Source organism: Phodopus roborovskii, unplaced genomic scaffold (genome assembly GCF_943737965.1).
Source record: "Phodopus roborovskii unplaced genomic scaffold, PHOROB, whole genome shotgun sequence".
NCBI classification, from domain to species: domain Eukaryota; kingdom Metazoa; phylum Chordata; class Mammalia; order Rodentia; family Cricetidae; genus Phodopus; species Phodopus roborovskii.
Window position 1 is genome coordinate 2,010,884 of NW_026125675.1, and position 139,476 is coordinate 2,150,359.

The following is a 139,476-nucleotide window of genomic DNA, read 5'->3' on the forward strand; positions in this document are numbered from 1 at the left end:
CGGCCACTTGGGGGCACCTAGAAAGGACAGAGGCTGGCACTGTCATCCTGATCAAAACAGTTGAAGATAGGAAGGAGGAGGGAGAACTGTCTTGCTGATTCACAAGGGTGTGAAAGGGCCAGGTGGAAGTTCCCATATAAGGAGGCAAAATTTCTGGGAGCCTCTGAAGCTCACAGTGGAGATGGGGACCCCATGGTGAAGAGATGGTGAGCAGGAGGCCAAGTGGCCAAGAAGGGTTAATCCACAACCATTCTCAGCTCTCTCACTCACCCCGAGGAAAGGACAAGAACGGTAGGGGGAGGCTGAGGTGCAGCAGTGGGGGAGGGGAGCTGTGAAGGGATGTGAGAGTCACAGACCCTTCCATCATCTTGACACGGGAAACCATGGCAACGGTTCCCAAGGTAACTAAAGGAGCAGGGAAGGGAGGGGAAAGTGCTCAGGAAGCAGAAAGCTCAGCGAGGATGGAATGTAGAGGGAAAACCCCAGGGAAAGGGTGACACAGATACAGTCAGCGCCCTACAGCAGGAACTAGGAACTAGAGGGATGGAGAAGGCAAATTAGAGATGCAGAGACCAAGGTGGGAAAGCCAAGGGAAGATGAGTGACACAGATGGACAGTAGTAGAAAGAGAACCCAGGCAAAAACAACAGCCACAAAGCCCAAGCTAAGGACCCACTCAGACAGAGACAGGTGGATGGACAGAAAAACAAACTAGACCCTGAGGCAGTCACCCACCTATTCAACCAATCCACAGCCCCCAGTTCACCAGCATCAATCACAATGAGAAAGACTGAGAGAAGGAAGGGGCAATGAGGGGACCAGAAGTTCAGCGGAGAGAGGGTGGGACGATGGAGTGAACTAATAGAGAAGGTGCAATGGGGACAGATGGGATGGGATGAGGGCTGTCACCAGCTGAGATAACTGGCCCCCACCCAGCCCCGGGAATCTAAGGGACTTCCTCTCAGGTAAGCTCTCCCTGGCCCTACAGTGCCTCATACCCTCAGCCACAAGCTGGATCTCGTGAGACATGGCAGTTCCTAGGTTATTGCTAGCATAGCAGCGATAAATGCCCTGAAACCTCTGGGCAAAGCTGTTGTTGCCTTCAATGGTGAATGAGCCAGAATAGGGTGCCTCATGCACCACCACACCCACTTCTTCCTTGGGTTTGAAATGGATGCCATCTTTTGTCCAGCGGAACCTGTAGGCAAAGCACGGATGTGAGGTCCTGGCAACCAAAACATGCTGAAGGTTCATGGAAACTAGGGATCCCCAGGGGGTGGGTCCAGAGTGGGCAAGTACTCAGGGCTATAACATAGATCTCAGGCTTCTAGACTTGGAAGTTAGGGAAGCCTGTGGGCTAGAGGCTGAGGTCAGCAACAGAGAGGGTGAGGGCCACTTACTCCACTTGAGGTCTGCCTCTGGCCTCACATTTAAGGCTTATGTCATCTGTTGGGAAGACAACCAGGCGCCGTGGAGACTGTTCTGTGATGACAGGTGGCTCCATCACTGGAAACAAAATAAGAAAAATGGGAAATTTTATGTCTGGTTGGTACCATGGCCTCAACCCCTGTGCTATCCTCCATGGCCAGTGAGGATATGGGAATATGGAAAAGCCAAGAGATTCAAGGAGTTATTGAGGGACAGACAAAAGACAGCAAAAGAAGTTAGACGAAGACCCAGGTGGTGGTGGCGCATGCCTTTAATCCCAGCACTCAGGAGGCAGATATCTGAGTTCAAGACCAGCCTAGTCTACAGAGCAAGTTCCAGAACAGACTCCAAAGCTACACAGAGAAACCCTGTCTCCAAAAAAAAAAAGAAAAAAGAAAAAGAAAAAGAAAAAAAGAGAAGTTAGAGAAAGGAGAGAGAAGAGAATGAGAGACAGAGAGAGACAGAGAAACAAAGACAGAAAGAGACACAGAGACAGACAGAATAGTGTATGACCATATCATTCCAAATGCATCTGCTCTCAGAAGCTAAGTAGCTCTGGTTAGTACTTGAATGAGAGAGACAGAAAGAACAAAAAGAGAAACAAAAAAGAAAGAAAGAAAGAAAAAAAAAAAAACAGAAAGCAAGGACAATTCCAGTCTGACTGTAGTGATGCACACTTTTAATCCCAGCACACAGGAGGCAGAAGCAGGTAGATCTCTGTGAGTTCAAAGCCAGCCTGGTCTACAGAGACAGTTCCAGGACAGCCAGTGCTACACAGAGAAAACCTGTCTTTATCCCCCCCCACACACAATCACACATACACACACACACAATAACACACACACAACACACACACAATCACACACACACAATAACACACACACAATCACACAATCACACACACACAATCACACACACACACAATCACACACACACTCACACCACACACACACACACAATAACACACACACACACACACAAAAAAAAAATCCCAAATGGAAGAGCAATTCTTAGTGGGAAGGCACCACAGAGAGTGCAATAGACCGAAGCAGTGTGAGACATAGACAGAGCAGAGATGCTAACTAAACTCAGGTGAGCAAAGAAACCAAGAGGAGCCTCTGGATTGACTTAAGGGACAAGGGATCTGAGCCAGAAAAAGCCCCCAAACACATCCACTTACAACACTAGAGGTGTGCTGGCTCAACCCAAGGCCCCTCCACCCTCTGTTTCTGGTCTTCAAGTACACACTCCCATTCGTCCAACTTACCATGGTGTCCTTTATCTGAGAATCCAGACAGCAAGGGAGAGAAGGGAGAGAAATGCTGAGAGCAGTCCCAATAGGGCCTGGTGGCAGGAGAATCAAGCTGGAGCAGACTCCCATGGAGAAGAGAAGTAGACGGGTTATCGTGGTGGTAATAAGGGGGCACATGCACATGCTGGGCTGAGCAATGACAGGTCAAACTCAGTAAGCACTGGACAGAATTTCTGGATGGCACAATGTCCAAGAAGAGACCCAGGGTTTGTAGGTCCAGAAATACAAAAGTTTTGCCTTTAGTGAAGAGTGTTCAGTTGGTGGCACACATCTTTAATCCCAGCCCTTGGGAGGCAGAGGTATGCGGATCTCTGTGAGTTCATGGCCACCCTGGTCCACAAATAGAGTTCCAGAACAGCCAGGACACAGAGAATATTATGTCTCGAAAAACCAACCAACCAACCAAACAAACAAACAAAAGAGTGCTGTTATAGTTCCTGGCAAGGTTGGATAATGGCCACAGAACTAACCTCTTCTCCCAAGATGCCTTGGAAGCTTTGGAGGCAGACAGCCTGGCAGCTAGCACCCCTCCCCTACTCCAGCCCACATCCCTCCTAATCCAATTAGTGAAGCTCAGTGTTTTCAATTAGAGAGGCCTTCAGAGCCTGGCGCCCTCCTCCTCAAGCCCTCCCCAAAGCCCTGCCAGAATCTGAATCTCCATAGCCCACAGGACCTGTGCCAGCCCTTTCTTGCCTTCCTTCCTTCCAGGAGGCCACCAAGCTCCCTTGGGCAGAGGAGGTGCACCAACCCCAGAACTCAACTGAACAGAAGAGGGGTGGAGGGAGGGAAGAGGAGGGAACAGGCTCTGAAAGCTTTGTCTCTGCAAAAGACTTCAGCTTCAGCATAGGCCCCCAGAAGAGAAAAGGGGACTCCCTAGGAACACCACAGAGGTCTGTGAGCTGCAGAGGAGCTAATTTGAGAGCAAGAGAGTGACAGCAGTGACAGGATGAGGGAAACCAAGTAAGTGGAAGAAACAAGAACAGAAACAAAGGGGCCTGAAGAGGCTGGGGAAGGAGCAAGCCTCAATACAGAGGTAGGACAGCTGCCTGCTGTGTCATATCAGAGTACACAGGCTGGCCATTGCTGTGATTTCAGGCCTAATTATCTATCCTCACTGACACCTTTTTCTAAATTCTTCCTGCCCCCAGTACGAGTCACACCCAAGCAAGATGGACTAGTCCATCTGGCAGCAGAACAGGTTGATACCCAGCATAAGGCTTTGGCATTTCAGATTAGAGGCAAACCTTGAAAAACAAGTGAAAGGCAGAGAGGGAAGACGGACCACTACTTGTTTGTGAATGTATAAAAGTTGGGGTCTGGCACAAGTATGGATGTCCTGGAATGTTCATGTCCAGTGTCTGCTGATGTATGTGTGTATGCCTGGGCCTTAAGAGAGCACACATTCAGACTTGTCTGTATGTGCTTACATCTTAGTGCACAGTGTTGTGTACATAGCTCCCATGTCTGTGTAGATGACTGCTCCTCTATTTCTATAGATAACTGTTCCTTTAAGTGTAAATCTTCACCTGTGTATGTTTCTGTTGTGTCCCCTTCCATTCACATCTATGTGCCTAGTTGGATCAAGTGTCTGGTTCATATTTCCAAACACACTTGTAAGCCCCTAAGCAACTCTGATGGATAAAGAATGGGTGTAGGGACCTGTGGTTAAATGCCTAAGGGAGGAGCCTCGATCTCTGTGCCACCAATCTCTCTTTACCTTCTTCAAAGCTCACCTCTCTTGGCTCTATCACATTCTTAGCACTGTCTTCCACACCTCTGCTCTGGAGCTTGTCTTTCTTTATGTCCAGACTCAGAGACAAAGTTGACAAAGCAGACAGGAATTAAAGCCTGGCAACTCAATATGCATAAACACCATCATATTTGGTACTTTTTAAAAATGTTTTTTTCCTACAGGAAAACTCTTACTAAAACTTGGGAGGAAATCCCATTACAGTAAAAATATTCCTCATAAGCAAACATATTCTACTCATCCATATATCCAACCCACTACAATGAAATATTATAGGCAAATACCTCCACATTTTCACAAACTTGACCTTTAAATAAGTTTGAGTGACTCACAAATGTACTCAAATAGGAAATTAAAATCATATCCAGCAACAGTCATCTAGTCAGTCAAAATATTCACATTATACAAACACACTACCCAACTCAAAAGCTTAGTCCCACTCTACAATTATAGTCTACAATAGCCACACACTTACCTGTAATGTCTCCTAAGCATCACAGACACACATTTCAGCCATTCCCCATTGCCTCCAAATAATTACACACCAAAAACAATGCAGAAGGCAGTTAAGACCTGGTGTTTTCAAGGTGTCTTTTCCTGTCTCTAAGAGATAAGGTTAACCAGGGCCCAAGATGGGAAAGAGCTGAGATCTTAGGATTGCCCATTCTCCTGGCTGCCACATTCCTGGGGTGTGTTCGGAGGGAATGGAAACAGAAAAGAGAGTGGGCTAGAAAGGGGGTGTGCATGCTAGAGAGCAAGGTTAAGGTCCCAGGAAGTATTTTGCACTGTCTGCTGTCCGTGGTGCTGGAAGCATGCATGTCCCTGTCCACGGTTCTGACATGCCCCACACTTTGTTCCTGGTCCTTCTAAATGTAAAGTGTCCTGGGTACCTCTTGCCCACCCAGTACTAAAGAAGGAATGAGGATTAAAAATGGAGAGAGAGTGAAGAAGATAAAGAAGGGGCACAGCAGTGGTAGGAGATGCTAAAACCCCCTCCAGCTACTCACATTCGTCAGGAATCTGTATGAGCAGGCAGGGGCTGCAGAAGAGGAGAGGCCACAGGTACCGAAGAGCCACGCCCATCTTCCTGGCAGGGCAGCAGCTAGGTGTGGCACAGCTTGCCAGACTCCACTCACCCCCCCTTCCAGAGGGAAAGGGGCTAGAGGTTGGATTACAGCGGTAGCTGATGACAACGTGGTGGGCAACACTGAAAGAAGGGACGAGGGAAGGTGGAGGGAGAAAGGGGAAGGGAGTGGATGTAACCGGCCATTAGTGACTAACATCTTGGCCCCACCCTCAGTCCTGCCCCCAGCTGGTAATTTTCTTCCACCTTTCTTCCTCTCCCCTCTTTACACAAACAATTCCACCTTGGAAGGAGAAACCTGTAAGAGAACACCTTGGTTGGAACTCCAGATTCCCTTTCATTCCTTTTTCTTGGTCTGTGCTTTCCTGCCAGTGGCTTCCCCAGCACCAACTTGTTGCCCCAATTAACCCCCCTATGGTTACCATCAGCCATGTGTGCCTTAATATACCTGTAAACAGATGTTCAAGGACATGTGTGTGGATGCAGATCTGCATGTGGGGAATATTTATGTGACCATGCATGTGCATGCACAAGTATATGTTGTTGGTTTGTGTCAGGAGGAATCAGTATGGATCTACTAGCTTTTGTGTGTCTGAAAGTGCCTATGGAGGATGAATCCCTATGACTCTGACATGTGTGTAAAGAACTTTGTTTGTAGTTTCATTGTTATCTTTCAAAGAGATGACTAAGCTGGGCTGTGGTGGTGCATGCCTTTAATGCCAGCATTCAGGAGGAAGAGGCAGGAGGATCTCAAGGCCAGCTTTGTCTACAAATGGAGTTCCAGGACAGCCAGGGCTATTATACAGAGAAACCTTGTCTCAAAAAACCAAGCAAGCAAGCAAACAAAATAATAAAGTCAAGTCCTCGTGCTACAAAATATTGTAAAGGATGATGTACATACACTACATGCCTATTTATACCATTCTATACAAAACAAGAGCTAACTGACCCCTGAGAGCTGTTTGTACCTACAAGCTGGAGGCTCGGGGAACAGGATAGGAAAAGAGGAAGTGGACCCAAAATAGCTGTATTTCATAGAACAGGCTCAAGAAAAGGAAGAGAGAATGAGGAATGAAGCCACAAGTCACAAATCAATTTCAACCCAGGGGGTGATCTGAGACTAGCACTCAGCTTGTAGCTTTGCCCTCCAAAGCTGGTAAGGGTGGCAAAGCACCAGAGTGTGTTAACATGGCTGGCCTGGAGGAAGTGGAAAATGAATAATCAGTCCAAACCTGCAAGAGCTGGGGCCCAGAATGGAATAGAACGGTGGTTTTGTTTTATCAACACCTCCCCCAACAAAACCAGTGTTAGCAGGGCCAGGCAGCCCCAGGCAGCCTTAGTCTGGACTTCAAGGCCTGTAGGAAGCAGTAGGAGACTCAGATCAGAGAACAAGGGATCAAACAACAGCCTTGGGAGCTATAAGCCCTAGTCTGAGGCATGTGGGTGTGTGGGGGGGGGGAGCTTGGGGAATGGAGCAAGGGAAACTCAAAGAAGACTGTCCTGTCTGTGAGGATGCTTTGATGCTCAGTGTATTGAACTGGTAATTTCTACCAAGCCATTTCTTCATTTTTCTTCCAAACCTACAATCCCAGAATGGGGCTTGGTACACGTGCAAAATGAGGAGAAAGGGGTGGGAATATTGTATTGCCCTTGTATGTGTCCCATCCTGGATCCGTCCTAATAATAACCATACATTCAATTTATTTTAATGTCTCCTAGTATTTGTCATCCCTCTTGCCACTGTGCTGGGCCCTCAGACACAGGCAGGAAGGAGCCAGAAGATTGAAAAGCCTTTGACAGATGGGAGGGGCTCTCCTATCTCCCTTCCTACTGCTGCTGGGTCTCTGATCTCTCACCATTCCTCAGGCAATTATAGAGAGAGCTAAGGTTGTTAGCTCAGCAGGCCCTGACCCCCCATCAGCACGATGGAGGGCAAAGGGGGCAGTAAATGTTTCACAGATGGAGCCAAGGCCCAGCCTGCCAAGAGTGACAGACAGAGTGAGAAAGATCCAGGAGGGAGCAGGAAAATCTCAGAAGCAGGGTTAGGGGTCTGGAAACAGATGACAAAGGCAGCTGTTAGAGGACTAGATAACCAAGAGATAAACAAGATGGAGAAATATAGAAGCAGAGACCTGGGCAGTGAGGACAGGAAAAAAAGAGGTAAACGGAATACAAAGGCTGACAGGCAGGAGCAAAAATCACGGCAGAGAAAAGAGTGATAGGTGTGTGCCCCTTTTGTGCAGGCCACTGCTGCCTCCCCCTGCAGCAGTCCCACTCCCTGGGGAGGTGGGGGTTCCAGGCAAGGGGCAGGGAAGGAGGGACAATGAGTCAATGGAGGGGGGCTTCTCTGCTTGAAGGTCAAGCTGAGTGTAGGAGTAGTGCCAGGAGAGTAGAGATCCTGAGCACTGAGGCCTGAGAGACAACAAAGCACCACAGTGATGGTGGTGAGCCCCCGCCCACTTGTGGCACTGGGGCAGGAAAACAGTTGTAAGACAAGATAAATGATTCACTGCTGGCTAATGCCCATGTGCCAGAGAACAGGTGGAGGTTCCAACAGGGAGGAGGGATATGAGAGGGAGAAGCCCCTAGAACAGCAGACCCTTCCAAGACTGCCAGTGAGTGCACACCAGTGCAGAACAGGGAGCAGATATCCAGCTGGGGAAAGTGCTCACAAAATCATAGGCACAACAGTACGCGCGCGCGCGCGTGTGTGTGTGTGTGTGTGTGTGTGTGTGTGTGTGTGTGTGTACCAATCATTTATATTTATCACTGTGTACACCTACTACCATGTTGTTGGGTATAAAACAAAGGTGAGTATGCTCCTAAGTAAGCCAATCCCCAATCATCCTACTCACCTTATGGCAAATCTCATATGGGCAAGGAGGAGAAAGGGTGTGGCAAGCATTGCAAGGGGCAAGCTCAGGAGATGAGGGTTAAGACCACAGATGGACAGGGCAGGGTTCAGTAACAGCTCCTGAGGAGCCTCACCTCTGCCCTCACTTTGGCCTCTCTGTGCCCTGATTCCCGTGGGGGAGGCCACGTGTTTACATTACACCATGTCATTGTCTTCAGGACTGCATTGCTGGCAAAGCCAGCTTTCAGGAAGGAGCCTTCGAGGTTGTTGGGGTTGTTGCTTCAGTTCTGAACACACACACACACAGGATGCCTTGCAAATGCACTTGAAACACATGCCTAGCCATTCTTAGATTGTCACTGCCAGTCTTTGCAAAAGAAAAAGAAACAAGAAGGTCCTTCAAAAGGTGGAGCAAATAATCTCCAAGCTTCCCAGTCAGTTTCTAGAGGAATGGCCACAGGCCAGAATGGCAGCAGTAGTGTAGGTTCAGGGTTCTGGATATATGACAGGGTCAGAATGGGTAGCCTGTCCCTCAGGCCTGGAAAGAAGTAGAATTTTGGAACCTCATCAATATGGACATGAGGGTATATATGTCACCTAAATCCTCTGCACTATCCCTTTAAGCCTCTATCCACTTCATAGGCTGTGGCTATTGGATTTCTATAGTGATAGAGCCTGACAGCAAAGGTGGGGGAAGCCTTCTTGTAGCCTTTTCGGTTATTTAGATAATATATAAAGAGGGCTGCTTGAGGAAGCACCCCCCAGGTACCTAAGAGCCCAGAAGCCTTAGACTCCTCCCTACCTCCTCACTAAGGGGAGACTGGAGAGAGCACACCCCATCCAACCTCAGCCTCCCTTATCCCAGCCCCCTCATCCTGCCTGAAGCTCCTGTCTCCAAGGCAACTAAGGCTCACCTGTTAAGGACTATTCTCCTTAAATGACAGGAAGGAAACAGATGGAGGTTAATCCTTTGTGAGAAAAGGAGGAAAGATCCTCATCATTGGCTGCTCCCACCCTACAATTCCTCAACCATGATCTCTATTAGCTCCTTTTTATTGTTGTTGTTTGTTTGTTTTGTTTTGAGACAGGGTTATTCTGTGGCTTCAGAGGCTGGAACTAGCTCTTGAAGACCAGGCTGGCCTCGAACTCACAGAGATCCGCCTGCCTCTGCCTCCTGTGTGCTGGGACTAAAGGTGTGCACCACCAACACCCAGACGTTGTTTGTTTTTCTTGTGTACAGGATTCCTTAACATTATCAAATATGCAAGCAATTGTGTCATTTCTGGGTTTTTTTGTTTGTTTGTTTGTTTTTTTCGAGACAAGGTTTCTCTGCAGCTTTGGAAGCTGTCCTGGAATGTGTTCAGTAGATCAGGCTGGCCTGGGACTCACAGAGGTCTGCCTATCTCTGCCTCCCATTGCTGCAACTAAAGGCATGCGCCACTTCCACCCAGAATATTTTAGGTTTTCTGAGACAGTGTTTGTCTGTGTAGCTTTTGAGCCTGTCCTGGTACTCACTCTGTAGACCAGGCTGGCCTGGAACTCACAGAGATACACCTGCTCTGCCTCCCGAGTGCTGGTATCAAAGGGGTGCACCACCACTGCCCGGCTAGCTCCATTTTCCTTCTTCCTGTCTTTCTTTTTTTTGTGGTTATTTTTTTTTTTAATGTTTCTTTGTGGCTATGCTTTTACATACTTTTTAATGTAATTTTTATTATTAATTTGTTTAGCTCCATTTTCTTAAGTAAACTAATAACAGGTACTCTTCTAAACACTGCTCTATAGACTCATTTCATCCTCATTAGCTCCATTTGACATGCAACAAAAATGAGACCCAGAGCTGAACTGTGTGCAGAGCTGCATTAGGTACTCATTAAGGGTGGAGCTTCAAACAGTGTAGAGGCTCCTGAAGCTTTCAAAAGCCCCTCTAGCATCCTAATTTGTTTCTACTTGAATCCTAGAAAATCAGAGGTCTGTTCAAGGATGGCCTCCAAGCCACTCTGCCTCATAGGGAAGGGCCTATTTGCTAGGCAAATGTATGAGGTCAGGTGTAGAGTCCTGGGAGAGTGGACATGAGGAAGTGCCATGTAAGCAACACAGCATATCTTCACGGACATTCCCCTCAGCCTGAAACCCCATGTGATTCATATGACACCCCTTTATCTAAGTACTGAGTTTAAGAGAAACTGCTTTTCTTGTTGAACTAAAGTGCATTCTGGGTTTCCTCGTCCTCTCCCTGATAGCCAGAATCTCAGCTTGCTATTACCTGTCTTGCAACCAAAGGACTCACAAAGGTCCTTTTCTCCAGCCCGAACTCAGGGATAGCAATATCTCTATTTCTCTACTGAGGGGTGATAGCCATCCAGCCTTCCAGAGCCCTGAAGGCAGAGCTATGAAGCAGCAGGGGGTATCAGGGCTCTCCTGATCCTGGGTTTCATGGGTCAGATAAGATGAGACTCACTGGGGGGCTTCAGGGATCAGGCCAGAGGAGACAATATAGATCCATTCCTTAGGTAAGGGGCCATCAAACAAGTATGCAATCCATGTGAGGAAAGGAAGTTGTGAGTAAATGTGGTGAACTGAGCAGCAGCTGACTTGTCTGTTTCCAAAATGACTCCTGGAAATGGCTTACACATTGCTAGGCCCCAACAGACCCTTGAGTTTCTATTCCTAAAGGGCTAAAGGGCAGAAGAGGCACAGGAAGCCTGGGAGTGGACAATGGTGCTTCTGTCCTCCCTATGGCCTGAGCATTCCTAAAGCATGAACGAAGCCATCTGGGGAGGGGACCAAGGGAATAGCCCCTTCTATTGAGACCAAAGTGTGGCCTGGTCAGAGGCTCTGCCCCAAACAAGAACCAGTGCTGCACTTGCCAGTCACTACCCTGCCCCACCCTCCCAATGTAGACCTTGTTAGGACCACTGAGGGGGCCCATGTAGACACAAGAGGATGTGCATGTGTGCACACTGTCTCTCAAGAACATACATACAAATATACAAATGTGCACAGACAGCCAAACAGGAGTCCTATGCAGGCAAATAAGACAAATGGAAGTTATAGAAATACACACATGTGATTAGATACATGAGCCTCACACATGCAAATAAAAATACGAGAACACATATACACAGGCTCAAAGCTTTTCAGCATTTCAACTCTCTCATGTAAACCTCCAAACTAGGGCTCCCCCTCCCCCATTTCTGCGTGACACTGGATGCTTTAAACTGGAATTCTGAGGCGGGAGGGGCTCCTAAAGAGATAGTCCTCAACCTTCAAGCCCCATCTTCACACCAAAATTGAGATGGACTGGCTCTAAAGTTCCCTATGGACACGTGCATATTCTGCTACCTTCCTGCCCCACCCAATCTCTGGTTTGTGCAGCTGCCCATGCTGGGTTTAGGGGCCAGGGACTAGCACAAGCTGCTGGTTGGGGAGTGAGTGGCCTAGCAGCTTTTTAACCGGGAAAAGCACAAGCTCCTGGGGCCTTGGGTGGGGGATAGTGGACAAAGGAAAGCTTCCAGAAAGGCCAGCAGAGCAGATCCTTCCCCTGGTAAAAGAACTCCATGCCCTCCTGTGACTCCTCCCTTTCCCTTCAACCACAGCCTTTAGGAAGCCACAAAGACCCTGTTGATATTAGGGAAGCAGTCAGGGTGGCCACCAGATGCTCCTCTCTACCCTCCAGGTCAGACAAGGTCATATGGGGGTGTCTAGGCCCAAATCAGAGGCATGGAGATAATTAAGGTACAGTCAGGGTCACCCCTATTACTGGGACTGGAAATTCAGCACCAAGCTCACAGCCATCAGGAGGTCCTGAGAGAGGGCAACACTTTAGGGGAAGTAGGGAATGAAGCAAAGAAATATAAGATCAACAGAATGGCAAGCAGATAGAGCAAGGGGAACCAGCTGGAAGGGGAAGTGGGCAGGCAGAGGCAGGGAGAAGGAAAGACAAGAGAGGAGGGCAGAGAGGGCTGCATTTCCATCCCCCATGGGAGAATGAAGAAGAAAGAGAATGACCTAGTGAGAGCATGACAATGTGGTGGCAAGAAGCCTGGAAGAACATAAAAGATGACCAGATTAGACCAAGTTACAGATGGAGAGGTTATAGTGTCTAAGGAATGAGGCCACTGAGGGTCCATTCTAGTTGGCCCCATGCCGTGACCGCCTTGTCTTCCCCATCATGGGAACAGATGACAGGGCAAAGATGCTGATAGCTTGGGGCACTAGTCCTGGAATTCAGACCAACGCCCAGTACCTGAACTACAGGGCACCCCCTCATGCCTTGTCCACAAATAGAGGCCTGACAGATCTCTACATGAGACCTCAATTCTCCTCTACATGTGATCTTGGAGCTATTTGCAGTGGTAGGATCACTGGACTAGGTCATATTGCAAGATCATGTCACTGTCACAGTCCAGAGGAACACCTAGTTATTGCCAGTTTGTGTGGCACTAGGGGCCATTGGCCTCGAAAGAGACCTTGAATATATCAATGAACCACCATTCTTCAAGTGATAGCCAACAAAGCTGAAGATCAAGATCAGTGTGGTGGCACAGCCCTATCATCTCAGCATTCAGGAAGACTGAGGCAGGAAGATTGCTTTGAGCTTGAGATCAGCCTTAGCTACATATTGAATATACTAGATCAGCCAGAGTTACAGAGTGAAACCTTGTCTCAAAAATTAGAAAGAAATCAGGAGACAGAGGCAGGTGGATCTCCATGAGTTTGAGACCAGTCTGGGGTACAGAGTGAGTTCTGGTACAGCCAGGGTTATGCACAGAAACCCTGTAAAAAAACAACAACAACAACAAAAAAAAAAAAACACAAATAAAAATTTAGAAATTGGAAAGAAGGAAAGGAGCCTGATTGTCTCAAGTTGTTGGTCTGGGCAACATCCAATTTGGCACACTGTCCCTTTCACACTTCCTAGCCAACCACAGTCAAGTGCTTCCCATGGAAAGTACCTATTCCTCAGTGACAGAAAGAATACAGACTTGGGGGGAAGCCAAATGGGTAGCTCCCCTGTCTGCTGGCCTTCCTTCACACTGTCTTCCTTTTTCCCTTCAAATTATCATGAAACAAAAAGAAAAGAGAAAGGAGGTAAATCTGTTTAAAAAAAAAAAGTAAATCTGTGTTTCATAGGGACAAGGATGGTATTGGTGGCACATGTGCAGTCTGGCCCAAGCAGGCACTCAAGAGTGAGACTTTGGTAGGAAATGGTTACCCACCCAAGGCTGCTCAGTTCCTGGGCAGTCATTCTGTAAATAACACCCATGCCTGCCTGCCTTGTGCCATAGTGCTCTGAAGAAGGCTAGGGGTTGAGTGTGGGGGGGGGAGGTGGCGGAGGTAGGGAGGAAAGGTGTTTCTTGGGAGTAGGTGGTAGCAATCCAGCTATGCTGTGCTGAATACTGAATGTTTCCTTCTCCTTAGTAATCAGATCACCAGCAAGCAATTCCTAATTTCTTTTGTTCTTCTCTATTTCAAATGTATTTCAATAGGTTGTTGCAATATATTTCAATTGTACTGTAACAAGATGTATAGCTCTGGTAATCATACAGAGAATGGGAGATTTTGAGATATGTCAAGGAAGCAGAGAAGTAGGGAGTTCCCAATTGCACCCCTAGCACCAGATCACCATGTGGCCACAGACACTTGAGGGTGCTTGACAGTAAGCATGTGTACAGTGCTACATACATCTTGAGCCAGGTGAGATAATAGGTTTGGCAAGTCCCACCAACTGCAGCAAGGAGCCCATCAGAGGTGAGAGGCCCTGGGCAGGCCCCACCCTATCCACCCTACTAAAGGATCATAAAGGAGGGAAGAAACACTGTTATTCACCATAAGGGCTATGTGAATCAGCAGAGATAACATTGGGCTGCCAGCAAATCCAACCATCGGAATTGCATTAACCTGGATCAAGGCATCTACCTGAAAAATGGTGGTTCTGCCTCCCTGAGACAGGCAGGGATGTGTAGGCATTCTACATAGTAGGTCAGGTGTAGTGGGTTATATCTGCTGTTCTTTGTAATACCTGTCAATCGACACCCTAAAACTCTGAACCAGACAGAAGGGAATACGGTATGGAAAGCTCTCTCCTCCCATAATTAAACAGAGACTGTAAGACATGGCAATGGCCAAAATTACTGCAGTCTACAAAAAGGGTCCCAGGCACCTTACTTTTAGAAGTCCCTGGTCCTGAGCCAATAAGCTCCTTCTTCCCTTATTCCTACCTGATAGACCCATGGTCATCACCCATGTGTACCCTGAGGCACGTCTCTCCTAGCCTTTATTGGCCAAAGAACCTAAGGGAAGAGGTCCCTTGCTGTGCCTGAGAGGAGACGGGCTTTGAAGATCTTTTGAGGGGAGCCCCAGCAGGAATTTGGAAAGGAAGAACAAAGCCCCCTCTCCACTTTGGGACAGAGGGCAAGCAGCACCCAGCCCTGTTCCGTTCCTTTCCCCACTGCCGGAGGAGCTTCACTCAATTTCTCCCACACCAGGCTAGACACTGGGGTTTCCCAGCAAACAGGATCTTAGAATGGGGATGAGGAGCAGCCACGCCCAGAGCCACACCCCACGATGGACGACTAGGTTAGAGAGACATCTTGCTGGGTTCACATTTCTTTCCTTACACACGCATACACCCATAAGGATATTCCAACTTCAGCCCCATCTACCCACACAGAACCAGTGTAACCACCCCTGTGCCCCCCTAAGCTTGCTTTAGGGGTGCCGCCCAGTTACTCCTCACCTGTCGGGCTTTGGCACCTAGCCACTTTCCCCTATCTCATTCCAGACCGCAATGCTCAGAGCCGGGTGCCCAGTATGGGTGGGGCTCCAGCCTCCCTGTCCTCTATCGAGGCCAGTACGAAACCCGCTCGTCCTTCTGCCCTAGGCAGGGCTGGGTGTGGAACACAGATGGTCGCTGCTGTGGCCAAGGGGACAAACCAGCTTGTCTTACCTGCGATGCTCGGGTTGCCAGCCTAGCCTCTATGCACACGCCAGCTTCAGACCCGACACCCAGCGCCTCCGTGATGCCGCTCACGACGCGGATGCGGATGCGGATGCTGCTGTTGCTGCTGCTGCTGCGGAGGCAGCGGCGGGAGGGGCGGCGTGCGTGGAGAGGAGGGGACCGGGAGAGAAGCGCGTGGGGGGGAGGGAGAGTGAGATCACCTCCCCCGCAGCAGGCCCCGCCTCGCCACACCCTCGCTCCTTGTTTCCTTGAACCCAGCCGCAGAGCCCTGCGCGTAATAGGGACCCCTCGGGAGCCCTCTACAGGAGCTCCGCAGTTCTGGAACCTCCGAGTCCAGAGTGACCCCAACCTCACCATCGGGGATCACCATCGTCCTGGAGGCTTGGATACAGAATCATTGGCAGGAGTATTCATGGGATCCTGGAGCTAGGCAGTGGGGAAAGAATCCAGGCTGTGAAACAGATTGCCCCGCCTCCATTTGGCCTTCGAGGGCGCTGGCCAGCAGCGATGTGTACTCATACACAATTAGGTCCGTGCTGAGCCCTGGTCATACATTTGAACGTCTCCGTGCCCTCAGGGCATAACCCTGTGACCTAGGGCGCCTCTTCGAATCCCTGCCCATCCAGGACACTAAGGATGTGTTAGTGAACCTGGGTCTCCAGCCTGTGAAGAAGGTGTGGCAGGGAATGGGCTCCTGCACATCCCATAGTCCCTACAAAACACTGGGCTCCAGCCTGTCCAAGAAGCAAAAGGTCAACGAGAGGTCATTTTTAAACTTACAGCCTCCTACTCCTACTTCCAGCCTGCTTGGTGCCTAATTTCTTTGTCCTCAGGATTGGCATCTTCCTGACCTTTCCTACCCTTCCCATTCCTGCTTACAATCCTTTGGGGAAAGCTTTCTGGAAAAGAGCTGTTCACAGTGGCTCCGTCTCTCAGACTCAAGGCTGTGACCTCCCAAGCAAGGCGAAGTGGAGAGGGCTAGAATTCCAAACTAAGTCCAGCTAGCCAAAGCCTCAGGGCAAGGAAGGCCTAGGGCCCAGATGGCAGATTGCAGCCCTGGTAGCTATGGTATTTTTATGGGCATGCCTGTTACTCAGTGAACCATTCCCTAGGCCCTCTGCTCAGCCTGCCAACACTCCCCTAGTGGTGTAATGCCCTGTTCCCATGAAATCTCTTTTGGCTGGCACTCTGACCTGGTCTCCCTCCCCATAGGACCACCTCCTGCTAGTTTAATTTCTCGTGAAAGAAAAAACTTAGGGGTGCCCTCCAACCCTCTGTGAAGGTCTGGATGCCATGTTCAATCATGTTCTATGGAGTCTTTAGGAAGAGGCATCTGAGTGAAGGTGGGGGCCTAGGCAGAGAGCTCAGAGGGTACCACCCCTTTTTCAGGCCTACTACTTGGTTCAGACAGGATTCAGAGTCAAACTGCCAACAGTACTAACAAAGCCCCACTGGTCCAAGTCTTCAGGAGATAGCAGAAGAGGCTGAGCCTGCCTGGGTTATGAAGCCAGAGGCCTCTTGAGTTGGGCAGAGAAGGTTATTTTCCATGAGGCACTGAGCTGAGATCAGCTTCCTGACTGCGTTGATGTAAGAGCGATAGGCCACAAAATTGGCCTCTCCCCTCCAAACTGCTTCCTCCACCGCTCTACTCCTAGCCTGCACCCAAGCACCAGATCAACCTAATCTAGGGTTGATGCTGTCCTGGAACTCACTCTATAACCCATATTAATTTTAAACCTACATGTCACTGCCTCAGCCTGCTGGGATTAGAGGTGGTAGTTTACCAAACCCAGTGTTGTATGCAAAACATTTTTATTTCATCTCTCAATGTCTTTGTCATTTAAATAGCAGCACTTGGGAGGCAGAGGCAGGCAGATATCTTGTGAGTTCGAGGCCACCCTGTTCTACAAATAGAGTGCCAGGGCAGTCAGTGTTGTTACACAAATAAACCCTGTGTGGAAAAACCAAACCAAACAAACAAAAGTTAAATTAAAATCAGCTTTAGGACTAGCTAGTACTGTGGTTCAGCAGGACAATGATTAATTAACATGTATGAGGCCTTCAGTTTTTCCTCAGTTCTGCCATGAAACAGAAAAAAAAAACCCACAAAACTCAGCCATGTTGAAATATAACTTATAGTAAAGTTGATCCTTTTGAGGTATATAGTTTCAGGAAGGTTTTTGAGTTTTTTCTTTTGTGTTTTGATTCTGTTTTGTTTTATGAAACACAATTTCTCTGTGTAACAGCCTTAGGTGTCCTCGTATTCAGATATGTGCCTGCTTCTGCCTCTGGAGTGCTGGATTTAAAGACATGTACCACCACGATTGCCTTTTATTCTGATTTATTTTTAAATTAACCTGCCAGGCACTGGTGGTGTTCCCATTTAATACCAGCATTCAGGAGGCAGAGGCAGTTGGACCTTTGTGAGTTCAATACCAACCTGATCTACAGAGCAAGTTCCAGGACAGCCAGTGCTACACAGTGAAACCCTATCTCAGAAAAAAATTTACCTTTAATCCCAGTACTTTAGATTTTTAACCCTTTAAAAAAAGATTTTTAACCTCTATTCCCAGAACTGAAGAATTCAGGTGCAGCCTCAGGTATATAAATGCAGCCTACATGAGACCCTTTCTAAAACCAAAGCTGGAGAGAGAGATAGCTCAGCAATTAAGAGCACTTACTGCTCTTGCAGAGGTTCTAAATTCAGTTTCTGGCCCCACATCAACTGTCTGCAGAGAGACCAGATAATTTCTTCTTCGGGTCTCTGCTGACATCTGCACTGATCTCTCTCTCTCTCTCAGTCTCTCTCTCTCTCTCTCTCTCTTTCTCTCTCTCTCTCACTCTCTCTCTCAGTCTCTCTCTCTCTAATACACACACACAGAGGTAATTAAAATTCTAGGTGGGCAGTGGTGGCACACACCCTTAGTCCCATCACTCGAGAGGCAGAGGCAGGTGGATCTCTGTGAATTTGAGGCCAGCCTGGTCTACAGAATGAGTTCTAGGACAGGCTCCAAAGCTATACAGAGAAACCCTATCTCAAAAAAATTCTAAATAAAATCTTTAAATAAATAAGTAAATAAATAGAAAGTCAAGAATGAAGACTGAGAGCAGAGCCAAGTACACCCTCTTGGTAATCTTGGATTCATTTGTTACCTCCTTGCTTTAAAGCATTGTATGAATTTTGAATTGGTTACTGAAGTTACTACTATGCATTCTTATTTTATTTATCTATCTATTTATTTATGGTTTTTCAAAACAGGGTTTTTCTGTATAACACCCCTGGCTGTCCTGGAAGTCACTATGTAGACCAGAAGACTGGCCTTAAACTCAGAGATCTGCCTGCCTCTGCCTCCCCAGTGCTGGGATTAAAGGTGTGTTGTAGGGGGCTGGAGAGAAGGCTCCGCAGTTAAGAGCATAGGCAGCTCTTCCAGAGTTCCTGCGTTTAATTCCCAACAGCCACGTGGGGCTCACAGCCATCTATAATGGGATTTGATGCCCTCTCTGGCCTGCAGGTGTACATACAGATAGAGCACCATATACATAAATAAAAATGAAGGGCCAAATTAGACACAAAGGAATCAAATTCTCCTCCTTCCCTCCAGGATGCTTAGTTCCTGGAAACTGTGTACAACAGACCACCTACAAAGAAACAGACAAAACCACAGAAACCACACAATGTTCCCATCTATAGCCAACCAATCAAAAGCATTAACAAACAAATATTTCATGCCAAAAACAAGACTCTGGAAAAATTCCCCTAGCCTCTCCTAAATGTCAACCAATCAAGAACTGACCCATACCTCTCCCCACTCACTGATGTAACCCTCAAGTTTTTACCCTTAAATACCCCAGCAATAAACAGGAAGGCACCTCCTCTGATGGTTGCTGCATCAGTGAACTAGATGAGGTCCCTACTGCAGTTGGATAGAGCAATAAACCTTGCTTTTGCAGTTTGGTGAGTCTGTCTCCTTGGTGGTCTTTGGGGGTTTTTGTGACTTGGGCACAACAAAATTTTTATTTATTTTTAATAAATATTTTTTAAAAGGTGTGCTGTAAACAGATTTTTCTTTGGGCCATCAGCTCACAAAAATGACATGGAGACTTATCTAATTAGTAAAGCTCAGCTTGTTTCTTACACTTGTCTCACTAACTCTTATAACTTAAATTAATCCATGTGTATTTATCTATGTATTGCCATTTCTATTCATTTATGTGTTGCCACATGACTTGTGTCTTTTGTCTCCTGCATGTCTGCTCCCTCTCTGTCCAGCTTTTGAATCTACTTTTCTTTTTCCCAGGACTTCTCTATCCAGAAGTTACTGCTATATCCCCTGCCCAGCTATTGGCCGTTTAGCTTTAAACCAATCACAGTGACAGATTTTCACACAGTATAAAGTAATAATGCACAACAGTGTGCACCACCAACACCTGGCTATTTTTATTACTTTTAATTGTGTGCTGACCTCACACTCACAGACATCTGCCTGCCTCTGCCTCTCAAGTGCTAGCATTAGAGGTGTGTGCCACCAACACCCAGCTTGGAACATATGTTATGGGATATTTGTACAATGTGTGAAGATATATTGCTGTGATTAGTTTAATAAAGAGCTGATGTTATGAGTGGTTTTTCCTCGCCAGTCAGGTCCCACCACCATGCCAGCCCCGAATAATACACTGAGACTCTGTATTTGATATAATGCTGTTGGACAGTTAGTAGTTTCTTATCAGCTAGCTCTGTCTTAAATATTAATCCATTTCTATTAATCTAAGTATTTCCACGTGGACTTATCAGAGAGAGGGGTTGGCGTTCTTCTCTGTCCATCCTCCATCTTGAATCTCTTCCCTACTACTTCCTCTTTCCTCCTAGTTTCCTTGTCCCGCCTATCTTCCTTTCCTATTGGCCAGCAGAGCTTTATTCATTAACCAATAAGAGAAACATATTTACAGAATGACATCTCCCATCAAGCTGAATGGCCAATAGCTAGGGAGGAGGTATCAGCAAGACTTCCAGGCAGAGAGAGAGGAAGAAGGAAATAAATCTAGGTTCATGAGACACCATGGAGACAGAGAACAAGTCGGACAAATAAAATGGGAGAGACATAAAAGCAAAGTTGTAGAACATAGATTAATAAAAAAAATATGGGTTACTTTAATATACAGGAGCTAGTGGGACAAGCCTAGGCTAAGGCCAAGCTTTCATAATTAGTAATAAGTCTCTGGGAGCTGATAGACAGGACAGAGAAAGATGTTACAAACATGCATTCTTTTTAAATTTTTAAAAATTTTATGTGCATTGGTATTTTGCCTTCATGTATGTATGTGTGAGGGTGTCAGGTCTTGGAGTTACAAACAGTTGTTAGCTATCATGTGGGTGCTGGGTTGAACAGTCAGTGCTCTTAACCACTGAGCCATCTCCCCAGCCTGTAACATGCATTCTTTTGGGAGAGGGGGGGGTTTGAGACAGGGTTTCTCTGCATTGCTGGAACTCGCTCTGTAGACCAGGCTGGCCTCGAACTCACAGAGATCCACCTGCCTCTTTCTGCCTCCCAAGTGCTGGGATTAAAGTTGTGTGCCCCATGGGCTGGCAGTGCAACATGTATTCTTAACAAATTATAAAGTTAATCAATATCTCATCTTTGGTGGTTATAATATAGGTCTAAAAATTCCCTGATACTCCTTTCTCATAAGGTGGTGCCTCAAAGTGTGACAGCATATGCTTGTAATTTCAGCATTCTGGAGACTGGGACATGTAAATTACAAATTTGAGACCAGCCTAAGCTGACCCCATCTAGAAAAACAAATACAAGTGTTGATGTGAGAAGTGGTGATGTGGCTTAGTTACACAAGGCCCCAGGTTCAGTCCCAGTACTTCATAAACCTGGTATTGTGGGGGTGTGCTTATAATCCTAGCACTCAGGGTGTGAAGGCAAGCCGGTCAGAAGTTCTAGGTTAATCTTAGCTACATAGTAAGTTCAAGGCCAACTGGATACATGAGACTCTTTCAAAAGACAAAAGAAACCAAAGGAAAAAAAGAGGTGTGTGTATGTACACATGTGTGCATTAACCCTGTCTGAAATCAAAACAAACAAAAAATTTTCCCGGAGTCTGACCCTGAGCAGTTTATTTATGACATATTTAAGCACAGTGAACTTGGAAAAAAGTTTTTTAGTGACAACTGTCACAACAAAGCTTAAGGCATAACTACAAAATGAAAGTCCTTTACAAAGTAGTCTTTTGTAAAGTACTGTTAACCTTTTCCATAAGAATGGGTTCTCTTGGTGATGTGTTCCTTTAATCCCAGCACCTTGGTATACACAGTGAGTTTCCAGGACAGCCAAAGCTACACAGAGAAACCTTGTCTTGAAAAAAAACTATAAGAAAGGGGGAGGGGGTTCTATTGACTGAAAAGCAATGCTCACAAGTCTGGGATAAACATAATAGTCTGGGGCTGTTGTATGAGGCCTGCTCTACAGATGGCAAAAGATCATCAGATTATTAACTATATCCAATCCCAGTTCTCCAGATAGATATTAACTGTAAATCCCTTCCATTAGAGAGAAAAGCCTTAGAGTTTAATATTCCTGGTTGCCCTACTGCTGTCTGTGAGCGCAAGGACCTTGTGCTCTCTATATCCACTCACATCAAAAACTAATTAAGAAAATCCCCTACAGGTCTGCTTACAGTCCGATCTTATGGAGGCATTTTTTTTTTTTTTCACAACTGAGGTTCCCTCCTCTCAGATAAAACTAGCTAGTACCAGCTTTTGAAACCTCAAAGCCCACCCCTCCTACAACAAGACCACACCTTCTAATCCTTCCCAAACAATCCCATCTACTAGGGACCAAGTATACAAATACATGAGCCTATGAGGGCCAATCTTATTCAAACCACCACACCACTGCTATATGAGACTATTTCAAACAAAAAGAAGAAAGAAAAAAAAGAAAAGAAACACATGTTTTTCTTGGGTAAAGGTACTATAGCCTAATGATAAGACATTCACATAGCCATAGCATATACAAATTCAAATAATAAGTATAATGTCAATAGGGGCTGGGGATGTTGCTCAGAGATAGAGCATTTGCCTACTGTGCACAAACACCTGGGTTCAATCCTTAGCACTGCAAGATAAATGAATGAATAAACAATTAAGTTTGTTTACTTATAAGGAAAGCTGCAACCCTGAGGTTTCCTGCACAATTACAAGACAGCTCCAGAAAAAGAAAAAAAAAATCCCCATCACTTAATTAATGCTTCCTTAATACTGGAGAAGGGTCTTGTCACTGTCTGAGCATCCTGAATCTCCCAAGAGTTTCCTAAATCTTTTATTTTTTTAAGATTTATTTATTTACTATGTATACAGTGTAGGCCAGAAAAGGGTACCAGATCTCATTATGGATGGTTGTGAGCCATCATATGGTTGCTGGGAATTGAACTCAGGACCTCTGGAAGAGCAGCCAGTGTTCTTAACCTTTGAGCTACAGAGAAACCCTGTCTCAAAAAACCAAACCAAACCAAACCAACACACACACACACACACACACACACACACACCAAAAACAACAACACTTGATGCTTGTTTTTGTTTTTGTTTCTTTGTTTGTTTGTTTGTTTGTTTTTGGGTTTCTCTGTAGCTTTGGAGCCTGTCCTGAACTTGCTCTATAGACCAGGCTTTGAACTCACAGAGTTTCAAGCGTGCTGGGATTAAAGGCATGCACCCCCACCAACTGGCTGATGCTGGCTTTGTATAGCAAGTTCCTCTGAAATGAAATATTCCTTCTGGAGGAGGAATGTTTATAAGACAAACTAAGTAAACGTAACATTTAGGAAACTTGGAGCTGGAGAGAGCAAATGGCAACAGCCAAAAAGTGGAAGCAACTAAGTCACTATCAGTAGACAAATAGATAAATCCAACACAATGGTACTCAGCCGTAATAACTGCCAGCTGTGGATGGAGCTCAGTTGATGAGTTGCCTATCATGTATAAAGCCCTGAGTTCCACTCCTAGTAGTGCATAAACCCTGTGTGGTAGTGTGCTCCTATAATCCCAGGTAGAGGCAGGAGAATTAGGAGTTCAAGATCATCAGCTTCTGACTAGTAATAATGGCTGTAAGCACTGTGAATGCAGGCTAGAAAAATGTCTCAGCAGTTAAGAGCAGTCTCTCTTGCAGTTCCTACCACCCACACAGTGGCTCACAACCATATGCACCTCCAGTTCCAAGGGGATCAGATGCCCTCTTCTGACTTCTGTAGGCACTAGACATGCACGTGCTGCAAATGCATGCATGCAGGCAACACACACACACACACACACTCTCTCTCTCTCTCTCACACATAAATAAATGTAATAAAAAACAAAAACTAAAAAACCTACAGTGCAGCATGACATGCTAGGTCACATCTTTAATCCCTGCACTTAGAAAACAAAAATAAATGGATCTCTGAGTTCAGGACAGCCAGGTCTATGTAGAAAGACTCTTATCTCAAAAACAAAAAGCAGCCAGATGGTGATGCACACCCTTAACCCAGCCCTTGGGAGGCAGAGGCAGGTGTATCTCTTTAAGTTAGAAATCAACCTGGTCTACAAAGTAAGTTCCAGGCCAGCCAGGACTGTTTCACAAAGAAATCCTGTCTCAAAAACCAAAAAGCAACCAAACAAACAAATAAATCAACAACAACCAAAACAAGCCTGTAATCCCAGCACTCGGGAGGCAGGGGCACATGGTCTCAGTGAGTTGGAGGACCACCAGAGCTACATGGAGATCTTGTTTCAAAAAACAAAGAAACAGGTAAAGCATGGTGCTGCATGTCTGTAATCTGTACTTGGGAAGTAGAGGAAAGAGAATCCATGCAAGTTTGAGGCCAGTCTAAGTTATTTAGGGAGTTCCAGGCTTACCAGTAGACCCTGTTTCAAAACAGCAAAATCCAAAGAACCCAAAAATCATGATAAACCTTTGAGATGTGTGTATGTGTAATAGGTTATCTATATGTGCAGTGTGGATTGGGTGATGTGTGACCCTGTATATAAAGTGGGATATGAAGGTCTGAGCTGCATAGCATGTACAAGAGGAATGGGAGTGGGTGTGCATTGTGCATCCCTATCTCTCTCTTTTTTGCATCTGTCTCTTAGGAAGGCATCCACTTCATGTCTCCTACCCCAAGGGGCAAGGAGAGGCTGGAACTCCACTAGACTCTCTGGGCAGGAAGAGGAGACCTTGACTGTTGACAAGGTCCCTGGGCCTGATCCACACCAGTACTGTTTTGGTTTGCTAACCTTGCAGGTCAAAGGAAGAAAATCGAGAAACAGGCCAAAAAAAAGGAGCTTGGCTTTAGGTGAATAAACAGGCTAAAGTCTGGGATTAGATCAAGCTAACTTGAACAGAGAGCCATAGAAAGAGGGGGAGCTGGTGAGTTTACAGGTGGCAGGAGTCGGCTCTGTGAGAGAGAGGGCCTTACATATCAGGTTCTTTCACATGGAAACTTGGATCACTGAGCCTGCTGTTTGTGCACAAATGTATGAGTCTTCATGTTCTGTGAAGCATGTATTTGAGGGTATACGTATGGAGAAACAGGTAAGTATACTGGAGGTCAGTCTGAAAGGTCTTCCTCCTCTGGGGGCAATCGGATGCAGGTGGGGCATGAGGAAGACGGTGGGGGTGCTCCTGGTTCCTACAGGTACCTGGGAAGGAAGCTGGATCACTCCGGGCACATTTGGCCCTGGCTTAGCCCTAGCCCCACCCCTTCCCTTCCAGTCCCTCATCTCTAGGCAGCCAGCCCTAATTAAGTAGGAAGGGCTTGAATGGTCCTGAGAGGTTCTCTCATCCCCATGCTTTTAGCCCTTTGTCACCCGGAGATGTAGACAAAAGAAGGAGCCTGGCTTGGGTAAAGATGGTTTTGCCATGAAAAGTAATGATTCTGGGTCAGGTCCAGCCATCTCCAGCCTCAGTTTCCCACTTAGGAGATGAGATGCGGCACTAAATAGTTTCCCACAGCACTTTCATACCAAATGTTTTAGCAAAGTGGACCTGTGGAGTAGGAACAGACAGGACAGAGATTGCTGCTGAACCAAGATGGGGACTGGGCTTAAGAGGGATGGTCCTGGGGACTAACCTAGGAAGCCAGGGGCACAAAGGGAAATTAGAGGCCAGGAACTAACTTCCTGGTAGGGGGAGGAAGGGGGCCAGGGGAGGAGGCAGGCTAGGGGAGGAGCATGAGGGAGAAGAGGGGGAAGTCTCCAGTGCAGGTCATTCCCTGAGGCTGGGTTGGGGCGGGGCCAACAATGGAGAGCAGATCCAAGCACTGGGCCACCTTCACGCTGCTGCCCAGAAGCGCAGGAGCTGAAGCAGGTAAGGGGCTACAAAAGGACTCTGAGAAGCACACTTGTTCTCTCTTGTCCAGTCCTTACTTAGCCCTCCAATGGTGGTCTATTCAAGCTGCCGTCTAGGTGAGGGGGGGGTCCTTAGTGTTTACCTCTGATGGCCTAATCAGCAGGCTGGCTCTTGTGAGCTGCCTGGATAGAACCTGGGCTTTCTGTGTTATTCTGTCTGACTATTCTTTATATCCCCTCCCCAGGCCTAAATATAGGCTGGACCTACATCCTGTGAAAGTACCTTTGGAGAGGCACCTGCCTCCTGGCACCTCTATCCTGTGTGGTGAGCCTGCACAGTGAGGCTGGCCCCTGGAGTGGAGGCTGAGTTGGGTCCTGTAACAGGTGTACAGGTCACCTGCAGCCAACCCCACCATGCTCCTCGTGTCCACTATATCTGGTAAGGTTCCAGCCACTGGGTTTCTGCTCCCTCTTGCTTGGATGAGCCAGGTGGGCTAGGTGGGTTTGATGAAGCTGAGAAGGCTCTTTTTCTAAAACTTCTTTCCCTTTCTTGTGAGCTGGTGGGCGGTCAGAAGGGGCTGAAGGGAAGGTACTGCCTTCCAAAATACATACTTCTGCTAGGGTCCAGTAAGACCAACAAAGGGTTCAATTGCACAGGCCACTATCCCTGGCATTTGAACTTCCTCATTCTAGGGAGCCTACACAGCACCCTACTAAAGTGTTCTTTGTCCCTCACCCTCTCCTAGCTGTGCCTGGGCTTCTTTCGCCTCCTAGCCCTTCTAGCAACAGCAGCCAGGAGGAGCTACTGGATGACCGAGACCCACTACTAGTCCGGGCTGAACTAGCCCTGCTTTCTACCGTCTTTGTGGCTGTGGCCTTGAGCAATGGCTTGGTGCTGGGAGCCCTAATACGACGGGGCCGGCGTGGACGCTGGGCACCCATGCACGTCTTCATCAGTCATTTGTGCCTAGCTGACCTGGCTGTGGCTCTGTTTCAAGTGCTGCCCCAGCTGGCTTGGGATGTCACTGACCGCTTCCATGGCCCCGATGCCCTGTGTCGGGCCGTCAAGTACCTGCAGATGGTGGGCATGTATGCCTCCTCCTATATGATCCTGGCCATGACGCTAGACCGACACCGCGCCATCTGCCGCCCTATGTTGGCATACCGCCACGGAGGTGGGGCTCGCTGGAACCGGCCAGTGCTGGTGGCCTGGGCCTTCTCACTCCTTCTCAGCCTGCCTCAGCTCTTCATTTTTGCTCAACGAGATGTGGGAAATGGCAGTGGAGTATTTGATTGCTGGGCCCGATTTGCAGAGCCCTGGGGCCTTCGTGCCTACGTCACCTGGATTGCCTTAATGGTATTTGTAGCACCTGCCCTAGGCATTGCTGCCTGCCAGGTTCTTATCTTCCGAGAGATTCATGCCAGTCTGGTGCCAGAGCCATCTGAGAGGTCAGGGAGGCGCCGCAGAGGGCACCGGACAGGCAGCCCCACCAAAGGAGCCCATGTATCAGCAGCCATGGCCAAGACTGTGAGGATGACACTGGTGATTGTGATTGTCTACGTACTGTGCTGGGCACCGTTCTTCCTTGTGCAGCTGTGGGCAGCGTGGGACCCAGAGGCTCCTCTGGAAAGTGGGTGTGGGTGTGGCTAAGGTTGGGGTGGGGGAGGTAAGGGCTTGAACATACACATCCAACTACTCCACTTGCTATCTTTATGCCCTACTAGTGGGTTTACATGTGGTGTCCCCATGGCTTGCTAGCATGAGCAAGGCACACCCTGAGCTCCAACCTGGCCTCTTCTCTTCTTCATAGGGCCTCCCTTTGTGCTGCTCATGCTGCTGGCTAGCCTTAACAGCTGTACCAACCCCTGGATCTATGCTTCCTTCAGTAGCAGCGTCTCCTCAGAGTTGCGCAGCCTGCTTTGCTGTGCTCAAAGGCATACTACACCCAGCCTGGGGCCTCACGATGAGTCCTGTGCCACGGCCAGCTCCTCTCTGACCAAGGATACTCCTTCCTGAGCAGCCACTGGGCTCTTTCCATCTAAAGTCTCCCTGTAGCTCAGCTGACTGAGGTTGGCCCTGGGAGCACCAAGAGATGGGTACCCTGGCTATCCTTGATCCTCCCTAGGATTTATCGTCCCCAGGTATGCAAGAAGAAATGTTCTAAGACTTTAAGGAAACCCTTAACTTGACTCCATTGTGCCAGCCATGGGAAGGACCAGGATGGGGCTAGTAGAACTTCCTGTCATTCCTCCCTTCTGCCTATTTCCATAATAAAAGTTACAGTTCATTTTCCACATGGAAAAGATTTCCTTGGACCAGGTAAATGGTGGGTACAGAGGCTGGAATAAAGACAAAGACCCCTATACCTATAGATGTACACACAGTCAGTAATCTATGATATGAGCAACCAAGATTGTACTTTTGGGAGCAGGTCCCCAAATGACAAAAGACAACTCCATGTTAGAGGATCCTCTTTTCCAAGAGAAGCTGTTGAAGCTGGTCAACATTCTGTCTTGGCATCTGGCCTCTAGCAGTACAGGCTCTGGGAGCTGCTCTGCATCTGACCTGTTTAGCCCCCCCCCCAAAACAGAGTATAGGTTATTGCAACAGCAACCAGCGCATGGATCTTTATGAATTGCTGTAACTTCCATTCTCCACAGCTACATCCCAAGGCTTCCCAACAAAGGCACAGAGAGGCTTGTCTCTAGCCTCCTTCTTTTGCTACTTTTCAAATAGTCCTAGAGCAGGGCTGTGGAGAGGCAACAGGCCTAGGGGGAATGGTGGGCTGGTTACTGCTGGAGGTAAGCTGCCTCAGAGTGGCTTGCGAGTTGTGTCTGGAACCTGGGGGTGGGAGGCTGAGGGGGAAACTGGAGCCCCAAGTCCCCGGGAGAAGACTTGGTTTTTGCCGAAGTTGCTGCAGGCCAGGGGCTTCAGGTTTCGGGTTCCTAGCCTTGGGGAGGCTGTCGATGCTAGCCCATGTCCCTGGCGGACAGCAGCCTTTCCCAAGAGCTCCTTAAATACAGAGTCCATGTTCTGCGCCACAACCTAGCAGAAAGGAAAGATGGAGGGCTCAGTGAGTTTCCTCTACTCCCCAAACTGAGGCCTTGGTTACCATGCCACAGCCAGGTTCTCTCTCCCGAACCTTCAGGCCACCTCCCCACTCCATTGCAACTTCCTTCCTCTAGTCACTTTCAGGGTTGTTGTTCTTGGTCTGGCTCTGAGCCCTGGGCCCCCTCTTCTCACCCTTACTTTTTGTCTGGCTAATATCACAGCTTCCATCACGGTCCCTGGGGCTGTCAACATGCTGGTGACTCCCAGGTCAGTGTCTTCCCCTGGATCTCCAGCTGCCAGGCTTTAGTTCCTGTGTGTTTACCAACCTTCCCTAGACTCCCTAAGCCTAGGAGTGGGGCCACTCTTCCTAAGACTTAGCAATGGCCTTCAGGGATTCTCTGCCCAGATCATAGTGGCTCAAAGGACCCACTGTATAAAGGGAACTCCCAAGTTGTGCCACTCATCACAACCTTGTTCTGAGACTATTTTGTTTCTTCAGTCAGCTGTCCCTCCTACTTCCCTATTATCTTTCTTTTGACCATCCCTGGCTGGCTAAGCACTTTAGCCTAGGTGCCAGCCTTAAACTCTATCCTGGAACCCCTAACCCATATCAGCCTAAACAGTCTGGCTTCCCTCTAGCTCAAGAGTGTTGAGTCCCATACCACAGCTGGCCTGATGATCTTCTGCCCTCTCATCTCTGCTCTTGTGTCCCTACCCTGTCCCTCCCGCACTGTCTCTTCCCCCTTGTCCCCTTGCCCCTCCCTAGATTGTGACTTGACTTGCTGGTACTGGGTGCCCCTGGACTGGGACCAAAGACAACAACAAGCTTCACCTTGGGAAAGGCAGAGACTATGTAGAAGAGGCGCCCCCTGCTGGCCCTATAGCCAGTCCTGGCTCTTACCTTATCTATCTGCACATGTTGCTCAGGGGAGGTGGGGACCAAACAGTATCGTCTGTGCCCAGAAGGGCCCACAGCTTCAAGTGGGGTGCCTAGCTCCAGCCTATAAGGCACAAATAGGAAGATTAGTGATGGCCCTGGGAAATCCTTGACCTAATCTGGTACTGCCCATCTTAGGTATGGCCTAGGAAAGAAGTGAGCCTCCGTGGTCCCCAAATCCCTCTAGAACCTCTCCAAGTCACAAATAAGGCTGACTCTTTTCTGTCCACACAGTGTCCTTTATGCAACAACTCACCCAATTCCACGTGGCCAAAGCCTGAGCACATACCCTAAAGATTAACAATGCAGGTAGCCTCTGACCCATGGTGCCTGCTGCTTCAAATAGCACACATAAGCTAAGAGGTCTTTCCAAAGGCCTGCCTTTTCCTTGCTCACCGATTGGTAAACTCCAAGGCCAGGAAGCCTTTTGAATGGCTCACAGATTCCACCGTGGCCTGCAGACCAGCTGTCTGTTTCTCATCCCTGGGAAGGGAAAAGGCTAACTTGCTTTGGACTCTTTCCAGGCTGGAGCTTGGATGTTAATATCCCCTTACCCCAATCAAAGGAGTTGGAAATAGTTGTTCTTGGGCCCAACCCAGGCCTATAGACTCTGTTTCAGGGTTGGGGAGGGCAGCAACTTTGGTTAGAACAAGTCCTGTTTGAGCATGTAAGAATGACAGCAGCTACTTCCAGAAAGACGACAACCTGGAGACTCTATGCTCAGAGGTCAGGAGACCCACGGCAGATACAATGGGACACTCCCCACGGCTGCAGCTCACTCACCCCTCAGGCAGTGTGATGTACTTATGGGGAATGAGTCCCTGCACACCAGCATGCTCCCCTCGCCACCAGTCACTTGATGCTCGAGCATAGAGCCGTAGCACATCCCCTCGCTGGAATGTCAGCTCCTGGGCTGTGCGGCCAGTATAGGCAAAGCAGGCCACAGCCTCCACAAATCCCTCTGGGTCTGTCAGGAAGAGATGGTCAGGCTGAGGGTAGAGTGGGTACACAGATAAAGGATTGGGTAGAGCCTTGCTGATAAATGAATCCTTCCTCACCATCTTCCTGAGCTGTGGTCCCAGCTTCCAACTCCAGCTCCGGCTCCCCAACAAGGTTTTCCAACTGGCTATCCCTGATGTTTCAAGCAGAGTAAGGCAGGCTTTCCTCCACTAGATTCCCTCTCCTCCCATAAGCGCCCAAAAGCATACCCCAGGCAGCTGGCAGAAGGTGGTGCCATGCACTTCTCATAGATGGGGCCTGGCAATATGGCCAGAGGTGGGAAAACTCGAGCTGGTTGTAGGATAAGAGTCTGCACCAGCTGGTTCACCCGGCCCTGCAAGGCTACAGGGTCCTGCCCAGCAGGCACAGGCAACAGTGTAGGCCCGAAGCATACAGCCAGGTTGTAGGAGTCCATCATGTTCTCATCGCTGTATTGGGACAGGCTGGGGAAACATGCATGCCACAGGTAGGGAGTTACAGCACTAGTGACCCCTCCGCCCTCAAGAGTCAACTGGCTCTCCAGAAGTACTCACTGGTTGAGGAAGGTAAAGAGATATCGCAGGACCACTAGCACAGGTCTGGGTAGTCTGGACAACAGATGGCTCACAGCCTCTACCCGCTCACCCACAGCCTCCAGTTCTGTGGCCAAGGAAGCCCAAGATAGCAGACTGAGTAAAGATGTAGCCACTAGCATTAGTGGGTGGCCCTCCTACCCAGCTGACCTCAGGCCTCACCTGCTGAAGTCAGAAGTTCACTAAACATGTCCAAGGGGAAGAGTGGTGGTTCCAGGCTCCGGAAGTACAACTTCAGTACCCCAGCCACTGAGTCTAGGTCATGAGCAGTACAACCGTTCACCAGAGGGTCCTCCCCTGTGTAGATTAACATGGTAAAATGAGGTTACTTGTGCCTAACGAAGCCACTGCCACACTTATCTATCGGTCCTCACCTCTTTCAAAGGCATCTCGGATTTCAGAGATCCGGGCCTGGGCACCTGATACCCGGAAGATGCCTTCATGCTGTAGGCCTGTGGAGAATAAGAAGCCAAGAGGCAGAATCCCCTCTCCTACAAATATCCAGTGACAGGGTGGTAGAAGATAGGGTACACTTACCATTGAGGTTAATGAAACGGATACAGCTTTCCACCACAAGGGGCACCGGTTGGCCTGAGCTCTGGGGACAGAGAACACATTTATTTCACTAGGGACACACAGCAAGTCCCTTGGTCATTCTATCACTTTTCTCCTAATAGTACTATAGTGGAGTTCACTGAACCTCTGTGAAGGAACTGATTTGCTGGTGCCATTAAAGCGGCACTTTACCTTTTATTTGCAAATTGTTACAAGTGTAATAAGGCAATCAAAATGCAGATATTGACCTTCAGTCAAAGAATACTGCAAACCTTATATCTGTTCCTTTAAATGGTCTGATTTTTGCTTTTGTTTTTTCATGTTTTTTTAAAGATTTATTTATTTATTATGTATATACTGTTCTACATGCCTGCATGTATCCCTGCAGGCCAGAAGAGGGCACCAGATCTCATTACAGATGGTTGTAAGTCACAATATAGTTGCTGGAAACTGAACTCAGGACCTCTGGAAAAATAGCCAGTGCTCTTAAAAGGTGAGCCATCTCTCCAGCTCCCTGTTTATTTTTTTTTGAGACAGGGTTTCTCTGTAGCTTTGGAGCCTGTGTTGGAACTCTCTCTGTAGACCAGGCTGGCTTTGAACTCACAGAGATCTGCTTGCCTCTGCCTCCCAAGTGCTGGGATTGAAGACGTGCACCACAACGCCTGACAAATGGTTTGATTCTTATGAATGCTCTAGGTACATAATGACACAATTGTAAATGACACTGTTATTTTTCCTCCCTTCCTTTTGAGACAGCATCTCATTAATCCCAGGCTGGCCTACAACTTGTTATGTAGCTAAAGCTACTAGCCTTGATCTCCTGATCCTCCTGCCTCTACCCATTAAGTGCTAGGATTAGAGGCTGCACAAACCACACCTGGCTCTTTCAGATCTCTGCTGCATTCTTTTTTTCTTCTTCTGTTTTGGTTTTTTTTTTTTTTCTATTTAAAATTGTCAAGGTCAGGGGCTGGAAAAATGGCTCATTAGTTGGGAGCACTGGCTGCTCTTCCAGAGAACCCAGGTTCAATTCCCAACACCCACATGACAGCTTATAACTTGCCTATATGATCTTGAAAATTCTTTTTTTAATATTTAAAAAAATAACATGTTTATTTTTATTTCATGTGCATTTATGTTTTGCCTGCATGTATATATGTGGAAGTGTTAGATCCCCTGAAAGTGGAGCTACAGACAGTTATAAGCTTATAAGCATCTTGTGCTGTCCTAATCATGGCGGGGGGGGGGGGGGGGGGGGGGACTCAACCCTAAAAATGTTGCAGTCTCAGGTTTTCTTTTTATATTTTTAAGTATATATTTTAATTTTTAAAAATTTTATGTGCATTGGTGTTTTGCCTGCATTCATTTCTGTGTAAAACTATCAGATCCATGGAACTAGCTATGTAAGTACTGGGAATTGAACCCAGGTCCTCTGGAAGAGCAGCAATGCTCCTAATCACTGAACCATCTCTCCAGCCTCTGGAACCTCAGGTTTTCTGAGTTCCTTAAGAGTTCCCTTTAAAGCTGGATGGTAGTAGCACACCTTTAATCCCAGCACTTGGGAAGCAGTTTGAGGCCAGCCTGATCTAGACAGTGATTCTGTCTCAAAAATCAAAAAGCAAACAATTATAAAAGAAATAGTTCCTTTAAATAGGTACAAGCCACTAGGAAGCCCAGGGTAACCTCAGCAGCATTCACAAATGGCCTGCATAGGAAGAAGCACTTGAGTTCTATCTACCCAGGAAGGTTGGGACTAGAGAGCACTGGGATTAGGCAGTTTCCTGGGCCACCAAGGCAAGGGAAAGACCAGAAGGGACAGAAATGGCCTCCAATGAGTTGGAGTGTGGGGCAAAACAAATACCTGGATAAACTTTTCCAGGTCACCTCCAAAGAGTTTCTGATTACACTGGGATGTAGGATGGGGGTGGTGGCTCTTGTGAAATTTTGTCTCTGTGCACTGGATCCTGAGAAGAATGGGAACTGCATTTTAGGGGAACAAGACATGGAAAAGTTTTCCTATCGCTAACATAGCCGGGCCACAGGGTACTAGCAGTACTTCTAAATAGGCCAGTACCTCATCAAGGACTCACCAACATGTTTTTCGCTCTTCCTTGTCACCTGGAAAGGAGCAAATATTGGTCTGTCTCTCAGACTGGGAATTTTCAATTAACCCCAGACAGAGGAGACTTGGACTGAAAGCTAAGGATAGTCAAAGGACCAACGGGTAGGAGAGAAGTCGGCACCTATGCTGGGTTAGTCCCTGTATGCCAAACAACCTCTCTGGTTAGGGAGAAGCATGGCCAGATCAGAGGGAGGATAGGGGCAGCTTTGGGCCCTAGAGAGAGGGTGGGCCTAGAGCAGTGCATACCTCGTTGAATGGCCTCCTGTAGCTTTTCATGCTTGGCCTGCAGCTTGGCAAGAATGCTCCGGCCACTCAGATACTCTTGCAGCTTCTGGAAAGCCCAAAGAAGAGTCCCTAGCTTGAACCTAAATACAGTCCCTTTTCCCTCTGTTGCCCTTTGTGGCTTTGTCCCGCCTGTCTAGCCCCACCGTAATGTAGAAGGTCTCTGTCTCCTGCTGCTGGCTCCGTCTTCGGCCTGTCTGTCTGGTGCCTGGGTCTGAGCTTGTGGATTTGAGGGACTCAGTGGAGGGGCTGGTCTGCAAAGAGTCCAACATGTCCCCATCCTCTGATGCTACCACCTCTAGCAGAGCCTGAAGTGTTGCCTTCAGTGTCTTATTCACCTGAGGGGACAGTGCCAGCAGTGAGCAGAGAACAGGGTTGGGGTGGGGGAGAAGCCTAGTGTAGAAAGAGGAAAGGAAAGCTACTGCTAGCTAGGAAGGAACTGTCTGGGCAGCTGAAGCTGAGAGAAAGCTCTAAGGCCCGTCCCCACCCCAGGCTCAGTCATTCATGCCTCTTCTGTCTCGATGGTCTTTTGGTTCAGGCGACTCTGGATGTTTTGGGCTCTGGGTAAAATCTCATCCTGAAGTTCCATCTCAACCTGGAACTCAGCCACCTGCAAAGGGTAGTACCAGGGACTGAGGACTAGGCCAGGGCAAAGAACTCAGATGAGTTAGCCAGGATAAGAAACAGGGTACATATCTGTTGCTTGCCTCCAATTCCTGAGTGTTAGGGTAACAGATATTTACCACCATGTCTGGTTTATGGGGTGCTGGGGATAGAACAAAGGGCTTCATGCATGCTAGGTAAGCACTTTACCAACTGAGCTACAGTGGCAGCCAGGGATATAACTTGTATCTTCAGAAAGTTTCAAATACCAATACAAAGGAACACATAAAGTCTAAGTCATATGAAAAAAGGACATATGCTGCTAGATGGAACCTTGAGGAACGTAATGAGCCAGGCTGGGGGCTTCATTATGTAGCACAGGCTAGACTTAAACTTAGGATAATCCTTCTGCCTTAGTTTCCCCAGTGCTACGATGACTGGCATGTACTACCATACAAGGCTACAGTTTTCAATGTATAGTGTATGGCAGCCAAGGTGAACATCTGGATTGCTGTGGTTGCACTGTGTTTAAGGGCATCCCCCTGAGTGAACCGCCACAACAAACTGTTTTAATGGGCCAGAAGCCATGAAATGAAGGACTGATAAATAAGGACCTTTAGCATCCTGGAATCTGTTTTGTTTTAGTAACATATAAATTATGTGACTGACTCACATTAGCATAAAGTACAGAGAATGTGAAGTCCTTTGAAATCATGCTTGGGCCTTAGGGGTAGCAGGAGTGGAATAAACTGAACCTCTCACCTCATCACCTTCATGGGGCTGGTAGTCGAAATGTGGAGGGGGACAGAAAGCCAAGGCATGAACCTCAAGCACTTTGGCCTTGTCCCCTGGAGGATCCAAAGCCTCCAGAGTTTCTTCCAGGCTGCCCAATCCCTGTATCTGGGAGGCTTGGGTGCGGTTCTCAGCAGCTGTGTAGCTCCGGAGGGCCTGCCCCAGGGCCAAATGGAAACCTGTGTCACAGCACTGGGAAGAAGCAGGTAGACGCTGTTGTGGGCCTGGAGCTAGAGCCATTGGCTCAAAGCATTTAAGCTCAATGGCATGATCCCATTTGCCTGCCCACATGAGACTTACATCCATGAGGTCCAAGATATCCTGCAAGTAGTAGTTGCTGACGGCGGCATTGACACTGGCCAGGCTGAGCAGGTACTCGTTTCGGGCCTTGGTGCACTTAAGTTTATGCTCCAAGAACTTGGCCTGACGCTGCTCAAGACACCAAGGAGACCACTTTTTCCCATTCCCTCTGCCAAAAAGTATGCCCAATGTGCCACAGGTCCCTTATATTTAATATAACATGAACCTTTTTACACTGCCACACACCAACCCTTGGTCCACCCTCAGTGCTCAGTCCTACTGTGCACAAGGTCTCCCACTCAATGCCCGGAACTTGTCTTGACTCCCTAGCTCTTCACTGGCAACTTTTGATCTCTTGGCAAGGGCTGATTCCCCTACCCAATGCCTTGGTTTGAGTTCCCAACATGCCTCATGTCATTCTCCAGAGAAGTGGAAGCAGATGGCTAAGTAAAAGGCATTCATATTCATGTAGTGATATATTATTTATGATTTATTACAGCTTGCCTGAGGATTCAGAAAGCAAAGTCAGCCTCAAGCTATAGAGATCAGGCAGTGGAGACACACACCTTTACTCCCAGCAGCCAGAAGCTAAGAGGTGGTGGTACACACCTGTAATCCTAGGACTCGGGATTAAGAGGGAGACGGATCTCTGTGAGAAAGAATCTTGCTGGAGGCCTATGGCTCTACCCCCCACACTCTTTTGTCCCATAGACAGCTTATAGGAACAAAGGCCAGAGCCAGCAGATCTGTACAGAGGGGTCCCATAGCTCTCCAGGCCCACCTTCTCCACTAGTCGCCCTCCTTTCTTGAGGGAGCTCTTTCGGAGGGGTCCTGTCTCATTAGTGGTAACAGTAGTCGTGGTGCAGCTAGCAGAAGCAGCAATGGTGGTGGGCAGGGCACTCCGGCCTGATCGCTTCTCCTCCTGCCGCTCAGCTTCCCGGAGTTTGGCCTCAGCATTCATGCTCTCCAAGTGGTACACATGATATGTCTTCTTGGTCTGCAGGGAAGCCCAGGAAAGGCATCCCTGCTGAAGGTCATGACCTGGAACAGTACCCCTCAGCACCTCTGGGATTTAGATCTGATGGTTGGGCCATTTTACCAAAGCATGTTGTCATCTTAACCACTCTGTCCCCAGAGCATAGACAGGCCCGTGCCTGTTGCCTCCCCCACCCCAGACTCAAGTCATCCCTCAGCACCCATTCTCTTGACCCTGACTTGGAGATACAATGGCTTGGGGATGTTTCTGCTTTCCCCTGACCAGCACACAATAGGTCCTGCTTACTGTCTGGAGTTCTGAGACCACCTCCAGGAGCTCATCCTGTAGCTGCTGCACCAGGTCCTTACTCTAGAAATGAAGGGGTATGTGTGAGCATAGCATTGTCCTCCCATCACCCTGTGACAACCCATCCCACCTGAGATGGGTACAAGCCAACCTTGGGCTGCAACTTCCACCCAGCATCCCATGCCTCTCAATTACAGTGCCTCCAGATAGGTGTGGGCTCTGCTAGATCCTGAGACCCTCCACAATTTGTGTGACTCTACCTTTCTGACTATACGTCCTACATCCTCGGCAATATGACTCAGGCGCTGAGCCAGGGGCCCAGCCAGCACCTCACTGAGAACGGCACTTTCACGACTCTGCTGCCTAGTATGCTCCAGCAACACAGCCCAGCAGTGCAACGATGACAGGAGAGTCGGCTCCTTCCTGTAGCAGAGGAATATTCAGACCAGGGAGCCTAGGTATCAGGCCCTGCAAGGCACTGCTGCCAGCCAGTGTGGTACCTACTGGAAGCTTTGCTGCTCCCGGCTGCTGCCCCCCAAGCGACCACTGCGGCTGGCAAAGCGGTCAGCCAACTTGTCCAGGCCTCGAGAGTACTCCAACTCCACCTCTGCCCGGCGCCGCATGAACTCAGCTAGCTCTTGCAACAAGTCTCGACGCAGCTCTCCCTGAAGCTCCAGGCAACGGAGTTGCTCATTCAATTGCCAGCGTATCCCTGCAAGAGGACCTACGTTCAGGCCTGGCAGACATGCACAGCAGGAACCAACCAGGGCAGTAAGAGGTAGACGAGACAAAGACAGACAGAGAGCCATTCTGTCCACAACAAAGGCTCCTTGGTACATGACTTGAGGTAAAAAACTGGAACTAAATGCAGAAAAATAAGTGTACCCTGAAGCAAGGTACCCAGGCTCAGTAGGCCCTGTGCACTTGAGAAGGGCCCTAAGGGATAAAACTCTATGCTGTGGCTTCTGAACAGACATAAGAAACTACTCAGGGGCAGGACTCTGTGGCACTTGGCCAAGCCATCAGGGACTTCAGGCCAAGTCAAACCAGTCCCATAGTAAGGGTAATGGCCAAGTGTTCCTGTCAAGGTTGATAAGTGAACAGGGAAGGGGTGGTGTAAGCTTTCTGTCTGTTGTTTTCTACTGGCAGTTACCCCCGGGGTTTTTCTCTCTATTATACAGGGGAGTCATAGCTGAGGGCCCCACAACACCACAGGCCTTTTGACATCTTATCTCTGGCTCAATTTAGCAATACTTCTTTCCTCACCCATATCTCAAGCAAAAGCTGCCTGTCCTGCAAGCTGCTAGTAACACTCACCCCCCCCCTCCAGACTGAGGGCCCAGATGAGCTCCACAATAGGCACATCAATACATCAAGCACAAAGACACACTGTCTTGGCTTCTAGTAAGTGGGATGTCCACAGTTAGGTCTTCAGCCACGTCCTTAGAGCAGAACACTAATTGATTTCTTCATTAGTAGAATGGTGACTTCATATCTATTTCCAGGCATATTCTAGGCAGTGCTTGCTCTTTTGGAGCTGGGACCATAGTGAGGGGGAAAGACAGCATGGGAAAAGAGCCATGGCAGAATGGAAAAGGAGCAATGATGGGTGCTTATAAGATGCATACACAGGCAAAATGTGGTGATGCACATTTGTAATCCCAATACTCAAGAAGTAGCAGGAGAAATATCTAAATTTCAAGATCATCTTTGGCTGAACTGTGAGTTGAAGCTTGCCTGGAATACAGGGGACACTGCCTTAAAAAAAAAGTACACAAAAAGCAAAGGGAGGCAGGCATTGGTGGCAGGCACCTTTAATCCCAGCACTCGGGAGGCAGAGGAAGGTGAGTTTGAGGCCAGCCTGATCTATAGAGCAAGTTCCAGGACAGCCAGGACTGTTACACAGAGAAACTCTGTCTCAAAAAACAAACAAAAAAAGCAGGGTGGTGATGTATGACATTGATGCCAACACACAGGAGGCAGAGGCAGGCAGATCTTTGTGAGTTCCAGGCCAGCCTGATCTACAGACTGAGTTCCAGGACAGCCAGAGCCATTACACAGATAAACCCTGTCTCAAAAAACAAAACACAAAACAAAAACAATAAACAAAAAAGAAGGAAGGGCGAGAGGAATCAGGAACAGAGTCAGGGGGTAGAGGCCTGTGGACTCATTTCATTTTCAGGGTCCCTCTGGCTACATTGTAGAGCTCAAGGGATACTTGTCTAAGGAAAAGATGGTAGGTACTGGGGCCAGTCTGAAAGGCAAGCTCCAGGGGTAGCTGCTCAAAAGAAATCCACTGTAAAGAGATCTGTCTTGACAGAGACTTTCCTAGGACTATGAGAGAAAAGGCCTCCTTAGAGATCTCCTGCCCAGACCTCCCCATCTCCCCTTCTGATTTCCTTTCTTGGTGTGTTCTGTCTGCTCTCTGACTATACTCTATGGTGGGACTTACTTCTTTTCCAGAGTCCAGGTGCTCCAGATCCAGAGGTCTACATGGCCTCTCATCAGCCTTCCACAATACTCACTGGACTCTCTCCCCAGTGGGCTTTGGGGCATACCTTTAATCTGGTCACTGGAATTGCTAAATTTCCACCAAGAGGACAAGTTAAACAGAAAGAAGTTGGTATGTGTATATATGGAAACCACCAACACTGAAGCCAAAAGCAAAGACCAAAATGCCAAGTGTCACTGTCACCAGCCTCCTAAGGCTGAAGTAGTGTGTGCCAACCACTGGTAAGGATGAATGCTAATGCTGCTGATGTCAAATCAGGGAAATCTTCACTAAATGAAAATAATAGGTTTTCAGGAATGGCAATTTAAGTTCATTCCAAGCATGCCCTTCCCTAGGCTGCCCTGCCCTCCAAAAAGAATATGCTACTCAAGGAGAGAACTATTATAGCTACACAATGCCAAGTGCACCAGCAGACCACAGTATCCTGTGGATTCTCCACCAATAGCAACAGCACCTCTGGTTCAGAACATGCCCACCAGCCACTGTCCCAGAGGTATAGATTGCAAGCCAGTTGCATCTAAGGTCCACAGAGGGCAGGAAACTCCTGCCAAAAGTCAGTTTCCAGGTTCTGCCATGGCAGAGCTTTCAGATCTCAGCTCAAACAACCCTGATCTATCAAATTAGCTTTGGCCTTTGTCTGGCCTCATGTGTTCTTGGCACCTAGGCTGTCCTTTGCAGTTGTTACTACCATACATGAAATCAGCTGTGTGAAATTTTTCTCTCCTCAGGACTGTGAACCAGCAAGGGCAAGGACTGCTTCTCTTCTATAAAATAAGATTATTTCCAGAATCCAGAGCAAACACATATTTATACATAGACCTGACAGCTGGGTGTGGTAGCACAGGCTTGTCATCCCAGCCCTGGAAGATTGAGGCAGAGGATACTGCAAGGTACAGACCAGCCTGAGTAAAATACTAAATTCAAGGCTAGACTAGGCTGCATACCAAGCTCCAATCCCACCCACCCAAACAAACAAAGACCAGCTGACAAAAAGGTGTAAGAAAGCCTGCATATTTGCATTGCAAAGCAGCGACCCAGGCCCCTCCAGCACTTCCTGTGAGCCAGGCATTCACTCTCACTTCTGCTGACCAGCAGAGTAGAATAGATGGCCTCCAAAGGAGACTATGCTGACCTTTCAGAATTTAAAGTGTCAAGACAGGGCTATTGTTCCAACAGAGTTGAAAGACCTTTTTTCTTTTCAAGAGAGGAACATGAGAAATAAAAGCTACAAAACCTGGACCCCCTGATTATTCAGGGACATCTTAAAGACACTCTTGTGACAAACTCCAGTTTCTTGCTGGGAACTCACTGGCCTGTGTTTGCTGTTTGAAGTGATTGGAGACTTTGGCTTCAGGACAATTTTTTGTTTGTTTGTTTTGTTTTGAAACAGGGTTTCCCTGTAGCCATGGCTGTCCTGGAACAGTCTTTGTATACCAGGCTAGACTCGAACTCTGTCTCCCAGAGTACTGGGATTAAAGGCATTCGATACCACCACCACCCAGCTGCTTCTTGAGATTTTGAGGAAGTAGGATGGGATCATTGTCTCCACCTGCTGGCTCACCCTCTGCAGTCACCTCAAGCTGGTCCTGGATACCAAGATGAGGACGGGGTCATATTTTCAAAGGCACCTATGTTCAACATTGCAGCAGCAACACATCACTAAAACATACTTTGGTATAAGTTGCTTGAACCAAATAAATTCAAATCTACAGGTCAGAAAATTCCAATGGTCATTTCATTCCTCTTCTTGGGAGCTGTTGTGCTATGTGGCACTGCTTTTCTGCTTGTATCCACAATAAGTAAAATATAGAGTCATTGAGAGTGGTAATGGGACTCAAGATATCTTGAAGCAACAAGAAACTGGGGTGTGTTAGATGCTGCCTCCTTTCCTGTGCAAGAGTTACCTACCACACCCTTTAGTAATGAAGCTGTCAGCTAAGAACTTACAAAGTTCATTTGAATGGATTTGCATAGACTTGTTTGCCAGAACCCAGAGGTCTAACAGCCTTAAGGCTGTAAAGTAAGCCCAGTTGAGTTTCTCTAACCCATATTGACTGTTATAGCCTGACCCAGGGCCAACAACCCTAACCTGCAAGTTACTTCACTGCCAAAGGGAGGCGAAGGTGCTAAGGCTTCATGGATTCTAGTGGTGTTAAGAGTGAGGTGTTAGGCCACCAGCAAAGCAAAGGTGGCCCATACACTCCAGCCAAAAAGCCACCCTCAGTCTGCCCTTCCCTCAGGCTACCAGAGTCATTGCTGCCTGAGTGAACAGCAGGCGACCCAAGTTGAGTAGAGGCGGGAGGGACATGGGCAGGTAGTTGAGAGGCCAAAGAGGCTCCAAGAAGCAGAGCCTTGTGCTCCCTGCTTCACCTCGTTTCAGGGGTATCTGAGGATCAGCAGCGGACACTCGGGGTCTCCGCAGTGAATCAGGCCTGATGTGCCCTCTCACCTTTCACTTGTGCCTCATACTCGGTCTGCAGCCCCCGCTCCCGCCGCAGCTTCCCGTGCGCCGCCATGACCGAGGGCCGAAAGCGCCTTCGAGTCCTGATGCTCCCACGCGGCAGCGGTGAAGCGAGACCGCCGAGCACAGGGAAGGGGGGGGGGGGCTCCAAGGCCAGCACCATCCGCCAGCTCTGCCCCGCCCCGCCCCGCCCCGCCCCCACACGGCCCCTGATGGGGCGGGGCGATTTGGACCCAGAGCTGCCTGTTGCCCTGGGTGGGACTCATAAGGACTAGGCGCCCCTTCGCAGGCGCGGAGTTCTTGAGGCAGGTTGTCTCCCTCCTTTATCCTGGATCACCTTGAGCCCTAAGACTCAGCATGAGGCAGCCAATGCCAGAGAGCCCCAACATGCCTGCAGAAAGCTATTTGTGGTCCCCAATGTCAGACCACACTCCTATGGCTACTGACCCTCACTCAACACTAGTGAACAATGGCGCCATAGCTGTTCCAGGCCTAAGACTTCCCCTAGGGGCCTGCCTCCCCCAGCCTCTGGACATCAGATGCCACCCTCCTTCCTGGAATCACAGCCCTGAGTGAGGCCTAAGGGAGTCCAGACAGCTGATGGGAAGTTCCCCAGAGGACTGCAGGCCTCTGTTCCCTCTGGGCCCCCTGAGGGGGAGGGAACAGGGTTCAGCTACAGTTCCCCTTCTACTCAAGTCCGAAAGGAAAGAACTAGCCTCATTTCCCCATAGGTAGTTACCACTTCCTGCTGCCGGAAGACATTCTTTTTGTCTCTTTTCCCTTACATCTTGAATCTGTAGGGACCTATACTGGTGGGGGCTCTGAGACAGCATAGTAACAACTACTATTGCCTTCTTTATTCAAGGATAATGGGGATTTGCTCTATCCTCACCAACTCTTAAGCCAGAGGGAAAGACCTACTCATGTTTTGTTTTGAGATAGGGTCTCATTCATAGGATCTCACTCTGTAGCCCTGGCTGACCTGGTACCCCTTACACAATCCAGGGTAGCCTCAAACTTGAGGCAATTTTTTTACCTTTGCCCCAAATGCAGAGTTACAGGTGTGCACAATCACACCAGGCTTCTCTACTAAATTGGGAAGGCAGGAGGCAGGTGATAAGCCACCTGTCTGCAGTTCCATGGAGAGAAAGCCCTGGGGTATACAGATGGTGAGAGGCAGGCAAGGAACTTAGGAGACAGGCTTGAAGGTACTAAAATGCAAAAGGAGTCCAGATCTGTATGTGCATGTATGGATGTCAAAGTGCATGTGAGCACATGTGACACTGACCTGGAGATCTGGTAGGAGAGGGAGACGTTTTTTGAGGCAGGATTTCTCTGTGTCTTTGGAGCCTGTCCTGGAACTTGCTCTGTAGACCAGGCTGGCCGAACTCACAGAGATCTGTCTGCCTCTGTCTCCCAAGTGTTGAGATCAAAGGTGTGCGCTACCAATGTCCGGCTTGAGAGGGAGCCTATTCTGACCTTTCAATTGTGTGTAATTGATCCTCTTGGCCAGAAAAAAATTACTTAGTTCTTTAGTTCTTGGTCTGTACTTGCTCTTCTCTAAGATGCTGCCAGGTCCTCGAAGATCCTCCATCAAATCAAGCAAGCCCGTATCTCTTTTTACAGCATATGAATGGGCATCAATCCATGTGAATTTGCTTTGTCAGCAGACACTTATTCCAACAGTGCCTCATACTAAGGGAAACCAGACACCCAAGCCCTTGTTAGTTAAAACAACCTGCCTTCCATTCTATCTGAGCCTTGACCAATCCTCAGGAGTCCATCATCCACCCAGCAGAGCCAGGCCAGGGCAGGATTCAGGTAACAAGAAGTGGTTGCTGAACTGGCCTTCAAATGTTATCAGTTCTGACTCCAGGAATCTGAATGGTGCCCCATTCAGCCACTTGGATTGAAACGGAGTGAAAAGCAAAACAGAAAACTTGAGTGATTTCCCTGGCTCTTAGGACACTTGTTTGGCATCTAAGCCATGAATGAAACTGCTTTCTGTATCTATAGCTCCTGTTCCTGTTTTTTTGTTTGTTTGTTTTGTTGTTTGTTTTTGAGACAGGGTCTCACTATGTAGCCCTGGCTGTTCTGGAACTCACTATGTAGAATAGACTGTCCTCAAACTCATAGGAATTAACCTGCCTCCGCCTCCTGAATGCTGGGATTAAAGGCATGTGCCAGCACACCTGGCATGTTCCTTTTTGGCTTTAAAAATCTAATTAGATTTATATTCATTTAATTTCGTGTGTTCTGCTTGTATGTATGCATGTATGTGCAATTTATGTGAGTGTGTGTGTGTGTGTGTGTGTTTGTGTTTGATGCCCATGGAGAGCAGGTCTCAGATCCTAGATACTAGAATTAAAGAGGAGTAAGTGGGTGCTGGGAATTGAACTCAGATCTTCTGCAAGAGAAACAAGTGCTCTTAACCACTGAACCTTCTCCTTAGTGCATTTCTTTTTGGCTTTTTGAGAGGGTCATTTAGTAGCCCCGGTCAGGTCAGACTGGAATTTGCTATGTAGACCAGGCTGTCCTTGATTTCTAGAGTTTTGCTTGCTCCTGCCTCCCAGTGCTGAGACTAAAGGCATGCACCACCACCTCACCTGGCTAGAATCCAAAAACCTCAGGGAAGGGTGAGAGTGGATGAGTAGTGACTGAGAGGCAAGCCAGGGTTGCAGGGTGACTTCCAGGCCAGCCTAAGCTACAGAGGGAGACCCTGTCTCAAATCAGATAAGCTGGGTGAGGTGATTGATGCTCATCTAGAGCCAGAGATTGGGACTATATATGGAGATCCTGTCAAAACAAACAAACAGAAACAAAACCCAACAAGATAGGCAATGGAGATGGTTCCACAGTGGTTAAGAGCTCTTCCAGAGGACAGAATTCTTAGACTCCAAAGACAGCTCACAAATACATAATACTTCACTTCTAGGGGATCTAACAACCGTTTCTGTATTCCATGGAACCTGCATATATACACATAGATACAAAAATAAAAATAATATTTACAAAGAGAGCTAGATTTTTAAAGGAGCTGGAGCTACAATATTATTTATTCGTGATAGGGTCTCATTGTGCAGGCCAGTCAGGCATACAACTGTTTATATTCAACATGAGACCATGATGGACAATATAATTGAGTTTATGAGAGAGAGAGAGGAGGGCCCTGTCTCAAAATACAAAAGCAAAACAAAAATACAAAGAAACCCAACACAAACAAACAAACAAAAAAAACATTCAAATCTGCCTGCCTCTGTCTCCAGAGTGCTGACTTTTTTTTTTTGTAAATTTTATTTTAAGTGCATTGATGTTTTCTCCGCATATAAGTCTGTGTGAGTGAAGGTGTCAGGATCCCCCTGGAACTGGAGTTATGGACAGTTTGTGAGCGGCCATATGGGTGATGAGAATCGAACGTGGGTCACTTGGAAGAACAGTCAGTGCTTTTAACTACTGAGCCATCTCTCCAGCTCGGCAAGACCCTTTTTAAATACGTGGAGTAACGTACACTTGGTGCTGAGGAATGACCTGAGGATGTGATCAGACTAGCTGACTACTATGGACAGAGGGAAATGAGAGACATGGGGCTCCTGAGAGAAAAAAATCATTAGGCAGTGAGGGCACATCCTGGAGTCAACCCTAGCCACTTTATCGTATGCCTTCCAGTCTCAGCTCACAAGGCACTTAAGGCGGTGCTTCCAAGAGACGGATGCCACTGAAGCAGAGGAAGTGCTGGGCCCCCAAGGCCTAGTAAGGCCTGCGGTTTCTCTCTCCACAGCTCCCACCTCCGCCCAGGAAACATAACAGACTAGGGGCGGAGCAAACTGCATAGCTTCAACCGGCCACCAATGACACCCAAGCAACCAGGGCAGAGGATGGGCTTCCGTAAGCGCCTCAGGAAGATCCGTGAGCTCTGCCCACCCCCTTAGGGGGCGCAACCGAGCGGTGCGCATGTCCATCCGTTCCGCTGCGAGGCGTTGTAGAACCAATCAGAGCCTGGGAACTAAGAACGTCACCGGTTTGTGTACTGTGAGTGACGCTAGCACGCTAGGCGGGACGAACCGCTGATTCGATTAATCCAAAAGTAAGTACGTAACTGTAGCCAATCAGAACGCAGTTTTGCTTGAACTAGACAAGGGTTAAGGGAAACAGCCATTTGCAGGCGCAACTTTCTTCCAGGTTTTTCTCTCTATCCGCTTTCTCGGTTTCTGATGGACCACTCCTACAATCAAATAAAGAACTAAGCTCCTGGGCAGATTATTCAGCCTAGCGACGGAACGCTTTGTCACTTGCGGGAGCAGGGAAATTGTTAGTATAGTGACAACTCAGATGTCAGGTGCTGTATAGTTAGGTGAGCGGCCCAAGCAAAGCCCACCCAGGACCTAGCCATCCCCAGTGTTGGTCTACAATCCAGAAAGCACGTTTAGGAGTGTTAAAGCAAGGCTGAGGCTGTGACAAAGCGTTTGGGAGTGAGGTGGACTCATATTTTGCTTTTAGCTTAAAAAAGAAGGGACAAGCCTGGAGTGGTGGATCACACGTGAAACCTCAGTAGTTGTAAGACTAAAACAAGAGGCTAGGATTTTTTTTTTAAAGACAGGGTTTCTCTGTAGTTTTGGAGCCTGTTCTGGAACTCAGAGATCCGTCTGTCTCTGCCCCGCACTGCTAGGAATAAAGGTGTGTGCCACCCAGTTCAGGATTAGGATTTAAGGCCAGATTTAGCTACATAGCAAATCTGTTTGCGGCCAACCTGAAATACTTGAGGCTTTGTGAAGGAAAATAGAGGAAAAACACCGGGCAGTGGGGGCACACAGCCTTTAATCCCAGCACTCACGAGGCAGAGGCAGGCAGGCAGGCGGATCTCTGTGAGTTGGAGATCAGCCTGGTCTAGAGAGAGAGTTAGGGACAGTCAGGGCTGTTATAGAGAGAAACCCTGTCGTGATAAACCAAAGCGTGGGGTGGGAGACCTGAGGGTGTGTATTCAACATAAAACTAATAAATTGCTCTATTAGACTTTATGCACTTACCAGAAGTCACAGAAACGTTAGAGGACATTGAGGCTATCATAATGATAGCCAAGGACTAGCTAACAATGTGCAGAACTGTCTCAGCATAGCAACAAATACAGTATTAATAGGGGAGCTGGCTGGAGTGGCTCACACTTGTAATCCCCATACTTTGTAGCCTACCGCAGGAGGATTACAAGTTTGGGCTCAGCTGGGCTATGAGTTCCAGTCAAGTTTGGGCTTAAGAGATCTTGTCTCAAAAACATGAATAAACAAAATAAAGGAGATGAACCCGGTAATGGTGAATGTCAGGATGCAAAGAACCTCTTAGAGGATCAGGACTTTGAGGCCAACAGTTGGGGATGGGAGTGTGGTTCCGTTGCTGGAGTGCTTGTCTAACTTCTGAGAGGCTCTGAGTTAGATCTCCAGCCCTGTGTAAACTGGGTGTGCTGGCACGAAGATCCAGGAATGTATTAATATGATTGGACCCACTGGACCTAATGACTGCTGGGATGGCGTGAAGCAAAGAATTAGGGATAACGAAGAAGGAAAAGCCTGAACAATCTAGTAGTAAGTAGACCAGGATCCAGGTATGACATCTCTACATAAATGCAACAAGCAGCTAGATTTAAGCATTTGCGGTGTGTCCAGATGTGAACTGGAGCTGCTGCAGGTGAGAACAAGTGTGACTAGGGGAAAGGGCTAAGAGTGGGACCCGAGAGGTCAAAGCAGTACAGCAAAGAGCATCAGGGTGGGAAAGCTGCCTCTGGAACCCAAGGCTGACTAGAAAGCCCCCAAAAATCATTTAGTTCAGCCAGGAAGGTGACAGAATAGGACACCCAAGCAAGTTTATCTGCCGACCCTAACCCAGTTGCTGAAGGTGCCCAGGTTCTCTAAATCCATTTGACTTGTGAGCTCAGTAGGCTCTGGGTTGTGAAGATGATATTGTAAGAGCAAGGTACACTGGAGAAAAAGCCACCGTGAGAAATTCCCTGCATGGCACAAGGCTGATTCAGCTCCAGCCAAAGAACTATAAACAGTTTCAAAGAGCACACAAAGTGTACCCACTCTGATCAAAATGACCCCATCTGGGTGGTCAGGCAACAAATAATTTTGGTAAATAACATTAGTAACAATTTTGAAATTCCCCTAGCCCCCTCATCATTGAATCCAAAGGTCACCTACTATTCCCCATTCATGAACAGCCAAGGCACGTAGCACCCTGCTTGCACTTTTTTCCTTTAAGAAGCCCTTGCAATTGAGGCCAGGCACCTTTTTCCTGCTGCTGCTGTGCCAGTTTGCAGGACAGGGTCGCTGCCAAGGCTTGTAACTTAACATAAAACCTTGTGTGTTTGCATCAGTGATTCAGCTCATTGGTCTTTACTGGGGTCTCACAAACTTGGCATAATGGATATCCCAGCCATAAAGGGGCTGGAAAGAAGCACACCCCTAGTATGCACATTGACAAATCCCCCAAGGCCACAGGTCAACATTTATTGTAAAAGTACATGGGGAGGGGGAGCTTGAACAAGATGGGGCAGGCTCTAGGAGGCAGAGTCAGAAGCCTCTGAGCTGTCTTTGACATCTGTGCTCTCTGTGGTCTCACTGACCTCGCTGAGGTCTTTACTGTCCCCACCACTGTCCTCAGCAGCCAGGCCCTTCTCCTCACGACAGGCCTCTCCCAAGTTCAGAAGCATGCTGCCTTTGTCCTCCGCCTTGTTCTCCGTGGCTGTCAGCACCATGTGCCTGCCCTTTTCTTTCAGCTCCAGGTGCCGCCTCAGCTGCCGCCGGGAGCCCAGAGGGAAGCGGGTGGAAAGAGACAGGGCCTAAGTCTCCAGACAGGAGACAAGAGGAGCCAGACCCTGGGGCTGGCTGGGGGAAGGGACACAGTGAGAAGTAGTACGGCCACGGCAGGAAATAGGAGTGGGTAGAGATGCAGTTCAATTGTAACTCTGCCCCCAAGCCTGTTTCCTAATCTGTAAAATGGCAAGGGTCCTGATACCCTCAAATGGGCTTCTCAAGAGCTCCCAAGACACAGCAGTGCCCCATAAACTGCCCTACACCTGGGAGGTTTGGTCTGGACCCTTTCTCTCCAGTCCAGTTTGATCCTAGATGTGAACAGGCTAACCATGACTGTCCCTGATCTTACTAGTCCTAATACCTCGATAGAAAAAGATAAATCATTCTCCTATTCCACCTGCAGGCTTCTTCCCCGGAGAACATCCCATGGCATCCTCTATTGTCAACCAAGGCCATGTCCCTACTTGTAGGTTTAGGAAGTAAGGGAAAGAGAGACTCTGACTCCTACCTCTATAGCTACAAGGGCTGGCACTCAACCTTTGTCTTGCCTTCGGCCACCACTGCCCCTGGAGTCACAGCTCTTTAGCCACTTTTCCCAAGTACAGAATCCCCTCTACTGCTGGAATTGCTGCCCTGGCCTGACTGAACTCTTACCTCATCGGCCATCTGTGTAAGGTCCCGCTTCATGGCATATGCATCTTCGCCATCTGCATAGTATTTGGGCTCCACCTCACTGATCCTGGGGATAGGATGGAGACACACACCTGGGGGCAAATTCTCTTGGTACTTAGGCTACTAGAGTGGGTGTCATCTCCCCACCAGGGAGGGGAGGCCAGCTTAAATGGATTCCGTTTTTGTTTTTCATTGAATGTACTCTTCACAAAAGCCATGATGACTTTCTCTGCTCTCTCCAGCAAAGCCAAGCAGCATGTAGCATCCAGGATACTTCCCATCCCTGAACTTGCCAACACTCTGCCCCTTTCCTGACTAGCAAGAACTTGTGTCTTTTGCATGAAGCCCTTAATTCTGCCCCTTCCTTCCTCTTTCTGACTTATTCCCTGTTACTTATTGAACATACAGCTGGGTCCTCTGCTAAGAAAGAGACTCATTGTATTGGCATGTCAGTGGTCATTTCAGACAACCTGGCTACTGCTGAGGGGGAATGTGTGTGCACACTTGAGTAGCCTGATACTGGAAGGGAAGTCATTTGATAGCCTAGAAAGGTCTTTGTCAGCCTAAGACATTAAATATATGAGATCTGGCATGTGTGTACACATCCTCATATGTGCATGTGGAGGCCAGAGGTGTATATTGGGTAGCTTTTTCAATTGCTTCCCATTTTTTTTCATTTTTTTCAAAATAGGGTCACTCACTGAATATGGACCTTTCCCATTCAACTAGGCTGACTGGCTAGTGTACCCAGGGATTATCTTGTCCTAACCTCCTCAGCACTAGGAATAACAGGTACAGGGCACTGTATGTAGCTTTTCTACATGGGTGCCAGGGATCAAACTCGGGTCCTCAAAATAAAGCTGTCTCCTTAGCATCCTTTTGACACAGGGTCTGCTGTGTAGCTGAGACTGATTTGGAACTCCCTATGCTAGGCCCTTAACCCACAGTCCTCCACGTTCTGAGTGTAGAGATTAAGAGGCATATACCACCACACCTAGCTGGGAATCTCTAACTTTGCATGTGAAACAGTCCCCACCAAAGGCATCCTTAACTAGGTCAAAGATCCCTCCATGAATCTAGGTAGTGAACTCAGAAAAGCTGGAAGGCCACTGCCTTGTTCCAATAGTCTCATCTTCACTCTACCTACACAAAGTCTAGTGTGAGTCAATGGATCCTCCAATCAGTTCACTCCAGCCCTACTTTCTATTAGCAGTAGGCACTGCCAGGTTCTTTCTCCAATTGTAATCTCATGGAGGTACCTGTGTCCTGAGTAGACCTGCCGTCAATCATTAGGACATATAGGTCCCTCGTTGTTTTTGCTCATTGCCCTTTTTCTCTGCCATCCTCTTTCATCTGCTCTCACCCAATGCATCCTGGTGGCAGTCACTTCTCAACCTTTGCTCATGCCCTAACCTAATTCCCCTTAGTCCTCGACCAGCACTAAGAAGTCTTGTGTGTTCTTTACTAAAATGCCCTTCACCAGCCTCACTAGTACCAAGCCATCCTTCCTCTACCCAGCAAGATGTGTAGGACACCTCTACCACACACACAGAAAGCAGGTGCCTTCTCCTTGTTAACTTTTGAGTGAACAGCCACTGAGTATACAGAAGGTCCCCTAGCAATAACTGAAGTTCCTCCACTACTTTCTCAGCTCACCTCAGCTAAATGGATGGATCATGCCACTTAAAAATCTTGATCTGCCAGGAGGTGGTGGCACACACCTTTAATCCCAGCACTTGGGAGGCAGGTAGATCTCTGTGAGTTCAAGGCCAGCCTGGTCTACACAGTGAGTTGCAGGACAGCCAGGATGGTTATACACAAAAACCCTGTCTTGAGAAAACAGAAAAACAAAAACAAAACAAAATCTTGATGTACTTACTGAAAGTTGAGGGTGTTGGAATAGAGATGCAGGGCAGCTCGGTTACTGCAGGGGAATAAGGCATTGCTGGGCTTCACAAACTTGGCCAGGCAGATTGGCAGGCAATATCCCAGTCCTCCTTTCCCACTAAAGCTCCTTCCCATCTTCTTCTGAAGGTAAGAATCCCTATCAATTGGGTATCTCTTCCTCCCAACTCCCCAGCATTGCCCTTTCCCCTAGCTTGTCTTTCACCTCTTTCTGACATGCAGGGAGACATATTTGGCATTGAAGTTCTCTATCATGGCTCGAGAAGCCTGGTCCATCAGTTTCTGAGCCAGCCCAAGGCGCCGGTGGGAACGCTTCACAGCCTGAGAGAAGAAGGATGGATACGAGTGGGACCTTAGAAGCTACCTTCAATTACCTTCAGACCACCTCTGCCAAATCTTCAGTAGCTCTACTCACCAGTGACGTGATATGTCCATGGGGCACGTCATCTGGGTCCTCTTCCCTAGAGGAAAAAGCTAGGAAGGATCCTGGTACATGTCCATTCTATCTGGGACACCTGTGCACATCAAGTGCACAGACATCGTGGTGGACCCCACAGCACCCCAGATCCAGACAGAGGAGAACTAGGAACTCCTCCTCAAAGCCCCCATGCTACACCCACCAGTATGTGCAGAGAACATCATCCTATGATGGCCAAAAAAAAAAAACAAAGCCAGCTGCCAAGCCACAAAAAGTGTATCAGTGTATTACTGAATGCAAAGCACTGAGTAAAAGGATCCAGGTTGAAAGCACTATAAGTTCCTAGTCCAACTCTGCAACCTTCTTAAAAGGTGAACAACCTTGTTGTTGGAGGCTATGGAAGGGATGGAATACTCTAAAAGTGGACAGACACTCTTTGGTTGTCCAACTCAGAGGGTGTGCAACAGACAGAAGCCCAACAATGAAAACATGAATCTTAACAAAATCTGTGTTGGTTTCTTACTTCTAATAAGTGTACCATGCCTGGTACTGAGAGAACTAATGTGGAAGAGGGGTGTATGGAAATACTTAGTACCTACCTTCTGCTCAATCTTTCTGTCAATTTAGAACCACCCTATAAACAAATTGTTAGAAAAAAAAAAAACAAAAGAAAACAATCCACAGCAAGCTGGGCATAGTTAATTCCAGCATATACAGGGGGCTCAGCATGAAGACTGCTGCAAGTTTGAGTGCAATCTGGGTGGAAGACTGAGAACCCCTCTAAACCTAATCCACAGCAGCATTCACCAGATATGGATGGATGGTGTTGGCTTCCCATTTCCTTCTCCAAAGCTTTTCCCTCAGCTCCTCAATCCCCAGTGTTAGCATTAGGCTCTTTTCTTCCTCCTTGGTGACTCACATTTTGGCCAAGACGTACCCCACAATCTTCCCATTCTCATCCTCAGCAATGTAAGAGAGCTGGTAACAAAGAGGAAAAGGAAGTCAGGCAGAGCAGACAACAGGCTAGAGCTCACTGCCAGCCTCCTGCTGTGTGTAGGATGGTGAGAAGCTGCAAAAATTGTTGTGATCACTGGTGGCCTGGAAAGCAGGGGGTCCGGTTTCTCTACTCCACAGTTGTGCTCTCTCTTGGAAGAGCACAGACACCGGTGTAAATCCCATCTCCCACCTGTGTCTAGCTTACAGTCCTAGCTACACCTTTTCCTTTGCCAGGCTTCCCCAACCAGGGCCTCACTGTACCAAGGCACTGTACCTTACTGCCCACTGCTTTTAGCCCACTCAGATCCATGTTTCCCTCCTGTTGTCCCTTACACCCCTACAAAACGCAAAACCTTCCCACCTGGGGCCAAGAGAGGCCGTGATAGAAGTAGTACTTCATCTGGTAGTTCTCGGGCAGGCAGAGGAGGTTGCAGTGCTGCATGTTCATGAGGTCCTCGGGCTGCATGACAGTGTGACACGATTAGTTCAGGACTGCAGTGACTAAGAATGGCCTCACACACGCACGCGGGACGCCTGTTCTGTTAATCTCTGGGCCTCCCCTTCCCAGGTACGATACGGTTATGACTATCTAATTAGCACGAGCCTGGTTTCTATGAGTCGCGCAAAACGTGCCAGCTCAAAGACCCAACAGCAGCGCCTGGAGGTCGCGGAGCCCACTCGACAGAGCCCTGACATCAGGTAAACGCGGGTTAGTATAATCGCGAAATATCTAGAGCAGGTTTCAGCAGCCTTAAGGTCCGGCGGCCGCAGACGTGGAGAGCGACAGCACCAGGTCCCTCGGTAGCATGCCTACGCGGCCACCCGGCAAGGCGCCCACTGGGTGTGGACAGGCTGGCTCCCCATCACCTCACCCTAGCATTGCGGATGTTCATCACGGCGGCGGAGCTCGCGGGTCCTCACAGGTTATAAACGCGCGCGCTCAGCGGCCACTTACAAGAACGGCACCGAGTACAGAGGCCTGGGCCTGGACTGGCGCCAGACTCCCAGGGAGAGGTAGCGGAAGAGGTGGGCCACTCAGACCCGCCTACAGCGGAAGTGTGAGGTACGGGATCCGTTTCGGAACAGAACAGCCAGTGAGCGCGCCCAGAGGCAATGGGCGCGGTAGAGCCGTGCTGAGAAGGCGCTTTCAAGGCCCTTATGAAGGCCCAGCAAAGCTGGCATTTGGGGGGAGTAGCTGTTCCCTCCAGCGGGGCCCACAGAGGTGCGCACACAAGCCGTTGAAACGGGGTCAGATTTATTTTGAACCTCTTGTGGGTGGAGATAGCAGGCGACTACACGACGGGGTCAGGCTGGAGGCGGCAGAGCAGGGCTTCCAGAATCTGCTCGCACATAGCCAGGCACCGCGGCACGTGGAAGCAGCCTATGAGGAGAATGGATGCGGGGGTTAGGTGGGCCTGGGGAGCCAGGTGCCACAAACCTTTGCAGTCTTGTCCCGTTCCCTGCTCACCTTTAAAAGGACCTCCCTTGATGGTGAGGGTCACCTTTCCCTCTCGGTTCAGATAGCCAAACCATTCCCCGAAGTCAGGATCACGAAACTAGAATGAGACAATGACAGCTAGTGTCTGCCAGGACCCACCCGAGTGTCACTGGCCGAGGAAGGGGCCCTCGCTGTCCCCTTTGCACTGGTCCCCGTGATCAGACTTCAAATGGCACAATTTCCATTTCATGACTTTTAAGGGACCATGTCCTGAAAAAGATGAAAGCTGAGGATGACAGGCAGTTGGCTTTCTCAGTAACGTGATGGGAAGGGGCTGCAGGCAGTGTGCTGAAATGCTGAGAGAACACACCCTCTATATTTGATTGTGGTGTATCTAACACTTTGAATTGAATACTTAAAAGCAAGCACATTTTTAACTCATCTAAATTAAAAAACAAAAAACCCTGAAGAATCCTACATTGACCTGCCAGCAAACTTTTCAACATGTCCTCTACTTCACAGGCCTTTGGTCTAAAAGACCTTTGGATTATCAAGCACACACATGTAACTCCTGCCCTTGCATACTCAGGTTTTTATAATAGTGTCTCAGACTTTTCTCTAACCCTGTGTGATGGATGGGGCATGGCTTTAGTCCCAGCCCTCAGGAGGTAGAGGCTGACACATTTCTGTAAGTTTCAGGACAACCTCATTTTCTGCCTGCTTTCACCATGGGTTTTGAATGTATCTCTTACTTCTGACCCTGTGCATTGGATCTGATGCTTCAGATAAGGGAGGGACAGCAGCTGAGCTGGCTAGATAGACTCAATGTACACCCCATGCCATGCCATACCTGTCTCACTGAGGCTTTTTTTTTTTAGTTCCCCCAAATGTAGCCCAGATCCTTATTCTATGCCCTTTCCATTTTGTTCTCACTGACAAAATAGTTACGTAGAACCCTTTTTTAGAAGGCAGTCTTACAAGATTACTATCAAAATGCTCTATTTATTATTATTATTATTATTATTATTATTATTATTATTATGGTGTTTTGAGACAGGGTTTCTCTGTATTGCTTTGGAGCTGGAACTAGCTCTGTAGACCAAGATGGCCTTGAACTCACAAGCATCCGACTGCCTCTGCCTCCTGAGTTCTGGGATCAAAGGCATGTGCCATTAATGCCCGGCTCAAAATGCTCCCTTTAAATTGTGACATGTGAGTTATGAATTTTTAAAATAGTGTATTTATTTTTTTTAATTCTTTAAATAATTATTTATTATGTATACAGTGTTCTGCCTGCATGTATGGTTGCCTGGTGCCCAGAAAGGGGCACCATATCTCGTTATAGATGGTTATGAGGTAACATGTCATTGCTGGGAATTGAACTCAGAACCCCAGGGAAGGGCAGCCAGTGCTCCTTAACCTCTGAGACATCTCTCCAGCCCCAATGATTTATTTATTTTTATCTTATGTTCATTGGTGTTTTGCCTGCATGAATTTTTATGTGAGGGTGTCAGAAATTGGCCTATGTAACTGGTTGCTCTTACTGTGACTTACTATGACAACTAGTGACTTTCTTATGACAACTAGGCACTTGTAACAGGCCAAATTTCTCTCTCTGAACTACAGCCTTAGAAATTCATCTGCTGGGTCAAGAGTCACTAATTGCCTTGCAAACTAGCCTGGTGGTGGTGCACACCTTTAATCCCAGCATTCAGGAGGCAGAGGCAGGCAGATCTCTGAGTTGGAAGCCAACCTGGTCTCCAGAGTGAGTTCCAGGACAGCCCAGTAGGGGTACCCAGATAAACTATGTCTTGAAACCCACCCCCCACCCCCACGAAAAAAGTGCCTTGCAAACATGAGGACCTGAATTTGGTCCCAGAACTTATAAAAAAATAGCAAGGATAGCATACTTGTAATTCCATTACTGGAGAGACAGAGACAGAGTTAAGATGATCCTAAGGGTCTGCTTGTTAGCCAGCTTAGCTACTGAGTGACCCTGTCTCAACAAAAAGGTATATAGTGTCTGAGGAGCACCACCTGAAATTGTCCTTTGACATACCTATACCTTTTCTCTTACACACACACACACACACACACACACACACACACACACACACACTTGAGGTGGGGGTGTGGTGGGTGGTGGTGTCCAACTGCTGATTTATCAGCCTGACATGTTAGCTGTTGGATTTCCTGTCAAAGCTCAGGCTGCTGGACCTGGTAGAGCATGGATGTTCCTGCTACATGGAGCAGACCTGGCTGAACCCTCCCAGCTTCCCTTCTGTCAAACAGACACATCCTGCTCTCCATTGTTTTGGATCCTTGCTCACAAGGTCTTCTCTGAATCCTCTATAAGAAAGTTCTGTAGCATTTGTCATCTGCTTTGTTTTCCACAGGTTATTGGTGTCTACATTTGCTTATTTACTTGATTAGAGTCTGATCATCCAGAAAGGTAAATTCTTTGAGGCAGGGCTTCTTGATTTACCAAACAAAAATTACTCTCGGAACTCTCAGAGGAGCTGAGGGCAGCACCTGATGAATGGGCTAGGAGGGGCTGAAGGAAAGCCTACTGGATACCCCTTACACAGCCCCTGTTTCTCCCTCTCCTGCTGTCTGTCTTATCCTTCACACCCAGCCTGTGCTTCCAGGGAATGAGAAGACAATACTTACATGGCGGAAGGTGTACTCGGCCACCTGGTTGAAGAGTTTTAGCAAGGCGGGGTCCCCACTGTCACTGTAGCCCATGAGGAAGGCAATCATGGCTTCACTGTGTGGCCACCACAGTTTCATGTCCCACTCCAGCTGAGAACCGAGCAGAGATAGGCAGCTCAGGTCCCTGTTGGCCTTAGGACACTTACTCATAGCCTCTGTTCTGGCTCAATCTGTCTGGCTCAGGACTTGGTTCTTAATCAAGCAACATGGGTGATAGAATTTGAATAATCCTTAAGAGTAGGGCTAGCGTTCTGACCTGTATGTACCCCAAGGCAGCTCCTTAAAAGGACAAGTACTAGGGCAGACTCAGAATGTTGTCTACCTTGTCACATCATCTTTAAGCCTCTTGGATACTGCTGCTATCCATGGCTAGTATAGTACTCTGCAGAGCTACAACAGGACCAGGACACAACTAATCAGGTGAATAATTTCACTCGTATCTGCCATCAAGTGAGAGAGTAAGAATCACCGAAGAACCCTTTGAGCCACTGGTACCAGACAAAGGGGATGTGTGTCTTGCCATGTATTTGAACATACTCTCTTCTTCCTTCACAGGACATGGGCTGGAGAAAACTGGACTCTAGGTTCATTTTGTTGTTGTTGTTTTATGACAGGGTCTCTATGTTGTCCTGGTTGTCTTGGAACTCACTCTGTAGACCCCACAGACATTTATCTTCCTGCCTCTGTTCCCCAAGTGCTCAAGTGCTAGGATAAAAGGTGTACGCCACCACACCTGACTCTGAGTTTCCCTTACTACATTCCAGGCTTCCAGCAAGTTGCTCTGGACATCCCACCTGGGTAGGGCAGAGACCATCAGCATCCTGGAAGTAGAAGAGGCCTCCATGTTCAGGGTCCCATCCAGAGTGGAAAGGCAACAAGAGAAACTTGTCAATGATGTATGTTCGAAGTTTTGGGTCATCTTTCCTGACAGCATACTGGAGCAGGAACCAGCCAGCTTCTAGTGTGTGACCTAGTGAGGGTCAAAAGTTAGTAAGGCCGGAATCAGAATTCCCCTCCCAAGCATCTGAGGGCTTGAGTTCCTGGGACCTCCCTTCCTTCTCAAGGAGGAAAGATGCTTCAACTCTGTCACAGGATACCCAGCCTTTCTGCCTGGACTCCATTCCCTGAAAAAAAAATGGTCCCCAAAACAGACACATAAGCTCCTGCAGTCAATGCCCAATCCCAGGCAGATGATCCCCTTCCTCTGCCTGGTCCTTGGTGGAGGGAGGAGGGCAGCCCACTCCCATACGAGGCTCCAAACTAAAAGCTGAGTTGTTTTTCCTGATGGGCCTAGCACATGTCTTCACCTGGGTTCTGATGTCTTCCAAGGCAACCAGAGAGTTCTTTGCCATCCTCTGATACATTCTCTAGTACAACTTGTCCATCCCTCTGCCAGGAAAGGGACAAAAGACAGATGTTTCCAGTTACCTATCATCCAACTAGAAAGATCTTAACTTCAAAAGCCCTCTGGGGCATTGTGGCTTATGCTTTTAATCCCTGAGGCAGAGGCAGGTGGATTTCTGTGAGTTCAACACCAGCCTGGTATACATAGTGGGGTCTGGGACATTCAGAATGGTTACACAGAGCCTTCCCCCACCCTGGGTATCAGCCATCCACCTACTCAGTAAGCCCAAAAAGGGCATTTCTGGTTTTGTGTTTTGAAACAGTCTTGGGTAGCCCAGGCTGCTCTCAAACTGATGTGCAAAATGTGCAAAGATGACCTTGAACTCTACATTCTCCCACCTCTACCCCCGGAGTTCTGGAATTACTGAAGAACATTTTGATTGTCTCCCATGGGGCTCTAGGTTATGATCCTTGCTTTAGGTCTGGAGCTCTCAGTGAATGAGGAGGCAGGTTAAAGTTGGATGCCCACAGAGGCTGGGAAGGAACATAGATCAAGGTCTCAGGATTTGTCTGGGGCTCTGGCCTCTTTCTGCCTTAGGGCCTATCTATCTCTGCCCCAGCATGTCAAGATCCACCTTCCTGAGGGCTCTTGGATGTATTTCTTTTTCCATGACAAGGTTTCTCTGTAGCTTTGGAGCCTGTCCTGGAACTTGCTCTGTAGACCAGGCTGGCCTTGAATACATAGAGACTCACAGAGATCCACCTGCCTCTGCCTCCCAAGTGCTGGGATTAAAGGCGTGCGCCACCACTGCCCAGCAACCTAAGCTGTATTTCAAATGAATGTGCTTCCTTAGACCCACCCACCTGTCATGAGAGCCGAAGGAAGAACATATTTCAGGTAGAGGGGCCCTTGCTGAGTGGGAGAATAGGTTCCAGCCTGTCCCTTTCTCTGGACCTACCTGGACGTGCTGCAGAATCCTGTGGGCACACCACTCCCCTAGCTCTGTGTACTTGCTAGACAGCTCCTCATCTTCCTCCCCAAGCTGCTCCACGAGGCTGAGCAGCATCATGGGCACTGCCATGGGCTCTGTGGCCAGGGTCCCCGAGAGCTGAGGCCGGCCTAGACCAGCTGGGTCCTCCCGCACCCAATGAATGATCTGGTCCATCATCTCCACAGCTTCATTCTGGGGGGACACCAGGCAGAGGCTGCATGCTTTGTCCCATCTGTCTTCCCCAGGAAGGACCTAGGACTCAGCCTGTTCACCAATAATACCAACTCTTTCTGTAGCTCTCCAGGGCCAGCCCTACAGCCAGGCACCAGAGGCCAAGCAGATCCAGCCAACACTACTTGGGGGGCTCGGGGATTCAGGTCACTTTCAGGCAGAAAGGCCCAGGAAGGAAGGACAGGATCTCTTCTACTTGGAAGCAGGGCACTGATTGATAGATTCCTGCTTGCCCAGAGTTTCTATGGTGGTATAGGAATTAGGAGAGAGCTAAGGAGAGAAGGTGGTCACAAAATGGTAGGATAGGAGTGAATGGGAGTTGTGGCAGGCTCCCAGGCCTGTTTTCAGAGTGCACTCATATCCAATAGCCTGTGGCCATCCCTCAACACACCTGGTAACATGTTTCCTTTGTTACTCTCCAAAGCTCGTTCATGGCTATGGTGTAGAAACACTCGCTGAAAATGGTCCGCTGCACCTTCATCGGACGGCCATCCCGAGTCAACACAAAGGCACACTTTTTGGCAGGAGGTGCCACCCGTGCAAAACGCAGCAGGAACTCCCCACCTGGTGGTTGGGAAGCATGCATGCTAGGTGAGGGTTCGGAATATACTGCCTCTTGGAACATATCCAGTCCATTTCCTTTTCTAGGCTCCTTTACATCCACTGAATAAGTGAGCCACTGAAGCTGCTGAGGAGCTGGGTGTAGGAGAGGGTACCTGCTTTTGCAGCATCCAGAATCTCAGCACGTCGGAAGCGCTCAAAATTGCGGTACAAGCGACAATACATCCATACCTGTGGGGAGAATAGCTGGGTTACTGGGAATCCTAAGTGTCCCTGTGTATACCCAATGACACCCTTAAGTATGGAAACTGACCTGCCTCCCCTGCAGCCAGACATACTTAAGGTCATCATAGACCTGCCCATTGCGGCCAAGGCATGTGAAGAAGCCCCTGTGAGATACGTATTATTAGAAGAAGAGGGAAGGAGACAAGCACCCTTCTCCATTGCTTCACTACTCTCCTGAAGCCGGTAGATCTGCAAGGCCTCGGAGTGAAGTAGGGGTTTGGAAGGGGCAAAAGCCCTGGTTGGACCATTGAGGGGTATCTGACCCGTGTTCCCGGTCGTGGGAGTGCTGCAGCCAGAAAGCGACCACGCTGTCAAGCTCCTTTGCCACACGGTCCTTCCAGGTCTGAAGTGCCTGTCGTTCCTTCTCCATGTCCTGTGAAGCGATTCAGGTCAGGGCAGGGAGACACAACTCTTCACAGGGAGATCCTGGTCCAGTTCAAGTGGGCCCAGAGCTGCTCGTGGGCACCTCACACACCCCTCCCCGCAGGGCCTTGAGCTAAGGACCCTTCTCGCCTCTGCGATGCGCGATGCGCTTCTGACTCTGCTGGGACCCTCCAGAACAACATCTCTCCTGCCAATGCTACCACTGACCTGTAACACTGGGTCCGTTAAGTGCTTTCTTCCAGGAAACCGGAGTTGGTCGGAATCTCGTGACCGTCACTCAGCTGACAGAGAAGTGCCCCGCCCATCTGATCTTCCTCAGTGTTCTGAAGGGCCCCGAGGTAGGGGCGGGACAGAGAGCAGGGTTTCAAACCCCGCCCCTTCTCCATCCAGGCTCAGGCTGAGCACCCTTGCACTAGATCCCCCTGGTGGGAACTCTGTGAGGACAGTCTTGTCCCACGGGGAGGATACTGAATTGGGCCTGGCAACTGAGCTGGTGACCCCAACAGATGTGTGGGGTTGGGGTGCCCCTGGAAATGCCTGAATCCTGAGACCCTATGACCCCATATAGTGGGCGAATCTCTTTCCCAATTTGGTCCGTTAGCTGCTTCAACTATCAGTATCTAGTAATTTACATCCATTGGCCCTGGTTGCTAGTTCCTGAATACTTCACCCCAAAGGATGCTTCTGGGAAAACAGGTGGTAGCCATGCAGAGGCATCCTCCACATCTCTCGGCCTGCTTTCTAGATACCCAGTATTTGTTGTGTCTGTGACAGGCTGGTTCGTCTGTTCCCCATTGTTATCACTCACTGGACACCCTCAGTGATCAGTAGAATTTTGTGGAGGGGGAGTTCCTACAAAATGCCTCAGGTACTTTGGGGAACTTGAACATGTTCTGAATCTTTTTTTATTTCCATTTTATTTTGTGTGAGTGTTTTTTTTTTTTTTGGTTTGTTTGTTTTTTGGTTTTGTTTTGTTTTTTTCCTTTATCTGTTTTTTTTCCCTTTATCTGTGTACCACATGCATGCAGTATCCTCACAGACCAGAAGAGTGCACTGGGATCCTTTGGGGCTGGAGTTACAAATGGTTGTGAATCTCCATGTGGGTTCTGGGAATCAGACCTGGGCCTCTGGAAGACAAGACAGTGCACTGAACTGCTGAGTCATCACTTCAGTTCCTTGATATATGAAACAATCTTATTTTATATACCAATCCCAGTTCCCTCTCCCTCCCATCCTCTCATGCCATCCACCGACTCTTTCCTATCCCCCCTCCCCCCCCCCCCCCGGTCCACTCCTCAGGGAGGGTGGGACCTTCCATGGGGAGATCATCAAAGTCTGTCATATCATTTGGAGCAGGACCTAGGCCCTCCGTGTATCTAGGCTGACAGAGTATCCCTCCCAGGAATGGGCTCCTAAAGTCCATTCATGCACTGGCGATAGATACTGGTTCCACTGCCAGAGGCCCCATACACTGCCCAGTGTTGTGAGATATCCACTCCACCGGCACCTATTGCACTGACCATGAGTGTTTGGGCATGGTCACAGGTGCAGACATGATGGAGAAAGGCTAGGTCTGGGGTCCCAGACCCCAGCTCATTCTCTTGCTTCCTAATTGGTTTCAGAGAGTATCTGGCAGGAACTTGTGGTGGTCATCTGTTTCATGTATAAGTGAATTATTCCCAAATAAACCTCACTTAACCTATACTGAGTCCAGTGAATCTTAATTCCCATGCATTAGCCCAGGCCTCCTAACTGACACCCATGTTCATGAGGTCAGATTTGGTCCTATGCTGGCTCCCCAGCTGTCAGACTGTGGTCAGCAAACTCCCACTTGGGAAAGTCAGCTGTTTCTGTGGATTTCCCTAGCCTGATTTGACCCCTTTGCTCATCCATCCTCTCTCTCTACAACTAGACAACTGGATTCCAGGAGTTGAACATGTTCTTAAGGATGGACTGCAACCCAGGAGTGTAAAGTAACTAGACCTTCTATCTCATCAATGCTGCTCTGGGAGCTGGTTAAAAAAACAATCCAATCCCTGGACATGGTGATGTTCTTGTGCTACCTCACCTCCCAGCTTCATGCTGACCTTTTGATTTCACAATGACTACTACCTTCCAATCTATGGCTGCTGGCTAGCTTTGCAGGTTGGAGCGATTCTTTCAGCCTGAAACACTTCACCTTTGTAGTGCTTGTAGTGCCTCATCCCCATGTAGTTTAGGTAGAAGCAGCTGCTCTGTGTTCATATCTACCCTCAGCTTAGCTCATACCCAGGGGACCCTGGATCCATATTTAAATTGTATTTATCCATGTCCATTCTCCCCTGCTTCTCTTGCACATATACCATCACCCTTAAGCTCAGCCAAGAACAAGCCTTGATGTGATACTATAGGTGGTTCCCTGGCCCTGGATTTCATAAGAGCAGGATGAGGCAAGGCTGTGATGTCTCTTTCGGCCCTCAAGCTCAGTTTGCTAGTTTGTTAGCAACAGGCTTTCATGTATGGCATGAATTTATGTATGGCGTTGAACTCCTGATCCTTTTGCTTCCACCTTTCGAGAACTGGGACTACAGGTGTGTTGCATCACATCAAGCTTCAAGCTCAGTATTTTTGTTTGTTTTCCAAGACAGGGTTTCACTGTGTAGTCCTGGCTGTCCTGGAACTCAGTAGACCAGACTGGCCTCTGCATCCCCAGTGCTGGGATTAAAGGCATGTGCCACTACCACCTAGCTCAAGCTCAGTGTTTTAAGATCTGCACCAAGGCACTTCTGATATATAAATCTTTTTTTAAAGGATTTATTTTTAATTATGTGTATGTATATGTGTCTATGTGAGTGAGATGACCACAGAGGTCTACTCAATGAAGATGCTGGAAACTGAACTCTGATCCTTTGTAAGAGCAGTGTACTTTTAACCAGTGAGTCATCTTTCTGGCCATGCATATTCCTTAAGTTCCAGAGTGGTATGAGACAGCACAGGGAAGAAGGAGGAAGGGTAGCCCCATGGCTATAGGAATAGTGTGCGAAGAACCTTTGCACTTCTGCCAGGCTGTGTCCATGTCTGCACAGGTCTCTCCATTGAACAATTCACCTCTGCTGACCCATGCCCCCCTATCCCTGGACATTGCTCCCTCGGCTGCTATCTAAAGGATAATGTATTGTTACTTTTCTTAGGCTGGAGGCAGGCTAGTGGAACTTTCACTTGCTCTGCTCTCTTTATTGACAAGATACCCTCAACAAAGCTTAAACCTTGGAAGTTGTGGACCCAATGAGGATGTGCTCCCAACCCAGCTGGTCTGAGCTGGGCTCCATCTGGGGCAGGGAAGGGTCTGGGTGGGAGAACATAATGGATATCACACACCAGGAAGTGCTGCTGTGGAGCTCAATAGTGGTGTGAGCACCAAGAGCTTCTCAGAGGCCTTCTACACTGGGCCTGCACTCAGGCATCAGCATGTACCGAGTACAAAGATCTAGTTGCACAGCAGCACTGGGTCCATAGGAAGCAACTTTTGGTACCAAAATGGCTGAGAAAGAATGGCAGCACTGGAGAGATAGCCCAGTGATTAAGAGTGTGTATTGTTCTTATAGAGGACCCAAGTTCAATTTCTATTACTCAAGTTGGTCAGCTCACAGCTGCCTTTAACTCCAGAGGACTGTCTTTGATGTCTGAAGGAACCTGTACTTATTTATCCACCCACCCACACATAATTAAAAAAAGATGCTGAGGAGACATGTCCCCACATCTCTCCTTTCTGTAGCTCAAACACGAGGGACCTGGAGAAGCATGGAGGTGGTATACTTGTTACTTTGAGCCTGCTGGCACCTAGACCTGAGCTCTGGCTATAGGCCAGGGTTGCCTTATCTCCAGGCTTCCTTAGCCTTCTGCCCAGATCAGTATTCAACCAGATCACAGATGTACCACCCAACAGGCTGCTGAACTGCCAGGGTCAATAATTCTACTTCTTCCTCTTTGGAGGCTTAGCTTGTGTACAAAGGTAGATTTGGTCCTGCTACATACAGCTGACATCCTGGGGCCTCCTGAGCTTATATTAGACTATAGAGGCCTTTACCTTGGTCTGTCTCTTAGTAGAATAGGTGACCTGGCAAAATCAGCAACAAACGCTCACTCAAGAGGCCCCTCAGCCTTGGGCACCCTGTGGTGTACCTTGCACTGGAGTCTTCCTTAGGAGGGCAATTGAGAACCCCTCACCTATGGGTCTTGGTAATATAATAAATGGCCTCCAGTGGCTCAAGTGGACCTTGGGCAGGTCTCAGCTCCCCTTTCCAAAGGTGCAAGACACTCATGACAAAGAGGTAGATACAGGTGGTTATTTCAAAAAAAGTCTTTTAATTGTTCAAAATAGCACAAAACAACATCGCACTATGGTAATATTGAGTCACAGGGGTTACTCTACAATAGATGAATGGGGTAGTACTGTTCTCAGAAGAGAAATCAAAGGGTGCTTGGGAGAAGGGATAGGGGAAACAGAGGGGCAAGGCGAGAGGGCTCCAACTTGACTAAACATGACATTTTCCACAGAGAAATATGATACAATACACTAGAGGCCCCAGGGGGTATGGGCCTGAGTGGCTAAACACATTGGCTGTCCATTTCTAAATCCTTCAGTAACTTGCTTGCAAGCATTATTCACCGCCTAAAACTTGGGTCCTGGAGAGAAAAAAAATCCAGAGCTTGGGGACAATGCTTTGAAATTTATTACTGAGCTTGTGTCATGTACCTAACCCCAGCCTCTGTGGGATATATGGCATACCCCTTCCCCTTCCTGGGCTGCCTTCAAAGTGGCCAGGTCCCATCTGTTCCCTGTCCCTGCTTTATTGTTCAGGGTCAGTCTCTGCAAGTGATGGTGATGAAGGTGGACTCCACCTTCAAACGCAAGCCTCTATATGTCAAGTGCTAACCCACAGGGAATAAAGGTTCAACGTCTTACACTGTTCCAAAAGCAGGCAGGATCTAGCAATAGGAAAACTGGACAAGGCAGTGTCTACCAGGTCCTACCCAGGACACTCAGTTTCTCTCCTGCCCTAGCTGCTCTCTCAGCTTTTTTTTCCCAGAAAGATCCCTGCCAATGATTAGCCAAGGGGGGGGGGAAATGGAAGAAAAAAAAATACGATACACATTCTGTACACAGCTAACAAAAAGGGATAAACCCCCACACACTAAGGCTAAAATTACAATAAAAATGTTAACTTCATTAATTTCAACTTAAAAAATACAACAAATGCAGCAGTTGGTAATGTGGGCCCCCAGGCTCAAGCAAGGTGGGCCAAAGCCAGGATCACTGGGGGCCACTCTGTGCCCATTGGGAGGATTTCACAGCCATTGCTCAGACCACCCAAGGCTCCTTCTTTCCCCTCATCTTTTTTGTAAAGAGGGAGATGTGTTAAGTGGTAGCACAAAGGCCTCTGAGATGTGTTAAGCTTCCGGTGGTTCCACTGGGCAAGACAGATCTGACTATACCTGAAGAAGGGATCGGAGTGGGCTGGAAATCAAAAGGGTAGCAACAGAACAAAATAGAACCAGACAGACACCCAGGATGGGGCACCGGCTGGAGAAAGCCTCCGAGGGAAATCAGGGGGCACTCCTCTCCCCTCCAGCCCTTGGCTGCCTCTCAAGGCCAAGGGTGATGAACTACAAACAAGTGCAGGCTTAAGTGTGGGTACTACCTCCTTTGTTTTCAGCTTTAATATCTCTTCCCAAAGTCTCTGAACTGTACAGTCATACTGAGCTCAGGGAGGGCACCAGGTGGAGAAAAGGAAGGAGCACAACTTGAGCTCATTTGCTTACTCGCCGCTCTTTCCAATCTGCCTTCTGTTCCTCCCAACATCAATGATAAAATGTGCTTTCTTTATTGTAAAAACAGAAGGAAAGGGTGAGACTGAATGATAGCCAGTGGCTGGTGAGGGTGAAGTGCAAAGGCTGGGTGGGCAGGGTGGGAGGGTGAGCTGGGCCCTATAGGGCGTTCCTGAAGCAGAGGGGTCTGGAGGATCCAGATGCTGGCCAGCTTCCTCACTGGCCATCAGCCTTAGACTTCTTTGGAGCAGATTTCCTTACATAAGAAAGGAGAAACAATTATAGAGGGTCTCAGGACCCTATGTGAATATAGTCCCAGTAAGTTTTGATAAGAGGTGAAGCCTATTTCTACCGTAAGTAGCCCCCACAGAAAATTCCTGAAAGATACCCGATGCTTACATTTCTGGAGACGACATGGGCCGCTTGCTGGCTGGCTTGGTGCCCGAGCTGTCTTTACTGGTTTCTGAAAGGAATGGAATAGACAGTGAGCAGCCCAGCAAAAGGTAGGGGACACTTGGGTGTACCCTACTTAGCATGGTCCTAACTGCCCATGTCATCCTTTGGGACCCTGATCTTTCTTTGCAGGACAGGAGGCAAAAATTCTTTTGGCTCAGCTTTTGCCCTCAATGCCCCTCCTCAGACAAATGCTTCTTAGAAGCTGACTTCAGCCTAGGCTATCCATTTTAGGACCTTGGGTCATTCTGTTCTTGGGCCTAACAGCTTTCTCACTTTTTAGACACCCCAGAATATCTTCTGTGCACCCCCAAGCTCAAGAGGCTCCTCTATAACACCCTACACTCTTAAATCCCAATTTGTAGCCTCCCTAATCTAGCTAGGTATCCTTAGCTCTCCGTGCCTTTCCTAAAAATTGTCACAAGAGGCTTATGAATACTTACCTTGCAACCACCTCACTTGTGTAGCGGGGCCGTAGCCCTTTTCATTGCGGGCAGCAATGCGGAAGATGATGGCAGGCTTGGTGGTGTAGTCAATGTGGGCATTGGAGAGGCTGGAGGACTGCACGAGGCAGGAAGGGCTAGGCCCACAGTACACTCGCATGAAGGCTAGCTGGGCTGGGGTAGAGCTCTTGGGCTCACCACCAGCCTGTGAGCTCTGGATGGCCAGGTACACAGAATACTCGATGATCTTGCCGGAGGTCACAGACGGTGGCTCCCAGGTGAGGTGAGCACCATCTGGGCTCTAGAACCCAGGACATAAAGTCAAGTTTTATCTTCTTCAGCCACTATGGCTTCAGCCCAACCTGTCTGTGCCCAGAGCAAGAGGGCTAGAAGTTTCTAGAACTGCTAATACCCCATAAACAACATCACCCAACACAACAGATATTCCAGGGGCTAATGAGATGGCTCAGCAATATGGTAAAGGTGCCTACTGCCAAGTCTGATGACTGAGTTCAATCCCTGAGACCCACACGAGCTCCTCTGACCTTCACATGAGCACTGGGGCACAGCTACACCCATACATACTCACACAAAATAAACAAAAAAGCAATAAAATTTAACCAAAAAGAAAACTCAGATATTCCACATCAAATTTCAAAAGATTTAAAAAAAAGAGCCTTTTAATAACCCCCAACCCATCACCTAATCCATAACTTGTGACTAAGCTTCTTGGTGTCTCAGTTTTTACATTTGAGAATAGGATTGAGAATAGGACCCAGACCTCCCTGGGATTTTCAGAATTCGATAAAAGATTTATTAGTGAAGAGTCTAGCACATAACCTCTGTCTTCTAAGGGTGAGTGTGGCTACCTTGGTCCAGCCACCTGCTGGCTCTGTTCTCATGTATCTCCTGAAGGTAAAGACAGCAGACTAATAAGGAACAGAAAGGCAGTCCATAGAAAAGACTCACCTTGCTGATTTTAATGGCACAAGGAGCCCCCGGGAAGCCAGGTAGACATGTCTTAAAGGCTGAGATCTCACTAAAGGGCCCCCGGCCACAAGCATTGATTCCAGCAACACGAAATTTATAGGCAGTGCCTGGCTGTAGCTCCTGCTTCTTCAGCTGGTTATAGTCTGGAACTGTGCCTGAGTCATCCTAGGTTAAGGAAATCAGGAAAGAAAATGCCACAAGGCCTGTAGTCAAAAAGAATGCTTTATAAACTAGGGAACAGTTCAGGGCTAGAGTGCTTATCTGGAATGGCCAATGTCCCAGGGGACCAGGGGTGCAAGACTTCCATTCAGTGATGGCTACCCCTTTATAGCAAGGCCCTAGGGATGTGGTGAGGTTAACTTGGTGCTGTTAGGAGAAGAATCAAGTTTTTACTTTTTTACTCTCTGGGGAGAAGGTTTCTACCTGGCTGTCTTCCTATTTCCTAATTGTTCAAGTTACACAAGGGTAGAAATCTCCTGTGAGCCCCCAAGCAAAGTAGTAAAGCTAATTTTGTTCCTATGTTGTGTCACAGGCAGGGCAGGATCCACCCCACCATCTAAGGGTGCCAATTACTGGGTATACTTACATCTGACTGAACAGCATCATCTGGTGGCAGAAAATAGTGTGTTACCATTACACTGGTACCCTTAATGACCCCTACATCAAACCACTGGTTCTCCTTTTTCACAGGAGCCTTGCTGGGTGGAGGTGGCAAGTCTGGTTTCTGAAGAACAGAAATGAGATGACATCAATCAAGTCCTTGAGGCCCAAAGGTAGGGTTGCTCCTATCCCTTGGGGCCCATTGCACTGAACTCACCACACCCAGGGACTCGATGCCATTGGCCACTTCAGTCAGGGTAGCTGCAGCCTGCATCTTTGCTGGGCTGGCTACAACAACAGGCTGGGGAGCCACAAATGTGTTAGATGGAGCCAGGCCTGGGAAGAAACAAAAGTATCAGAGGGGAGGTTCTGTGTTGAGCCAGAACCTCCTACAACCCTCCACGCCACCCTTGCCACAGTGTTTATCTCTATCAACAATTTACCCCTGCCCAAAAGCATCCCAGCTTACTCTCAGTGGCTGTTGAGGGTAGCAAGGCCACAGTGCTAGGGACAGCACTAGCTAGCTCGTTGAGGCAGTTGCTCTCAATGGATGGGTCATTGAGACTGTCAGCTGGGGCCAGAGCCTCAGTAGGTAGGTGGTGTTGCTGCTGTGCTTGAGCTTGAGCCTCTTGGAGCTGTTGCTGCTGCTGCACCAGGGCTGCAAGTTCCTGCTGTGTCAGCACAATGGGTATTGTGGTAGCCTGACCCTCTTGGCCCTCAGCTGAAAGGTGACTCAGTTCTGCTTGCGTCACTGTTGCTGCTGCTTCAGATGTATCCATGGGTTCCCCAGTGCCTGCTCCAGGACCAAGAAAACGAACATTCAAACTGAGTATCAGTATGCCTTGCCCAATGGATAGTTCCTGAGACTTTTGTTTTTCCTTAGCTTTTATCTTGCTTACACCTTACTACAACCTCACCACCGAGCCCCATGTCTTCTTTCTAGGACCACCTATCCTACATAGGCCTCCCTTGAGGTACACTATGTACTCTCATAGGAAGCAGGTCTTCATCTTAAGTTGTTCCCATATGGTGCCTTGGCCCTCTGTTAGACTGTCAATTATCCCAAGGGGCCTATCCTTCAAAGCTTTCAGCTGATACCTACCCATAACAGCCTGCTGTGCAGCCTGGAGCACAGCCTGGATGGCCAAGGCTTGAGCTTCTTCAGTGGCTGCAGCCTGGGCAGCTGCTTCAGCTGCTGCTGTCACAGCCAGCTCCTCTGGGGTGAGCCCTGTTACCATAAGGGTGGTGGTACCCGCCTGGGCCTCAGCCATCAGCTCTTGGGGAAGTGATAACTGATCTACTTCAGACTGTGTGGGTGGGGGTGGCTGAACCACTACAGTGGCCACAACAGCAGAGCTGGTAGCCTCCTGGCCTGAAGATGGGTCCCCAGTGCTGCTCAGATCCACGGCGGCCTGGAGCTCAGGGGTCTGGGAAGCTGACAGGACCTCGGAGGACTCCCCCATCAGGGGGGTGGAGGCAGACTGCAGGAGTTGCCGTGGTGGCAGCTGCTGGCGAGGCCCTGGTGAGACCTGGAGTTCCTCTGGGGGCTGCAGGATGTCAACAGCAGAGAAGGGCATGTCAGAAGTTTCTGTGTTGGCTATGGTCACTGTTATCGTGGCTGGGATGGGGACTTCGGAAGTCAGAGCCCCTGGGGTCTCAGTCAATGATGAGATGTTCTAGAAAGGGAGAGAAGCCCCCGTCAGAGGGAGAGGGGAGGAGACGGAGGCTAGTATTAGGCAGCGGGGGTGAGATGAAAAACTAAATGGCCTTTGTTTTTTCCTGTAGGCCTATGGTATCATCCACAATAGGCTGGCCACCTTTAACACCATGCTAGCTAAATGTAGATGAGGAAGGTGGGTCAAGGGGTATCAAGTTTCAACTCATGCTCAGAGAGGCTTCACTGTAGAGACAAATGATAGAAAACAGCCTAGATAGAAACCAGCAGCAGAGATAAAGCAGCCAGGCATCTCCAAGGGACTGTCTGCCTCTTAAGCACCAAGACTGCCCTTTTATGGTCTGGAAGAACCAAGGAACAATACCATGTCTGGTACAAGGGTGACATCTGGTGTCCATCTCTGGAACAGCACAAACAAAATGCATAGTGGTCAAAAGGCCAATAAGGGGACCTGGGAAACTTACCGGAACAGAAGGACCTGGCACTGGTGTAGACTGTGTCACAGTGGTCACTGCTCGTGGCAGAGTGGATGACACAGTTGTTGTGATACCACTGCTGATATTTGCGCTGTCACCTTGGGTGCTCACCACTTCTCCCTGGTCACTGGCAGCTGGTGGAGGGTCTATGGGTGTCAAAGGAGGGACTAGTTGACTTACAGTTGCCTTTACCACCAGGTTTCCTAGAAACCACCCACTCCACTATAGCTAATACAGTCAGAATATTTGTACCCTACTATACTGGATACTTTCACTTACCTTGGTTTGAGCTCATGTTAGAGGTGACAGTGGTGGCTGTGTGTGTGGTGCCTGTCTCGTGGGTCTCACAAGGAGGGTTGGAGCACACCCTCTGTGTTGGGAAAGAAGCCAGCAATGTGGTACCAGCCTGGGAGGTGACGGTAGGTACTGCTACCACCTCTACGCCAGACTCCAAGGTTCCATGAGAGGGAGTGGCATCAGGAAGCAGGGCACCCACACTGACTGACATAGTGGTGCCAGTGGAAGTGGTCTGGTGTGTCTCACAGGGACGGCCACTGGCAGGCTGTTGTCCACCGTCAGGCTGGCCTGCACCTCCATTTGATGTGGCAGTGGTGGCTGTGTGTGTGGTTCCAGTTTCATGAGTCTCACACGGTGGATTGGAACATACCCGCTGGGCACTGCCTGCATTGGAGGTAGTGGCAGTGTTGGTGGTGCCCGTCTCATGGGTCTCACATGGTGGGTTGGAGCAGACTTGGGTCACGGTAGCCGAAGGGCACAGTAGTGCCTCCAGAGCTGTCACAGTCATGGTGCTGCTGGGAGAGCTTGCCTGGAGGCTCTCATATGTAGATGTGGGGATCAAGCGTGCTGTACCAAGCTCCCCAGTACCCATAATAGACAGGGCTGTGGTTGGAGTATTGGTTGTGTAAGTATGATATGTCTCTAGCTGGTGGCCTTTAGGCATGTCCTTGCTGCTGGGGCCACTCAGCCCAACTCTAACACTTGGAAGGGCTAGCTGTACAAAGGCAGGGCTATGGCTCCCAGCCTCCAGTGCCACACTGGGCCTGAGCAGTGGGCCAGCTGGGCACGGAGCTCCTGTAGCCTGCACAGTCATGGTACTGTTGGTAATATTGGTCTGTTGTATTTGGCACTGAGGCTTCACAGTACCCTGGGTTCTCTCCAGTGACCCAGGAGCCACAGTGATCCGCACTAGAGTGGGATTGCTAGAGGTACGACGAGTGTCTTGCTGCTGCCCAGTGCCCATGCTGGACATTGCTGTAGTGGCAGTGCTGGTGGTGCCTGTCTCATGAGTCTCACAGGGGGGGTTTGTGCAGCCGTGCTGCCCAGCCATGTTGGAAGTGGCTGTTGTGGCAGTGTTGGTAGTACCTGTCTCATGGGTCTCACAAGGGGGGTTTGAACAGACACGGACCACATTACCATTCTGTTGTCCCACAGCTGAGGTCACAAGAGAAGCAGCTGCTTCTTGTCTGTCACAAACAAACTGAACCTGGGTAGGCTGAGTATGTCCTCCAAGGTTAGCCACGACAGTGGTAGTAGCTGTATTGGTGGTGCCTGTTTCATGGGTCTCACAGGGTGGGTTGGAGCACACCAGTGTCACAGTGCCAGGCTGTACATCACCCTGGCCTGAGTCAGCGATGGTGACTGTTGCCGTTGGCTGCTCTGTAGTAGGTGAGGCCAAAATGGATACAGGAAGATCATGTACAGGCTGGGCCTCAACCCCACTGGGTGCTGTGATCAGAGTCACCTGGGTAGGCTGGGAGACAGGCTGGGGGACACAGTAGAACAGAGGAATTAGTGCCTGAACTATGTGATTTCTCATTTACCTCTCCTACTATCCTCTGCTTACCTGTGCTGGCTGGGACCAATAACTCTGCTAACTAGCTTAGGCAAATTTAAGATTCACTTGCCCCATGATCTCAAAACAATGACTTACTAAGAGACTAAGATGGAAGGGATATGGGCAGAGCTGGGGCAGGAAAGGGGGTTGGCCTATTTGCTGGTACCAAGGCCAGCAATAGATTCCTTATGTACTTCTTGTCCAGTTCGAGAGAAAACACATGTCAAGAGGACAAATACTATATGCACATAATTCATTACGAGGTCATAGTGTCTGCAAACTAGACATAGCTCAAACAAGATAAGCCACTGGGAAAGACTCAGACACAGATCACACCAGGTGTGAAGAAACTATCACAGCTATACAGGGATGCAGAACAGCATCTGGAAAGAGGAGAAAGGCCAAAATGACCCGTGCATGTGGGAGTGCTGCTGTATGGTGGTACATCCTTGGAACCCACTTACCTGCATTGTGATTGTGGGTGTGGTGAGCCCACCAGCAGCTGTCAGCGTGGTCTGTGCAGCTGACACTGTGATGGCAGTAGGGTTGATCACCTGGCTTGAGAGAGTGGCAATGGTGCCCAAGGTGGTGATAGGTGTGGCCAGAGAGGCACTGGTGCTATGGGCCCCAGCTCCTGCAAGGCTAGTAGAGACAGTGCCTGTCACTGTGCCTAGGGTTGTGACACCTAATGGGAGGAAGAAGCAGAGGTATTGCTACCACTTTCTATCTAGCAACATGTCTGAGGAAAAGGCTGGGGAATGGGAGCTCTGCCATGAAACCACCAAGGACAGAAGGCTCTGCAGGGAGCACCTGTCACCCTCCCCCAGCCACTGCCAAGAACCTGGCCAGTGCGATACACACCTGTGGTGCCCTTAACAACCAATGTGGTGACAGCAGGCTTAACGGCAGAGACGGTAACAGGTGTGACCAGGCGAACACCACCCATGGGCATAGTGCGGAGGATGGTGCCTGGCTGTCCAGGGGCTCCCTTCAGCACCACCTGGAACATCAGAGCAAAGAGCCACCAATGTCACTTTCAGGTTGATGGGACTATGTTTCCCCCTTTCAGACCTGTTAGGAGGACACATGTGGTCTGCACTAGACTGAGGTGAAAAGGGGGCATGTGTGCCTCACCTGGGTCACTCCTTGCTGCCCATGACCAGTAGCAATCTTGGGGACAGCAGTGATGATTTTGGCAGGTGCTCCTGTTCCAGAAGTCATCACCTTGGTGGTGATAATTGTGATGGGGGACTTAATGCCAGGACTGCTGGTAACACCTGCATAAAGGGAGGGTCCAGAGAAAATAAGCTCTGTGAGAGCTTCACATCTTCTTGATTTACACTCACCAGCAAGGGTCTTTCAAAAGCTGTATGTTAGCTGGGCATTGGTGGCGCACACCTTTAATCCCAGCACTTGGGAGGCAGACGTAGGCGAATCTCTGTGAGTTTGAGGCCAGCCTGGTCTACAGAGCGAGTTCCAGGACAGACTCCAAAGCAATACAGAGAAACCCTGTCTTGAAAAACAAACCAAAACAAAACAAAAAATAAAAAAAGCTGTATGTTTACCTGTGGCGCCTGCCTGGGTGATAATGGCTGACATGGGAATGGTCTTGATGATGGTAGTTGTGCCAGGTTTGGTGGTGCTGGGAGAGACACTACTGATGCCCAGGATGGTAGGCTTGGTCCCTGCCCCACTAGCCTGTGTGGTGGTGATGATGGTTGTGGGCTTGCCATCTGCTGATGTCACCAGCTTCAGGATAGTCCCTGCTGGCAGAGGCCCTTTGGTCTGAAAGGGAAAAGCTGTGAATGAAGACAAACTACTGCCAGAAAGAAATAGGTGTAGCTACTCTAACTCAAAGAATATTCTGAATACTGTGGGTGCTATGATATTAGCAGATCTTTGATCCACTTATGCTCATGGGACCTTCTGTCCTTATCTCCCAGTGCCTATTCATCCCTATAGGCCTACAGTTTAGGGATGACTTCTAAGCTTCTTCTAAGGTAAGAGCTCACCTGGATAATCTGAGTCACAGGGCCTGTAGAAGCTTGGCCTGTGACTGCTGAAGTCTGAACTGGTTTGGTCTGGACCACTGACATCACTTTTCCCAGATTGGAAATCTAAAAAGATAAGAATGGAGCAAGCAGGCAGTGATATGGAACCAAACAAGGGCATGGTCTGGGCTAGTACTATACTGGAGTTAGCCCAAGACAGCAAGTTACCAGTGGCATTCACCAAAGCCTGGCAGCTGTCACACACAGCCAGATGGTGCCTGTCACTCACCAGAGCACTGCCTCCTGGGACAGAGATGGGGCTCTTCACTAGGGTGATGGTCTTGGTGACTCCGCCAACCACTGTGGTCACTACCTGGGCTTGCTGGGCTACTGTCACAGTGCCTGATTTATGTACCGTGATGATAGGGCGGGTAGATGTGTTGGCAGCAGAGGAGACAGATGTCCCCACTTGGGCAGCTGCAGTCTTTAGCATTCGAGTGGCTGGGTTGCTCACCTGGAAAAACAAAGATGAATGATGAGAATAGTGACAACATAATGGCTGTAGCTTTGATGGCCACCTGTCCACCTAGCTCGGTTGGCTGAGCAGCAAAAGAGCAGCCCGAACTCCCCCACAGGTCTAACCTAAGGTCGCACACAATTAAAGTAACTGCATGTTCCACAGCCCATGTCAGTACCAATTATAAACCAATGGCCTGAAGGGTTGGTCCAAAGCCTGGAACGGATGTCCACTGCTTGTTCAATAAGTCATCAGCCCCAGGGCTACAGGCTCAGAATCAGGCCTGGAAGATAAATGCTCACCATGACAGGGGAGGAGGCCACCTTCACAGTGGCTGGAAGAGTGGTTGTGCCAGGTGTCACAGCCACTGTCTTGACAATGGTGGTGCCTGCTGGGACACTCAGCACTGTGGGTGCCGAGGAAGGAGGGATTTTCTGTGTGGCAGCAGCAGCAGCAGCCAATGCAGCCATCCCACTCATCTGTGGGTTGCTGCCAATCACCTGTGGTAGGCATAAAGCATGTAAGCTGCAAGGGTTTCTATCTGCCACCTGCCTCCCAACTCCACGACCCTTTTAGAACCTGTCAGGGGAACTCAGTATCATCCCTTTGTTTTTCCCCTAATGCTGGCTCCTCTCTCTTAATGCAAGCAACAAGTAGGCAGGTGTTGCCAAGTGCCTTTTCTTGGGGGGGGGGGGGGTTCATGTAGCTCAGACTGGTGTCAAACTCATGAAAATAACTTTCAATTTCTGATCTTGCTTCAACCTCTCAAATGTTGGGATTACTAACATGTTAACACCACACACTTGGCTTATGTAGTCTTAGGAACTGAATTTAGAGCGCCGTGCACTCTAGGCAAGCACGCCACCAATTGAGCTATATCTTACAGCATCAGAGATTTTTAATCAACAGCATAGTCAAACTAGCCCTGGGGCATATGCTTGTAGTCCTAGCTACTCAGGATGCTGAAACAGAAAAGATAAGAGACTCTGATTCAAAAGTAAAAGCTGGGAGTGTAGTCAGTCTGTAAAATACTTCCCTAACAGAGTTCTTTCCCCAGTGCTGCAGAGACAAAGAAAGAAACAAAGCAGAGCCAGAACTGGAGATGTATCTCAGTACAAGAACACATGCTTAGCATACAGGCAGTAATGGGTTTCACATACAACACCCATCAATACCACCACTGCCGGGTATGATGCTTATAACTCCAACACTCAAAAGGCTGAGGCAGGACAATCTCTCTTAAGTAGTAGATAGCCTAGGCTACAGAATCAGACTGTCAAAACCCAAAACAAACAAAACCCTTGAGTTACATACACCTCATTCTTATAGGTCTGGGTCAAACCCAGTTAACCATATTTTCCCCTTGGCTTTCCAAATGAGGAAGTCTACACTGAAAATTCCCCAAGGAATTCGGAACATTAGGCCCCCTTGAGGCATTATTTTCAATGCATCAATACCTTACAAACAACAAAGGCATGTCGTGTACAGTGTGGGAGCTGGTGGGCTTCATGCATGCTAGGTAAGCATTCTATCAAATACGTTACATCCCTAGTCCCAGAGCAATTATATTTTTTAAAGATCACATGTGAACTCTGTTTATGCTACTGTGTTACCATAAAACCCCACTCAGTAACAGATTCTCACCGTCCCCTGGGCACTCTGTGTGGGTACAACCATTCGCACACTAGCAGGCAGGGAGGTCACAGTGACAGGGGCTTTTCCAGCCTGGCCAGCAGGCCTCATAGTAACCAGTGGAGTTCCTGTTGTAGCCTGAGGACCAGTCACTTTGAGAACAGCAGGAACACCTGATAAAAAAAAAGAAATTTGATTATCAGGAGGTCCTCTTCCACACATTATCCCGATACTCTGCCAAGTTTAATGACCTGTCTGTTCTTTATGTGTGGTTCTTCTATGTCCTCAACACAGTCCCTACCAGCAAGGCAGAGTACTCTTATCTCCTAATCCTCAATAAGCCAGAAGCTAAAATCCACCAATGAACAAAGCAGCAGCTACTACTTAAGCAATGAATGTCTCCAGTGACTAGGCTTACCTTGAGTCCTGGCTGCAGTGGGCACAGAAATAGAGCTGCCTGGTACTGTCGGCAAGACCTGGATGGTGGTAGTGCTTGGGGGTGCAGTGGCAGCCTGGGGCACAAGTGTGATGCCTACTTGGGTCAGTGGCTGTACAGTAGGTGCAGCTGCTGCAGGTGCAGGGCTCTTGGGAGGGTTGGCAGGCACAGATGGGACTGGATTGGGAGTAGGGGAAGTGGCCGTAGCAGCCGTGGCAGGAATGTCATATTTCTGGAGTTGCAGAAGGTAACTGTCGGCTGTTGCCACTGCACCCCAGCTAACCTCCAGTGAGTTAGTGTTGGCTCGTACAAGTTGTACTCGGGCTGGGGGTGGTGGTTTTTCTGTAATACAACAACACAACTGTTAAGATAGGGAGTGGAATGCTGGAGAGATGGCTCAGAGGTTAATTAAGAGCACTGACTGCTCTTCCAGAGGTTCTGAGTTAAATTCCCATCAACTACATGATGGCTCACAACCATCCGAAATGAGATCTGGTGTCGTCTTTTGGCCTGCAGGGATACATGCACACAGAACATTGCATATATAATAAATAAATCTTAAAAAAAAAAAAAAAAAAGATAGGAGTAGAGAGGCTTCAGTAGTGGGAATGGCAGTGGCCCGGCACTTACCTGTTTCTAGATACCACAAGTCCTTGCAGCAGACCTGGTTGTTCCAGGCCTTGCGATAGCCATCACGACCACTCCAAATGTACAAACGAGTATTGATGGCAACGGCACAATGACCAGCTCGAGCTCGAGGAATGTTGTCTTCCAGTGTATCCATCAGGATAGTTTCCCAGGCCATGGTATCTAGAGGTGCACAGATGCTGGAGGTCATACAAGACCAAAAACAAACAAACAAACAAACAAACAAAAAACAAACCAAAAACCTGCTTCCCCAACTCCCAAGTTGTCCTCTATTCTTTCATTATTAAGTATGGTTGAGTTACTGGAGCATCAAATTAAAAGTTAAGAAAAATAAGGCAAAACACCATAAAAATTATGGTGATGGGAAAATTAATTTGGGAGGCAGAGGCAGATTGATCTCCGAGTTCAAGGTTAGCCTGGTCTACAGAGTAAGTCCCAGGACAGCTAGGGTTACAGAGAAACCCTGTTGAGAGAGAGATGGAGGGAGGGAGAAAATTAAGCATAAACAAAGGCCCAACTCCTTGCACATAAAATAATACAAGAGATAGGAAAAGATGGACACAATATATGGAAAAAAAGCAAGTAAAGATCTTAAGAAAATGCATGCATCTTCAGTCAAAATAAGAGCAACCCTAAAATTTTTGGTTTTAAGATAGGTGTTTCACTATGAAGACCTGACTGGTCTCAAACTCAAGAGATCTACCTGCCTCTGGCTCCTGAGTACCAGGATTAAAGCCACATGCCACAGTAAAGAATGTAATACTCACTGTGTAGGGTATGAAATGACCTCCAAGATATAGTAAGGAAAAAGGGCTACTTGAACCTGTGTATGGTAGGCTAAGGTCCTAGAGCTATTGCCTACATAGAAGAGAGCATGCAACGGGGTACAAGAAACATCTCTTCACTGTATGTGCTTTTGCACTTGTGGATGTCAGGCATATATGAAGAACCTATTCAAATGAAAAGAGTGCTGCCTGAGAGCTCTCTATCCATTGGACACTTATGGTGAATTCTAGAAAGATCCATGAGCCCAGGTTTGCTCCTGTAAACTATAAAAATCTTCCAGGGCCACACCTACCCAACCCCTGGCCACTCTAAGCCTGAGGAGGTCATACCCAGGTTGAGACAAGCCAGCGTGTTGGTACACTTCCACTCCTTCTCGTGTGTGGCCACTTTGACATCATCCATGACAAGAGGCACCCAGCCACCAAATACATACATTCTGGGAGGGTGAAGGAAAAGCAAGAGAGGATTAAAGAGGAAGTTATAAGCTAGAGGCTATCTTTTTTTAACCCAGAATATACCCAGTTCTCCAGAAGGCCCCAGAAGTCCCTGAAGATTCATGAACCCATTTAATATGGCACTTCTTACCTGATGGTATAACTTTACAAAGAACTGTCATTTGAATGGCAGGAGAGTACTGTTTGGCTCATCTGAATCTCCACGAACCCTACACATTGGCATTCACAAAGAATGCTGTTTGTGTGAGGAGCTACAGCAGTCTTATTGGCCAAGGAAGGGTCTCAGGTTGAGTTACATGCAGTCCTTTCACCCTAAATCTGCCTTCTCTATGCTATAATAAGGTGGGAATGGGGCAGCTGAATGCTAGATCTGCCAGAAAGAAGTCTCCTTGGGATTAAAGGACAGCTGACAAAACTGACTTGAGAACAGGAGTCAGGGACAGCTCAGGACAGTGAAGAAAAGAACAGACACTCACTTGTTTCCTATGGTGGTTGCAGAATGGAGGCTTCGAGGAAGGGGTGCCACCCCACTAAGGCTGGGCTTATTCCATGTCAGTGTTTCTGCATCAGAGATGGAAAGAGATTACCTATGCTGGCTCAAACACCATAGTCCCAGGACTCAGGACAAACAGGCCTTAAACCAAATTAAAACTGCCTTCCTGTGACCATAAATCCCTTAGCAGGCCCTCCAAATTATTGTCCTAACAGCTAAGTTTCAGCATTTCTAAAGCTGTATGATCTGGCCAAGGTTTCTCCCCAAATGTACTGGGCACCTGCTATGAGGTAGTATTGCTCTCAGGGATGACATAAAGGTGTCAAGCTCACCGCAGCTTTTCCTTTATACTTCTACTCCCTGTAGAACACATTTATACTCATCATCTTAGCTCTTAGCAATGGGCAGATCACACTTTAGGAACTGAGATCTAGCCCCACCCAATCCATCACCTATAAAGCCAAAGAAAAAGGTATACTTTGGTCTATGATAAACTTTTTTTACTGTGCTAGCCATATCAGAATACACCAAACCACATACAGACTGTCCATTGAAGAGTTAGTAGGGACTCTATCCAAATTCAGAGAATTCCATTCTAAATAGATTGTACTTTCTATTTTTCTGAGCCATACTCTGTTTCCTATCCACCTACAAGGCTAAGGGGAGGACACTAGCTCCCCATGAGCCCTACCTCACCAGTCACTCAAGGCCAGCTACCCAGAAAACTGGCTTTGCTCTGAAGCTACTGGAATAGCAGCAGCTTCTTACCAATGTCCAGGGTCCAAAGGTCCCCTAGCCTGCAGCCACTCATCCCTCCATAGATCACCAGCTTGGATTTTTTGTTATCTTTCTCAGTGTAGACCACAGCAGTATGAGACTCCCGAGGAGGAGGCAGGACTCCATAAGTGATGGGGATATCCCAAGCAACCACTCCAGATCCTGGCCGCAGTTCGAGGATATATAAGTCATTCAAGTACCTGAGGAAGATCATTTATAGCAAGCCTTGAGCACATGCACCATAGGCTTTACCAGGTATCTCAGTAAATAGTAGATTTGTTAGAACATGAAAAACCAAAGGTGTAGTGGCGCACACCTTTAATACCAGCACCCAGGAGGCAGAGGTAAGCGGATCTCTGTTAAATTCAAAGTCAGCCTTTTTTTACAGAATGAGTTCCAAGATAGACAGAGCTGTACACAGAGAAATACTGTCTTGAAAATCAAACAAAAAAGGAACAAAGACCATAGAGCCCTTGCACCTGAAGAGGGGACTAACTACCAGAAGCTTACAAGGTTGAGTACAGTTGGAGCAATGAAGAGGTGTATATGTGAAGCTATGATGGTAGCCTCAAGTTCAGACTCAGTGGCAGGTCCCCTTCAGGATGTGTGCAATGCCAGTTATTATACTTGGGCCTCTCTAGAGCAAGGGGATGCCAAGCTTGGAACTACCTCCAGATAGTAAGGCCTTAGAAAATACCAATCAGGAAATGTGTAAGCAGCAGAAGTTGCAAAGGAAGCAACCAGGTCTAATTTCAGTCTGAGGGATAGGGACCAGTCCAAGGTAAAGCAGACTTCTACCTCTTGTCCAGCTTTCTCCTACAAGACCTACCCAAGGGTTCAGATTTCAAAGCAGGGAACTTCTTGAAATGGTACTGAATGCATTCTCTTACTGACGACCCAGCAAAAAGAAAAGAAACACGACTCTGTACCTGGGACAATTAGACCCACCCTAGAGTTGTTCTCCAGAAAAAGGACCAAACCTTACCTCGGAATGTTGTTCTTGGGGTCTTCACTATCATTGGCTAGACCCCCAAATAGGTAGCATTTGTTGCCCACAAGGGAGAAGCTGTGTCCAAGCCGAGGACATGGAGGAGGCCCATTTTTGGGTGTCTTGGCTTTCAGTCTCTTCCATTCCCAGCGACTGGCCTGCAAAATCAAGAATTAAGAAAATGACTCCTGAGGTGACAAGGCATAGGACAATTTGTGGCATAAGGAGAAGATGGTCTGGAGTGAGGGAGCATATTGCTGGAACATGCAAGTCCTAAGGAATTTGGTCCTGTTCTCTCAAGTGACACTGTTCAAGGTGAGAACAGCCTTGGTGGAGTTAACTGACCCATTCCACTCCTGCCTTAATCCTCAAACACTATGGAGAATCCCATGGAGGCTGAGGCAGTGTTAAGAACCCAGGCCCAAATGGGATCTATGTTGTTACCTGGAGTTCATAGAGGTCGTTGCTGTATTTCCCATATTCCACCATTCCACCAAATACCAGTAGGCGAGTACCATCACACACAAAGCCATAGGCTGCACACCCTGGAGGGATATCCCCTCTCACAGCTGGGATGAACCACTGGTTGGTCGCTGAAGAACAAAAGGAAACAAGTCAAAACATCCAGAAGCTTCTAGAACTGGAGCAACCCCCCCCCCCATTTTTCTTATTCCTTAAGTCTTGCACTCTCAAACTCCTAGTCTTCAAATGTAACCAAGAGAGGAGAGGCTAAGCTGGCATACTCTCCCTTAAGAGCACTATCACTCTAAATCTCAAGTCACTATAGCCAAGCCATCTGCAGAGCTCTGGTTTCCAAACTACTGCACAACTGCATGATCCTCATCAAGGTCATCTCAAAAGGCAATAAGTCACCAAACAAGATAATTCATCAGCCTCCAAGAATCTAGTAGTCCCTGACTTCCTTCCCCTACTGTTCACATGATCACAAACTTCTATATACCAAATACCCTTTAGGGCTTATGCTGCTCCTTTTCAGAGCCCATGATTCTCTCTCTGTACAAGTTAAGATAATCAGAGCCCATAGTGCACCTGTAGATGGTCCTAGAAACATCAATTGTTATGGGCTGATGCCTTCCCTCTCTATACACAGTTAACAGGGAACAGAGGTCATAGCTTGCTGGCCCAGAAAAGCATGAGGCAAGAATCAGCATTTGATGACCTCCCAGGCCTAGCTGTCTCTGCTTTGACTTCCCTATGGCCATGTCTCTTAGGTGATGATCCACAGGATCTATGGCAGTACCCTCCCCCAAATCAAGAATATTCTCAAGCCTGAGGTGGCAACTTCAGCAGAGCATCTGTGACAGAAACTTCTCAGAAGCCCCTCACACTTCTAGCTGGGGGTGAGATGGGGAAGTCACTGAGAAAGGGCAAATCACAACTCAGGCACCTCCTGGTTCCCCAAGGATGATACAAGGCAGTGGCTAAACCTTCAGCTGGGACAGAGCCCTTTCCTAGCTTGCCTGGCAGTTTGGTTTCACCTAGGCTCCTGTTTCTTTCACATCTACAGTGTCAAGGGTTCCACTAACGTTATAGGCAAACATGTTCTTCTGCCATGTCACATATTGAAATAAGATACTTTCTCTCCAAAATTTCTAAGTCTGGGGCCCAGAGGCAGATCTACTGCATGTACATGTCAGTCAGGTGAGATTTGAGGGCTGCAGGAAGGATTTCAAATTCAAGACCAGTCCCCCTACTAGGAGCTGATGAGAGGTTAGGTTATATTTTGGAGGTGATATAGCACGCATTTGTGAACCAGTCTTGGCTGTTCATCTGCTTCTTAGCCATACTGTCCACACAGGGAGGCAGTCATACCTCTACAAGTTAAGAAATAGATGTTTAATTTGGAGACCAATGTACTGAGAAAAAGAGGGTAAATGCTTGTTTTGCTTTTCCCTCCTTTATTCAGATGCATTTGGCAAACACCCCCCTCCCATGAGGCAAATCACAAGTTGGGAGAGATGGTCGTAAACAATCTGTGGAAGGAGTATTTCATCCAAGTTACAAATCTACCAGGAACCTCCAAGGAAGATCCAGTCCAGCTCTCAGTTAATAAAAGAAAAGAACCCAGAGCATGCTGCCTATAATCCCAAAATTTCAAAGATGGAAGTAGAAGTATCAGTTCAGGGTTATCCTGAGCTATAAAAGACCTTCTCTCAAACAAAAACACAAACAAAAGAAAAGACTCCAGTACCTAGAAAAGGAAAAGAGTAAAACCCAACAGGAACATGAACCCAATTCCGTGTCTGTCTCATGTATGGGCAGCCCCTCACTTAGCTGAGAATCCTTGTGTTAAAGGCATATAGGTAGTGAGTCATGAGGCAAGGGTTGGGTGAAAGCTAAATGGCAAATGGGATTGGCCTACAGCTTTCCCACCATGCTGATTCACTGACCAAACTGGCCAGGCAGATGTTAGCTAGCATGCTCCTGGCCTCCCAGAGGCCTATGAGACCTAAGAGGTTTAAGTATGGTTCTAGAATGTTTCTTCTGGCAAGGCAGAAGCCCTTCCTAACTCCCAAAAGGAGTCTGTCAGGGAGTTCCTGGTATGAAGATTAATTAACACCACCTCTCTTCATCTTGTCTATGAATCCGTGTTTTAGTGTATATGAATTCTTCTCTCCATCTTACAAATCTAATAGCTGCTCTCCCTTGCCCTCAAATACCCAGTGGGGTATCATGTAACCCAATTGCCGGGTCCCTCATTCTTGATATGTCCTGCCATGTCCCTGGTCCTCAAGCCTGACCCTCACCAAAAGAGAGGAACTGAGGAAAGGTGGTGAATTTTTACCTTCCCTTTTTTCAGCCCAATTCCATTTGTATCTTCTGTCTCCCAATCAGTATCTAGACTGATACCCATGCAACAGTGAATACACTGGAGTTCAAGGAATTCTCTTCCTTTCTCAATGTGATTGGTCACACAAAAACAATCATTTCTGATATGGCAGGCCCCATGCTGGAAGGTACAGAAGAGCCCCAGCCTCCTATTTTCCAACCAGTAGGTAGGCTCCAGTGATGAGAAGAAAACCAGGAAGAGCCTGGTACCATGCCCAACCTCTGGGAGCAGAGGAAGGGTGATGGAAGGACATATAATAAAGATTTCTCTGAGTAAAAAACATTTAAGCAAGAGCTTTAAAATGTAAACAGGCTATTTCCTAATGCAAAACTAACAGGCCAATCAGGAAGTGAGCCTGCTGAAGTGGGCCTAAAATAGATGGGGGAACAGAAATGATACCAATCTTAGTGAAATTTAGGATTGGGGTGGTGTTTTCCTATGATCCAAATTAAGAAATCAGTGGTATAGCCATTGCAAGAGATAGCTGGATCTCTGAGTTCAAGGCCAGCCAGGGTGGTTACACAGAGAAACCCTGTCTTGAAAAACAAAACACACACACACACACACACACACACACACACACACACACACACACACACACACACACACGGTACAGCAGTCCCTATAAAGGCTCACACTCTGGCCCACCTCAACCACTAGTTAGAGCAGTGCCCCTGAACTTGTCACTTCCCTTCTTGGACTACAATTTCTTCATGTATAAGAAGTACCTTTAGATATTTTCACCACCAACCCTTAAGAAGAATCTATGGTACAACTGGCTCAGTGGTATAGTACCTGCTCAAGGTTCTGTTCTACATACAAAGGGGAGTTGGTGTCAACCAGTATCTACAGAGGCAAAACAGCCTGGGAGAGGGAACAATCAAATACACCCAGCTTCAGCACAACATACTCCAACCCAGACTCTGGATCCTTGGGCTTGAGGCTTCTTGACTAATATAAATTGCCTCATGAAAATAAAATTCTTCCATGGACAAACTACAAACCTACCAAAAGACAATAAAGAGTCTCTCAGCCTGTGGTGACTGCCACTGAAGGGGCAAAGCCATGTACACATGCTCTCTCTAGTATACACAAACCCGGTTATTCCACTGGGTAACCCCTGGGTGAATTATATTCCACCTCTGCAAACTGAAGAGTTGACCAAGTACACATACACCATAGATCTTTTTCCTCTTTTCAAAGAGAAACGTTATCAGACTAGCCCACTGTATAAAGGGGTAAGGACCAACCCCACAATAGCAAAGTAATACAGGCAGAGGCATGAACAGATAATGGACTCAGGCCTCTTTGGAAACAAAACCAAGATAAGCAGAAGAGGCAGCTGTTGGGAAGGATGGGCAGTCAGGGAAGCACCAGGACTGTTAGAACTTGGAGCCTGCCAAATACATGACACATCCTGAGCCCATCAAAACAAGGGATACGCCTTTTAAGGTGAAGAACAGGGTAGCAGGGTCAGCTAGTTGCTCTCTCAAGTCACCTAAAAATGTTTTGAAAATTTGTTATTCTTGGAGGATTCTTTGCTGTAAGCTGATTTACGTCTTTACAAAATGGTAATAAATTAACACCAAAGTAGTCCATTGGTTTAAAAAACGAATGAATATGTAGAGATCCTGGGAAGCCAAGACAGAGGCCTCCAATGGACCTTGGAGCTGACTGTAATTAGGCTCCTGCCCTACTTTCTAAAATTGTATTTACCTACCAAAATTCAGTTTCAGGCTTTAGTAGAAGATAGTTGTTCCAGAGAAGAAGGTGCTGTTGCTCCTGTGGACCACATCTCTAAAAACAGCTCTACCATTCTACAAGTTGCACCCCTGCCCTTGGCCTTACCTTACTGGATAATTCTTGTCACTACAGCTGTCTGGCTGGCACAAGCATCACCAGCACCCCCTATCTTTCTACAGGGGCACCGAGAAAAACCCTACTCCTTGGAGGCAACAGGTGCAGAGACAAGGAACTCAGAGGGTCATGAACAACCCACTCATCATCTTGGAAGGGGGAAGAATTAGAGGTACAGAGGCAGGCCTTCACACTCAGCCTGGTTGATGAGGTGCTGGGGAGCTGCCAGAAGAATCTGGCTCCAACCCTCAATCCATGTACTACCCCAGACCATGATCTGCCTGCTTCTTACCTCATCAGACCAAGGAGGCAAGTGATGAGGCCAATAGAATGAATGGCCTTGCTGCACACTTGGTCCCAACCTCACACGAAGAGAAGGTGTCCAGGACAGCAAGGGCCCAGAAGGATGATGAAGGTATATGTAAGAAGCTAAGGAGCTGACAAGGAAGCCCTGTAGATTGCACCTCTTGCAATAGAGGGAAGCTTCTAGTCTACCACAGGCAAGGGGGCTGGCTCTATCTGGCCACCCCAGTATTCCAGGCTCTCACCTGGACACAACTGGCACATATTTCCAGCCTTAGCTAATCCCAGCACTTTTCCTTAGGGCAAGGCAAAGGTCCTGAAGACCTCTGGGCAGTCAACCGGCAACTCAGGACAATCTCCTGTACTAGATGTGAAGAAAGCGCTACCACAGGGGAAGGATGCGACAAAGCTTTCTGCCCTAAAGGCAGAGCAAAGGAACCAAGCAAGGAACAACATGTGCTTCCATAATGGAGGGGGCAGGGGCCAATCCGCAGATCAGCCATACCTGCAAACAGAGGCTCCTCCCAATTTGCAAGGGTTTGGGGAAGGAGGCAATAGAAGGGACTGTTAACCCTTTCAATCTCACTGGGAACTCACAGGAAAGGAGGCATTGAGCTCTCCGGCCTGCTTGGGGGAGGCGGGGAAAGAAACTCAGCTATTTAGGAATCACATTAGAAAAAGAAACAATTCGAAGAAAAAAAATACAACTCATACAAGTAATTACCCCCAACTGTGTGTGTGTACACGGGGGTGGGGTGGGGTGGGGTGGGGTGGTGGTGCAGCAAAGCCATCAGCATTTGCCACCAGAGACGTATTAGCCTGTTACAAGTCTGCCTCTTAAAAGAGTGCTTCCCTCTTTCTGGGTGCATAGAACTGATCTGTGATGTAGAAATGGTCTTTTCTCCTGAAGGAGCATGGGCGCTGGAGATGAGGACGAGCGCAAGAAGGGGGAGGATTCCGCCCGCGCCAAGAGAACACATCCGCTGCCGCGCCAGCCCCAGCCCGCTGGGTAACGGTGTACGTCTGAAGTCACCATCGCTGGCGACATCCCCTCCCCCTCACCAGTCAGACTAGAGGGCTTCTCTAAGTACCAAATGCAACCTTTAAACACAGGAGAGTCCGGGGGTGTAGGACGGGGGTTGAAAAACCGGGGAAAAGCAGATATGGCAAGCAGAGCAAAGGGGGGGGGGACACATCAGGGGAGCGTGAGAGAGAGATGAAAGGAGGGGAGAAGATTGTGAAGAGTGAAGGAGAGTTGAGAGGAGATGAAGGAAGGGAAGGCTTTGAGAACCCAGCGGGCTTACACTCACCAGTGTTGTACACGTGTAGTTCGTCCACTATTCCTTCGTTACCGCCGCCAAACACCACTATGAGTTCCTTGATAGCCACGGCACGGTGGCCGTGGCGCGGTCGGGGCACGGGACCCGACCAACCCACCACTCGCTTCCAACGGGGCTGAAGAAGCACCGCTGGCAAGCTGGCGGGCGACACAGCAGAAGCCATAGTTCCGGTTAAGGATGCAGTGAGAATAATTCACTGAGCGGGAGGGAGACCCTTAATTCTTCACACACCCCCTTTCGTCTAAGGCAGCTCTCACGGAGAAGCGGCTCTCTACACAGCGGTGGACGACTCCATGGAGGCCGCCATCTTAACTATCCTCCTTCCCTTTGGCTCTTCCCCCCCTTCTCACTCGGCTCGTCTCCTTTAAAGCTTCTCAAAACTGTGGAGCACCTACTCCCGAGAAGCTGGAGGTCACTGAGCGCCGCCGCTCTAACTATTTGCCCGGGCGCTCCCGCTTAGAAGCTGAGGCAAGAGGCTCTGGGAGCCGCCATCTTGAGACGCCTCTCTCTCCTCCCTTCCTCAGTCGTAGCCCTCCCCCGCCGGAAATGGCGGAGCCCCGGCCCGGTTCCCACACCCCCCAGTCCCCAGCACTGGCTGGCTTCCGGGGCGGGTGGAAAAGAGCCACAAATGCCGCGGTTGTCTCAACCCCGCCGGCAGTCACACCACAATTGTGGAAGCCGCCATCTTGAGACCGTTCTGCTTCCCCACCCAGCACTTAGTACAACCGCCGAGCGCGAAACAACCCCGACGCTCCTAAATAATAAAGTAGCGTCACAGGCTGGCGGAACCGGCTCGAACTCTTGGGTGCTCCGAGTCGTATGGCTCGTGAGGTTTCGCACCTCTCCCTTGAGTCCGCCTCTGCTGTTCAGGCTGCGCCTGACGCCCTGGGAGCCGCCATCTTGAGACTAGCTTCCCCTTCCCCCCTATTCTGTTCTTCCTGAACAGTTTTTCCACAGCAAACCAAACGCAAGGCAACGTCCAATCCTCTCTTCCCTTCTTATGACTCCTTCTCACAGGAGCCACTCGAAAGAGCAGGAGTTAGGCCCCGAAGTGACAACTGTACGGCAGGAGCGGTAACGGCAGGACGGTCATGCCTCCTCCCTGGGAGCCGCCATCTTGTGTGAAGAAGCAACAACTAAACATGGCGGCGGTCGGGCGAGGGGGCGGAGTCAGTACACGTCATCGCTCCCCCGCTCTCGCACGTCTCCGCCTCTGGACGCAAGCCTCTTAAAGGACCCAAGGCTCATTAAGAATCAAAGCTTCTTAAAAGTGCAATGTGCTGTCTGATTGCAGGCGAGTTGGCGCTGCTGCGTAGTAGGCTAGAGACAGAGCTGAGCTCGGGTCAGGTGCAGTAACGCCCCGCCCTGCGCCCCCTCAACACTCCTCCACGCCTCCTCCGTGGGAGCCGCCATCTTGCCACTTCCCCACGCCCGGCCGTCTGCAGGCGTCAATAGCGACTTTCAGCACAAAACAAAGATGGCCGCGGCATACGAGAATACCCGGATGAAAATGTAACTCCCCCTAGACTCGCTCGGCCCCGCCCCCTGGGAACTGTCTCCCGGGTCGCTGAAGTGACACAAACCCGAGAAATAGCCTTAAACTAGCCGTGGAGATAGGGCAAACGTTAGTTAAGGATGGCAGAGAGGAGACACTGTGATAGCACGCCTGACTGGAAAGCAACTGTTTTGCTGCCCGAACACTCAGCATTACAGCCAGAGCCCGGTCACAGAGGGAAGTTGGAGGCGGGGCCACAGCCGAAGGTGACGCCATGAGCACACAGGGGCGGAGCTACCGCCCGCTCCCAGGCCAGTCACACCACCCCGCGACGTTGCCGCCTTCGCCCGCGCCTCCCAAACGAGCCCGGGTGAGCGCTCAGATTCGTAGCGCGCCGGGCCACTGTCTCGCTGCGGCCTGCCGAGGCTAATAGCACCGGAGTCGAGTCAGCGCGAGAGCAGCTCGTGCACTCGCGTCACCTCGCGTCATCCGACCCGCCTGCTTCCCAGGGCTCCTCGCCCCGCCCTTGCGCAGGCGTATAGAGGCTTTACGGGTCCGCCCTTTTTTGAGATTTGAATTTTCCCTAGCGTAGCAAAAGAAGCAAAATACCCGGATGGTGAGCGCTAGCCTTTTCGCGCCAATATTGTAAATTCAACAACAACGTATAAAAGGAGCGTCACCGTCTTCATGTCTAATTTCCAAGTCTCCCAGGAGGCCGATTAGGTATTGCGATGTCATCATTATCATAGGCAGGTGGTAGCACAGGGGTCCTAAGCTAATGTCCCACAGCAAGAGCAGATTATTTCTCCCTGTTCCCCTCTATTTCCTCATTATTTTAACTAACTTCTGGTGAAAATTCTTTATTTCCTGTAATTACAAATATAGGAAACCGAACATGGAGTAGCATATACACCTGTGACATCGTCGTCAAAGGACGTGTATAGATCATTCATTACAGGTCTGTAACTGCGCTTTGCACAGATCTAAAAATTAAATTACAAGCGCTATCGGCAGTCTGAATAATTTTTACTTTGATGTTACTGTATTGAGCGTGCCAGCAGATCTTGTAATTTGTTAGCAATAAGGCATACATATTGCCATATTACACTTTCAATGTGTGTAATAATCCTGTTTTCATGTATTAAATTTATTTACTAATTCTCTGTTTTAGTTTATCCAGTTGCAAGTACTCATTTGGTAAAGACCAGAGAGGAGCCCCTGCTTATATGGATGTAACACCAATAGCTCTGTGACATTGGCCAGTCTCTTATAGCCCCAATTCCTCCCTGTAAAATAAAGGGAGTTGACCTGCTGGTCTCCCAGGGTCTTGGCTGAATTTAGCATGTTTTGCTCTCAAATTCAGAAACTACTGGTTCCTCTGGGGTCTGTGGCTTATGGGTGGCTAAGGCTATTCAAATCCTCTGTAAGTGTCTCATGCTATGCCTTCATGTCTGTAGAAAGATTGCAGCATGCATGCAGCCCTGGGGCACAACAAAATGTTCTCATTAATGCTGCAGGCCAAAATACCACCTCTGTTCCACTGCTCGGAGGAAACAGTGGCTGCTGCTTAAATCCATACACCCACAGGGGGAAAAAAACAAGTGTAAGGAACACACATTTTATGAAGAAAACTCCTTAAATGGGAAGTTGTTATACTTAGCTGGACATAGTGGTGGAAATTTGAAGCCAATGTCTGCTACATAGTTAGTTCTGTAGAGAAGGAGAGGGAGGGAGAGGCAAGACACCTTATCTTATTTTGCAGGATGCTTCCAAAATCTAAGAACCAATGCTGTGAGTCTTCCCTGTCAGTTACGAGGGGGAAGCTCTGAAGAGCTGTTTGACTAGGCAAGGGTCATAGTAGTTCATGAGTATAGGGAGTTAAACTATAATGTAACCAGCCTGGTTTGTCTGGGAAATGTGGGCAAATAGTTTCATTGTATGTGACTTCCATACTGGACTCAAGTAGACTTTGATCCCATTGCAGAAAGAGTTGCATTCTGGATGTTCTCTTTTATTCAGTTGACAGGATCTGACTCCTGTCTCCAGTTCACCATTATATTTGCTGGAAGATAGAAGAGTCAGGGTAATATGGGTGTCATAGAGCTCCATATGGGTACAAAGGATGCAGACATACTACAAAGGGCTTCAGCTGAAGCCTCTTCAGGTATACATGTGGATGGCATTTTGAATCTAGCCAACAGGTTGGCTAGAAGGAAATATTCTTAAAGAAGATTCAGGATCTCAGAATACAGACAATATTAACCCTAGCTTAGAGGTGAGAATCCTAGAGCAGAGATGGCCCCCAAACATGGAGACAAATTCAAGACGAAAGCTTCAGTTCTCTGGTAGTGATAATGGGTTTGAGAGAACAGTGTGACCCACATGTACTAGACCTGGTAGTCCTTCTTAGCAACAGATACTCAAGGCAAGCAAGCCTCATATTAAGCATAGCAGCCATGTCCCCAGAATCCAGGGGAATCCAGGGCATATATGAGAAGACAAAGAGGAAATGGGTCTGGTAAGAGGGTAAAGGAGGGAGAGTAGAAGCCAACTGTGCCCTACAGTAAACTTCGTTAAGGAGGTTAAGACATTTAACTTTGAAACTAAACAATACTGTAATCCCAGGATTTGGGAGGTTGAGGCAAGAGATGGGAATGGTGAGCAAGGCAGTCTGGACTACAGTAAGAGATTCTGTCTTAGATTGTGGGGAATCCCAGAGCAAAGTTGGCATCTTAACAGTCATCTTTCCTACTACTCTCTTAGACACTAGCATACTGGTAATTTTCCATTCTCCTATGACTGTTCTCTTGTTAAACATATAATGCAGCCTGACCCTGAAAGAGTCCCAGCTGCAGTCATATGGTACAGCAACTTATCTTACAGCAGAACACCTGCATTCTGCTTGGAAGGACATTCTGCCTCCCTCACATCCTCCCTCTGGCCCATTCCCTCATTTCTCCACTACTTAAACCCTGTGATTATATTCATTAAACAAGACTTGATCAGAATGTTGTCTCTTGTCTCTTCATTCTCACTTCCACCCTCAGGGTACCTGTCGACTGACCACACTGACTGGGGCATTAGATTACTAAGTAATCTAGTGTACAATCGCTCATTCTTGGACTGAAAGTGAACCTCAGTTGCAGAGCTCTTGCTTGCCTGTGTTGCTTACCTAGCAGGCACGCATAAAGCCCTGGGTTCCATCCATCCACAGTAGTACAAAAAAAAAAAAAAAAAAAAAAAAAAAAAAAAAGGGGGGGGGGATGGGGGAGAAACCAGTTCTATATAAATAATTCTGTAGCTCTGTAGCTTCCATGATTTATTGTTTGTTTATTTTTATAGCATGGGGGATATTATCCAGAGACTCATATATTTTAGGCAAGCATCCTACTACTGAGCTATATCCTCAGCATTTTTTAAATTTTTGAGTCAGGGTTTTATTCCAGGCTTTCCTTAAACTTTAAATCCTACTGCCTCAGCCTCCCTATCAGCTGGGATTCCAGATATGACCCATTAGGTCATGACTGCTTGGCCTTAGCTTGCTTCTATATAGCTTTTTAAATTACTCTGTTGGTCTTCTACATTTTGCCTTGGTGCCTTTTACCTGTCTTTCATTCTGTATGTTCTACTTTCATGTTTCCTCTGTGTCTGTCTATCTGGTGGCTGCTTGGGTAGCTGGCCTCTGACATCTTTCCCTGACCCCATATTCCTCCTCTTACTTATTTTCTCTGCCCGTCAGCCTGCTTATCCTTTTTTTGCTTAGCTATTGGCCATTCCGTTTTTAAAAATAATTTATTCAGCCTTTTATTTTATGTGGTTTTGTGTGAAGGTATCTGATCCCCTGGAACTAGAGTTGTGAGCTGCCTTGTGGTTGCTTGGAATTGAACCCAGGTCCATCTGGAAGACAGTCAGTGCTTTTAACCACTGAGCCATCTCTCCAGGTCCCAGCCATTCAGTTTTTTTTTAATTAGGACAATCAGTGTCTTAGGCAGGCAAAATAAAACAGCAACACATCTTTACATAATTAAACAAATGCAACATTTCTTTACATAGTTAAATAAACAAATGTGACATTATTTCTACTTAAACAAATGCAACATGCTTACATAGTTAAAGTAATATACCACATTTTTAAGTTGAGGTTTTGTTTGTTTTTAAATTTTATTTATTTTTAATTCATGTGCATGGCTGTTTAATCTGCATGTATGCCTGTACATGGCACACATGGAGTGTCAGACTACAAGGGAGTATCAGATCCCCTGGAACTGGGGTAATAGCTGGTTAGGAGTTGCCTTGTGGGTGCTGAGATTCAAACTCTGATCCACTGGAAGAGCTGTCAGTGCTCTTAATTGCTGAACCATCTCTCTAGCTCAGGTTGAGAGTTTGTTAAATAGATGAAGGGTAGTCTCAAAGTACAGAGTTGAGAGCCAGGATAGAGGTGGTGACACTTCTGACTGTTAGGAAGAGGAGAGTAGAACTAAGTATAGTATATTTGAATTCAGGAAGCTGAGAGAGGAGGACTGCTGCAAGTTTAAAGTCAGCAGCCTTGGCTATGTAGTGAGATTCTGTCTCAAAGAAAATAAATATATATGATGGGAGATGCCATTCTGTAAATATGTTTCTCATACTGGTTAATGAATAAAGCACTGTTGGCCAATAGGAAAGGAAGACAGGAGGGACTAGGAGACAAGGAGGAGAGAGGAAGTAGGAAGATGGAGTCTGGCCAACATCATTATATCAAATACAGAGTCTCTGTGTATTGGGGCTGGCGCGGTGGCTGGACAAGACCGGCAGCGGGAGGAAAAAAATCTTACTCCTTACATATATATATATTTTAAAAATTCAAAAACCTGGGTGTGGTGGCTCCTGCCTGTAATTTCAGGAGCCCAGAAGATGACAGGCAGTTTACCTGTTTGAGGCCAACCTGAATTATAAATTGAGTTCTAGAACAGCCTGGACTACAGAGAGATGCCCTATTTCAAAGGGAAAAAAGAATACTATGCATTGGTGACATGGGTGCAGGCTTCAAGAAGAGCTGCCAAATTCCACATTTTATGGGTAAGCAAATTGCTTCTGGTCCAAGGTCACACTTGTGAGGAGAAGTCAGGGTTGGAAGGCACATAGCTTGGCATTAGACTACAGAGAGCTCGAGGCCTCTCCTTGTGTTCTCCTCACCCTCCTCTCTACCACCTCTTGGCTGTGTTGGCTGTGATTGGCTGTGTGTCATTAACAGAGCTGAGCCTATTCTCCCTTCAATGCTAACTAATACATTTCTCACTGGCAGTGGTGGGACTTAGCTCTTATATTGTGACACTTGACACTTAGAGGGAGTAACTTTATTAAGTCAGCTTGGGCTATAATGTGAGAATGCTGCCACCCCAGTCAAACAAACAAAGCAAGGACCTGTGGATTTGATTGAGATACACTGTATACATGTATGAAAGTGTCAAACAATGATAAAATATTAAAAACAAAAAACAACTAGCAGGGTGTGATGGTGCACCTCTTTAATCTCAGCTCTCTGAAGCAAAGGCAGGTAGATTTCTGTGACTTTAAGGCCAGTCTGGCCTACATAACTAGTTTCAGGCCAATCATGGATACACAGTGAGATCTTGTCTAAAAACATAATGACTCGTGTGATGATTTATGATTAGGAAGTGAAAGCATTTATGGAGTATTAGTTTAAGATGTGTTACATTTGTTTATGCTGTGGAGCATTTGTTTAATGATGCAAAGATGTGTTGCATTCTTTTATGTTGCATTTGTTTAACTCCGTGAAGCTGTGTTAAGTTGTCTGTCTAAAATACCTGATTGGGCTAATAAAGAGCCCAATGGCAAGGCAGTAGAAAGGATGGGGGTGCTGGCAGGCAGAGACAATAAATAGGAGGAGAAATCTGGGAAGAGAAGATCGAGGAGCAAGAAAAGGAGAAGGAGAGGAGGACATCAGGGACCAGCCACCCTGCCACACAGCCAATAACAGAAAGAGAGAGAGAGAGAGAGAGAGAGAGAGAGAGAGAGAGAGAGAGAGAGAGAGAAAAGGTATATATAATAAAGATAAAATCCTAGAGACAAAAGGTAGATGGGATAATTTAAGTCAAGAAAAACTGTCTAGAAATAAGCCAAGCTAAGGCTGGGTATTCATAAGAAAGAATAAGCCTCCTTATATTTATTTGGGAGCTACCTGGCAGGCCACCCAAAGAGCAGAGAGCCAAAAGAGTAACAGTAAAACGTAAACAAAACAAAGCACCAACAACAAGCATTTGCCACCAAGAGAGAGGACCTGAATTAAATACATCCTTGTGACCAATTCAATGGAAGGAGAAAACTGACTTCTGCCTGTTGCGTCTCTGGCCTTTACATGTATTTGTATACATGGAAATACACACACACACACACACATGTAAATTTATGCTTTTTCAAATTGAAAAAAACATGCCTTTGCCAGGCATGGTGGCACTCACCTTTGATTCCAGCACCATCAGAGTCAGAGGCAGATGAATCTGTATGAGTTGGACACCACCCTGGTCTATGTAGCAAGTTCCAGCACCATCCAGGGCTATGTAGACTCTGTCTCAAAAAAACCAAAAAACCAAAATAGTATTAGTATTAATAATAACAACAACAACAATAATAATGCTCCAAAGGAGCATTGTTGGGAGTTGACTTTTGCTACCTTTCTCTTGTCCATTTCATTATGAATCTTGTTCTACTATGTTCAGGCAGGAGAGACAGGCTGCTCTGGTGTCATTACTAGAGGCTCTGGTTCCCCTTTTACTGCTGCCTGGGACTGGCTAGTTCTTTACCTGACTTTGCCGTGCTCTGCCTGGTTTGGAGTCTATCATCTGGAAAGGGCTCTGGCAAGCATTTAATTTGCTTCTCTTTAAACTAGAGGTTCCAAATACCACCCAGTCCCCCTGCTCTGCTCCAGTTCACCTGCTGTACTTTCTCAGGGGAGATACATTGACAGTCTGAGTGTTCTCTGTTCTCAGGTCTATTAAAAGGCTCCATTGTCACCAGGTTCTGGTGGCACACACCTTTAATCCCAGCACTCGGGAGGCATAGGCAGGCAGATCTCTGTGAGTTTCAGGCTGGCCTCACCTGGTCTACAGAGCGAGTTCCAGGACAGCCAGAGCTGTTGTTACACAGAGAAACCCTGTCTCTTGAAAGTCTCTCCCCCCTCTAAAAAAATTATGCCTTTAATCTCAGCACTAAGGAGGTAGAGGCAGGTGGATCTCTATGACTTCAAGGCCAGTCTAGTCTACATAATGAGTTCCAGGACAGCCAGAGTTACATAGTGAGACACTGTCAAAGAGCAAAATCCAATGTATATATTCACACATACACACACAGACACAGACAGACAGACAGACAGACAGACACACACACACTGCCTCTGGTTCTGTGAGTGCATAACTACAGGAAGTAAAATGTCGTTTGGGGCTCAGCCTTTTGGGTAGGGTAGAAGGGAAATCCTCATTGTACTCCCTTAATTTGACCTAGATTCCCAAACTCACACTTCACCCAATCATATTTGGTTTCAAAATGCCTTGGGATCAGAGAGCCTGGAAAATCCTACATGTGAAATCCCACCAAAGGGGAAGGCTATTCCAATTTGTAATGAAGATCTGGGAATTGTCACTCTATACATTTAAAGCAACTAGTATAGTGAACAGAATTTTATTATATAGATGAAAAATAACAGCTTAGGCACCAGGAGAGACAGATCCAAAGTCTTCAGGAAATAGAAATTGCAGAGCCTTATAGAAATAGTAGGTGAACACATTGAGGATATTCTTTTGTTTTTATTTACTTTTTCTGGTGAAAACTGTTGGTGGAACTTGAGGCTGAGAATTGGGAATATGGAGGTTCTTTTTTGGATGTTTTTTTTCTAACCGCATTCTTTTTGTAACCACAGAGGAAAAAGGCACACACCGACCTTCTCGTGCCAGCCAATCAGGAGAACTCTTGCCTTCATCCAGCCTGTTGCTGCCATTGTGGGGCAAGGTCACAGCATCTACGGAAATCATAGAGACTTCTTAAATGCTCAGCCAGGAAGGCTGACGTGTGCTTTTCAAGGGCCTTTTTCTGAATTGTGAATAAAAAGAACACTGCCATTCTTAGATTCTTTCTGTTTCTGTCAAAAATAAAGACAAAGTGGGAGGAAGCCCTCTTATACGTGGTTGTGGCCAGCTGTCTCTGTGTGGCTAATATCCACACCAGTATTTTCAACAGTGTTTTTGTAGAAATGGGCAATGAACACTATCCTGAAGCACCAGTGGCCAGCCTGTCCACCTTCCTAGCCCATGCCCTTCAAATCAATCATTAACATAGCCTACATGCTCCTGGGAGGGTACTTGTTACAAAGAAATGCCAGCACCTTTAGATGCCCCATGAAGCTACAGAGAGCTCATTACCTTAAAGATGTCTTTGTTAGCATGCTTGATTCTCACTTTGCCCATTTTTTTGCATGGCCAGTGGCCTAGTGCTTCTCCCTATGTAGAAGTTGGGAGCCCTGATTATTGTTCTGTTTTGACTGTCTGTCCCCATCAAGTTACAACCTTGCCCTTTGTCCACAGGAGTTTGAGGCAGCACTGAGCTCATGTGGTAGCAGCTGTTGGAGAGGTCCTGTGCACCCATAGATAGTTCAGTAGTATCTCCATAGTTACCTACCTAGCTTTTGGCCTGCTGTCATGCCTGGGCTTTGTGGTACTCAAGATGTGTGAACATCAGCTTTCACAATGGCATCTATCCCTGCACCTCATAGGCCACCTCTGGTCTAAGGTCTATGATGATCTCTAGTTCCACTTTGCATTTTTGTTTCTGACAAATTTAAACACCTGCCCAAGACCACATACAAAGGAGAAAATGTGCTAAAGTGTAAGTCAACCCTGCCTACTTGATGAGCCTTGCCATTCAAATGGACTCTGAGATGACATTCTCTATCAAGGGTTGGTTACTCTGGTTGTGCCTTATATAAGGACTCCATAAGAGGTGTTTTGGCCTCAGATTCATTCCAGGTGTCAATACTTAAAGGCTAATTAATCACTGTCCTCTCTTCAATTTACTTGAAGACATGATGCAAAGATCCTAATATAAGGGAAGTGGGTTCATCAGACTGGTCTAGAAACTCTTCTGTAGTTTGAAATATTTTAGAAATAAAGCATCAGGAGAAATGACCCCCATAATTTCACTGTATTCTAGGGTAGAGAGGATATTTGTCAGGTAAAGGTATAGGCTGCTGACAGCCATCCAGTGTGTCCAGAAGTAAAGCATGGTATAGTAGCACACACCTGTAATCCTACCATTTTGTGGGTGGATGTAAGAAGATTACGAATTCAGGGTCAGCCCGACGTCCATGGGGTTCAATCTCAAAATAAATAAATAAATAAGTAAATAAGTAAATCAGGCTTGGTAATCCATGCCTGCTATCTCAGGAAGAGTAGAAACAAGAGGATATGCACAAGTTTCAGGCCAGACTGGTCTACATAGTGAGTTCCAAGCCAACATATCAAGATTTCAGGGAAGTCACTTATCTGTTGGAAATATTGGTGGCTGTCTACTCTGACTTAATACTTTTTCTGAGACAGCACAGGTGTACATAAAATTGGTTAAATATATTTTTTTGAGACAGGGTCTTTCTACATGCTGAATGCTGGGATTAAAGGTATGTGTCACCACACCCTACAAAATGTTGTGTTGTACACTATGTGAAGATGTATTGCTGTGCTTGGTATAATAAAAGTTGAATGGCCAGTAGTTAGGCAGGAAGTATAGGTGGTACTTCTTGCAGAGAGAGAACTCTGGGAAGATGGTGAATTTGCCAGCTGGACTCGGAGGAAGCAGAATGGGCAGTATGCAGATGAGGTAACAACGGAAAGCAGAATGTAGATTAGTATAAATGGGTTAATTTAAGTTATAAGAGCTAATGGGACAAGCCTAAGCTAAGGCAGAGCTTTCATAATTAATAATAAGTCTCCATATCATTATTTGTGAGCTGGTGGCCCAAATAAAAATCTGTCTACAATGTTGCTCTCTCTCTCTCTCTCTCTCTCTCTGTGTGTGTGCATACATACTCACATATACTGTACATATTGTGGCCCATGTGGAGGTATGTGAGCAATTGTCCAGAATCAGTTATCACCTTCCACCTTGTTGAATTACAATCTCTCTTATTTCTGCTGTAGGAGTACCTTAGGACATAACCTTGCACAGCAAATACTTTTACCCACTGAGCCATCTCTCTCCAGGCAAAAGTTATATTCTTTTTTTTTTTTTTTTTTTTTTTTTTTTTTTGGAGACAGGGTGTATCAGCCCTGGCTGTCCTGGAACTTGCTCTGTAGACCAGGCTGCCTTCAAACTCAGAGATTTACCTGCCTCTGCTTCCTGAGTGCTGGGATTAAAGGTGTGTGCCTCCACTGCTGGGATCAAAAGTTATATTCATAACAGAAAGTTGCATGTGGGTCTACCCTCAGGTATGGTTTAATGTCCTTAGAGGGTTAAGTCATCTAACGGTCATGAGCCTGTCACCACTGGAGAGACCTAGAGGAAGCAAGTGTCAGGATTTTTCTTGCTGCTATTGTTTGTTTCTAAGTTTTTTTTTATTCATGAATTCATAGAGAATATTCCAGATCGATGAGAGTTTGATTCCTCTTGTTCCAGTTCTTCTCGTGGTCATCAGTTGTGACTTTCTTTGTTGTTACAAACTATGCATAACCAATCACATAGATGATTACTCAATTTTTAAAATTTTTCTTATTTTACATATAGATTCCAGTTCCCTATCCCTCCCTCCCATGCTCCCCAAACCCCCTCCCATTCCATCCCCCCCACACTCCACAGGGAGGGTGATGCCTTCCAGGAGGGATCATCAAAATCTGTCAAGTCATTTGGAGTAGAGACTAGGCCTTCTCTCCTCTCTCTAGGTTAAGGGAGTGTCCCTCCATGGGGGTGTGTGTCCGCAAGGTCCTTTTGTGCACCAGGGATACATCCTGGTTCCACTGTCAGAGGTCCCTTAGACTGCCCAGGCCTTCTAACTGAGACCCATGTTCAGGGGGTCTGAGTCAGGCCCATGCTGGATTCCGAGCTATCAGTCTGGGGGCCCGTTAGCTCATCTGTGGTCAGCTGTCTCTGTGGGTTTCTGTAGCCTGGTCTTCACCCCCTTGCTTATTACTCCTCCCTCTCTGTAACTGGATTCCAGGAGTTTGGCTCAGTGTTTAGCTGTGGGTGTCTGTTTCTGTTTCCATCAGCTACTAGATGAGGGCTCTATGATGGTGGATAAGTTAGTCATCAATCTCATCATCAGGGAAGGGCATTTAAGGTAGCCTTTCCACTGTTGCTCAGATTGTTAGTTGGGGTCAGTCTTGTAGGTCTCTGGAAATTTCTCTAGCGTCAGTTTTCTCTGCATACCTATAATGGCTCCCTATATTGTGGTATCTATTCCCCCCCCCCTCATCTATTCCTCCCTTGACTCAATCTTCCTGATCCCACGAGTTTTCCTCTCCTCTCCTCACCTTCTCCTAGCTCCCTCTCCACTCACGGCACACAACCCCCTCTTCCCATGTGCTCAGGAGATCTTGTTCCTTTCCCCTTCTGTGAGGGACCTTGTATGAATCTCTTAGAATCCTCCTTGTATCCTAGTTCCTCTGGTGGTGTGAGTTATAGGCTGGTGATCCTTTGATCTAGGACTAAAATCCATATATGAGTGAGTACATACCATGTTCCTCTTTTTGTGACTATGTTACCTCATTCAGGATGGTTTCTTCAAGTTCCATCCATTTGCCTGTGAATTTCAAGATTTCATTGTTTTTTCCCGCTGAGTAGTATTCCATTGTGTAGATGTGCCACATCTTCTTTATTATTCTTCAATTGAGGGACATTTAGGTTGCTTTCAGGTTCTTGCTATTACAAATAGTGCTGCTATGAACATAGGTGAACAGATGTCTTTTTTGCATGGATGTGGATCATTTGGGTATATGCCTACGAGGGGGACTGCCGGGTCCTGTGGTAAACTAATTCCCATTTTCCTGAGGAACTGCCATACTGATCTCCAAAATGGCTGTATGACTTTGCACTCCCACCAGCAGTGGAGGAGTGTGCCCCTTTCTCCACATCCTCTCCAGCATAAGTTGTCATTGGTGTTTGTAATTTTAGCCATTCTGGCAGGAGTAAGATGGTGGGATATCTCAAAGTTGTTTTGATTTTCATTTCCCTGATGGCTAAAGGTATTGAACACTTAAGTGTCGTTGGATTCCTCTTTTTTTTTTTTTTTTCATTTCATCATCTTTTACCTATCATGGAGACTTTCTTTAAAATTATACATTTTTTATGTTTGTCATGTCATGCATGGAGGTCAGAGGACAACTTAGGGGAGTCAATTCTCTCCTGCTATGTGATCATATGGGTCCTAGGGAGCAAACCCAGGTTGTTGGATTGGCAATCTCACCAGCTCTGTAATGGGAATTTTGTTTGTTACAAGGTCTCACTGTGTAGCATGTTCTTGCCTGGCAGTGGTGGCACACACCTTTAATTGTAGCATATGGGAGGCAGACGCAGGCAGATCTCTGTAAATTCAAGGCCAGCCTGTCTATAGAGCAAGTTACAGGACAGCCAGGGCCACACAGAGAAACCCTGTGTCCAAAACAAAACAACAAAAACAGATTCACAGTCCTTCTGCTTTATTTTTCTAAGTGCTAAGGATTAGAGAGATGTATTTCAACTCATGAGCTATAAAAGATTTTTGAAGAAAGCTCATATTGCCTTCTAATTTACTTCAATATCTCTCTAATTCTAGATCCCAGCGGTCTTGTTTCTGTATACTTATATACTTTTTAAGCATTTCTTATTCACTGGTAGACTACAATGCAGGCCTATCGTGTACAAAACAAATGGATAAGTGAACAAATTAAAGGAGAGAATAGAAGAGAAAAGACACATTATCCCTGCTAAATTGTCTGTGAGGCCAGTGTGCCCAAAGGCACCTGGTTAGTGCCCCAAGACCTGATCACCAGAGCTTATTGGGCTGGCATGTGATCATTGCTGTGATCTCTGAGATGCTTTAGGACTTGGGTGCCTAGATTGAATGTTCTGTCCTGGCTGGGAGGTTGCTGGTGAGTTGTAACCAAACCCACATGTGAAGAACCCTCTGGAAATGCCAGCAAAAGTCCCAGATTCAATGCCTTAGTTCATCTTTCTCTATCTTTCAGGATATGGGTCCAGTGATGATATTGTTGGCGGCTGCAAGTAGCACCTGCATCTGCTTCAGAAATAGCATTGTTCAATTAGGAGTGCTAGCTTAAAGGTGTCAAACACCTTAGACCAAGTCTTCTTAAACCTTTCTATTCATAGCAGAACTCAGGAGGCAGCCAGGTCTCTGAGTTCAAGGTCAGCCTAGTCTACAGAGTGAGTTCCAGGATGGCCAGGATTGCTCAGAGAAACTCTGTTTTGAATAGACAAAACAATAACAAAAAATTTGCCAACCTTCTGACCAAAGATAATATTATACAACACTCTGTGTATGTGTGTATGTGTATGTGTGTATGGCACACAAATAAGACATTTACTGATAAATAATAAATCTATACTAAAACAGTTCTTGGGGTGTATATACAAAATTTTAATCACTCATTAAAAAGGAAAGATAATTTGATACTACTGAGATAAAAATGCTTCTTTATTTTACATAAATAATTAAATCTTGGCCAGGCACGATGGTTCATACCTTTAATAACAGCACTTGTGAGGCAGAAGCAGAAACAAACAGGTCTCTTTGATTTTGAGGCCAGTCTCATCTACACAGCTAGTTCCAGTTTAGATAGAGAACATATTGAGACCTTATCTCAAAAGAAAAAAAAATGGAGAGGATGTGGCTGGAGAGTTGGCTTAGTGGTTAAGAGCACTTGTTGCTCTTTATAGAGGGAGGGCCCCAGGTTTAATTTCTAGTGCCTATATATTGGTTCACAACTATCCATAACCCCAGATATGGTGCACATACATGCATTCATACACATACTGTAAAATAAACAAACCTTTAAAAATGTAAAAATAATTAAATCTTGTTCACGTCTAATGCTACAGGGTATAGAACAACTTCAACATTTTTCAGAGTTGACATTTTTATCTTTTTCTTTTCTTTATTTGTTTTTCTTTTCTTTTCTTTCTTTCTTTCTTTTCTTTTTTTTTTTTTTTGAGACAGGGTTTCTCTGTGTAACAGCTCTGGCTGTCCTGGACTCTCAGAGATCTACCTGCCTCTGCCTCCCAAGTGCTGGGATTAAAGCCCTGTACTACCACTTGCCACCATGCCCAAGTAACATTTTTATCTTATAATTGTCAATACTGAGAATTCTTCCTGTCATAAACACTTAGTATGAGATGGAAGAAGCATATTCAGAAGCTTTTCAGAAATTGTTGGAAATCTTATCTTAATCTCAAGCAAAATTCATTGAACACTTTTTGAAACTCAATTCAGCAACTCAAACAGCAAAAACAAACAAACAAAAACCCAAGGCAGGTGGTGGCTAATGTCTTTAATCCCAGCACTCGACTCGGGAGGCAAAGGCAGGCGAAACTCTGTGAGTTCAAGACCAGCCTGGTCTACAAGAGCTAGCTCTAGGACAGCCTCCAAAGTCACAGAGAAGCCCTGTCTCGAAAAGCAAAGCAAAACAAAACAAAACAAAAAATCAAATATAGCTGGGCATGGTGGCACACACCTTTAATCCCAGAATTCAGGAGGCAGAGACAGGCAGTTTTGTGATTTGAGGGCATTCTGGTCTACATTGTGAGTTCCAGGACACACAAAGCTACATAATAGAAAGGCCCTGTCTCAAAAAATAATTAATTAAGAATAAGAAATACCAAATATTCTTCCAAGAATGATGGCACATGCCTTTAATTCCAACAATGTAATCCCAGCACTCTGGAGGCAGAGGCAGGGAAATGTGTTTACATTTGAGTTTCCAACCCATTATGGCTATATAATGAGACACTGTTGAAAAACAAAATGCAATCCGTAGACAATAATTTTATACTTACATGCTGAGTAATAATGGCAGGAAAATATTCAGTTTTTATTTCCTGTAATTAAATCATTGTGTGTCTATGAGAGCAGAAAAACAGAGTGATTTCCAGGACAGCTAGGGCTACATGGGAAACCCTGTTTTTTTGTTTTTTGTTTTTGTTTGCTTTTTGTTTTTTTGAGAGAGGGTTTCCCTGTAGCTCTGGAGGCTGTCCTGGAACTAGCTCTTTAGACCAGAACAAGGCAGTTTCTGCCTTCAAGCAAGTCCCTAAATAGTCATGTGTTTGGGGAACACTTCTTTCCTGTCACCACAGGTGTATCCTCAGACTTGATCTATTTTTACAACCCTGGCATTCTGCTCTGGCAAGCATCCTAAGTGATTCTGTAGGTAGTAGGCTTGTGGACATCTTGATGCCAGTACTGGACCTCTGTGGGTCTGGAGAATCAGGGACCTGGTGGGTGTAGTGGCAAGCGTAGTCTTTTTTTTTTTTTAATTTTTTTTTTCTTTTAAATTTCAAGACAGGGTTTTCCTGTGTAGCTTTGGAGGCTGACCTGGAAATTGCTCAGTAGACCAGGCTGGCCATAAACTCACAGAGATTCTCTTGCCTCTGCCTCCTGGGTACTGGGATTAAAAGCATTTGCCACTACCTCCTGGTAAGCCTAGTCTTTTTAATCTTGTATTTTTCTGGTAGTTCCTTCCAGTGTCACCTTCCCTTTTGGCTTTTGCTCTCTGTTTCTCTACAGAGTCGTGACTCCAAATCTCTTCTTTCTATGCTGCACCTGACTTCTAGCTGGGTTTCAGCCAGTGTGTCTGCAGTTGCTATGCTACCACCTCAGACATCTCAGATCCCTTTTCCTGAAGGACATTCTCTTAGTCAGGGTTACTACTGCTGTGATAAAACACCATGGCAAAAACAAGTTGAGGAAGAAAGGGTTTATTTGGCATACACTTCCACATCACAGGAAGTTAGGACAGGAACTCGAGCAGGGAAGGATCCTGGAGGCAGGAGCTAATTGATGCAGAGACTGTGGAGGGAAGCTGCTTACTGGCTTGCTTCCTATGGCTTTCTCAGCCTGCTTTCCTATAGAACCCAGGACCACCAGCCCAGGGATGGCCTGGGCCCTCCCCATTGATCACTAAGTGAGAAAACTGTCTTACAGCCGTATTTTATGGAGTTAATCTCACAATTGAGATTCCTTCCTCTCGGATGACTCTAGGTTATATCAAGTTGACATAAAACTAGTCAGTATAGATATGAATCTTTATGCACAAGGCCCTGGGTTCTATCCCTAGCACCAAATAAACCAGGAGTAGTGGAATATACAAGAAATTCTACCCTTCTGGAGACAGAGACAGGAGGATCAAAAGTTCAGGGTCATCCCAAGTTACACAGCCAATTTGAGGCTAAGAATAAAAGGTGGACAAGGGTGGTGAGTGGTGGTCCTGAGTAAGGGTCCCAAGTGAGTGGGGTCCCGAGGTGAGGGACCACGTGGGCAAGCATAGCAGGTTCCATAGCAGGTGAGGGGGACCGAGGTGGGAGGGAATAACACACCAGTCAGACAGAGCTTACATGAGGAGTTTATTTAGAAAGGGGAGTGAGGGGGAAGGGAAGAGACACAGAGACACTGGGAACAGGAGAGGAGAGGGGAGAGAGAGAGGGGAGGGAGAGAAGAGGGAGTAGCTGGTGGCCAACTGAAAGCACGAGAGACAGAGAGAGAGAGAGAGAGACAGAGAGAGAGACAGAGAAAGCAAAAGAGAGCGTTAGTGGGCAGGGGTCTGACTTTTAAAGGGGTCCTTTGCACCCGCGTGCAGACTAGTACTCGTGGAACCCTGGGCTGACCAGAGTACTGCCTGAGTGCATTCTGCCAGGTGACAGGGGCAGGCCAGCCTAATGCCTGGATCCTTACAATCCCACCTTTACTTATTTACAAGGTGAGGAGTTAGGTGTGGCAGGTTAGGGAATAAGGACATTGAGTTCTCAAAACTACTTCCTGCAGACATGGGGGCGTTGATCATCTTTGGTTGATCTGAGAAAGCTGGGGTGCTGCCACATCCTGGTAGCTGGTTGTTTCATCACAGTCCTGAGAGTTTGGAACTCTGGCATCTTTTTGAGACCTGGCAAGATGTTGGCAGAGCAGAGGACAAGGTTAAGTTTAGAAAAAAAATAAAACATTCTTAGGTCCTGGTACTTGAGGGTAGAATCGTAAGATGAGGGAATATCTCCTGAGGTGAGGGAAGGGAGTCCTGGGACCAGGGAAAGGTTGAGTAAAGTTGAGTAATATTTATTTGGAGTGACTCTGACCTGTTTGGGTAGGTCCAATTCTGCTCCCTGGAACTTACAAGAATCCTTTCAGTTTGTGAAAACATAAATATTAAGAGACCCAATACACCTCCCTTCTTGCCCCTTTCCCACCTATAATATAAACTCTCTGATTGGTGTCCATCATGTCAGTATCTTCTGTGTGTATTTCCCAGCTCTTTATTTGCCACTGCTGTTCAAGCAGCATCCCTGGGTTCATTCCCTTCCTTGCCTGGTGCTTATGGGTGAGAGCACTTAAATTTAGGCAGAAGATGCCAAGCCCCTTCCCAAAGAGCTTACTGAAGTGGCTACCATGCAAGTTTCTAACCCTGGTGTAGGTACAGAATTTACCATGTACTGGGCTGGTGGGTGTGACCTCAAATTGCCTTTTGTTCTTGTTTTCTGTCACCTGACAATGAGTTTCTCTGTCATTGCAGTAAGCCAGATCAATCCGAATTGAAAAAGTATAGCAACAGGTTTATTTGACCAAAGAAACTCCCAGTAGGCTTTCCAGTCCAAGAGACTGAGGCCAGAGAAGCTGCATCCACAAACAGAAGCAAGGAGATTTTATAGGTTGTTGGCAAGGGGTGATGATGTGTCTGCCACAAGCTGGGTTTGTGTCCAAGTATGGTCAAAAGATGAGCACTTTAGATGAGGACTTGGGTGGCTGGTAACTTCAGGGAAGGAAACTGCTTAGCCACCAAGAATGGGGAACCATGCTTTTTGGCACCGTTCCTTTTTTCAGAGGGTTTGGAGAAAGAGATAGGAATGGGGCTTTCCAGAACATGCAGGTGTGAGATACAGGTTGCCTCAAAAATTAGAACGATGTGTCCTATGATATAGCAATCTCATCTGAGAAGTTTCCTGAAAGACTTCCTCTCTGTCCTTTTAAGACTGGGGCTCCTTAAGGACAGCATGCTCAGTGAAATCAGTCAGGCACAAAAGGACAAATACTGTTCTGATGCTACTTCTGGAGATCCCTAGAATACTCAGATTGGGACGCACAGAGAGGTAGCAGAAAGTGGAAGGAAAGACAGGGGAAGCAGTGCTTAATGGGAAGAGCTTCAGTTTTGCACAATGGAAGAGATCAAATTGGGTACGCTGACTCACACCTAGAATCTCAATGCTGTTTTTTTTTTGTTTGTTTTGTTTTTACTCTTACTCTTTTGGGGGGCCTACTACCCAGCTCCAAAATAATTACACAAAGACATACAATTTATAAATGCCTGGCCTTAGTTTAGTTGGTTTCTAGCCAGATTTTCTTTCTATCTTTTAAAAAATGATGTATTTAGTTCTTATGTATATGGTGTTATACCTGCATGTATGGCTGCATGCCAAAAGGGGGCACCAGATCTTATTACAGATGGCTCTGAGCCACCATGTGGTTGCTGGGAATTGAACTCAGGACCTCTGGAAGAGTAGCCAGTGCTCTTAACCTCTGAGACATCTCCCTAGCCCTAGCCGGCTTTTCTTAAGTTATCTCATCTATCTTTTGCCTCTGGTTTTTCATCTTTCTATATACATTTCTTTACTTCTTACTCCATGGCTTGCTGTGTAGCTGGGCGGCACTCCTTGATCTTCCTCTCCCCAGATTTCTCCTATTTATTGTTTCTGTCTACCAGGCCTGCCTATCCCACTCCTGCCACGCTATTGGGCATTCAGGTCTTTATTAGCTCATCAAGTGTTTTAGACAGGCAAAGAATCACAGTTCCACAGAGTTAAACAAATGCAAGATAAAAGAATGCAACACATCTTTGCGTCATTGAACAAATGTTGTACAACATACACAAATATAAAACATCTTAAAATATTCTACAACATCTCAATTCTAATGAGGCTAAGGTAGGAGGATTGCCATGAGTTTAAGGCAAGCCTGGACTTCATAGTAAGTTTGTGGCTACACTGGACAACAGAGTAAGGTCCTGTCTCAAAAACTAAAAAAGAAAAGAAAGATGAAAAAGCTCTATAGATGGTGGTGATGGCTGCACAGCAATGGGGATATAATTCCTGTCACCAAACTGTATGCACACTTCCAAGGGTTAAGATTGCAAGTTCATGCTATGTTTATTTAGTCACAACACCGGATGTTGAACCCAGAGGCTTGTTAATGCTAACCACACATTCTATCACTGAGCTACATTCCTAGTTCCATTAACTATCTTCTATAAATTGAGATTTGGGCTAGTGAGATGGCCTGGTAGGTAAAGGTGCCTACTCCTAAGGCTGACAACCCAAGTTTAATCCCTGAAATTCATGTAGTGTAGCATGAATAATACACCCAGAGACAGATATTGGAGTTCAAACGGAAGATCAGAAAAGCAAAGCAGCCAGCCACTACAGAGTTCTTAGCTCTACCAAATCTGGGGTCACTCAGTGTGACTGCAGAGTGAATACAGACTGAGAACCTGAGTTCCTTCCTGTCTTATATTCATCCCTAGTGCTGAGATTAAAGGTGTGAACCACCACAGTCTGGCCTCTATAGCTGTGGCTAGCTTTGTATTCTGATATTCAGGCAAGCTTTATTAGATCATAAACAAAATATCACCACAGTGTTGTAGGAAAAAAGTCACACCAATTTGTTTCTGACTTCCACACATGAACCATGGAATGTTAAGTGCCTCTGGGCTTTGGACTTTCATCTGTTACTTTTGTTTGTCATGTTGTTCCAAAGAGAAATTGATGATGGGAGATGTTATTCTGTAAATATGTTTCTCTTATTGCTTAATGAATAAAGCCCTGTTGTCAAATAGGAAGGCAAGATAGGTAGGACTAGGAGACAAAGAGGATTCTGGGGGATGTAGTAGAGGAGAGTTAAGATGTAGGGAGTTGAGAGAAGAGGTCCTGACCCTCTCTCTGATAAGATAAGACCCTAGATTAATAGAAATGGGATAGTATTTAAGAAAGAGCTAGCCAATAAGAAATGCTAGCAACCAGCCAACAGTTTCATAATTAATACGGTGACTCTGTGTTATTAGGGGCTCATGTGGCTGTGGGAAAACTGCTAGTAACACCTTAATGCAATATACTTGGGTCTTGTGTTTCTGCAGCCTGGTCTTGTCCTCCCTTTCTGCATCTGGATTCTAGTTTGGCTCACTGTTTAGCTGTGGGTGTTTTCTTCTGTTTCCATCAGCTACTAGATGAGGGCTCCATGATGGTGGATAAATTAGGTGTCGATCTCACTATCAGGGAAGGTCATTTATGGTAGCCTTGGCACTGTTGCTCAAATTGTTAGTTGGAGTCAGTCTTGTTCTCTGGACATTTCTCTAGGTTCAGTTTTCCCTTCAAACCTATAATGGCTCCCTCTTTTATGGTCTCTCTCTCGTCTCTCTGTCTCTGTCTCTTTCTCTCTTTTCTCTCCTTATTCCTCCCCTGACTCAATCTTCCTAGTCCCACATGCTTTCCTCTCCTCCCCTTCCCTTTCTCCTAGTTCCCTCTCCACTCACTGCCCCCACCCACTCCCCATATCCCCATATTCCTTTCCCCTTCTGTGAGGGACCTTATATGAATCTCTTAGAATCCTCCTTGTATCCTAGTTCCTCTGGTGCTGTGAACTATAGGCTGGTGATCCTTGGATCTAGGTCTAAAATCCATATATGAGCGAGTACATACCATGTTTCCCTTTTTGTGACTGCGTTACCTCATTCAGGATGGTTTCTTCAAGTTCCAGTCACTTGCCTGCAAATTTCAAAATTCCATTCTTTTTTCCCACAGAGTATTATTCCATTGATTAAATGTGCCATGCCTTCTTAATCCATTCTTCAGTTGAGGTGCATTTAGGTTGCTTCCAGGTTCTTGATATTACAAATAATGCTGCTATGACCATAGTTGAGCACATGTCTTTGTTGCATGAATGTGGATCATTTGGGTGTATGCCTAAGATGTCCTGTGGTAGACTGATTCCCATTTTCCTGAAGAACCACCATACTGATCTCCAAAATGGCTGTACAAGTTTGCACTCCCACCAGCAGTGGAGGAGTGTTCCCCTTTCTCCACATGCTCTCCAGCATAAGTTGTCATTGGTGTTTCTAATTTTAGCCATTCTGGCAGGAATAAGATGGTATCTCAAAGTTGTTTTGACTTGCATTTCCCTGATGGCTAAAGATGTTGAGCACTTTCTTAAGTGTCTTTCAGCCTTTTTGATTTCCTCTATTGAAAGTTGTTTATTCAGTTCTGTACCCCATTTTTAATAGAATTATTTGGTGTTTTGTTGACTAGTTTCTTGAGTTCTTTGTAAATTTTGGAGATCAGCCCTCTGTCAGATGGAGGATTGGTGAAGATCTTTTCCCAGTCTGTGGGCTGCCATTTGGTCTTGTCGACTGTGTCCTTTGCCTTACAGAAGCTTCTAAGTTTGAGGAGGTCCCATTTATTTATTGTCAACCTCAGTATCTGTGCTACTGGTGTTATGTTCAGGAAGCGGTCTCCTGTACCAATTTGTTCAAGGGTACCTCCTACTTTCTCTTCTAAGAGGTTCAGTGTGGCTGGATTGATGTTGAGATCTTTGATCCATTTGGACTTGGGATTTGTATGTGGCGATAGACATGGGTCTATCTGCAATCTTCTACACACCATCATCCAGTTCTGCCAGCACCATTTGTTGAAGATGCTTTCCTCCCCCCATTGTACACTTTTAGCTGTTTTTTCAAAAATTAGGTGTTTGTAGATGTGTGGGTTAATATCAGCATTTTAGATCTGATTCTATTGGTCTACCTGTCTATTTTTGTGCCAATACCAGGCTGTTTTCAGGACTATAGCTCTGTCGTAGAGCTTAAAGTCAGGGATGGTGATGTCTCCTGAACAAAAGACCCAGGATAGCCAAAACAACCCTGTACAATAAAGGAGCTCCAGGACACATTATTCTTGGAAAAAAAAAAAAAAAGAAAGTTTTTCCCCCCAATCCCACAAGGCTTCCACACAGACAATTAGCAATTTTCTGGCAATAGCTAGGATACCAGGCATGCATATCTCAGGGCCAGAAGAGAAGATAAGATCTGACAAAAGTGGGTACCTAATGTCTCAGGGGAGATCTGACTTGTAAAACATACAGGCAAAACTTAAGAGGTGGATAAGGGGCTATGGTTTCTAAGACGGGAGAAGGGAGGGATAATACATAAAAGTACATTTGTGTGGCTAGCTAAGCTAGAAGTCTGTAATTGATAAATGTAAAAAAAAAAGAGGGAAGAAACAATGTAGCTTTGTGCTTTCTACGCACTGGCTTTTCCTATTGCTGTTGAGGTAGCTGGGAACACAGCATCACAGTAGCCATGGCAACTGGCATGAGCTGTGGGAGGAAAATGGGCCTTTGATCCACATTAGCATTTTGCCAAATGTTAGTGAATTCTCCCAGCACTAGATCATAGGAAAGATCCATATGTGAGATCCAGAGGCTAAGGCTTCCAGCATCGCACATACTGCTGACACCCTGGTGAGAAGGAATTTCTTTTTCTGTAGATGGTTCAGAGAACTGATGCCTTTTCTTGCATCTCTAGGGGTAGTGACACAGTTTCCTAGGTTAAGATCTTGTATCAGTAGAACTGAGGTGAAGGTAAGTGCAAAATATTGATAGCTTGTTAAGGTAGAGCAAGGGCCAGTGAGTTGCACTCTCATTGACTTGGATGTTAGAGAAATCAGGGCAGCCCAGTCCTACTTATCAGTGAGAGCAGATATGCCATGTCTCCTACCCAGTGTCTGTCTTTTGAGGCTCTGATTGTGGTCTATTTGCAAGGCTCCTCTCCTTGCCTGGTGTCCTGCCATAAGAGATAATTGTAGGGAGCTAGCTTCTAAGTTATGTGGATTTGACTATGAGAACAAAGGTTTCCTTGACTGTGTGATTACTTCCACACCAGAGCCCCACGATGTGGGATAAGGCAATCCAGTTTACCAGTACTAGAGGGAGTTGTACCCAATAACTGAGTAACACACTGCTGGGATTTTGGGGGACGATTCCTACTATGGAAATGGAGGAGCACTATGGCTTCACAAGGATTCTACAGAAATGACAGTGACTATTCAAGAGGCAGGTATCCCCTAAGCTCTGCAAATTGGGTTTCCTCCAAAGGAATGTGTGACGATGATACCGCTGCTCTTTTAAGAGGCCCTGCTACCAAGCACTTATATGGAGTTTATGAGCAGATCACCACATGGACCTAAAACCTAACAAGAGTTGGGGACTATATATGTGGCTCCTATCAGTACCTCCACTATGAAGCCACGCTGTCAGGAATCCAAGAAAAGGGATGAAGCCAGCTTCTTTAGTTTAGCCAAGCTTGTTTACTATTTAAAAAAACTCTTCTGGTCAAAAAAGGATTACAAATAATCAATAAGAACAGATTTGGACAAAAAGACCTCTAAACAGATCAGAGTGTATTTGATAAATGTTCATGGGCTTGACAGAGAAAAGATATAAGATAGGCAGAGTCATAGATAAAAACAATAATTTAAGGATAATTTTTATGGTGAAAGCTTCACCCCAGACCCATTACCCAAAGAATCTATCTCCCTTCAAACCTGGCTGTATCTCTGAAAATCCACCAAATCATGACCCCTCCCCCAGAAATACTCAAGACCACTACCACAGGGTATTTAAACTGCCTTCCAGAGAACTCATGGATCCGATCTCCCTTTTCCTTCTCCTCTTTCACGGACTAGAAGGCCATCCAGAAGCATTGTATCCATTAAATGTGGGCCTTTTCTAATTTGGTTTGATTTGGTGTGGTTTGGATTGCTGTGTTGGCAGAGAGGCTTATCCGGTTTAGAAACTTTTCATCTGGAGGTTCCTCCGAGGAGGCTGTTTTTTTTCCCCCACTGGTCCAGGATATGTCTTCCCAACACCTTCTCTCCATCAGGCTTTCGACTGGGTAAGTTGTCCTTTTCAAGCCATTGCCTTAGAGGCCCAGGGCCTCCTTCTTGTGATTTTTGGGGTATCCTGCAAAAGATGGGGCTATGTCAGGCCCCCGACCTATTAGTGGGACAAGGACCTGCCTTGTACAGTAGGAATCCTTCTTCAGAAGACCTTTTCTGTTCAAGGGATTTTCCCACACCCCCTCTGTTTTTGAGCCGAGGTCTACTACAGTGGGCATATTGCGTTAGGCTTTGGGTTCCAGCATAGAATTGTGAAATGGGCACCTGCCATTTGAAGCCTGATCCCCAAATGCCTTTGGGCTGCCTTTTACAAAATCTTTTTAAATTGGGGCTATCTGACACCATATGTCCTGAATGTCTGATTTCTGTACACTAAAGCCTGGCCTCAATATGCTCTTGACAATGGAATATGATGGCCACTGGAGGGAACTTGTGATTTTTCCATCCTCCGTGATGTTTAAATTTTTTGCTGGCATGCAGACCAGTGAACAGAACCCCCATATGCCCTCTGTTTCTGCATATTGTGCCCCTGCCCTTCCCTCAGTAGCCAGTGTCTCACAGTACTGGTCTTGTTGGCTAGGGTCATGGTGCCTCCAAATTCCCTCCTACCTGGGAACTGGGATCCTGAAAATTCTGTTCTGACCTTGCTGCCCAAGAAACTGGCTCCTTCCCCACTCCCCACCCCTGCCTGCCCAACCCCCACCTATGGGGCCACGCCACTAGTTCCATTCCTCCTCTATCCACCTCATCCCCCTTCCTTCCCCTCCAGGACAAAGGTCGAGTAACAACTTCCTCCTCCTTACCCACCTTCCTCTTTCCCCCTTCCCCCTACTGCCCCTCCCTCTACACACTGGCCTGTACTTGACCTAGCCTCCTCAGGGAAGCCATGGTCCTGGCCACCCATTTCAGTTCTCAGTGAGCACCAGATATTACAAACCAATTAAAAAAGGCTGGGGAGGGGTCACCATACAGGGATTGCTGAGAAATGTTTCTTTTTTCAATGCCCAAGAAGAGGCAGCCGAGCCCTTCCTACAGAGGCTATAACAAAAGGCTATGCTCTAAATCCAAGCCTTAGCAGCTGCCCTGAGGCCACAAGGGGTATAAGGGAACTCAACCACCACCAGGCTCAACCCAAGTCAACTCTGCCAGGAGCCTGATACAAATTTGGGCAGGATGGTCATTTGGCAAGATATTGCCTGGACCCTCAGGTGCCGATAAGGCCATGCGCCATCTGCTCTCAGTCTGGAAACTGGAAATCAGAATGTCCCCTGTGTGTGTTCCTCCCCTATGTCAAGCCACAGAGGCGCAGCCTCACCAACACCAGAAACTGGGACTGTGCCAGCCTTCGAACCACTCAGTATGGTGCAGGACTGATGTGGACCAGACTTGGTGACTTCCATTGCCCTCTCCTTCCATTACCCTGCAGGTAAGTCCATTACTTTTCATTTGGACATGAGAGCTACCTATTCTGTTTTGACCTCTCACTTGGGTCCCACAGTTCCCTCTCCAATTCCTGTCAAGGAGATGGATGACACCCCCCTTTTTCCCTTTTTAGTAAAACCTGAAACTGCTTGAGCTGAAAAAACTGTCTCACTTCTGCTCATCTTCTTATCCCTCTCAGATCTTATGGTGTTTGATAACTGGGGTACTGAGAGCTCATTAGTTCGTTAAGTTTCCTGCTAAAAGTACAAACAGGTGTGCCTCTTTTACAGGCTTCATAGTCGGGGATTAAGAGGTTTCAGATGTAACTTCAGAGGTTCAGAGTTTTAAATTTCTTCTGATTGTCTTACAAAAATGTTCATGCCTTTTAAGCTAAAGCCATAGCACTTTGCTGTGACAGCAAGATGTAAATCTGTTCTAGCCATTTTACAGATACCTGCAATTTCCTGGGAAAAGTTCTGCTTCTATATCAAGAAAACTGGTCTGATAAAAAAGTCTCCAGAGCCCATTATTACCCCACCCATTTTCGAGTCTATTCACTCCTCCTGCCTAACCCACAGAGGGTCATCTAGATAAGATCAGCACCTGCACCCACTCCTGGGACTTCACCATTGGTACCACCTCTCCAGGGTCAAGCAGGCACCTCTTCAGGATACTTGGTCTGTTCTGCAGCTGGGACCCTCCATCTTCCGGTTTTCTAAGATGTCCCAGTGAAGGACATGTCTACTCTCCTGTCTCACTCATTTACCCTTGCCTCTTCTGTATTACCAGGACACTTCTCCATTCCCTTCTTTCTAACAGTTATCACCCTTCCCATGGCCTGCCCCATTCACAGAGCCAATCATAACAATCTATTTTTTTTTTTTTTTTTTTGCTCATGGGTTTCTTCTGAGGTTTCCAGGATGGCAGCTAACCAAATGCTTCTCCAACCAAACCTTCCATGAGCGTGAATCCACCAACTCCTGACTTCCTCTCCCCCACATCGTCCCCTGTCAGCAGGAACACAGACATGAACTTAGCGTCCATACACCCAAAGAGTTGGGATGTTATGGTGGAAGCTTCACCCCAGCCCATGGCATCCATTACCCACAGAGTCTGGGATGTTATGTTGGAAGTTCCACCCAAGCCCCCACCCCTATTTCCCTTCAAACCCTGCTGTGTCTCAGAAAGTCCACCAAATGATGGCCCCTCCCTGAGAGATGCTCAAGACCACTCCCACAGGGTATTTAAACTGCTTTCCAGAGAACAGACTCATGGTTTTTCCAATCTCCCTTTCCCATCTCCTCTCTGGGGGACTGGAAGGTCACCCTGGAGACCTGTATCCATTAAATGTGGGCTTTTAAAAATTCAGTTTGATTTGGTCTGTTGGATTGTTGCATTGGCGGAGAGGCTTATGGAGTGTAGAAACTTTTCAATGGGAGATGTAGTTGAGAGCTTTTGAAATGTAGGATGCAAGAGTAAGAGGTCCGGATGGATCCTCTCTCCAGTAAGATAAGACTGTGTGGAAACACTTAGATGGATAGAAATGGGTTCATATTTAAGACAGAGCTAGCCAGTAGGAAACACTAGTAATAGGTCAACAGCTTTATATCTAATACAGCGTCTTTGTGTGTTATTTGGAACTGATGCGACTGTGAGACCAGGTGGGAAAGGGCTTGTAATAAGTGATGGACCAGGTGAGCCAACATCCAAAATAGCTTCAAGGTAACTGGCTGAGACAATGCAGCCTGACAGAGTAATACAACCAAGTTTTAACCTTAATTCCAAATTTTCTCAGGATCCCCATAAGATCACTGTGCCCCCAATCACCAGGATGTAGTCTAGAAAACTATGCCCAAATTCTCAAATATTGTTTATAAAGGCTTTTCATTTAAGGGGGGTTTATAAATAATTAATGCTCAGTCAAACTCTTTCTAAAGAAAAAAGGGGGTTATGATATAGAAATGATACTTTACATTGGTATGCATTTTGAATAAGTGATACAAATTAAGATCAATCTTCTTATATATATTTCTACTATTGTTTAAGGTATTATGTTTATGCAGCTCATTTATAAATGTAATATATAATTAAATACAGATTAATAATCATCTATAATAGTCAAACTTAGTCATGGTAGTTTTCTAGATATACAAAGATATATTTAGAAGGATAAGTAATCTTCAAACACTTTAAAGACCTACAGAATATGTCATTTAAAATTTTTAAGTATTTAGACTTTTCTTGACAGTGAGACATGTCTGCTTCTAGCATCACCAATTTCTGCAAGGAGATGATGGACATTGAAAAAGCTCTTTATGGAGTTTGCTTTCAATGCGGCATGGCTAGCCATTTGGGCAAGAAACTGCTCTTGCATGGAATGCTTAACTGTATGCTGTATAAACTGTATATACAGGGCCCACAAGAAAGTGACAGCTGAACTTGATAAAACAAGACAGATGGTTCTGTAGGGTTCTTGCTTCACAGAAGAAACTGCCTGATATCCTGCAGGACACAGAAGAAAGCAATTGATGAACTTCACCAATACAAGACATAACAGATGTTCAAATTTCTTGCTTCATTAAAATGTTTGCCAGATACTATGACCCTGTGGGCTGAAGATGGATGCCCCAATGTTGCAGAGAAACTTTGTGAGACTGTCCAGGCAGCAAGATGTCTGTTATTTCTAGTGTTTTGAAAGTTGTTTACAATGTATTTCTTGTTTACTTAGGTAATATATCCTTCTGTGGTTTTTGATGGAGTTGAAAATTAATAGTTATAATTATAGTTTTCCTTAGCTATGCTAAAAGATAAGTTAGATAGGAAACTTTAGACTCACTACGATAAATGATAGAATGTTTTATTTTGCCAAATGCTAATATAATAGACCAAATATAACTAATTCTTGCTTGGTAAGTGTTTTATGTAATTCTACAATGTTAAAGCTATAACTTCCCTTTTTAATTTTACAGAAAAGGGGAGATGATGTGGGATGTCCTTCTGTATGCTGTGAATATGTGTTGCTTTATTGCTTGATGAATAAATCTGTTTTGACCAATGATGAGGCAGAATATTGCTAGGCAGGAAATCCAAACAGTGATGGAAGATGTTATTTTGTACATATGCTTCTCTTATTGGTTAATGAATAAAGCATTGTTGGCCAATAGGAAAGCGGGACTAGGAGACAAGGAGGAGTTTAAAGTTGTAGGAACCAACAGGGTAGAACTCTGGGCCCTTTCTCTAATAAGACCACGTGGAAATACTTAGATTAATAGAAATGTGTTAATATTTAAGATCGAGCTAGCCAATAAGAAACACTAGTAACAGGCCAACAGTTTTATATCTAATACAGCATCTCTTTGTGTTTTTGGGACTGGCACGGCTCTGGGACCAGGCCAGCAGAAAAACCTACTCTTAACAAAACAGGTTATAGAAAGAAGACAGAGTCAAGGAGACATCATCCAACCACTGAAAGAACAATATGTCTGCAGTTTTGTACAAGCCATGACCCATGTGGCAATACAAAGATTAATAAAAATGGGCTAATTAAATTGTGAGAGCTAGTTAGTAATATACCTGAGCCATTGGCCAAAAAGTTATAATTAATATTAAGCCTTAGAGTGGTTATTTGGAAACTGGTGGGTGGAACAAGAAACCTCCAACTACAACACATTGTTATTAAGTGCAGTCACCAAGCTCTTGTGCTTACTCCATCCAACTGGGATTTTGGGTCTTCTTCCTCATGTCTCAATCACCCCTGGTAAATACCATGCTATTCCTTTCTAGTAGATCTAGTAGATCAACTATTTTATTTCATATACATATAGAAGCACACACACAAAGCTTGAGCTGCATGTGGTACACTAGGGAAGTACATGTAGGAAGATGGGGAGTTCAAGGTCATCTCCAGTTATATATGGAGTATGAATCCTGTCTCAAAAAACAAACAAAACCCAACAAATTGGTGTGGGGCACATACTTGTAATCCCAGCATTTGGGAGGCAGAATATCAGAAGAATCAGAAAAACAAAAGAGGCTCCACCACTTGATGGGGATGTGGAAACATTTTGGAAGAATAAGATGGAAATATTAATGTAGCAATTTTTAGACACTGCAATTTGAAAGCTTATATTTGAAGCCATAAAAACAGACCAATGCTCTAGTGGGTCTCCAGAGTATCTGCATTAGTGAAGCCTGATCATCTAATTGTCATCATCTTTTCTGTTCTTTTTCTAATTTGAGACAGGTTCTCATTGTACAGACCTACTTGGTCTGGAATGTAGACAGACGTTTCTGTCCCACCCCATCCTGCAGCCATTCAGTTTCACATAAACACACAGAGGCTTATATTAATTACAAACTGTTTGGCCTATTGCTCAGGCTTGTTACTAACACACTCTTACAACTTAAATTAACCCATAATTCTTATCTATTTTTGGCCACGTGTCTTGGAACTTTTTCTCAGTAAGGCATTCTCATCTTGCTGCCCCTGAGTCTGGCTGATGACTGCATCTCTACTTTCCTCTTCCCAGAATTCTCCTAGTCTGTTTGCCCCACCTATGCTTCCTGTCTGGCTACTGGCCAATCAGCATTTTATTAAATCAATACAAGTGATAACACTTTACAGTGTACAAGAGCATTATCCCACATAATTTCCCCCTTTTTTCCTTTTCAAAACAAAACCCTGAATCTAATCTCCTTAGTTTAGCTTTTTTCCTGACCATTATCCATTAACAACTCTTACCCAAAATACTAAACAAGGCAAACATCCATAGTCCATTTTTAGGAATGTGGGAGTAGTTTTCTGGGTTACTCCTGCTGATTGGGGATGCTGGTAATGTTATGGGGATCCAAAGAAAATTCAGTATTATGGTCAAGTCCTGACTGGAGTATTCTGTGAGGCTGGATCATCTCAGCCAGCAGCAGCCTTGAAGCTGTTCTGGACGCAGAACTCTGAAGAAGCTGCAACAGAGGTACTCTGCAATGTTGGATCATCTGGGCCATGTGTTTCCACAGATTTTTCAGAGGGCCTTCCTCAATGAAAACCTATTTTTCTTAACCCATAATGCATCCACAGCCTCTCATTTCCTATGGAAACAAAAGCAAAACCTCTTCTCCAAAGTAACCTATCATTTGACTTAAATTTTGAAGTCAGGTATTTTCAAAATATATATGTTGGATTAATCTAGAGACATTTGTAATCAAAAGTCTCTTAGCAGCTATTGCTCTTTTCTCTGCAGTCAAGCAATTCAAAGACAATACAATAGCATACAGTATTCAGACTCGCTGTGTACTTTCCATTTTTAATGTGGCTATTTTTATTACTCTATTTCCTTTATTTTTAATTGTTTTTTTTTTTTTTGTTTTGTTTTTTTGAAACAGGGTTTCTCTGTGTAGCTTTGGAGCCTGTCCTGGAACTCACTCTACAAACCAGGCTGACATTGAACTCACAGAGATCTACCTGCCTCTGCCTTCTGAGTGCTGGGATTAAAGGCCTGTGCAGGGCTTTTATTATTTAGACCAACTAAGAATTCCTTTTTACACTAGAATTCAGTTACCTCCTGGCCTCTACTTTATTCCCAAGTGGTGGTAATAAAGACAAGTGTCTCCATGCCCATCCCATCCCAGTTATCATATCTTTTTTTAGGTATGTACCCAGAGTCTCACAATTTCTGACATTGAGCTACCTCAACCCCGCCAGTTTCTTGGGCTAACACTTACTGAAAGAACTACAAACAACACATCTTGGAAAGTTCTCCTGATAGCTGATACTGGAACTGGGATTTAAAATCTGAACTCTACCTCTACTTCTAAGTATACAATTTCTTTCATGGTTCTGAGGATAATACCCAGAAATTCTAATGCTAGGCAGGTACTCTGCTACTGGCCAGACTCTCAGTTCATGATTTGTTTTGTTGTGAGATTTGCAACACTGTGAAACACTCAAGGTCAGTGGGCCTGCTGTTGCCCGGTAGAAGGGAGGATACAAGGCCAACCTAGGCTACATGAGATTCTGTTTCAGAAAAGAAAGACAGAAGGAACAAAAAAAAAAAAAACAAAAACAAAAAAACAAAACAAAACAAAACAAAAACAAACCCAGGTGAGCTATGTAACCTAGAAACATGGGAGATATATATATATATACATATATATATGATTATTTGTGGGGCTTAGGTGTACATGTGTGTTATATATGGATGGCAGACAACTACTTGTAGGTAGATTCTGCTCTTTTACTTCTGTGGGTTCTGAAAATCAAACTAAGATAGGCAGACTTGGCAGCAACTGCCTTTTACCCATTGAGCCATCTCACTTATATGAAAAAGAATCAGTAAAAAGTTTAACATGTCATGAATACATAAAATACATAGACAACATTTTACTAACATGGACAATATTATTAGCTGACTCAAATGTGGCTACTTTAGAAAGAATGTGTGAAGAATTAAAGAAAATATTGTGTTGTTGTGGATTATAAATTGTTCCTGAAAAAATAAAAAGAGGATATCCTATTAATTATTTAGGATATAAAATAGGTCTACAGAAAATTATACCCCAAAAAGTGCTTGATTGCATTCTGTTATTTCCCCTTCTAAGCGTTCTCCTACAGGAATATTAATGCAGAGGGAAGATATTATCTTAGAATGAATCTTTTTACCACATAAACAGACCAAAATTAAAACCTTATGTGGAAAAGGCCTCTGCCTTGATTATAGTAGGAAAACTGAAATATACATAAACATAAAATAAATTAATTGAAATAAAGAACTGACAGAATCATGATGTTCATGGAAGCTTTTTAAGCCTGATGTGTAAGCCAGAGCTGTTAAAAACCAGTCAGTTTCTATGTAGAAAGTATGAAATCAGAATAATGCTACCAACCAGAATAGAATATTTCAATGTTTATGCATAGATCAGGATTATAGACCTGAAAATGTGGAGAGAACTGGTCCCACCATTAAGAAGAAAGTATATACTAAGGAAAAATCAGACTGAGGGTTAAGTATATGAAATTAAAGGTCAGTGAAGACACTAAACCAGGTGTGACAGCACAAACCACTCCTGAGGAGGTAAGAGAATCAGAACTTCAAGGTCACCCTCCAATCCATAGGGAGCTGCAGGCCAACCTGGGCTACAAGGAAACCTTGCTTCAAAACAGCAACCAAAAAGGCAAGGGTATATGAGAATGCCACAATGAAACCTGATATCTTTTTTTAAATGTTGTTTTGTTCGGTTTTCTAAGACAGGGTTTCTCTGTTTAACTGTTTGGGATCTCCAGCTCAGTCCTATTCCAAACCTGCTCTCAAGGTGACAAGAGGGGGGTGCCCTCCTCTGAAGTTGCCTCAGTCAGACTCTGCCCCTAAAAAGCCCTCCATTGGTGGCTCCACCCCCAGGGGATTAAAAGCCACCACCTCGAGGTTCACTTCGTGGTTTTCTGCTCTCCCCTGGGGCCACCTAGGAATGGTTTGTTAGATTAAACCTGGGTTTATTAATAATGTTTTATTACATCAGCGGTGGTGGTTTCCAGTAACTGGGGATTTTGAACTTAACAGTAACAGTCCTGACTGTTCTGGGCCGCAAGAGATCCACCTGCCTCTGCCTTTCAAGGGCTGGGATTAAAGACATGCTCCACCAACACCCAGCTGTTTTGTAAACTGAAACATAAGAGGTAGGAGACAGAGACAGGGAAGGAGGGAGGGAAGAAGAAAGACGATGCACAAACCCCTAACAACATGCAAATAAACAAGAATGTGCTTTTTAACTTTCTAGATTTTCGAAGGTGATCCTTTTGCCACTGCCTAATGTTTTGGAGGCCACTATGACTACATCTACTAAGAGCATTCTCTTTCCTAGGAGTTTAGGTAAGACAGGACAGTAAAAAGGAACTAGGCAACATGGTAGCAGCCCAGGAGCTGCTTCTGACCCGAAGCTGGCTTTGCTGCTGGCTTGCTCAATGGTTGCCTTAGAAACAAGCTGGGGAGAGAGGGAGTCGGTTTTCTCCTGTGACCATTAAGGCAGTGACTCAGCAGAAAAGCAAATCCAAGAGGGAGGCCTTCAGTCACTGCATTTTTCTCTCCGAGAAAAATAGTGAGGGCATATTTCCCTCTGCCTTGATGATTTTAAAAAATGAATAAAGGTGGTATATTTGAGCCTTCCCTCATTTGTGAGTGAGCAGAGTTGCTTCCCTTCATTGTCCCCCACAGATTGCAGCCCCTTTCCAGGGCCAGGCTGTCCTTATATAATATGCAGCCCCTACTGACTTGCAGCTTCCTGATGACAGTGCAGAAACAAGCTTCCTTTTACTATAGCTTGCTTGCTCAAGACTGTTCCAGCAAGTGGTGTTCTATAGATCATCACAGCATGGCTCTTTCAGACTTCTAGAAAAAAAAGAAGAGGAGGGCTGGAGAGATGGCTCAGCTGTTAAAGGCTAGGCTCACAACCAAAAGAGGAGAAGAAAAAAAACATTACTATCTGTGTTGCTGAGTATCAATCATTTGAACTGAGAAAGCAAGGCAGGTGGTGCCTGCCAATAACCCTAGAATTTAGGAAGTAGAGGCAGGAAGATCAAGAGTTTGAGGCTAGCTTTGGCCAACCCTGTCTCAAACTAAGACTAAACCCTAGAAATAAGCAATTCAACTATGGGACACATATCTGATTCCATGTGATTCTGGTTTGACTGGGCCAGACCTGTCATGAAGGAGCCTAAATAAAAGGGAAAGTTTAACATATAAGATTGGAAAGACAAAGACTAGTTTTGGGAAGTGAACCTTGCTTCATATTCATATTCAAGTGTGACGTGAGCCACTGCTACCTCCCATCAGAGAGACAATAGTGGCCCAGGCCACGGTGCATGACTCAGAAAATTGAGTTTTAAAATACAAAATGTGACTTGGTTACTTCTGTTATCACAAATTACCCAACAAAAAGCAAGTTAAGAAGGCAGGTTTTTATTTGACTCATGATTTAAGAATGCAATCCATCATGGAAGAGAAGATACGATGGAACGAGCATGAAGCAGCTAGTTACACTGAATCTCAAATCAGGAGTCATAAAGAGCTAAATTCTGTTACTCAGCTAGTACTGGTAGCTCTGTCTCTTTCCCTCCCTCCCCCACCCCTTCTAGTCCTCTGCCCCCTCCCCTTTTGACTCAGTCCAGGATCTCAGTTCAAGGAATGGTGCTACCTCCACCCAGGTGTCTTCCTTTTTATTTCTTTTTGTCATTCAATGGAAAGTCCTAGAAAGAATATATATGAAATCTAGAGTAGCTATATTTATGCCAGATAAAGCCAACTTCTGAAAGGACATTACTAGGGACAGAAGGGTACTTCTGTAACAATAAAAAGGTAAACTAAGAATAAATGTATCATTCAGTGAGAGAGCTTCAAAATACCTTCAACAAAATCTGACAGAGCTTAAGAAAGAAATATGGATCCATAATTACAGTTGAACATTGCAATATCTTTCTTAGTCTGCAAGACAAAATGGGGAGATGGGAAATCATTGAGGATATTGAGACTTGCATTGCACTAACAAGTACTTTGACTTACTTGACACAGAATATAGACTCAGCAAACGTACAGGGCACATCACAAACCTGATTATATGCTAGGACTTAAAACAAGTCTCAGTAAATTCAGAAGAAATCAATAAACTGTCACTTCAATGGAATCACATGAAAAACCAATAGCAAAAAAGATATTCTGTAAAGTATCATAGTTGGCCTTCTATATTCATGGTTCCATATCTATGGATCCAACCAACCAACATTTCCTTTGAAGCTTGAGGATAATTTTATAATATAGTCATATTAAAGAAATTTCAGGGCAGGCATGCTTTAAATCTCAGCGGCTGCACAGAGAACGAAAAATAGCTATTCCAGTTGAGTTAAGTTGACATGGAGGTCAACCACTTGGTGGACAGACAGCCACATGGCCAGGAGGGAAGCCATAGAGAAAAACTAAGGAAGCACAAAGTACCAGAAAAAAAGCTTAGGTGTAGGATGGAAGAGGAGTAAGAGGTCCAGACAGACCCTCTCTCCAGTAAGATAAGACCATGTGGGAACACTTAGATTATTAGAAATGGGTTAGTATTTAAAATAGAGCTAGCGAATAAGTAACACTAGTAACAGGCCAACAGTTTCATAACTAATACAGTGTCTCTGTGTAATTTGGGGCTGACGCAGCTGTGGGACCAGGCTGGTGGGAAACTGCTCTTAACAAAATGGAACCTACAACGTGGGTACTAAGAAATTTCACTTAAAACTTGACAAAATCTTAAAAAGGGATTTTAGAAACAAAAGAACAGAGACAAGCACAGCTTCTTTGTAGCAGCATTTTTCTCGGTTGGGCTCTGTTTTGCTAGAGACAAGCAGAGACTTGCACAGCTCCTTTTAGGGAGGTTTCCTGACTCAGCATATACAGAAAAAAAACACAACAGGCCTCTTTTAACAGGTCCTGCTAACAACTGAATGGTGTGTACAAGCAGCTGGCTGTGGCAGTGACCACATCTCCAAGCAGGCAGCATGATGCTTGATGGCAGCTTAGACCAAGGCAGGGAGCACAGTTCTCAGTGCTGGTGGTAAACCACCCGCCATCTTGGAAAGACAGTGGCTAAAACAGCCACCACTTTAATTTTAGCAATGCTGTTTAGCAGATAAAAGTCTTGCAGCTAGAATAAAGGTAGAGATATACAGTAAAGACAGATTCAGATGAATGAAAACCTAAAAGGTTTTTACAGAGTGTTAAAAAAAAATATAGGCTTGGGAGAGAAAATAAAAAGGATATTTGGTAAAAAAGAAATAATGTTACTGGGCAGTGGTGGTGCATGCCTTAATCCCAGCACTCAGGAGGCAAAATCAAGCAGATCTCTGTGATTTCAAGGCAAACCTGGTATACAGAGTGAATTTCAGGACACACAAAATTTCACAGAGAAACCCTGTCTCAGAAAATAAAAAATAAAAATAAAAGGAATAGAGTAATAAAAAAGCCACTTAAAAATGAAAAATACACAGAGAGTCTGGATACTGTATGCTATTGTGTTGATTTTGAATTGTTTGACTGCTGAGGAAATAGCAACAACTGCTAAAAGAAATGCTGCTGGATTAATTCTTATATATTTTAAAAATGCTTTGACTTCAAAATTTAAGTCTAAGGACAAGTACTGGGGAAAAGGATTTCTAATTTTGTTTTCACAGAAAATGAAAAGCTGTGGATTCCTTCCAGACTAATGTGGTTTGAGCAAGCCAGACCCCCTGAAGCAATGTCCCAGGTGACCCAACATTCAAAACAGTTGGGACAAGCCAGCCTTGCAGACTACAGCCAGGATTTCTGCGTCTTCTTAGGATTCCCCTAACAGCGGCCCCTACTGACAGGAAGCAGTTTGGAAAGAACGACGCCCAAATTCCCAAATATTGTTTATAAATGTTTGTTTTCATTTAAATAGGGTTAGTTATAAATGGTTAATGATCACAACCCATCTCTTTCTAATGGTAAAAAGGGGATTATGGTATATATATGAATACATTGTCTTGGGATGGATTTTCATTTATTGATATAATTTAAGGTCAATTTTGTGATATATGTGGTGTGTGTGTGTGTGTGTGTGTGTGTGTGTGTGTATGTATATTTTTCCTCTTGTTTAGGTATTGTGTTTGCATAGCTCATTTAAAAATGTAATGTATAACTAAGTACAAATTATAGTTACCTATAACAGTCAAAACTTAGAGTTAGGTTTGTTAGGTTTTTATAGATATATAGAGATATATTTCAAATGGACAGGCATTCTTCAAATCTTTCAAAGACCTACAGAATATGGCATTTAAAATGGTTTAGGGTTTTTAACAGTGAGGCACAATTGCTCCTGGCAACACCAACTGCGTCAGAAAGGAAGATGGACATTGAGGAAACTCGTTATGGAGTTTGCTTCCAATATGGCAAGACTAGCCATTTGGGCAAGAAACTGCTCTTGTCTGGACTGTCTGACTTTATGTTGTATGACCTGGACATGCAGGACCCACAGGAAAGTGACTGCTGATCCAAGATGGACATTGCTACGGAGTTCCTGCTTCATGGAAGAGTCTGCCAGACAGTCTGCAGGACACAGAGAAAAGTGACTGACAAACTGCCAATACAGGTGGACAGTTTGAAATTTCATGCTTTGCTGAGAAGTCTGCCAGATACACTATGGCCTATAGGCTGAAGATGGATGGGCCAATTTAGAAAAGAACTTTGGATGCCTGTCCATGTATCAAGTTGTCTCTCTCATTTCTAGAGTTTATATATTATCCTTCTGAGGTCTTTGATGGAGTTGAATACCCATGGTTATGGTTATGGTTTTCCTTAGTTAGGATTAAAAATAAGTTACATAGAAGACTTTAGACTCACAAAGATAGGATAGATGATGGAATATTTTCTGTAATTCCTGATAATGTTAATGGACTAAATATTGTTAACTGTGGTTCTTATTTGATAACTATTTTGTTATATATTTTACTGTTAAAGTTAAAACCCTGTTATTTACACAAAAAAGAGGAGATAATGGGAGCTGTCATTCTGTAAATAACTCTTATTGGTTAATGAATAAAGCACTGTTGGCCAATAGGGAAGCAAGATAGGCAGAACTAGGAGACCAGGAGGATTTTGGAAGATGTAGCAGAGAGGAGTAAGAGGTATAGACCCTCTCTCTGATAAGATAAGACCATGTGGAAACACTTAGATCAATAGAAATGAGTTAACATTTAAGATAGAGCTAGCTAATAAAAAACACTAGTAATACAGTGTCTCTGTGTGCTATTTGGGGCTGATGTGGTTGTGGGACCAGGCTATGGGAAACTTCTTGTAACAATTAGTTTCTGGCCAGCATTCAAAAGGAAGAGATAGAAAAGGAGAACTTATGGCTTGGACTCAGAAAGGTGTTTTTCCTGCAAGTATGTCTGTGTGAGGGTGTCAGATCTTGGAATTACAGACAGTTAGCTGCCATGTGGGTGCTGGAAATTGAACCCAGGTCTGCTGGAAGAACAGTCAGTGCTCTTAACTGCTGAGCCATCTCTCCATCCCAGAAAATATTTTTCTAATTCCATATATACTAGATTCAAAATTCCACCCTCCCAACTAGTATTTTCTGAGCAACACAATGTAGATAGTATTTTATAGTGTTTACATTGTACTGTTAAATAAGCAATTTTAAGATGGTTTCAGTTGTAAAGGAGCACTGCTGAGTTACACATGCAACAGTGCTCATGCAGGTAATTCTCAGTAAACTGAGTGGAACATAAAAAGCCAACAAAACAAAACAAATGCAAGACAATAAAGTAGCAGATCAGGATTTTATTTCTGGGTCCTCTCCCCTGTCAGGACTCTGCTCTATCAGTTTGCTTTCACTTTGAATAAAATTTGGCTTTGTAAACCTTCATTCTTGCCTTTTTTTTTTTTTTTTTAAAAAAAGGAAGTCACAGAGGAACTGCTTGGGAAGAGGAGGTTCAGTAGCAATGGGGGGCAGAAGAGAGGGAACATGCTGTACTAAAAAAAAAAGGTACTGCCACAATCAATCAATCTTAGTGTGGTTATTTGGGAGGCCAGATGGTTGGACAGAGCTGACTGGCCAGATAGAGTGAGTCTTCCTACAAAAGTCAACTCCTCATGGTAAAAAACATTGTAAAGGACGATGTGCATACATTATATGCCTATTTATGCCATTTTATAAAAGGGCATTTACATTAAACAAAGGGGTATATTATGTTAAATTAGATGGACAAATCCCTAAGAGAGGTTAAGTACACAAATTATCAACATTGACCTAAAAAACACAACCTGAACAGACAAAAATCTAATTTAAAGACATTAAATTTCTTCCTTTTCATTTTTTAAATTGTTTTTAGACAGGGTTTCCCTATGTAGCCCTGGCTGTCCTACTGCCTCTGCCACCAGGCAGGCCTCAACTGAGATCTGCTTGCCTCTTCTTCCTGAATGCTAGGATTAAAGGTGTGAAACAACACTGCAGGCAGATACTGAATTTCCAATTAAAGCTTTACGAGGCAGGTGTTAAATTTTCCTGGTAAAGCCCATGAAGTCCTGGGTTTAATGCCTAGCAGATTAAAAATCCAAAATCACATCCCCAAAATAAAACCACTCACCCACCCACTGAACAAAACTAACTAAACAATGAGAAACATACCCTAGCTAGGTGTGGTGGCACATGACTTTAATCCCAGCGGTTGGGAGGCAGAGGCAGGCAAATCTCTGTGAGTTTGAGGACAGCCTGTTCTACACAGTGAGTTCCAGGACAGCCAGGGCTACACAGAGAAACCTTGTTTCAAAAAACAAAACAAAACAAAAAAAGAAAAGAAAAAGAAAAAAGAACTCCTAAGAGTGGGAAAGGTTCCCCACTTGTATTCAAATTTTATAGGCCCTGGCCAGTACAATAAATGAAGAAAAAAATAAAAAGGCAGTTGGGCATGGTGGTGCATGCCTTGGCAGAGACAGGTGGATCTCGTGAGTTTGAGGCCAGCCTGATCTATATATTGAGATCCAGGACCGTAAGGACTACGTAGTGAGACCTTGTCTAAAAAGAAAACTAAAAGGCATATAGGTTGGCAAAGAAGAAATAAAAATGTCTTTATTTTCAGATGGGAAAATTGTATATACACTATCCCAGAATGATCATCCCAAAATAAGTGGAACAAGTAAGAGGCAAAACGTAACTGTATTTCTATATATGACTGATGAATAATTAGGGCATGAAAGTTTCATTTCAAATAGAATTAATACCCATGGAATCTCTAAGAAAAAACTTAAGGGGACATGAAAGCAAGTGTAGCAGCACTGGGAATCTATCCCCAGTCCGGGCATGGCAAGAGAATAGGAAAAGATACTGGGGTCTTGAGTTATGGCTGGACATCCAAGAACCAGGACATGTAAAACATTAGAAAAACACAAAGTTTTTAGTGCAACAAATTCCACAAGTTTAACCAGACAGTAAAATGCACACTTTTATTACTCAAGGACAAATTGGATGTTACCAGTGCTTCACAGGGGCATGTAGTGTGACTCGTGACTCGAACACAGAATCACTGTAAGCCTGGGTTATAACCCTGGGTTACTTTTGAAGATGCTTGGTTATACAAAAATTTGCTTCTTAAAATGGAGCCTTCCTCCCTCCTCAAATACTTTTTACTTTGCTCTGTTTCTGCTTTTTGGGGCTTCTCACTGTCTGGGTACCACAAAGCTTGGTTTTGCTAGACTTTACTGGCACAACCAGTACCTTAGTCTACAGCTCAATCTGGGGCATCCATAGCTCACCTGTAGGGTCTCGGGATAGACTGCCTAGTAGGCAGTCACATGAAACCAGCTCACATGTATCAGGTAAGGCCTGCACACACCCACCCAAGATGGGGGAGGGAGGTTCTACTCAACTCTTGGGAGAATCTCAAGAGTACTTACTTCCAGCTAGTGGACTGAACTGTGAGACACCTATTTTTGCAATTTACAAGCACAATAGCTACTTTCTCTTAGGGCTCTAGGGAAGTTCAAGGAATGCAGGCCTGGGCTGCAGATATGATGTCTAGCTCTCAAGGGAGCCAGCTCTTACCATACACACAGCCCCATTTGCCCCCACCAGGCCTGTGTAACTAGCCTTCTTCTGTCATGTATTACCTCGTCCCTGAGGTACTGTGCTTGCCTTGCTCCCAAATACTGGCCTGAGACAGCCTGCCCTATGAGCTTCTAGCAGGCTCTTCAGTTGGCCCTTTCTGTACTCAAACTGTGAGAACAGCAGGTCCACCACTCTTTCTCCTTCACCAGAGTAAGCCCTGATGCCTTTGGGCTACTGAGGAGGTTGCACACCATGAGAACTTCCAACCATGAGAACTTTGACATCTGAGTCTGAGGGAATTTTCCTGGGTGGACAGACAAATCAGCTCTGAAATTCGTCACTTTCTTCAGGCCCCTGTCTGTTTTTAGGTTCTAAATCCAAGCCTATGGAAGAAAAAATACCTCTTAGCAAGTTGGGAGCAACTTGTCTTCCAAATGCCCTGGCTTGAAGGCTAAACCATGGCTATAGAACTTACTCTTTTTTCTGTTTGTTTTTGTCTGAGATAGGGTTTTTCTGTGTAGCCCTGGCTTTCCTCAAACTCACAGTGCTAGGATTAAAGGCATGCATCACCACTGCCTAGCTCAGTGCACTCTTTGGATCCAAAGTGGGTTTTTTTTTTGGTAGTTTGCATTTCTAAAACAAGGTATTTATTTTTATATGTGTTTATGTGTGTGTGCCTGAGTGAGTCTTATGTGCCCTATGTGTACACAGGTGTCTATGGAGGCCAGAAGGACTCAGATCCTCTGGGATTATAAGTACTTGTGAACTACCTAATGCAGACTCTGGAAACTAAAGTCAGGTCATTTGTAAAAGCAGTATATACCCTTACCCACTGAACATTCTCTCCAGCCTGCTAGTTTGCTTTTTGAGATAAGGTCTCATGTATTCTAGCCTGGCCTCAAACTTTCCATGTAGCCAAGAATGACCTTTATAGGCACACTATCTTGCCCAGCTAAGGCTTTATTTTCCCAAATGGCAGTTTTTCAAATAGTACCTGGAGTGGGACTTCACATTTTCTGGGCACACGTGGGAGGAGACTGGTACCCTCAGGTGAAGGGAAGGTGCTATTGGTGGGGAGTAAGGGATTGAGCCAGGCGTCTCTCTACAGATACTCACTGCAAGTTGGTTGCCAACCATCATTAAGGGAATGGCTTGCCTGTCCTACATTCTTGATAAGTGGGGACCTTAATTGTGCAGCCAGAACAAATGTTCTGCTGTTCAGGACTGGCACAAGGAACTATGCCTATGTGTCCTGGAGCTGTAGTGTATGAGTCTGTGTACATGAATGTATGGTGGGGATGAGGTGGGGTGGGGAGGTTCTTCTGGAGACCCACTATTTAGGAAGCTAAGCTGGAGATATCTCCAGGTACCTGGGAAAGAGCCTGATGACAGCAGCTGCAGGCTATCCAAGAGCCCCTCCTCATACAGGGCCAGCTTCTGTACCATCTTCTGTCGGGCTGGGTTAATGATGATCTGTGGTGGCTCTGATGACAGTGAAGAAGAGCTGCCCATGGATGAGCCTGGGCAGAGACAGTAACCTCTTAGTTGTCCCTGCCAACCCTGAGTGACTCTAGTCTCCAGAATCTTTCTAGCTCCTACTGCCTGTGATGTTGGCTGTAGGGTAGAATTCCACAGTAAACTGAGGACCAGTCTGGAATAGACCAGGCTCCCAGGCTGCCTGGGCAGAGCCTGCTTCATTTTTAACTTCAGGTATGGGGTGGGGAAAAGGGCTAAGAAGGGAGCTCCTAGTTCTTCTCACCCATGATGGAGCATGGCCCAGGGATGGGAAATAAGACAGTACCAAGCCACTCTTTGTGGCCCTTTCCATGGCCTTGAACTTGCTAAGAACACAGTTGGCCAAACATTTGGCTCTACATCCCTCTGCCCAGAAGACATGGGTGGAGAATAAATAGGTTATTGTCAAAGGAGATCATTGTGCAACCTCTGGATACCCATCCCCAGTTACCTTCCATGGTTGCCGGCTGGAAGCCTGTGCCACTCCTCAAACTTGATTCTCTGGTGGTGTTCTCCTGGGTACAGCCAGCCTCTCTGAAGGACGCTGGGCTTGGGTGGCAACCTGGAGTCAAGTGCCAGGAATGCATGGCAGCAGAGAGGCTGGGAACACTCTCATCACTCTCCACTGGCTGGTTGGGGCTTTTCTGGAGATGCTGAGCAGCCTGGACTGGGGTTCTTATGGGCACTACCAGAGGCTGCCATGGTTCACCCCCACTCTGGACACTGCCAGTGGTGGACATGTAGGAATTCTCCTGTGGGGAAGAGGGGCCATGGCCAGCAACCTCTAGCTCCCAAAGAGGCCCTGCCTGCAGCCACTCTAGCCTCTTGTACACCTGTGTGGAGAGAGAGGCTCTCAGGATAGGCAGAGCTGGGGCTCCTGTTTGGGCAGGGCAGCCCAGACCTGACACCCTGTGGTCAAATTACATAGCTGCTCCAGGTTGTCCTAGACTTGCCTGTGTTCAGGTTGCCACCACAGCTGTAGGAATGGCAGAAAACACCAAGTTGGTGCACTCAACAGCTGGGAAAACAATGCCCTTTGTTCCTTTGTCTCATCACAAGAACTGTTGCAATTCATGGCCACTAAAGCCAGGAATTAACTCTATTCTCAACTATCACCAGAATAAGGTAAGAGAAAAACACAAAGGTAGTGGCACAGCACTCCTACTAGAAGACACAGTAAGAGCCCTTTCCTTCTACCTGTGACTGGGATCTGAGCACTACCTAGCAAAACAGCAGCCCTTCAACACTGAGTTCTAACAGAGCACCACCCCAAACAGAGTGAAAGGGCAAATAAGCAATGTTGCGATTTTTGCCTCAATAAAGAGATCAGGCAGACACAGTATAGCTTGTGCTATAAAGCAGGCCAAGAATTGCACGTTTCTGGCTGGCCACTATGTCCCCATGAATAGCTGGCTTCCCCAGGGATACCTGGGTCATGGGTGGCCTCTTCTTGGCCCGACGGTGCATGCAGCAACAAGCTAGTTGAGCCAGGGCCAGGCCCAACTGTGGTGGGCAGGGTCCAGGTCTGGAGTCCAGGTGCTTCTTATAGATCTGGGCAGCGATTGGAGCAGCCCAAGCATCTGTGGCCACACCCGCCTGTAGAGTGGGCTGAGTGCTTTTCAAGGCCACTCCAGCCTCTTCAGCTTCATCTTCAATCAAGTCTTTCTGTAGGACAAATACTGTGAGCATGGCTCTGCCAAATCTTCCAGACCTATGGTGTTCTTTCACTGGGTTCATTAAATACCCACTGTGTGCCCAATGCTGTCTGGGGCTCTCCTGAAAATAGCCATAAACCAAACACACTTGGCCTTGTTTTACTGACCTGACATTCCATTGCAGTGGGAGAAACAGATGCCAACAAACTTATTAGTCTGTTAGCAAGGCCCTTGGGGCCTGAGCAAGTGGCACTTGAACTGGGATGTGCTAATGGATGCAGAAGATTAAAGGAAGGAGAGACGGATAGAGTCTGGTTCACAGTTTGTTGGTTGGTTTAATACTCTGCTGAGCCCAACAGTGGACAAATATAGGCCCATCCAGGAGAAGCAATGGGGGATGGATAACTCTGTAAAAGGTGAAGACCCAGCATTAGCCAAACATGTTCTGGGCTCAGAGACTGCTGGAATAGTGCTTATATGTTAAAGTCTGTTTTCTGTATGGGAAACTAAGGCTCAATGAAGAACAGGAATTTGATCCATGGCCACAATCAAAGATGGGACTAAAACCCAGGTTTCATATCTCTTCTTTGTATGTTTCCTTGTCAAAGACAGGGTCCCATGTAGCTTAGGCTAGTCTTGAATTTAGCATGTAACTGAGAATAACAATGATTTCCTGATCTTCTTGCTTCTGCTTCCCAAGTGCTAGGATTATGGGCATGTGGCACCATAATCAACTAATTTTGTGTTGTCTTTGATAGAGGGTCTTGCTATGTAGCCTCCTGCCTTAGACTTTTAAATGTTGGGACTAAAAGCATGTGCTCAGATGGTAGGCTTTAAGTCTATTTCTTTTGGTTTTAAAGGTTTATTAATTTATCATGTATATACTGTTCTGCCTGGATGCCAGAAGAGGGCACCAGATCTCATTTCAGACAGTTGTGAGTCACCATGTAGTTGCTGGGACTTGAACTCAGGACCTATGGAGGAACAGCCAGTATTCTTAACCTCTGAGCCATCTTTCCTGCCCCCAGTCTCCTATTTCTTAGTGCACAGCAAGGCAGACAGGAATACAGGTACACGTCAGGATGGCTTGTAGCTACCTGTACAATAACCTGCCTAACTCTTTCCCATTGCCTTTCCTGGGCCCTGCCTTTTCTGGGTTCCATTGGAGCTTTGGTTCCAGGATACCAGGAATGTCCCTTTCTTTTTCCCCAGCCCAGGGAGGAGGGGGACCTGTCAAGGTTCTGTTTTTCCTCTTTGATGGAGATGGAACCCAGGGCCTTGCACATAAGGTAATCACTGTACCACTGAGACTCTGAGGTTATATCCCTAGCCCGAAGGTCCATGTACAGAAGAAAGACAGGTTTTTCCAAGCATGGTAAAAGAAACTGCTTGGGGACTCACCCACTTCCAAAGATGAGTCAGCAGCAGCAGTGGCTGCTGTGGGGCACTGCAAAGGATCTGTATTATCCCACCCTCTGGGGCTATACCCGCTGGTTCTGTCCCTCCTTCCCTCTATGCCCCACCTCAGGAGTCTTACCAGATACTTGGTCCTGGCACCTTGTGTCCTCACAGCCCTCTGACCAGCAAGGGTCTCGAGTATTACCTGGAGGGGGTGGGATGGAGAGCATCACCCAAAGTCTCAGCAGGGAGGTATTATGTGCAGAAAAGAGGATTGTAGAGTTGGGATGGATCAGGGCTGATGTGAGAGTAGCCCTGGGACAGGGAGGTAAATACTATATCCCAGCAAGGACCAAAGCTGTTATGGGACCAAAGCTTAAACAATTCAGAGTGGCTATATGAAACAAAAGGATGCAAAATTAAAACACGATTTAGTACAAGGGAGGGAGCTGTATAAGGCCTAGAATGCATAGGCTTTGGTGCCATTACTTACTGGTGGTTTTCCCTCCCCAAGCCAACAGAAGGGCTGGTGGCTCACCACCCCAAAGCTGAAGGTATCTGTGTCCACAGCCAGACGGCCCGTCTTGATGTACTCCTCGGGCAGGTAGGCGAGGGTGCCCCGTACTGTGCAAGTCCGGGCTACAGTACTGCTCTGGCTTGGATTGGCCCCTGAAAAGCGGCTGAAACGAGCCAGGCCAAAGTCTCCCAGCTTGGGCATCAGTCTCTCATCCAGGAGCACATTAGAACTTGGAGAGGGAAGAATGGGCATCAATTTAGGCTGGTCCTATCCTTCTCTGTCCCCCACACCTGAATGTCCCTGATAAACTAGACTAAACACCACCAGCCTGGCACACTGATTATGAAAAGTGGCCGACACTGCATCCCAGCTGTCTGAGGGCTAGCTGTCCCACAGCCCAAACCAAACAGTTTGGCTTCTGCTTACCACCAAGGCCTATCACTGACTTCATTCCTATATATACACCATGCAGGGGGTGCTTACAGCCCTAAGAACTCTGAGCTCTGAGGTCCCAGGCAACATTTGCCCCCATACCTACAGGACTAGGCAAGAGGATTCTCACAGGGGCACTCAGGACAGGACTGCCCATTGAGCAGGGGTCACTGTTCTTCTGAGCTCCTCCTCACCTCTTGATATCTCCATGGATGAGACTGGGACTGTCCTGATGTAAAAACTGAATGGCTCGGGCTGTGCCCAGAAGAATGTCCAGTCGTTGAGGCCAGGAGAGGGTGGAGCAGGCCTGGTTCTGTAGTGGCAAAGATGGAGGCACAACAGCAGCTACGGTCACCTGTTTTCTGACTCTCAACCTTCCCGTAACCTGTCGGTCTGTGGCTTGAAGCAAGCTATCCACTTTATTCTCTGAGCCTCAGTTTTCCTTTCTGGAGAAGGAGGAGTAAGACTGTTCTGACCTAACAAAAGCTATTCCCAGTCTATAGCTGGAATAATAGCTGGGGGACACTCATCAGGACTCAGGACAAAATCTGATGGGCTCAAGTTCACCTGAGTGCATAGAAAGTCCTGATGCCCTCCTTTCCCTTCCCTAACACAGCTTAACTGAAAAGTAAGGAAGTTTTTATCCTGTATGTATGGTGGCTTGTGAGTATGACATTCAGACATGGCTCAACCTTGGGTTTAGTTAGCCTGTCTCTACTCATCCCCATTCCTCAAGAGCTACGTGGATTAAATCCTACATCTATTCTTCCAAAGCTATAACTCTCTATTTAGAAGAGCAGCCAGGAGAGAAGAGTTATATGGAAAATCTTGAGCCAAGATGGGTATAATGGTAGATGTCTATGATTCTAGCACAGAGGGGATTGAGGCAGAAGAATTGCCAGTTTGAGGCCAGCCTGGGCTGGATAGTGAGCAAGCAAAAATGAAGAAAGAAATCCTTGGGCCAAACTTTGAGTTTCAGGGCCTGCCTGACATAGGCTAAGGGGCCAGGCCAGTAAAGATGCCAGACTAGCTGGAATTACCTGAAGATGGAGTCGATCCTCCAAGGAGCCATTGGGCAGGAAGCCATAAACAAGGCAGTAGAAGCCACTTTCTGCACAGTAGCCAGCAAAGTCTACGATATTTGGGTGACGAAACCTGTTACAAAGAGTGGAGTCTGAGTACTTTGTTATTTTCAAGAAAGAGATTCTCTATATAACACTCCTGGCTGTCCTGTAACTCACTCTGTAGGCCAGGCTGGCCTCAAACTCAGAGAGATCCACCTGCCTCTGCCTCCCTAGTGCTGGGATTAAAGGCATGTGCCAACACCATCGGGTATAGTCGGTGTTCTTTAGTTCTCGGGGCCCCACTACTGTTCATCAAGCTAGCCTGGATAAGCAGCCAATAATGTTCCCTCACCTGGGCCTGGAAAGGCCTTGAGGGCCCAAGGGAGCCAGGTCTTGTGCTGTGCAGTCCTAGAGACTGATGAGGCCCTGGTGTGGTTCTCTCCTTGTTCCCCCCCCAGACAGGAGGGACCCCCAAGGCTCACCTTGACAGCTGCTCCACCTCTGTTACGAAGCTCTGTTTCACCACAGTCCATTCTAGGTCAGCCTCCTGCAGCCCCAGACATGGTGGGGTAAGAGGCAGGGAAAGTAGGCAGCATGAGCCAAGCTTGCCAGCTGTTTCCAGGCCCATAACAATGGAAGATGTGGGGTCCTTGAACTGGAATCAGAGGACTGAAGGGATTGCTTGGGGAGGCTGGAGGCAGGGAACTGCAGAAGTGAGGGCTGATGGAGGGAGGAACTGGACAAATAAGGACTGATGGAGACTGTCTTCCTGGTAGCTACCCCAGTGTTACACCTACCTCCTTCAGTCTCTTCACAGCATATGTGGTATTTCTCATTACTGCCCGGTACACACACCCAAAACCACCCTCTCCAATCCTGAGCTCTTCAGAGAAGTTGCAGGTTCCTTTGGAAATCTCACAGAAGGGCCAGCAAAATGGGGAGCTATGTGTCCTTTGGAGGCCAGACTCTGAGCTCTGTGGGCTTGGCTGTTGGAAGAGATCATGGATCAGGTGAGGACCCTGCCTATTCCCTTTGATCCAGGCTTCAAGGTCCCCTGGCTGTGCTGTTGTGGGCTCTGTGGTACACCAAGGGCTGAGTTTCTTCCTCCTTGTCTGGAATTTTCTCTGGGGGTTAAAGGACACCTACCTTGTCAAACGAAGGGGCTGAAGATGGTAGTGGTGGCCTGAGGGAAGTAGGGATGGGAACCGGAAGGAGCTCTGGCTCAGAATAGGACTGGGAGCCTGGAAAAGCTTTATAAAGATGCTAATGAGAGGCAGAGACAAATAGCTTGCAGCAATGTCAACATTATGTTGGTCGTTTCCTGAGGCCTATCAACCCCAACATCCAATTTATTTTTACCTGGGGAGAGGAAGGTGGACGCAGAGGACTGCAGTTTTTCGGGGCTCCAGACCTTGGCCTTGGAGCCTGTAGAGATGCTGCTGGGCCTTGTAGCAGCGGTGCTTGGGGGCAGAATAGGGGCCGGAGGGTGCCCTGGGATAATAAGGAATGTGAAAGGAAGGTTGTGACTCAGGTCTGTTTGTGTCTGTGTAGCGAGGGGTTTCCATATAGCCCCCTGTCTCTGGAGGCTTTATAGCCATTACCTGCCAGAGAAGTGTGACTCACTTCTGTTTTGTCTGTGTGTGTCTGTGTGTGTGTGTGTGCGCGCGCGGGCACGCGCACGCAGGGAGGGGTTCCCATATGGTCCCGTTTAGAGAGACTTGTACCCGTCACCTCCAGTAAGTTCCCATCCCTAGGGTCCTTGGGGCTACGCTCGCTCACAGGCTGTGATGATGTCCCGCGCACGCAGCAGCTGTAGGTGTGTCAGGATGTGAACGAGGTCAGCCACGCGCGCGTTGCGGTTGATCCAGGGCCACAGGACGGTGGCTGTGCGCTGCTCAGCGCGCTCGCACAGCCTCAGCTCTGTCTGGT

At 46.6% G+C, this 139,476-nt stretch overlaps 8 protein-coding genes and 1 long non-coding RNA gene across 22 annotated transcripts in view; 3 read left to right on the forward strand and 6 right to left on the reverse strand.

The window, feature by feature from the left end:
• The window catches only part of L1cam (L1 cell adhesion molecule), a 15,319-nt gene extending 9,672 nt beyond the window's left edge, over window positions 1–5,647 (reverse strand). For all 5 annotated transcript variants that reach the window (XR_007834090.1, XM_051178315.1, XM_051178318.1 and 2 more), the window contains exons 1-4: window positions 5,497–5,647; window positions 1,400–1,505; window positions 998–1,197; window positions 1–17 (exon numbers count right to left, since the gene is read on the reverse strand). The exon at window positions 1–17 is cut by the window's left edge and continues 106 nt beyond it. Coding sequence is in view for 4 of the 5 variants with exons in the window: in XM_051178315.1 (XP_051034272.1) it covers window positions 1–17; window positions 998–1,197; window positions 1,400–1,505; window positions 5,497–5,572 (399 nt within the window). In the remaining variant the exon portion in view is untranslated. The remainder of the gene's footprint in view (window positions 18–997; window positions 1,198–1,399; window positions 1,506–5,496) is intronic.
• Window positions 5,648–25,667: 20,020 nt separating this feature from the next.
• Window positions 25,668–27,863, forward strand: Avpr2 (arginine vasopressin receptor 2). The gene is made up of 3 exons (XM_051178374.1): window positions 25,668–25,734; window positions 26,345–27,346; window positions 27,527–27,863. The coding sequence occupies exons 1-3, from the start codon at window positions 25,668–25,670 to the stop codon at window positions 27,730–27,732; spliced, it is 1,275 nt and encodes a 424-aa protein (XP_051034331.1). The 3' UTR covers window positions 27,733–27,863.
• A 465-nt stretch (window positions 27,864–28,328) lies between these two features.
• On the reverse strand, window positions 28,329–42,336 carry Arhgap4 (Rho GTPase activating protein 4). Of its 3 annotated transcripts, XM_051178319.1 has the most exons (22): window positions 42,170–42,335; window positions 37,713–37,920; window positions 37,469–37,631; window positions 37,209–37,271; window positions 36,708–36,923; window positions 35,927–36,055; window positions 35,597–35,818; window positions 34,740–34,841; window positions 34,378–34,569; window positions 34,196–34,280; window positions 33,918–33,945; window positions 33,689–33,791; window positions 31,813–31,873; window positions 31,650–31,727; window positions 31,438–31,572; window positions 31,237–31,342; window positions 30,913–31,146; window positions 30,763–30,836; window positions 30,488–30,671; window positions 30,101–30,187; window positions 29,669–29,768; window positions 28,329–28,761 (listed from the first exon to the last, which is right to left on the reverse strand). In XM_051178319.1, the coding sequence occupies exons 1-22, from the start codon at window positions 42,234–42,236 to the stop codon at window positions 28,528–28,530; spliced, it is 2,871 nt and encodes a 956-aa protein (XP_051034276.1). In that variant the 5' UTR covers window positions 42,237–42,335; the 3' UTR covers window positions 28,329–28,527. The 3 variants fall into 3 exon arrangements, with proteins under 3 accessions (XP_051034276.1, XP_051034278.1, XP_051034277.1); XM_051178321.1 differs by lacking the exon at window positions 30,913–31,146 and having other exon boundaries at window positions 42,170–42,336; XM_051178320.1 differs by lacking the exon at window positions 30,101–30,187.
• A 6,328-nt stretch (window positions 42,337–48,664) lies between these two features.
• Window positions 48,665–53,932, reverse strand: Naa10 (N-alpha-acetyltransferase 10, NatA catalytic subunit). Of its 3 annotated transcripts, none has more exons than XM_051178324.1 (8): window positions 53,848–53,932; window positions 53,337–53,435; window positions 52,899–52,957; window positions 51,977–52,022; window positions 51,767–51,882; window positions 51,536–51,580; window positions 49,639–49,723; window positions 48,665–48,965 (listed from the first exon to the last, which is right to left on the reverse strand). In XM_051178324.1, exons 1-8 carry the CDS (start codon window positions 53,866–53,868, stop codon window positions 48,729–48,731), a joined length of 708 nt encoding a protein of 235 aa, XP_051034281.1. In that variant the 5' UTR covers window positions 53,869–53,932; the 3' UTR covers window positions 48,665–48,728. The 3 variants fall into 3 exon arrangements, with proteins under 3 accessions (XP_051034281.1, XP_051034282.1, XP_051034283.1); XM_051178325.1 differs by having other exon boundaries at window positions 48,665–49,056; XM_051178326.1 differs by having other exon boundaries at window positions 48,861–49,052.
• A 274-nt stretch (window positions 53,933–54,206) lies between these two features.
• Window positions 54,207–60,923, reverse strand: Renbp (renin binding protein). 2 transcript variants are annotated; one of them, XM_051178322.1, is made up of 10 exons: window positions 60,802–60,923; window positions 60,567–60,642; window positions 60,409–60,484; window positions 60,084–60,256; window positions 59,429–59,653; window positions 58,433–58,514; window positions 57,920–58,095; window positions 57,084–57,215; window positions 54,444–54,531; window positions 54,216–54,356 (listed from the first exon to the last, which is right to left on the reverse strand). In XM_051178322.1, exons 1-10 carry the CDS (start codon window positions 60,906–60,908, stop codon window positions 54,268–54,270), a joined length of 1,224 nt encoding a protein of 407 aa, XP_051034279.1. In that variant the 5' UTR covers window positions 60,909–60,923; the 3' UTR covers window positions 54,216–54,267. The 2 variants fall into 2 exon arrangements, with proteins under 2 accessions (XP_051034280.1, XP_051034279.1); XM_051178323.1 differs by lacking the exon at window positions 59,429–59,653 and having other exon boundaries at window positions 54,207–54,356.
• On the forward strand, window positions 54,300–58,024 carry LOC127217352 (uncharacterized). The gene is made up of 2 exons (XR_007834091.1): window positions 54,300–54,466; window positions 57,890–58,024. It is a non-coding gene; the product is annotated as an uncharacterized LOC127217352 (long non-coding RNA).
• A 4,323-nt stretch (window positions 60,924–65,246) lies between the features above and the next one.
• Window positions 65,247–89,443, reverse strand: Hcfc1 (host cell factor C1). 4 transcript variants are annotated; one of them, XM_051178330.1, is made up of 26 exons: window positions 88,267–89,443; window positions 82,390–82,538; window positions 81,943–82,103; window positions 80,949–81,157; window positions 80,164–80,248; window positions 79,562–79,668; window positions 78,429–78,608; window positions 77,781–78,140; window positions 77,375–77,535; window positions 76,033–76,230; window positions 75,503–75,727; window positions 75,235–75,339; window positions 74,788–75,007; window positions 74,357–74,499; window positions 74,084–74,222; window positions 73,687–73,907; window positions 71,647–73,150; window positions 71,356–71,513; window positions 70,319–70,763; window positions 69,686–70,012; window positions 69,434–69,552; window positions 69,203–69,340; window positions 68,596–68,781; window positions 67,627–67,927; window positions 67,130–67,193; window positions 65,247–66,986 (listed from the first exon to the last, which is right to left on the reverse strand). In XM_051178330.1, exons 1-26 carry the CDS (start codon window positions 88,457–88,459, stop codon window positions 66,947–66,949), a joined length of 6,138 nt encoding a protein of 2,045 aa, XP_051034287.1. In that variant the 5' UTR covers window positions 88,460–89,443; the 3' UTR covers window positions 65,247–66,946. The 4 variants fall into 4 exon arrangements, with proteins under 4 accessions (XP_051034287.1, XP_051034285.1, XP_051034284.1 ...); XM_051178328.1 differs by having other exon boundaries at window positions 69,686–70,009; window positions 70,319–70,892; XM_051178327.1 differs by having other exon boundaries at window positions 70,319–70,892.
• Window positions 89,444–90,065: 622 nt separating this feature from the next.
• On the forward strand, window positions 90,066–98,665 carry Tmem187 (transmembrane protein 187). The gene is given in 5 exon segments (XM_051178376.1): window positions 90,066–90,161; window positions 97,941–98,093; window positions 98,095–98,141; window positions 98,328–98,384; window positions 98,386–98,665. Coding segments are annotated over 5 exon segments (633 nt in total).
• Window positions 98,666–130,346: 31,681 nt separating this feature from the next.
• Irak1 (interleukin 1 receptor associated kinase 1) overlaps window positions 130,347–139,476 on the reverse strand; it is a 9,511-nt gene continuing 381 nt past the window's right edge. The window contains exons 2-14 of one of the 2 annotated variants that reach the window (XM_051178332.1): window positions 139,327–139,476; window positions 138,907–139,038; window positions 138,694–138,797; window positions 138,345–138,533; window positions 138,030–138,094; window positions 137,524–137,638; window positions 136,678–136,796; window positions 136,028–136,280; window positions 135,674–135,739; window positions 133,910–134,146; window positions 132,933–133,314; window positions 132,337–132,486; window positions 130,347–131,349 (exon numbers count right to left, since the gene is read on the reverse strand). The exon at window positions 139,327–139,476 is cut by the window's right edge and continues 18 nt beyond it. In XM_051178332.1, coding sequence (XP_051034289.1) covers window positions 131,288–131,349; window positions 132,337–132,486; window positions 132,933–133,314; window positions 133,910–134,146; window positions 135,674–135,739; window positions 136,028–136,280; window positions 136,678–136,796; window positions 137,524–137,638; window positions 138,030–138,094; window positions 138,345–138,533; window positions 138,694–138,797; window positions 138,907–139,038; window positions 139,327–139,476 — 2,024 coding nt within the window. In that variant the 3' untranslated portion in view covers window positions 130,347–131,287. The remainder of the gene's footprint in view (window positions 131,350–132,336; window positions 132,487–132,932; window positions 133,315–133,909; window positions 134,147–135,673; window positions 135,740–136,027; window positions 136,281–136,677; window positions 136,797–137,523; window positions 137,639–138,029; window positions 138,095–138,344; window positions 138,534–138,693; window positions 138,798–138,906; window positions 139,039–139,326) is intronic. The other variant, XM_051178333.1, reaches the window with a different exon arrangement.

Excerpts from the sequence above, each read along its gene's own strand:
- Avpr2 (XM_051178374.1), top strand. The coding sequence starts at position 25,668 with ATGGAGAGCAGATCCAAGCACTGGGCCACCTTCACGCTGCTGCCCAGA. Across the intron at positions 25,735-26,344 it reads AAGCGCAGGAGCTGAAGCAG|AAGACCAACAAAGGGTTCAA; the intron begins GTAAGGGGCTAC and ends CTAGGGTCCAGT. Across the intron at positions 27,347-27,526 it reads CCCAGAGGCTCCTCTGGAAA|GGCCTCCCTTTGTGCTGCTC; the intron begins GTGGGTGTGGGT and ends TCTTCTTCATAG.
- Naa10 (XM_051178324.1), bottom strand. The coding sequence starts at position 53,868 with ATGAACATCCGCAATGCTAGG. Across the intron at positions 53,436-53,847 it reads TGAACATCCGCAATGCTAGG|CCCGAGGACCTCATGAACAT; the intron begins GTGAGGTGATGG and ends ACTGTCATGCAG. Across the intron at positions 48,966-49,638 it reads TTACACAGATGGCCGATGAG|CTGAGGCGGCACCTGGAGCT; the intron begins GTAAGAGTTCAG and ends TCCCGGCGGCAG.
- Hcfc1 (XM_051178327.1), bottom strand. The coding sequence starts at position 88,459 with ATGGCTTCTGCTGTGTCGCCCGCCAGCTTGCCAGCGGTGCTTCTTCAG. Across the intron at positions 82,104-82,389 it reads ACGACCTCTATGAACTCCAG|GCCAGTCGCTGGGAATGGAA; the intron begins GTAACAACATAG and ends TTGATTTTGCAG. Across the intron at positions 67,928-68,595 it reads GTGCCATTAAAATCAGCAAG|AGCCCAGATGGTGCTCACCT; the intron begins GTGAGTCTTTTC and ends CCTGGGTTCTAG.
- Renbp (XM_051178322.1), bottom strand. The coding sequence starts at position 60,908 with ATGGAGAAGGAACGACAGGCACTTCAGACCTGGAAGGACCGTGTGGCA. Across the intron at positions 60,643-60,801 it reads TCCCACGACCGGGAACACGG|GGGCTTCTTCACATGCCTTG; the intron begins GTCAGATACCCC and ends CGTATCTCACAG. Across the intron at positions 60,257-60,408 it reads TCTGGATGCTGCAAAAGCAG|GTGGGGAGTTCCTGCTGCGT; the intron begins GTACCCTCTCCT and ends CCCAACCACCAG.
- Arhgap4 (XM_051178319.1), bottom strand. The coding sequence starts at position 42,236 with ATGGCGGCGCACGGGAAGCTGCGGCGGGAGCGGGGGCTGCAGACCGAG. Across the intron at positions 34,281-34,377 it reads CAGAGACCTTCTACATTACG|AAGCTGCAAGAGTATCTGAG; the intron begins GTGGGGCTAGAC and ends TGGGCTTTCCAG. Across the intron at positions 29,769-30,100 it reads GCCTTGGAGTTTACCAATCG|GCTGGAGCTAGGCACCCCAC; the intron begins GTGAGCAAGGAA and ends TGTGCCTTATAG.